General features: G+C 40.2%; 1 protein-coding gene across 1 annotated transcript; it reads left to right on the top strand.

The window, feature by feature from the left end:
• Positions 1-12,836: 12,836 nt before the first annotated feature.
• On the top strand, positions 12,837-57,310 carry LOC124596028 (juvenile hormone acid O-methyltransferase-like). Its single transcript, XM_047134989.1, has 6 exons — positions 12,837-12,884; positions 14,928-15,156; positions 20,154-20,374; positions 23,953-24,085; positions 37,015-37,162; positions 57,084-57,310. Exons 2-6 carry the CDS (start codon positions 15,004-15,006, stop codon positions 57,266-57,268), a joined length of 840 nt encoding a protein of 279 aa, XP_046990945.1. The 5' UTR covers positions 12,837-12,884; positions 14,928-15,003; the 3' UTR covers positions 57,269-57,310.
• The last annotated feature ends 76,424 nt before the right edge of the window (positions 57,311-133,734 follow it).

Raw genomic sequence — 133,734 nt, 5'->3', positions numbered from 1 at the left:
ACGACCTGAATTAGAAACTGATATGGGAACAATGGAAACACAGTTAGGCTCACGAACAGGGACATGTTTCAAATACATGAAAGACGAATCAAATAAAGAAATTAGAGAAGAAGTACAATCGATTTTGAAGGCTCACAATAATAGCTTAATTTCAACAGAAATCAGACAAGAGGAACGGGGCAGGGAACAGGAAGAAAAAGATCGCGTGATAGTACAGAAATTTTCAGAGTTAAATTTACAATGTGCACACGATAAGGAAGAAATACTTGAGAGAATCGAGGAGTCCGTATCAAATGACAGATTAAATAACACAACACAACAATATGAACAGTTAATTAGCAAATGTGACAACACCGAAACCCGAGTCGCGACATTTACAGAAGACGTAAATAAACAGAAAGAACAATTAAGTGACTCATCGGAAAAAGTTGAGGAGATCTCAGATAAATTGACAAGTGTTAGTTTAGAAGAAGGGTTTGAAGAAAATAATTTGTTTCATTTACGTGATGCAACAAGAGAGCGCCAGGCGCGTGAATTTAACAATAATCGTCATTGTGACTGGGACAGACGCAGTAGGTCTTTGTCGCCACAAGGCGAAAACATTGACTATAAACACTTCTTGACTGTTCGGAAATTTAAGATCTTCCGCAACTCTAAGAATGACATACATCCATGTGCATGGTTAGATCAATTTACGTACGCACTTCCGCCAAAGTTGCCATTAAGTCACAAACTGGAAATTATGTGCGGCTATTAAAGTCCTCAGGGGATTCACTACTCTAAGTGAATATGTGCCGTAGCGAGCATAGGGCCCCAAGCTGTAGTGGTGCTATTTCCCTTTTAGTTTTCTGTACCGCTGCCTACTCTTTTACTATTCTTTGCATCTGTCAAACCAACTCTTCGACTATCAATCTATCTAGAGAGTAAGTAAACAATAACCTGATATGACTAATTTACCCAAAAGTGACTTCGGAAATTTCCGTTTGGACTTACTATATTTTCTGCAGCATTCATTTGTAGTTTAAACGAAATTTTACCTGTTTCTCTTCGTGACAATATTACTTCATATGTTGACGACATTCTTATTGCTAAACATTCTTGGAGTGAACACAACAATATTTTGGATTCATTGTTACGTATCTTTGCAAGAGTTGGTATTACAGTGAACTTTGAAAAATCTGAATTTGGTCGTTCTCAGGTGAAATTTCTCGGTCACATTATTGCTACAGAAGGTATTCTTACTGATCCAGAGAAACTAGATGCTATTCAGTTCGCAATGACATTCCTTTTAAACGAAAATCGGTCGACAACTCTGTTTGGTTAGTTTGTATTCCTGATGAGTGGGTTAATAAGCTGATTTGGTATACGCATTTCAGTTATGCACACTTTGGTCCCAGAAAATGTTTTCATAAATTACGAGAAAATTGCTACTTCAGTAATATGGAAAAACGTATTCGATCTGTTCTGGCCAAATGCAAATTATGTCAAAAGGCTAAGCCGCCAACAGTTTCTCACAGAGCACCGTTGTTTCCTATCATTCCAGCGAAATTAAAGGAGATGGCTGCAGTTGATTTGTTCGGTCCAGTGGTTCGATCTACTAATGGTTTTGCGTACATTTTCGTAGCAGTGGAGTTGACGTCAAAATATGTGTGTTTTACACCTTTACGCAAAGCAACAGCTCGTTCAGTATCTAACGCTTTTATCAAACATTTTCTTAAAGAAGTTGGTCATGTTGATAAGGTTATATCAGATAATGGATCACAGTTTCGTTCTAAAATTTGGCTTCGTACTCTACAGCGTCGTAAAATTTAACCAATTTTCATTTCACTTTTTCACCCTCAATCTAACGCTTCAGAGAGATGGATGAAGGAAATCAATAAATTGTGTCGTCTTTATTGTCATCAGAATCACAGAACGTTGGATCAGTATCTTCATATTTTTCAAAACATTCTGAATGAACTCCCTAATGATTCAACTTCTTTACCGCCTATATTGATATTAAAAAACAAAGCACCGACAAATCGCATTTCTGAAATAGTTCCTTTTCCGCCTTCACGGAAACTGCGGCATTCTGAAGTTGTCAACCTGGCTCTACGAAATATTGCATCTGCGGCTGCTAGAAGAGAGAGATCAGCTAAACGTCCTGGTCGTTTAAAAATCTTGTCAGTTGGTCAGAAGGTGTTAATTAAGTCCCACCGTTTGTCTCACAAAGGAAAAGGCTTGTGTCGCAAATTTTTTCTGCTTTATAACGGTCCATATAGAATTCGTAAAATTATTCATGATAACACTGTCGAAGTAGAAACTCTTAAATCTCGACGCTCTAAAGGAATACATCATATATCTAACGTAAAAAATTTTTGTGGAATGATATACTTTTAAAAAAATTTTTTGTAGAACGACATACTTGTGAGAAACTAACAGCTACATGTAAACACGCGGAGAGTACAAGGATACCGCGCTGTGTTTTGGCGGCGGGATATACTCAAAGCAACAGTCAAGTCTGCGCGCCGCACAAAGCAGTCGTTGACCGCGAACAATTGCTTCCTACGTCACGCGCCTACAGCTGATCGAGCGCTCAGTGCGAATGCACTGACAGCCATAAACAAATACACAGTTTAATTTCTCCGATTAAATTTAGTATAAAGCTATAGTGACTTGATGAATTATGTTATTAACATTCTGTATTTTTCAGGATACGGTTCTATAAAATATTTAAGAACTTCAGGTAAATTCTGTGTGTCTCCGACGTTAAGAGGACTTACTATCGAGAAATTTTCAGGAAGAATGTAATTTCCAAGAAGAAACTAATAAACTAAAAAGGTAACTATTAATTGAGTTTATTTTTCAGGTAACATATTTCCACTTAGGTACGTACTTTAGACGTAATTTGCTGCTCGCGATTACGTGATCCATACTTTGTGGTAATTTCATGTTCTATGAATTTACTTGTGAAGCGACGTGCTTGCGTACATTTGCTGATTTTTGTCAATGTTTTATTAACGAACAGGATTGTTATTTGTATATATTATGCATCGCTTGGCTGCACTGCTTTTTCACTGATGTCATACTTTTTTAATTATGTGCCTGCTGTGCTTATTTATTTAAATTATAATATTATGCATCGCTTGGCTGCTAGGCTTTTTCGCTGATGTCATATTTTTTTTTAATTATGTGCCTGCTGTGCTTATTTATTTAAATTATAATTGTCACCTGATTTATTGTGCTGATGTGGTTAGGTATGTAAGTTATACTTTGTGATTTATCTGCTTGCGCCTTCATGTTTACTTATTAAGATTACATATGAACACTTATTTGCTTATGCTGATATGATGCTAATGACCTGTTTGCTGCTATGCGTGTGGATTGCATATTTATACATTTCTGTTGTTGTCATAACTACTCTTTAATTTGGTGTATAGAAATGCTGATATACTGTGTACAAACATAGAGTTTAGGTCACACTATTGTATTAATTATAGATTGTTTGCTTGGCAGAGCCTCGTTGTAAGAATTGTGCTGCATCCACTTGTTGACATTCTGTTCTCTACTGGTATATTTACTCGCTATTGCTTGTTTTGCTTACGCTCAGTGCCTTATATTTTTAAGATAAGAAAATGAACTGCTATAATTCGACGAACGACATTGGTACAAAGAACTTCGTGGAAGTCACATGAGCTGTAGGTTTTATGGAAGCTGTATAACTTTATGCTGATAGGAAGAAAGCTAACGACATGACATACCATTACTAGGTATAGACCATTGACAGTTATTACACTGCATTTTTCGTGAGCAATTGAAATAGGAAGTGACACTTGACACAAAGAAATACTCCACATGTTTGCTTCTGTTTGCCAAAATTCTTGAAGTGGTGTACACACTGTGAAATATTATGATTATTCACACTCCGTAATCGTACTTAATTACTGAGAGTTATTCGAACTAACTCTGTTAGAGGTCATGTATGCATTTCTTTGTTTATAATTCATAATGAGCAGAAGATTTGGGTCAGATGGATTACACAGAGGTTGTGTGTTGGCAATGTGTCTTCAGATTGTATGGGATGATGAACTGAAGTTTGCATTAGGATTTTATCTGTACTTGTTCGAGGAGACTGACTAGAGGAAAGAGTTGTTATGGAAGTGAAATGAGATTGGTAATAAGGTTTATATGTATCGGAAGAGGTATTATGGAGGTATTATTGAGATTGTGTGAAGTTGATGATTATTGGAGTTTTGGTGGATAAGAGGTAAAGTAAGTGAGATGCATATTTTTTTTTTTTTGTTGGTCTTATGGAACAAGGAGGATCAAGATAGCAGACTAGAACTCTAAAGTAGAAGGAAGATAGTCTATACACACTTTGTTAAATCACTAAGCAGTATATACTTTTTTTGAAGAGAGGAAGTATCTGGATATCTTGGCTCACTGACAATTGTTCAACAACAGTACATTTGATTTGGCTTGTCAAACATTGGTCTTGACATGATGACTTAACTATTATTTACTGTTATACATTGCTGCCACTACTACTTGATACACATGATGAACATCAGATTTTGACAGAATTGCATTTACACAGTTAACACTATTCAGTTACACAGTAGTGCTTAATGTGGATGAAAGATGAGTGAGTGTGTTTTGTGTGTTTTCCTTTCCTAATCCTACCCACATATCTCCTAAATATTATTTTATTTGTTTGTTGTGGCTTGCACTGACACCCATAAATATTATAGGTTTACTGATATTTGAGTATTTGTAATAGTTAATATGACAATTATCTGACATCATTTGTGTGTTTATTAGGATTTGTATGTTTAGTGTAAAAGCATTTGTATGTGCATTCAAACTATTGTTCATGCCTGAACTGTCTGATTAGTGATGGTAAATATTATGAACTGTTACCCGCACTTTTTCAGCATAATGTGTGACACTTAGGAATGATTAATTTCTGCTGATGAACTGTCTGATTAGTGATAGTGAATATTATGGACTGTTACTTGTACTTTTTCTACATGATCGGTGTCACTAGGACATGTTTAATTTCTGCTGATGAACTGTGTGATCAGTGATAGTGAATATTATGGACTGTTACTTGTACTTTTCTACATGATTGGTGCCACTAGGACATGTTTAATTTCTGCTGATGAACAGTGTGATCAGGGATAGTGAATATTATGGACTGCTCTCTGGACCTGCTCATGATTGCTAGGTGTAACTGATGGACTACTTGTATGGAAATGAAGTCACTTGTTGCTGTCTGCACCTACTCAACATTGCTGGGTGCCACTGATGGACTGCTTCTACTGAACTAATGTGACTTGTTGCTGTGTGTACCTCTTCAACTTTACTGGGTGCCACAGTTGGAACTGCTGCTACTGAAATGAAGTCACTTGTTGCTGTCTGCACCTACTCAACATTGCTGGGTGCCACTGATGGACTGCTTCTACTGAACTAATGTGACTTGTTGCTGTGTGTACCTCTTCAACTTTACTGGGTGCCACAGATGGAACTGCTTCTACTGAAATGATGTCACTTGTTGGTGTCTGCACCTGCTCAACATTGCTGGGTGCAACTGATGGACTGCTTCTACTGAAATGATGTCAGTTGTTGGTGTCTGCACCTGCTCAACATTGCTGGGTGCAACTGATGGACTGCTTCTACTGAAATGATGTCACTTGTTGGTGTCTGCACCTACTCAACATTGCTGGGTGCCATTGTTAGAACTGCTTCTACTGAAATAATGTCACTTGTTGCTGTCTGCACCTGCTCAACATTACTGGGTGCACAGATGAAGCTACTTCTATGGAAATGATTTCACTTGCCGGTGTCTGCACCTACTCAACATTACTGGGTGCACAGATGAAGCTACTTCTATGGAAATGATGTCACTTGTCGGTGTCTGCACCTGCTCAACATTGCTGGGTGCAACTGATGGACTGCTTCTACTGAAATGATGTCACTTGTTGGTGTCTGCACCTGCTCAACATTGCTGGGTGCAACTGATGGACTGCTTCTACTGAAATGATGTCACTTGTCGGTGTCTGCACCTGCTCAACATTGCTGGGTGCAACTGATGGACTGCTTCTACTGAAATGATGTCACTTGTCGGTGTCTGCACCTGCTCAACATTGCTGGGTGCAACTGATGGACTGCTTCTACTGAAATGATGTCACTTGTTGGTGTCTGCACCTGCTCAACATTGCTGGGTGCAACTGATGGACTGCTTCTACTGAAATGATGTCACTTGTTGGTGTCTGCACCTGCTCAACATTGCTGGGTGCAACTGATGGACTGCTTCTGCTGAAACGATGTCACTTGTTGGTGTTTGCACCTGTTGACCATTGCTGGGCTGGAATTATCAACTATTTGTTTTTTTTAATAATTAAAAGTATTTTATGTGAACATTTGTATAAACTGATTTTTTGTGTATTGTGCAAACTATTATGTACAGCCACATGTATGAAAAGAATTTGTATTGCCTACTGTATTTTATATATTAGGTTATTGAAAGGTCAGTGCAAAGCCAAAATTTAACTATATATGTGATATTTAGATATTAATATTATCTTTTATTTTTGTCTGTATTTTTGTGGACGAATTTGGTGGTATTTTCACCACCAATGCTGGCAAAAATACCATCAAATTCTGGCCTGTGGAGGAGGGGCATATGAAAGGTGGCTACACTGAGCCACTGCGCCAGAGATTGCGCCAAAGAGTATTATTCTGCCGCCTCCACAGTGCTTGTCGAGAGCTCGTAGAAGTCAGTGCTTGTCGAGAGCTCGTAGAAGAGTGCCTGTTAAGAACTCGTAGTAGTCAGTGCCTGTTAAGAACTCGTAGAAGTCAGTGCTTGGAGAGAGCTCGTAGTAGTCAGCGCCTGTCGAGGTCTCGTGGTAGTCTGTGCTGAGATATTGTAGCAGAGAGTGTTTGTTGAGATGTGCTATTAGGCAGTGCTTGCTGAGATGTGATATTGGAGAGTTCTGGTTGAGATATAATGTAAGGATTAGAATGATTTTCATCAATATATGAGGTAATTAACTCAGTTTGTTTTTATTTTAGTGTCCTAAATAATGCGTCATTACAGGTTCAGTCAACAAAGCATCTGGCGTGTGTTCTTGTATTAGAGTGTAATTCTACTTTCCTTGAGCAATTATAGTATTTGTAATTTTCTTTTATCACGTCAGTAAAATTGGTATAAAAAAATTCTTGTCTTGTTGAAGAAGAACCGTGCCAGATGTGCGTTGAGTCACACTCCCACACACAGAACAATTACATTTGTGCTTGGGTTTTGTAGGTTTTATAGTTGCTGGGGACTTAATTAATTAATTGTGTTAACGAAAAATTTCATTTCATTCTTTGTTGTTGTTCTTTGCAGTCAGATAGCGTAATAATACTAGTCAGGGCCAACCGTTTACGAAACAGCGTAATCGGACATACAGCTACGAAAAATAAAATATATTTTCAATCATATTTAATTAAGCCCCCATGCATCGGTTGTGAATAAATAGTTGTCACTATTTAAGTTCCAACCCTCGCATCTATGGGCCTACTAGCGCACTTTGCACTTAATTACAATGTTGAAGTATGTTATACCACTGAAGTCACACTCCAAGATAGAGGCCATATGGCACTAAAAATAAAAAAAAAATAAAAAAAATGCAAGTGTTAGTGCGGGCTGCCTACATGGAGTAGCAAATCATCAACAATATCAGTGGTGTCACCAAGCCACTCTTTCAGACTCCTTCTCTCCTGTAAAGCCAATTATAATCCAAAATAGCCGAACCACTTGTGCTATCGTCCAAAAATAAATTAAAGATGGTAGAACTAGCACAAATGTGTTTCGTACCATCTCCCCTCCTCCTCTCCAGGCAGTCACAGGGTATATTACAATGAGACAGTAAAATGTATTAAAATGCCGGCAAGTTCGAAGCTATGCAGTAAGGAACTACATAAACTTTACTTGAATAGGTACCAAATTCAAGATATGCATTATTTCGGAGAAGGTCTAATGTAATTCTGTACACATACGTAGCTCTGTGTTTAAGCAATGTGATATCAAAACTATCTGTAAAAATGGAGTCAAGTTCCATTATTTTCATGTCAGTCATTGATTTTTGCGTATACATACATATGTCTGTATTTGATCAACGTAATATTAAAATGATATGATAATTGGTATCATGTTCATAATTTCCATGAAACTCAAAGATATTTACATAAAATGGTATAAGATATTTTACATAAAATGCTATATTTGCCTCTCGGTGTAGGGAACTGCTTAAAGAAATGGTGAGGGTAGCCATTTACAAATTCAGAATTGATCACTCTCCTTTTTTTTTCAAAAAAGGAATGGGTAATTATTTAAAAAAAACGGATCGAGTAACCATTTAAAGAAATAGAATGGGTCATCAAAATGACTCTGAATCGTACCTCTAACGCGTCAAATTTTGAAACTAAATGTAAGAAGTGTGACGCAGGGCGAAAAGCTGTGTTTCTGTCATTGCTGACTGTAGGAAGTGGAGCCGACATTCACCGTTTTTCTCGTTTATGGCTGAAATCTAACACATATTTTAAGAAGTGAAGGACATGTTGTATTAGTCGTTAGACTGACAGACCTGGGGGAATGTCTCCAGATGGATTTTCACTCTGCAGCAGAGTGTACTCTGATACGAAACTTCCCTGCTGATTAAAACCGTGCACCTCATTGGGACTGGAACCCAGTTTCTTTGCCTTTCGCAGGCAAATGCTGTACCTACTAATCTACCCAAGCACAACTCACAACCAGTCTTCACAGTTTTACTTTCGCCAGTACCTCATCTCCCATACCTCATCTCACACTTCTTTCTAAACTTCACAGAAGCCGCCAAATGGCAAGATGGCAAGTGCGAAGAACGGGGGGGAAGGGGGAGGGGTTTAGCGGCTACACTACCCTGTCCAGCAACCACTTTCGCTGTTCCCTATGAAGGAATTCATAATAGTGTGTTTAAGGGCGCTGGCTGGCTTTACGGGAGTGACAAGGAGAGACACCACACAATAAATTCAGTTTCGGTCTTGGGAACGGGAGGCAGAGACCACGGTTGGTTTGCTTTCCAGATTAATACAAATCTAATCAATCTACATTTTTTGTCATGTATTTCGTTAATTCTTGTCGATTAACCTTCGCGGTACCATGGGGGTTGGAGGCGGTAATTTGTATCTATGTTTTGAAAATACTGCAATGTAGTCAGGTAATTTATATTCTAAAATTTTGCTTTAAATATTTATCGTTCCTAATGAACCCATATACCAGATTCCGTATTTGTTTTAAATCCTTCAGTTAAACGTGACCCACAAACTGTCGTAGCAGTAGATGTAATGTTTCACAATGAATCTCATATTCAGGATTTTCAGCTTCACGACCATATGCACAAATTAATATCTCTTTAAAAAGTATGTTGTGAATAAAAGTCAACTATAATTAATGAAATCTATATTTTCAAAAGTTTTTGTCGAGGTCATAAAATAACTCCCCACCCACTAGTTGTACACATTAAAAAGGGCATTGATTTTGCTAAGTATGTGCTAAAAAGTTCTACAACGTAGTTTTACATCAGTACCCTTACAAAAACTACGTTGTTAATATGAGTCAACAGCAGTTAATGTTTTTTTTTTTTTTTTTTTTTTTTTTTTGGTTGGCATAAGTATCCCCCTCCCGAAACTGGCAATAGCTGTTACTGAAAATGCTTTGCTATTGCTAGGGCGAATGTGTTGAATATCAAAATCGACGATGATTGAAGTTGTGTTGAAAGTACTGGAAAGCGGATAGTATCAGCGGAGATAGCAGCTAACTTTACATAAGGGTGATGTGCTCCTTTTATTGGGAACTATGAATTGTAGGCCTTGATGTTTAGTTACTGAAATTGCGATATTATAGTAGTCAATTAATTTTTAGTTAGGAACGTGTTATTCAACGTACAGCATCCTGCAATGGTTCATTTAATCAGCTCGAAAACGTGCATCTGCATAAGCAACTTTATTTGATCAGAAGTATATGGAGACCTATATGAGATGTGAAGGTGATCACCAAATGTCACGAGAAGCGTACCCCCGCCCCCCACCCCCAGTATAAATGCAGGTGGTGAGTACTGCGTTGTCAGTAGACGATCAATAACTGCAGAATGGATCAGACACGAGAACTCAGTGACACTGGATGTCGACTGCGGACTGCTGGTGCTGCAACTGAGAACTGGAAACGCGATGCAACATTTACAGCTAAACTAAGATCATGCATGCCTCATGTACTAACAGAGAAGTATTACCTTGAGTGGTTGTAAAAAACTACATGAAATCGGAGGAAGGAATCACTCCTGAATTACAAATTGCTAGTAACAGTTCACCTAGCACAATGACTGTGCATAGGGAGTTAATAAGGAATGGGTTAAAATAACCTCGCAGGTCCTCATGAACCACAAATTCGTGTAGTCAATGCTGAGCACCTCTTGGGATGGACGGACTGCAGTTTACGCTAAATGAGTGACTCGGAGCAATGAGTCACGCTATACCCTGTGGCAGTCCGAAAGAAAGGTTTGGGTTTGGAAACGCCCAGAGAAAATTTCCTGCCATCATGTGTAAAGCGAATATTTAAGTTTGGAGGAAGTGTTGTGATCGTATGGGGCTGTTTGTCGTGGTTAGGGCGTGTTCTGCTAATTGCGCTTAAGTCAATGCTAAATGCGGAACGATATGAACCAATTTTACAGCTCTTTCGACCGCACTATGTGTTCGATCAGCAAGCTAATGCAACCTGTAATGAAGTAGCATCTATCATGCAGTGGTTTATGTACAATAATATTCCTGGCGATCGGCTGGTTCCCCGTGGGTCCCGACCTGAGCACAATGGAACATCTTTGAGGTGAGTTTGAACATCGGCTTCGCCCCACACGCCAGCATCTAACTAACTTTTCCGGTTTCCCGATCTTGAGGAATAATCGACTGCCATTTCTCCGCAGACATTCAGACACATCAGTGAATGAGTCTCCAACGGAGTTCAAGCCGCCATAAGGGCGAATAGTGGACACAGCCCGTATTAGTGTCCACTAATAGCTGTCTGGCTTGTTTGATCAGACTGTATAAGGGTATATAATTTGGAATGCAACGACTAGTCGTTACGGAAAGTACAGCTCGCGACTATATGAGGCCGACCAGAGGCTGCAGTGGAACACTACTACTTGGGGGCATTTAACTGCCTGTGGATAACACTAACACATAAACATGACAAACACTGGTGAATCCCTGCAGCACAGCAAAATTAACTGGCACCGCCAGGTGTTAACTAGCCGACCAAGCGGCAACACAGGGGAGCTGATCTGCACACTAAAATAAAATAAAACCCAACCACAGCCCTTACACCGTCATCGATTTACGAGCAGTCGACCACTTAAAAGCCCTGTCACAGAGCCAGACGCTGCAGCTGGCCCAGGATACCTCGCAGGTGCCCAGCCCCAGCGCTACCCCTTCTCGAACATTCTTTACGGCGACCTAAGCTGTGACAACGGTGCCGGGCATTACACGACACCCAAAACTAAAGGCCACCCTATCCTCATATGTTCTGTCACAGATAGCAAGCAGCTCGCTACTGCTCTTATTATCCTACCAGACAATCGCAGACTCTTGACGCTTGCCTTGGCACATTTTTTCCCTCTGCCCTTGAAAACACTGCCCTTCGCTCGCTTTTCATCCACCATCTATCTCCTCGATGCGACCGTATTAGTGGATAATTTTTCCCAGCCCCATATTCCATGAAGTACTCGGTTAGTAACTGACAAATATGGAGGTGACAGTAGATTTTATGAGATGGTCACCACGTCATTGAGGGCGTAGACGGGCTCTATCCTTTGCGTAATAAAAAAAAAATGCAGTGGAACTTTCAGTTTGCGACCACGAACTGTGTAGGATCCAGTCGGTTCGCGTGGCCACTCAACAGCACATTCCCGGATGACACACTGTCTTAGATGTGTGTGCTCTCAGCGCCTGTAAATTTTTAAGTGTCCTAATTCAGTCTACGAAAATATTTAATGGGTTTAACTTTCCTCCCTCCGGTTATGAGAACTTGCGCTGTTATTAAGTAGTAATTGCTGGTTAGAACTTCGTAACTTTTCATGAGTCGCAACCCTCGGGAAATGGATTTATTAGTGGTTTAACGAAGAGGCAGCGCTTTTTACTGCCGTGAGTGAACGACACTCGATAAATCTCGAATAATGCGCTTAATTTGTAATTTAACTTGACTGATTATGAGCTTTTTCACCCCAGGCGCATAATGTGACAGTGACGAGTACACTGAGTAGGGACTCTCGTGTTAGTCTAGAGACATTAACTGTTATGAAATACCCTGGGTGCTGAGCTGACAGTCTAGACTCACTATTTGTGCCAGTGGCATTCAGTAGCGTATGGACATTTTAATTAAAAAATTAAAAAAGAGTTCAATAGTGTAAGCTTAGGTTTCTGCGGCTGCTGTCACTCTCAATAAAATTCTCTTGCGCTGTGGACAGCATTGTCAATATATAAAACTGTGCGACGTTTCAGCCGCTACTGCAAACGATCTTCCTCGTGGCTAGACTGTTGAATGTGAGAGACTTTAGATCTTATATAGCAGCGTAGGAAGCTGCCTTACGTAATTTGATGGGGTGCTTGAGGGCAGAAGGGGTGTTAGGCGTCCGTTATTGGTGGGTCCTTGTCATTGGCGGGTAGAGACGTATGTCACTGGTGTTTAGATTACGTTTTACCATTGGTGGAAACAGGCGAATCAGAAACGGACGGTAGTTGTGACGTAGCACTGCGTACTCGTTATCAGGTGTGGGCGGCGGCGTGCCCGCGCTCAGTGTGCGGACGACCACCGCGGTGCCCCGCTCGCACGTGTAAGTCGCTTTGCGCGCTGTCTGCTATCTAATGTCTCTCCTATGAAGCAGTGTAGCTCAGCATAAAGCCCCGAGACAGGCCGTCTACAATAGTGGCCGAAACGTCGGACAGTTTATGTATTGACAATGCGGCCAACAATCCAGAACAGTTTGAGTGAGAAAGTTCAATAGTATTAACAGAAATGGGTTCGTCTTGGCTGCATAGATTTGTAGTCGCTTGCATTTCTGTCACCAGCCTAATGATATAGTGTTCTCTTACAGCTATTGTACTGCATCAGAACTCCCCAAGTTGCGATAAAACACCTTCCCTTACGTTTCGTGCTTTTATGTAGCGTTTAATCTTCATATTTTCTTGTCAGGTATCCTCCACCATCGATTAGAAGCTCGTGTGAGCGCCACATGAAAAAAAATGAGAGGCAGATGTTAATTTTCTTCTGTTGGACGCAATGCTAACGTGCCATCGTGTTTTTGTAACAAATTTGCCAAAGTAAATGGTGGGTCTCAGTACACGTTGGCGCGAACTGCGCTGTTCATTTAACCCGTCGAGTTATTTTAAATTTCCATTAAAGAAACAACCAAAAGCTTTCTTCCGACAGTCACAGGGAACGACCACAAATGATACTAGTCTATGTAGGTGCAACGTACATGCCACTTATAACTGACACTTACGGATGCAGGTTCTCACCACCAGATAACGAATGGCCACACACTTGGTGACATTTAGACTAGAACCCTCGAAGGGACGTTAACTACATTTCTATGAAACTTGGCACGATCAAAGTTTCTGGAGTACTTTATCTTGATTTTTAATATAAAATTTGTCTTGGATCGCACATTTATAAAAAGATGCTCTGTCTCGATTGCTAACTCATGATTTTCATATTTAAAACAGACAGAAAAAATATTGTTCGCAAATACTTCTACGTACTTACAATATTTACCTTATAAAAAGAAAAGAAAGTGAATGAGCATAGAATCAGAGTTTCGATACACTGAGTAACTTGTCAAATGTAATACAAACATGTACAGTGTCATAAAAATTACTGTGCGGTCTATGATGCTACTATTTAACATAAAGACAAATGCACATCTGCTAGAGAGCACAACGGCGTGCACGGTAGCATGATTAAAGTTATCGTATAAAATATCATACAAAAACACAGGAAAAAACTATTGGAAGTTAAATTATGTGCATTTAAGGGTTACATTTTAACATGAGTTTCTATGGAATCCGCATTTTGTAAACAATTGGAAACATACCACGGCATTAGTTTAACTATGTTTTTGAACGTTAAAACCGGTTTCATTCACCAGTGACGTTTTGCAAATGATTATGAACCCAGCGCCGTTGAGATACACCGAAAAAGGGAAACAGCAACTCGTATTCTAATCTGTATGCTATTAGTAACCAACTTGTCACGAAACATGTAAACGTACTCGTACGGTACACTGTGGTGTATATTATAATTTTCAGGCTGTTCTAACCGTGCACCACCAAAGACAAAATCGGTTCACAACACTTACTTATACTGATCACATTACGGGTCTGGAGATGTACAGAAGTCTTATTTTACGAAAAGCTCGTGTTATTTGATGTTATTAATATATACAAAGTGTCCATCAAACGGTTCTAGTAAGAAATTCAGGAATGAAATAGAAGGAGTGGGTCACCAATAAACCCCTTAGGATCTTCTTAAACTGAACTTGTTATGGCTGCTGGAAATATATTGTTAATGTCTGCTTCTGAATAATGGACACCTTTGTGGACCGGAGTAGGTGACCTTAAATTTATGTAAAGATACTTAAAAATTGTTCCCATGGAGCGAACTGTTGGTTTGAAAAATGAGGTATATTATTTACGATAAATTTCATTAACGCGTAAATAGCTGGGAAGCAGTAGTCAGTTTCCTTCGGCCTCGTTTAAAAACCTCTTCCAGAAACTGACTAGTATTCCGTCTCTAACGGCAAACGGTTAACGTCCACCTTCCCATTAAACTGTATCTGACGTGGAGGGAGATTTCCCTAAAATCATCTTTCTTCCAGGCATCAGCATCTTGTTCCTGGCTGTGATCGGTACAGACTTCTAACCAGCTTGGCTGAGCAAGAAGTGTACACCAGCATGGATAAGCCGGACTTGTACAACCTCGGGTGTGCTCCCCTCACGCTGCTGGCCGCCAAGCAGGTTGACGAGCTGTGGCCGGTCCTCACGTGGCCGAGGCAGCCGCTGCCGGTGCTCGACATTGGCTGCGGGCCCGGTGACGTCGCCAGGAAGGTGGGTTCTTCACTTCCAGTCACGTTACTACTCCATCAGAGAAATCGACGACTAAGCAACTCCGATGTATTCTGAAAAGTACCGTCGCTCTTGAATATCTAGGACCACCGAGAAAAGGAGGTACACAGAGTGTTCATTTTAACAGAAGACACTGTAGTATCTTGAAACTACACTTCGGACCAAAAAACGTTCAAATTCCAATTTGCTTGCTCGGAGGGGGATAATGATATCAAACTCAACCCGCCACCCAACGCCGTGCGTGGCTGGTATGGCCGACTTGAATTCTTCAATGGGAACCCCCATTTTTTATTGCAGATTACGATTCTACGGCCAAATCTATATACTTTTGTCTGAAGCATTTCCTTCCTTTCGCCACAGATGACACTGTAATCAGAGGAACAGAAATGGGTACCCCATCGTAATTTATGACATGATACTCAGTGGCCCTTGAAAGATATTGGGACCGCACCTCCATGCTGTGAAGTTGGGCCAGGCCAGTGTTTCGTAACTTTTAATTGGAACCCCATTCGCTTCGTCGTATTCCTCCGACAGATCGAACAGGGGAGTACTTGACACGGCACTGTGGCCATGGCTCGCGACGAACTCTACGGACCTTTTCCATTTCGAGTAAGTGTTCAAACGTAGTATCACCATCTGCAGTACACTCAATGATCCACTTTCCAAATGATCGTAAACAGGACAGAAGCATAGATGCGGGAATAGCAGCATCGCCGTTTCCGATGCTGTCGCCCATATCTTCACTGCCTGTTGGCACTTGCTGCTCCACTTCATCTTTTACGCATCCCCAAAGGAAGAAATCCAGTGACATGAAATCCGGCGACCTAGCAGAACAATTAACAGGGCCACTTCTCCAGATCCACCTACCAGTGTAAACACGATTTAATAGTGAAACGTCCCCTTTGAACAATTTATACACGACTGTCCTTAAACTGACACACAATATTTTGTTAGCGCAACGCAATCTGACTTTCAAAATTCCCTACAAAAGAATGGCCCTGACTAACATTAAACTATACCTTTCACAAATCACTTACCTCACAAAAATCTTCGCTGCTCAAGCTACTGCAATACAGCAAGCGCCACTACTGCCAGCTAAATAAAAGATTTAAACTATGGAAGGCACTAACTACTGATAGGCATAGTTAGCAAATGAAAGATATTAATAGAGAACAAACAATGTATTTACCTTGATATCATCATATATAAATATAGCAATTCATGACAAATTTCAAAACTCCGCCATCTCTCTCTCCACATCCACCACTGCTGGCGGCTCACCTCCAACTGCGCAACGCTACGCGCTGTTCACAGCCAGCTGCCTAACACTACAATGGCGAGTATTACAACAATGCAAAGCAGCCACAGACTGCACACAGCACAGCCAGTGATTTTCATACAGAGGTGGCGTTACCAATAAAAAAACCTAAACAGCCTACTTACAATAGCTCCGACGCTCCAATTACATAATGCGCAGGGAACTGTCATGCTGAAACCACATCTGTTGTCGAACGTCGAGGACAACGTCTTACAGTTGTACCGGTAGTTCCTGTTTGTGCCCCTTCTACGTGCCGTCGATAAGATACGGACTAATGAGTTTGTTTCCTACGACGCCACAAGATATGTTAACCGACCAAGGACGCTGATGGTCAACTTGTTGTAACCAGTGTTGATTGTCTTCACTCCAGTAATGCATATTGTCCCGGTTAAGGCAACCATGGTTTGTGAATGTAGACTCACTGGAAAATAGTTTCTCGGCAGATAACATGGGGGTCGATTGCATTTGTTGACGTGTCCATTTACAAACCACTACCCGGTTACGTAAATCGGCGCCATGCAATTCTTGATGCAGCGATTTGTGGTGTGGATAATCCTTAAGACGAAGCAATATTGTACATTACTACGTACGAACATATTCGAATCGCGGTGTAATTGCTTATCCGTGGGCTGTGGTGCACTGCCACTGTTACAGCTACTTCACTATCTTCTCCTTCAACAACAATTTGATATGCCAGACTACCAGTAAATGGTAGCTTTAATGCGCCGCTGCACATATTGAGTAAATGAGATAATGTCACTGTCCATCCCGCTCACAGGTAACTCATCACCAGCAGCAACAAGGGCTTTACATTTATCACACCCATTCATGAATTTTAGTAAAGAAAGCTATACATAACGTCCTACGTACGACAATAGATTTTAGACTTGTTGTGGGATTTCTATTCTACTTGCATAATCCTTCTTCATCTTCTGATTTACAGTACGACCTGGTACACAACAGGTGCACCAAATTTCGGGCACCTATAGTAATTAACAAGAAAAGGATAGTTGCTAGTCACCTTATAGCGGAGATAGTGAGTTGCAGACAGCCACAACAAAAAGACTGTCAGAAAATGTGCTTTCGGCTAACAAGGCCTTCGTCGAAAATAGACAACGCGCGCGCACACACACACACACACACACACACACTGGCAACCGCAACTCACACACACATGATCATAATCACCGACTATTTTCTTTGAACGCCCTGTTGGCCGAAAGCTCATTTTCTGACAGTCTTTTTGTTGTGCCTATCTTCGATTCGGCACCTCCGCTATACAGTATCAACTATCTTCTTCACAGTACTGTTACTTTCTAGCTTGAATTTTACATTGTGTAATTTTACATTGTGTGCTTTTCGAAAGCAAGAAAAAACACGATGCTCACGATTAAGCATGGATTATTTATGCAAGGTGTTAAAAATTATCCCATAATTTGAGAGGCGATGCCAACGGCCTTGTCGCAGTGGTAACACCGGTTCCCGTCAGATCACCGAAGTTAAGCGCTTTCGGGCTGTGGTAACACTTGGATGGGTGACCATCCCGTCTGCCGAGCGCTGTTGGCAAGCGGGGTGCAATCAGCCCTTGTGAGGCTAAGTGAGGAGCTACTTGATTGAGGAGTAGCGGCGCCGGTCTCGTAAACCGACTTACGGCCCGGAGAGCGGTGTGCTGACCACGTGCCCCTCCATATCCTCATTCAGTGACGCCTGTGGGCTGACGATGACACGGCGGCCGGTCGGTACCTTTGGGCCTTCCAAGGCCTGTGCGGACGGAGCTTTTTTTTTTAGAGGCGATAGTGTGGTCCAAACCAAGACAAAAATATCCAGTAAACATGGTTTCTAAAACGTATATATTAAGAGCTGTGACCATTTGTTCAGTGTAAAAATTTGTTTCACACGAGCCTATGTGAACAAATGCTCATAGCACTTAAGGTATACATTTAAGTGCGCATGTATATTGGACTGTTTTCTTGTTGTAGTCCATACTGCCACCTTTCAATATACGGTACAATTTTTTTAACTTCCAGTATAACGAAACATTGGCATTTGCGTTTAGGTCTCGCGCTGTGAAGGTTCCATACAAACTTAATTATTTATACAGACAGTTCACCCATATCGGAAATCTAGAATCTCGACAACTTATCAACTTGTAATCAACAATGATACTGACAAAGTTTTGGTCCCAGGAATTGCAAGGCGCTCGAAAATGTTTTAATTTCAAGTCTGAAGTCGGATTTCAAATGACAAAAAGATATTTTTTCGTGTGATACAATTACAAATTTACATAAACTGTGAAATCTTGCTTCATGCCAAAATTCATGATTCTAGGTGAACGGGAAGTAACTATAGTTTTGACGAGTGACCTTTCGAGTGTCAAAATATGTCATAAATGGCCGTACCTCGTGATTTCACTGTCTTGGAAGCTTCACTTTCTTACTCCGTCAAGGGACAGTAGATATTAGCATATGGCATAAATTTGAGCTTGATACGTTTACTCGTTCCTGAGAAAATGGGTTTTTGACAATTGTAGAGACAGATGGACTGACAATAAAGTAATCCAGCAGGGGTTCGATTTTTACCGACTGAAGCAAGGAACCTTAAAAAGTAACGAACTGTAAGTACATTGTGTTTTCATCAGTTTATGAGCAATGTTCTGACACAAGGACACACAAATCTGGAAACAAATCCAGCTCCAATAAAGCTCAAACGCAGCCGATGTTCCTCACACCAGCGTTAAACGCTTGCTGAAGGCGTGGACCCGACAAGCACACCCGACGTATGCAGGAGCCGGCCACAACCCATGGAGTTTCCACGATACCGGCGGGTTTTCAAATAGACACCGGTTGATGATGCGCCGCCTGAACTACCTTCCAGTTGACGCAGGCTCTATAGGGTGGTCATAAACAGTCTGAAAAGCTCGTAGTGGTGTTGCAAGGTAGCTTGTACTGAGATATAATTGTTGAGAACAAAATTCATACGTTGCGGCAAGTCCGATTTAATTAGCAATAGAAGCACTTGCACGGGCAAAAGTGCGGTAATGCACAGACACCTGTTAGTCCGTGAATTACCACTTCTTCAAATGCACATCACCAGCTAAAATGTGCCTTTTCCGGAAGTTATAAATTTAATCTAGGTGAGTAGAAGCTACATTTGTGCTGTCTGAGGAAACGAAGGGAGAACATATTTGGCAACAGCTTCTCCGGTACACTGCTTGAATTCACGCGTTCAACTACTTGTCTAGCTAACTTCAATAATAACAAAATCAGAAACGATTAATAATTATTTCCCAGTGTAACCTACCCTGCAACATCCTTACAAGCTTTTCAGGCCGTTTCCGACCGCCCTGTACAGGCTTTAGCTGGCGCGGTGAGCTATGTTCCGCGGACAGCGCGGCGAGCCGCCCCCATGTACCAGGTCACGACACACGGACTTGACGCTCTGTAATCTGCACCGTGCTCTCCATTCGACAACTGTGGCCTCTTTCATCACCCTCCTCTTCTCTCAATATTCGACATGTCTGGAAATTGCACAGCACGGTTGTATCAATGATCTGCAATACCTGTGGATCGCTTTGTCTCTTCAGAGAAACTGAAGCACTGATTATTTTACATGCTGCGTAGCTTAGAAGAGCAAATCAGAAAGTATATTTCTGTACTGGCAGGTTTTAGCCCCGCGGCTGCCACCGGGTACGAAGCTGGTGGCCTGCGACATCAGCACAAAGATGCTGGAGTTCTGCAGGCAGCACAACGCGCTGCCAGGCACCATCACGTACGAGCAGCTAGACGTGGTTCAGCCCGACCTGGAGAACTCCGCCGTGTGGCAGTACGCGCCCTTCGGCAAGGTGTTCTGTTTGCTGCTGCTGCATTGGGTGCCCGACAATAGGTGTGTGCTCAGTTTGTCGCCTTATCCCATACCGTACAACAGCTGGCCTGCCTTATTTCTCCGATTGTAATGCAAGGGGGTTACACTTGATCACTCCAGCTATGGATTGCTGTTGTGGTACTTCCACGAGTAAGAAATACTATAACAATCAGTCATACATTTTCTCCAATAATATTTTAAGTTTATCGATATGTATATCTTATGGTACGGACAAAACTAGATTACGTAAGGCTTGTTGTCAGACTGGCAGAAGAATTTGTTACGTATTAAAACGAAGTCACAGAGCACCATGCAACTACGAGGGCACGTCAAAGGGTAAGGACCACTGTTTAAAATAGAAATAAACTATTTAATATTCAGGCCAACCTCAGCTTTTGAAAGGCATGACGTTAGGCAGATGTCCGCTAACAGTTGGTTAAATTGATTTTCATTGAAGCACAATGGGTTTCTCTGCCTAAAGCCTCCTCGTCAGGTACAACATACGCGGTAAAAAGCAAAGTACAGCGTCACCATATAATGTGGATGTTAAAATTAGTAAAGGAATGTCAAAAATATAGTCACAACTTAAAAAGACTGCAGGCATACCGGTCGCTCCTAGTAAGGATTTACTATTCAGTGAATATCGTCATATAGCGTACCTTCATTTCTTAAAATTTTCCTGCATCAAAAAAGACGAAAGAAAATATTTTATAGTGAGTGGACGCTAAAAGTTTTTAAAAAAGGGACGGTTTAGCGTTAAAAAATTGTCACTACTAACATGATTAGTCACGACACTACGCAGATTACTGTGTGGAAAGTGTCAGGTGACAGTGTCTTACCAGTGTGACACAAAGGCAGGTCGGTGTAGGATAAAGCAAAAGCGCCCTGCATGACCGACAAGGAGAGACTAGTTGGCTGCCGGAACGGAAGCTATCCATGTGGACCGAGGCCCACAAGAAAGACAGGCCGCGGCGCGTACGTCACGAATGTAGGCGTGCGCTCGCTCGCTCGCTCAACTCAGCAGACGAAAACTACGTTTATACGTCTGTTAGCTGGTAACTAAATGTGTACGTACAAACGAGAATTGCATCTTTTGCTGGAATCCGCTGTTACGGATTATTACTGTTATTAGTCCTAGAATGATAGGAAGTCCACTACGGCTGTACTGGGGTACAATAAAATTAAAATCATGCCAAAATGATTATCAGTTGCATAAGGAACCACTTCTTGTATGAAATGAGGACTGTTAAGCAGAAGAGACTAAATGCGATACACATTTATATCAACTATTAGTCTTAAATTACATTTTGTTGTAGTACTGTTAATCAGTAGGACTACATAATAGCAAATTCCAGTAGAAGATGCAATTCTCATTAGAGTGTTCACACCAAGCTGCAAGTTAACAGGTCTAGGAACGCATTTTGTCAGCTGAGCTGAGCGAGCGAGCGAGTTCAGGCCTACCTTCGTGACGTACGCGCTGCGGCCTGTCTTTCTCGTGGGCCTCATATGGACAGTGTGACGTCATGTACTCATGACTAGGAGCGCTGGATCGATACCTTTACACAGGAGAATAATACAGAATTTTATTACGTTCTAAAACTAAATCATAAAAACAATCAACATTAGACAGAATGATGTGGTGCTTTAATTTCAATTGGTTATTCAACGTGAATTGTGCGTTTTCGTTTACTATCTCTAACATATTCAAAATGTGACCTTTTTCTTTCTTATGGAATATTTTTAAATTTTCTGAAGGGCTTGTGATGCTGTGTCCCTCTTCGCTAAGTGCGCTAATTTAACTCGTGGGTTATTTAAGATAAGGTGTTCCTGAAATCTTATTTGAAATGATCTACCGGTTTGTCCTATATATTTCTTACGGCAATCGTTGCATGTAAAACAGTATCCAGCCGCTTCATTATATTTGTTTACCGGAGCTTTTTGCGTGGGTCTACTGCTTATATCCGAAAATGTAAAACACGCTGAAGTAATGTTTTACATCTCGTATGAGTGCATTTTTTTCGCGTACTGCACCCAGATATGGTATTCTAAAAGAAACAGAGCGTTCCTTTGCCTTCTCGGGTGGTGTTTTGCTTTGTCCTTCACCGAGCTGCGCTAACTCACACCGGAAAGACACTGCCACCTTATACTTTCCACATAGTAACTTGCATACTGCCGCAACGTCTTAAAAGTGACGATATTTTATTGCCAATCCAGTCCCTTTTTGAAAACTTTTAGCGTCCGCTCATTATAAAATGTTTTCTTTTTTCTTTTAAGATAAAGACAAATTTTAAGGGATGTAGCACACCTCTGGTCTCCCGTTAGAACCGACATTTTTTTTTACCAGGAGAGGACATGGCACATGTTCGACAAGTTAACTGGAAGAAAAATAAAAGCTGCAAAGGCGTACTGTTTACTGAATATGTTCCTTCTCGATATGCATAAAAAACCACGAAAGTTCATGATCCGCTACAGGTTGTTCTGCAAGGCATCTTTGAACGAGAGACTACGGGGAGAGTAGTATAGATTTAGAAGCTGTAAAACTACTTTGGAGGAAATAAACCCCTCTGGTCTCTACGAGACATGAAAAAAATCTCATTCACGCTTTCAACTCAACGGAAAAAGAAGGAAAGGACACTATAGATGGGTACAGGGGAGAAGCTGCTGGTTTCATTAAAAACAAAACGGCATATCCCGCTGTGGCTTCTCCCCCACATCCCCCCGCCGTCCACAGTATCGGCATCTATTCGAGCTATGTGATATAGCAGAAGAAAATGAAGACAACATGGTCGTTATGAAATAATATTAGGAAAGTTGTTGGACGCGAAAACGTATCCCTTTCATCGTGCCAGAATGAGAAGTTCAAAGAAATCACGATTGGATGCAATGATAGTAAAAAAAATGCCGTCGATAGCGCCTTAGCTGCAAAATTCAGCAGAAGGGTCCTTCCCTGTCCCTAAGAGTCCGTTAGAAGAACATGTCGCTTTAATACCGGGCTATGTACAACAATGGTATATTCGTAAGATAAATTTAAAAACTCTTTCATTAATCGGTTGGAGGATAGACATCTTAAATTTTTAGAAAAACTGTTCTTTGCCCCTAAAAGGTAGTAATTTTACAATTAGTCTATAATTTAATGCAACATTTGAAGCCGCATGAACAAAACAACTGTAGTCAGTAATTTTTTTATGGAATTAATGAAGTGCCATTCTGAATTTTCACCAACGTGTGCTCAATCTGCTCGTTTTCAAATAGCACAAGATATCAACAGAGAGCAAGGAATGATTACATTGAAGACGTATAACGACACTGAATTTACCGTTACATGTAATTTCATCTTTGTGCTCACATTTACAATGTTATCGTTCTCATAATGTGTTCGGCGTTGTGAACAGCAAGTTCAAGCCTGTTAATTTAACTTCGTTTGCATAATGTGAAATTAAAATCACCTTATTTTGTGTGGGTTTTTAGTATTATTGTTGTAAATTTTCACCACAAAATAGTTTTGTTGTAATTCGTTCATTTGATTCTTACAAAAAACCAGAGAGTCTTATGTGTCCTCCACTGGGGCAACGCCTCCTAAGACATTAATATTTTCACAGGCGTGCTGTCCAGAACATTCAAAAGCTGTTGGTGCCTGGAGGAGTGGCTGTCTTCAGCATAATAGCTAACATGGTGAATAACACAGCATTTGAAGAAATGGCGAAAGACTCGCTTTGGGCGCGGTACATGCAGGTAACCCTTAGGTCTACCCGATATTCTCCTAAATCTTTGAAATACTTGAGAAATTATGTTTAATAATTCTAAAAATGCCCTACCTCAGGAGAAGTCAACTTGTTTAGCCTGCCACCCACTTTTGTTTCTGTGTTAGTTGTAAAATTTTCTAACCGTCCACCGATTACACAGTAAATATGATTTATGAAGTAGGGATAAGTTTACTTTAGAAAATTTATAAAGCCGAGCTACATCAAGTTAAAACATACAATAGTCAGTCCCTTATTGTCAACCCCCAGCTGCGATCATCAACAGGAGTCTTCTGGTGTCCCGTGGTTAATGAACAGGGCTAATCATAGGGCAGAAAGAGGCATCCGAGCACACAGTCTTCCCGAGTTCCATGTACGATGAGAACCGGAAGATGCGGTATTACCGGCCAAGCTGATAACAATAAATTATACTGCACTATCCCTTGGAATATGGCTGAACTGAAATGCAATCACACTACCGTCTATGGCTCTACGTTGTCTAGGTGTCTGATTGCATCAGCCGGTTCTTATTCAATTGATAATTCAAATGAACGCAGTTCCCTCGAACTGTACAAACAAATAAATTACAATAAATTTTGTGGCCAATGCAAAGAGTTTGCAATAAATTTAAAAATTTATTTCAGCAGATTCCATAAACACTTTTTCCTGGTGCCTTTTGTCCGCCTCAACTGGTAATTAAAGCAAAATCGTGCACCAGATGTGCTTAAAAGGAAATGTGAAAGTCCATAGATCGTCTCGTGTACCTCCATACAACGTAGGTAACAATGTAAAATTTCTAACTTGTGAGCACTGATGCGCCAAGTAAGTCACTGTTCGAATGATACGAGGGCTTGTAGAAAAGTAATGCCTCCGATTTTTTAATTCTGTTCTCTATAATGGTAGAGGTACTAAAGGTATGGCTTATTTCTCAGTCGACTGACGTAAGACGGTATCGAATTGTAGCGTGTAAAATAGCGATATGTACCGCAACTATGTCGGTGCGTAAGAAACAATGTGTTGTAATGGAGTGTCTAACCGCAGACTACGTGCATCCAATTGAAATCCATAGAAGAATGAAAGCTATGTATGGTGATGATTGTATCGACATCACTAATGTCCGACGCTGGGCTGTACGTGCTCGTAATGAAGGGAGAAAAAATCGTCGAAGGAGACCTAGAGATGAATACAGTAAGTAGATTCAGAACCATGTAGCCTGCAGTATTTATTTGGGTATGAAGAGACTTGCACAGTATAGAATAGCACGGAGAGCTGCATCAAACCAGTCTTCGGACAGAAGGCCACAATAACAACAACCTCATTGTGAGTGACAGAGCACAATCTCTTTCCAAAGCTTAAAGAACAGCTTAGAAGACTTCGCTTTAATAGCGATGAAGCAGTGTAATTAGCGGTAAGGTTTTGGTTCCGTCAGAAAGTCAAATATTCTACAATGGCTGATCAACAAACCGGCCTCTAGTTGGGGGAATTTATTCGTCACCAAGGTGACTGCGTTGAGAAATAAGTCTATAGACATGAAAAATAATGAAATAGATATGAATAAAGTTTGCTTTTAACTATATATGACGGTAGTATCTGTTCCCGAAAGAACAGTTGCCGTGGATGACCATGCAGCTTTGCTAGAAATGAAATAATAATTAAATAGACACCCTAGCTGCAGGCAGGCGTTGATACACTTCATTTGGAACAAGTTGAAAATGTGTGCCCCGACCGGGACTCGAACCCGAGATCTCCTGCTTACATGGCAGTCCCCCAACCGCGTTTATTTTTGTTACTGACGAACCCATCCAAATAAAGGTGGCCTTCGTTGCTAAGACAAACAACAATGCGCATGCTAATTCCCATCATGCTACGCAGCCAACAGTGCAGTAACAGTGCAGTTTGAACTTCCTAACGCAAACCATTCAGAGAAGCTATGACGATTTTATTTCATGTAGTTCAATAATTGCCCCCCCCCCCCCCCTGTATATCACTAAGGTCTTCGAACACAAACAGTCACTGTTTCTGAAGCAGCGCAACAGAAGAAAATAAACGTCTTCCAGCGATTCTTCCTAGTATTGTGAAGGAAAGTTTCATCACAAATAACTGTTCCTAAACGAAACCGGAATGGATTCTTGGTAACAACTCAAATAATTTACATCCAAAACTTGTATTTACAGTAGAACACGAAAGTAACAAAAGTATTAATTTGCTGGACCTCACAATTACAAATGAGAATGGAAAACATAATATTTCTATTTATAGAAAACCCACATCAATCGACGTAATAATAAATGCTAATTCATGCCATCCATCAAGATAACAAAATGGCATTTTTTAAAACTATGATACATAGGATACTGAAATTTCCTCTCCAACATAATGCAATCCAGAAAGAAATTGATACATCAAAACAGATAGCAGTTGCTAACAATTATAATTTCCATGAGGTTGATCTGTTATATCAATAATTACAAGAAACAAATGATGCTGTTACAAATTCCAAGAAGAGATTTACAAAAATGACATACATGGGAACTATTTCAGATAAAATAAATAAATTATTTAAGAACATAAGCGTGACAATAGCATTTAAAACTAATAACCCCCTACAGATGAAACTGAAACACACAACTGGAGACTCAAATATATACCAAAAGTCAGGCGTTTACAAAATAACATGTAATGACTGTGAGAAATAGTATATTGGCCAATCTGGCCGTAACTTTTAACACGTTTAAAAGAACATACTACTGGTACTGCATGTACCAAATCAATATTTGGTCAACATCTTGATGGTTACAATCATTCTGAGGGTTGCATTTCTAACACTTTGAAAATATTACATACTGTGCCAAAAGGACCAGTGCTAAATACCTTAGAAGGAATTGAAATCTTTTCATTTCACAAAAGTAATCCATTATATGTTTTAAACGAACAACTTCAGTTCAAAGATAAACATTTCTTTGAGCTTTTCGATGATCTTCTTTAGAATGTTTACTCTTCTGTCCTGTTTTTTAAATTTTTTAAAAACGTTATTAAGACTTTTAGGAAATTCGTGTACCAACTAGTAAATATGAACCAACTTACGAGTTAGAACAATGAGAAAATATTCTGAAAAAATCGAAAGTTAAGATACCTTTTTATGAAGTACAACTGTAGAAGTATCAGGATTGAGTAGTAAGAAAAATTTCGAACTAGATATCACATAACTCTGCAGAATTTGATATGCCACATTTCTAATTTATTACATTTCAGACAAATTGTAAAAATAATCAGTTACTTCATTCTTCGTTATTCGACCACATTAAATGGAACAAATGAAATTTTCCCACAGGAAATCTGGAATATTAACCCACAAAATAATATTCTCAAAGCATACAATCCATTTCTCGATTTTAAATGAGTTACACTACTCGTATCAGATGCTGACATAATTCCATGTAATTTCATAACGAACTATCCTATCTATGTGATTAACGTGACGTGTAGAAATAATATTGTAAGTTCATGGGAAAGGACTAGGAACCTTTGTGTGGAACTTTTAATGAACAAATTCCTTCACATACTTCAACGTATGTAGGAATGTATAGTAAGAAAAATTTAACTTACAATGCTTGGCACAGAATATTAACTGAAAGTTTTTTGCTATATAAATGAATAAAAAATTAGAAAAAGTTAAAGAAATTTTAACATCATGTTTTCATTTCATTTTAAAATATTTTCAGGAAGATAAAGAAAACAAAACTGAAAAATTTAGTATGTTAATTAGAAAATGATTACTCATTGTATTTCTTGTGTATAGCTCTTTTTATGTACATTATATTAGCATTTTGAATTTTCAAAATCAATTAAGATTTGCGTGAGATCGATGGAAAGCGCTGGCTGCATGACAAGTCTGCTTCAGCTGAACTAGCAGCTTGCAACTCGTATTTTATCCGGTGGCAGGTGGCCTCTAGATAAAGATAATACTGACCTAGAGCAACAATTTCCGTCAGTGAAAGAAAGGTTGCGCATTGAGTGAACTTACGTAAACATTCTTTTGCTCTATTTGTAGTATGACTTACGTGAAACATTCTCTCGCGCCAATCGAAGGCAGTTCAAAACTTCTTTCATCACTTCAAATAAAACACGAAAATGTGAAGAAAATAACTTATTTTCATCCAAAATGAACTGATGGAAGTAGTGATTGTAGAATGTACTTTGTCACTCGAATGCCTAATATATATACCATTTTAGAGGATATTTACTGTGTCAAAGCTCTAAATCAAGTATGAAGACTGAAGTATTTTGACCATTATCTCATGAAATCATCGAAGTGGCAGTGGTTAGAGAAGAACTAGCTATTTGACAAAACTTTTTCTATTCTCGCTTCTGTACGATCTATCACCAAGTAAAGGTCAAGTTTAAGACCCATCCTAAAGGGCGGGTGGTGTGTTTCATCCCAAATTAATGGAGCCCTCTGTTATCTCAGAAGCAAGATGCACTGACGTACAGGAGGTCAGAGCCCGGAAGCTCGGTTTATAGGACTAACACAGTGCAAGGTGTTCGCTAGCGATCGTTTTGCAGTTTTTAGGAATGAAGTTAATTTTGTCCTATTAAATTTCATAATCTTTAAATGGACAATATCAAACAGCTAAAGCAGTGTGGTGACTGTCTAGAAAAAAGAATATTAATGAATTTCATAGAGATAAGTAACGAAAAGATGCATTTGTAAAGAAAGTGTATCAAGACATCAGAAAATTAAAGTTACATGTGAATGTGGTAGAACTGTTGGTAAAACAGGAACACTAAGAAATCAAGTACAATCGACAGTTCATACAAATCGTATGACTGCTCAGGAAGAAAGAATTAGGAAAATTTTGAGCAAAGGATAGATTTCTTATATTCACCATAATTCATTACGTTTTATTTTGGTCACGTTCACTTTTTTTAAACAAATATTAAATTTTATTTTCTTACATTTACGTTTTATATGAAATATTAAATTTTATTTCCTTGCATTCACCTTTTGCATGAAAAAAATAATAATTTGAAAATTGGTGATCGTGGTACGAAAAATTGTTCAGATTTATTAACTTTTCTAAGTAATTTAAAACAAATTAAGTGATTTAGAAATGAAAAGTAGATGTTTTGTTAAGTTCTGTGTAAGTTCTAGTGAGCTAGCTCACGAGGAACGAATCAGCTTGTGAGCTGTTGTTGTTGTTGTGGTCTTCAGTCCAGAGACTGGTTTGATGCAGCTCTCCATGCTACTCTATCCTGTGCAAGCTTCTTCATCTCCCAGTACCCACTGCAACCTACATCCTTCTGAATCTGCTTAGTGTATTCATCTCTTGGTGTCCCTCTACGATTTTTACCCTCCACGCTGCCCTCCAAAGCTAAATTTGTGATCCCTTAATGCCTCAAAACATGTCCTACCAACCGATCCCTTCTTCTAGTCAAGTTGTTCCACAAACTTCTCTTCTCCCCAATCCTATTCAATACGTCCTCATTAGTTACGTGATCTACCCACCTTATCTTCAGCATTCTTCTGCAGCACCACATTTCGAAAGCTTCTATTCTCTTCTTGTCCAAACTGCTTATCGTCCATGCGTCACTTCCATACATGGCTACACTCCATACAAATACTTTCAGAAACGACTTCCTGACACTTAAATCTATACTCGATGTTAACAAATTTCTCTTCTTCAGAAACGATTTCCTTGCCATTGCCAGTCTACATTTTATATCCTCTCTACTTCGACCATCATCAGTTATTTTACTCCCTAAATAGCAAAGCTCCTTTACTACTTTAAGTGTCTCATTTCCTAATCTAATCCCCTCAGCATCACCCGATTTAATTTGACTACATTCCATTATCCTCGTTTTGCTTTTGTTGATGTTCATCTTATATCCTCCTTTCACGATACTGTCCATTGCGTTCAACTGCTCTTCCAAGTCCTTTGCTGTCTCTGACAGAATTACAATGTCATCGGCCAACCTTAAAGTTTTTACTTCTTCTCCTTGAATTTTAATACCTACTCCGAATTTTTCTTTTGTTTCTTTTACTGCTTGCTCAATATACAGATTGAATAACATCGGGGAGAGGCTACAACCCTGTCTCACTCCTTTCCCAACCACTGCTTCCCTTTCATGCCCCTCGACTCTTATAACTGCCATCTAGTTTCTGTACAAATTGTAAATAGCCTTTCGCTCCCTGTATTTTACCCCTGCCACCTTCAGAATTTGAAAGAGAGTATTCCAGTTAATGTTGTCAAAAGCTTTCTCTAAGTCTACAAATGCTAGAAACGTAGGTTTGCCTTTTCTTAATCTTTCTTCTAAGATACGTCGTAAGGTTAGTATTGCCTCACGTGTTCCAACATTTCTACGGAATCCAAACTGATCTTCCCTGAGGTTCGCTTCTACCAGTTTTTCCATTCGTCTGTAAAGAATTCGCGTTAGTATTTTGCAGCTGTGACTTATTAAACTGATAGTTCGGTAATTTTCACATCTGTCAACACCTGCTTTCTTTGGGATTGGAATTATTATATTCTTCTTGAAGTCTGTGTTTATTTCGCCTGCCTCATACATCTTGCTCACCAGATGGTAGAGTTTTGTCATGACTGGCTCTCCCAAGGCCATCAGTAGTTCTAATGGAATGTTGTCTACTCCCGGGGCCTTGTTTCGACTCAGGTCTTTCAGTGCTCTGTCGAACTCTTCACGCAGTATCTTATCTCCCATTTCGTCTTCATCTACATCCTCTTCCATTTCCATAATATTGTCCTCAAGTACATCGCCCTTGTATAAACCCTCTATATACTCCTTCCACCTTTCTGCCTTCCCTTCTCTGCTTAGAACTGGGTTGCCATCTGAGCTCTTGATATTCATACAAGTGGTTCTCTTCTCTCCAAAGGTCTCTTTAATTTTCCTGTAGGCAGTATCTATCTTACCCCTAGTGAGACAAGCCTCTACATCCTTACATTTGTCCTCTAGCCACCCCTGCTTAGCCATTTTGCACTTCCTGTCGATCTCATTTTTGAGACGTTTGTATTCCTTTTTGCCTGCTTCATTTACTGCATTTTTATATTTTCTCCTTTCATCAATTAAATTCAATATTTCTTCTGTTACCCAAGGATTTCTATTAGCCCTCGTCTTTTTACCTACTTGATCCTCTGCTGCCTTCACTACTTCATCCCTCAGAGCTACCCATTCTTCTTCTACTGTATTTCTTTCCCCCATTCCTGTCAATTGTTCCCTTATGCTCTCCCTGAAACTCTCTACAACCTCTGGTTCTTTCAGTTTATCCAGGTCCCATCTCCTTAAATTCCCACCTTTTTGCAGTTTCTTCAGTTTCAATCTGCAGCTCATAACCAATAGATTGTGGTCAGAATCCACATCTGCCTCTGGAAATGTCTTACAATTTAAATTCTGGTTCCTAAATCTCTGTCTTACCATTATATAATCTATCTGATACCTTTTAGTATCTCCAGGATTCTTCCAGGTATACAACCTTCTTTTATGATTCTTGAACCAAGTGTTAGCTATGATTAACTTATGCTCTGTGCAAAATTCTACAAGGTGGCTTCCTCTTTCATTTCTTCCCCCCAATCCATATTCACCTATTATGTTTCCTTCTCTCCCTTTTCCTACTGACGAATTCCAGTCACCCATGACTATTAAATTTTCGTCTCCCTTCACTACCTGAATAATTTCTTTTATCTCGTCATACATTTCATCTATTTCTTCATCATCTGCAGAGCTAGTTGGCATATAAACTTGTACTACTGTAGTAGGCATGGGCTTTGTGTCTATCTTGGCCACAATAATGCGTTCACTATGCTGTTTGTGGTAGCTAACCCGCACTCCCATTTTTTTATTCATTATTAAACCTACTCCTGCATTACCCCTATTTGATTTTGTATTTATAACCCTGTAATCACCTGACCAAAAGTCTTGTTCCTCCTGCCACCGAACTTCACTAATTCCCACTATATCTAACTTTAACCTATCCATTTCTCTTTTTAAATTTTCTAACCTACCTGCCCGATTAAGGGATCTGACATTCCACGGTCCGATCCGTAGAACGCCGGTTTTCTTTCTCCTGATAACGACGTCCTCTTGAGTAGTCCCCACCCGGAGATCCGAATGGGGGACTATTTTACCTCTGGAATATTTTACCCAAGAGGACTCCATCATCATTTAATCATACAGTAAAGCTGCATGTCCTCGGGAAAATTTATGGCTGTAGTTTCCCCTTGCTTTCAGCCATTCGCAGTACCAGCACAGCAAGGCCACTTTGGTTAATGTTACAAGGCCAGATCAGTCAATCATCCAGACTGTTGCCCCTGCAACTACTGAAAAGGCTGCTGCCCCTCTAGCTCTAGTGAGCTAGAACTAAGATATAATCTACCAAAACGTCCTACTCTCATTGTCTATAGAAAATCTGACACCCATGCAGATTGAACCACATGTGGAATATTTTTAAGCTACACTGAAGCGCCAAAGAAACTGGGAGAGGCATGAGTATTCAAATACAGAGAGATGTAAACAGGCAAAATACGGCGCAGCGGCCAGGAACGCCTACATAAGACAAAGAGTGTCTGGTGCAGTTGTTAGATCGGTTACTGCTACTGCAATGGCAGGTTACAAAGATTTAAGTGAGTTTGAACGTGGTGTTATAGTCAGCCCAGGAGCGATGGGACGTAGCATATCCACGGTAGCGATAAAGTGGGGATTTTCCCGTATGGCCATTACACGTGTGTACCGCGAACATCAGGAATTCAGTAAAACATTAAATCTCTGACATCGCCGCGGCCAGAAAAGGCATTACGCCTTGCCTTGCCCCGATAACACCGAAATAGCACTCTTGAACACTGGTAACATATTGCCTGGTCGGACGAGTCTCATTTCAAATTGTGTCAAGCGGATGGACGTGTACGGCTATGGAGACAACCTCATGAATCCATGGACCCTGCATGTTAGCTGGGGACTGTTCAATCCTATGGAGGCTCTGTAATGGTGTAGGGCCTCTGCAGTTGGAATGATACGGGACCCCTGATACGTCTAGATACGACTCTGGCAGGTGACACGTACATAAGCATCCTGTCTGATCACTTGCATCCATTCATGTCCATTGTGCATTCCGACGGACTTCGGCAACTCCAGCATGACAGTTCCACACCCCACACGTCCAGAATTGCTACAGAGTGGCTGAATTTAAACACTGACGCTGGCCACCAGACTCCGCGGACATGAACGTTTTGATCATAACTGAGACGCCTTGGAACGTGCTCAGAAGAGATCTCCAGCCCCTCGCTCTCATACAGAATTATGGACAGCCCTGCAGGAATCATGGTGTCATTTCCCTCTATTATGGGAATCGATGATGATGCTGACTAGTTGTTTCTGTTATCGACATTGATATTGGCAAGATATCGGCCGCAGGGATTCCAAGACTTTCGATAATGTTTTACCTTCAAATTTGAAGTCAATAACAAATGACAACAGAAATATTTTTCTTCGTGTTATATAATTAAAGATTAATAATTTCGGATCTTGGCTTTTTGTGCTGTGAAACCTTGATTATTACCAAATTTCTTGGTTCTAAGTCAATGGGAAGTACCCTACAGGTTTTGGTGAGTGAAGTTTCGAGTATCAAAATATGTGATAATCGGCCATTTCTTTTGATAGTATTGACTTAGAAGCTTAAATTTTTACACTGCAAAGGGTCCATAGACCTTGAATATGATACGCAAACATGTTACAGAGAAAGTTTGTCTTAAGGGACGGACAGACAAACAGACGGATGAAAAATGAGCAAAAAATATGTTTTTGTGTTATAGTTTTACAAATTAAGCATTTTCGATTTTTTTTTTTTTTTTTTTTTTGCTTTACAGTTGTACTGTGAAACCTTGTTTCTAGCCAAATTTCATGATTCTAGGTCAACGGAAGTATCCTATAGGTCTTGATGAATGAGTTTTGCGAATATGGAAATATATGACATACATAGCTGTATCTTTTGACTGCATCGACTTAGAACCTTACAATTTTTACACCGCTTAGAGACCACAGCCCTCTCTGGCTGCTGAGGCAACACTGGGATCAGCTGTGCATAATAGGAGACGGGACTCTGTGGTGTGGGTAATGAGAAGCCTGGCGGCGGGGGGAGGGGGAGGGATAGCAGTGTGGAGTGGGGGACGCTAAAGTGCTACCTGTGGGAGCTTACAGGGACCATGGAGAGCGAGTAAGGCAGCTATGTGCAGGCGGAAGGTTAGACGGAGGGTGGGGTGGGGGTTAACGGAAAAGGAGACTAATAAAAAGACTGTGGGTACGTTGGTGAATAGAGGTCTGTGTAGTGCTGGAATGGGAACAGGCAAGGGGCTAGAGAGTAGGACAAAGACTAACGATATACATAGCCAGGAGGGTTACAGGAACGTAGAATATACTGCAGGGAGAGTTCCCACCTGAGCAGTTCAGAAAAGCTGTTGCTGGTGGGAAGGATCGAGGTGGTGCAGGCTGTGAAGCAACCATTGACATGAAGAAAGTTGTGCTGGCAGCATGCTCAGCAATGTGGTGGTCCAGCTGTTTCTTGGCCACAGTTTGTCAATGGCCGTTCATGCAGACAGACAGCTTGTTAGCAGTCACGCCCACATAAATGCAGCACAGTAATGCAGCTTAGCTTTTGGATCACTTGACTGGTTTCACAGGTAGCCCTGCCTTTGATGGACTGGAGTAGGTGATGGTGGAAGTGTGACGCTTGAACGCAGTCCTTGCTATGAATTTTTTCACTTACTTAACACATGAAACGGTTTGTATACGATGTATTGTCTAGTGTAAATATGTATTGTAAATACTATGTTTAAATTATGTATATTTAACACTGGCAAGTCAGGGCATATTTAGTTAACGTTGAAGTCAGAGAGATTGTTTTGTCGTGCCACTGGGCGCGGGAGCGCACCAGTGGGCAGTAGTAGCAGTGACGCCGTGCTCGGAGCAAGATGTACAGTCGAATGTTGCTATTCGTAGCTATGTTACATCTAACGGCTAGTGTGTGGATCTAAGTACGACGGGAAAGTAATGGTCGGCATATTTGGAAGCATGGCTGGGCAAGTTATTATGGACTAATGGGCATAGTGCTGAAGAAACGAGGGCTTAAATGTGAAGCGCACTGTGGGCCCAAGTCGCAACAGTAAAAGCCCACTGCCACATTGCGTCGCTGCCGTGGACTTCCGTCGATCCACCGACAACGAGGAAAGTAAGATCTACGTAATTTTCGTAGGATAAAATTGTAGAAGGCTTGCCAGTGACTGTGCTTTTCTCTGAAGTTGAACAATTAATAACAAGCATTGTGTAATAAAAGTGTTGCATTCCAACCGACAATAACACCAAGTAGTAAATTCCGATCCTTACTTATCTTATTGAACCGAGTGTGTCACGCCATGATCAAGAGAAAATATGTTAATTATCAAATTATAAGCATTCACGGTGAAGAGTAAATTTCAGACTGTTTTGAACGACTGGTTATCATAGTTAATTGTTGCACTTAATAAGCTTATGCCAACCGTAGTAGCCGGCAGCGGTGGTCTAGCGGTTCTAGGCGCTCAGTCCGGAGCCGCGCGACAGCTAGGTCGCAGGTTCGAATCCTGCCTCAGGCGTGGATGTGTGTGTTGTCCTTAGGTTAGTTAGGTTTAAGTAATTCTAAGTGCTAGGGGACTGATGACCGTAGATGTTACGTCCCATAGTGCTCAGAGCCAACCGTAGTAACTTAATAATAGACTGAAGTAATAAAATTGATTATTAAGATTTATTTCCATGCATATTCAGCTGAAGTGGCCGGTCGATGTGGCCGATCGGTTCTAGGCGTTTCAGTCTGGAACATCGCGACCGCTACGGTTGCAGGTTCGAATCCTGCCTCGGGCATGGGTGTGTGTGATGTCCTTAGGTTAGTTAGGTTTAAGTAGATCATAAGTTCTAGGGGACTGATGACCTCAGATGTTAAGTCCCATAGTGCACAGAGCCATTTGAACCATTTTTTGAGCTGAAGTTAGTTCAAGGATATTTCATGAAATTATAAAGCTTATTCCACCTGACAATCGCCCAATTAATGAATTTTTATCATTCAAAACACAGATAATCAATTATTGGCGATATATTTCATTATCAGTAGATCAAATTGTGCAAAGTACGTAATTTTAAAGACAGAATGACAGTCCATTATTCAAAATCTAGATAGATAATTATCTGTGTTGTCAGCATTGCACTTAGCTGACAAATTATGAACAAAGTAACTATCAAAATACTTATTGAAAGTTGACCACTAATGTTTAAGTGTAGTTAGATTGTTATGACATTATTTTATATGACTACTGAGCCTGACACAGCACTCACGTAAAAGTTCATGTTCCACCTGCTGCGCTACAAACTGGTAAACTTTATCTTTGACACAATTATTCATGTACTTAACAGTACTGTCGCTCATCATTTGAGCTGGCGACCGATTTTTTAATTACTTTTACAACTTAATCATTCCTTTCAGTAAAATTTCCACTGGCAAAATTTATTTCCAAATTATTTCCATTATTTCCATTATTTCATTTACCGATCGTTATTGAGTGAAATTACTCATTCAATAACGATCGAGTTATAACGTCTCCTGTTTCCCGCGGAATAATCATTATTTACTTCGCATTCGGATGCCTTATCCCGACACGGGTCAAAATTCATAATTCGCGGTCATTGTTAACTTGTAATTTCGCAAATCCCGGGAAGTAGGGGGGGGGTGTTATAGAAGGACGTATGGGACAGTTGTTGCATCTAGGTCTGTTATGGGGATATGTACCATGAGGCATGGGTTTGGGAGCAGAATGTGATGTATTCTTTTTTAAGACAAATCGTTTACAAGCGTTGTAGTGGAGTGTCGATGTTCACGGATTTTGCCGTTCCTCTCAGGACGTGGAGAAGTTCGTTTCTCCGTACCAGCACAGTGAGGACCAAGTGAGCGACTTCCGCCAGCTGCTGCAGAGCGAGGGCTACCAGGTGCTGCGCTGCGACGTGGCGCCACAGGTGGTCTTCTTCCCGAGTGAGATGCAGCGCAGAGGTGAGCAGCTCCTTTACCTTTAGTGTCAGCCAGTGTCTCACAAACAACGCTTTACATGCGCCTGGGTGCAGCTAACGCCAAAACCTCCAGCTGTCCGACACTCAGACCTGTACCAATCGTTGTATGTCGATAGTGTGTCAACCAAAGCTCCGATTTAGTTTGTACTATGTGCTGTCGTCCAGTAGAACGACGTAAACGTTAATTAAAAGCAACATGAGAACTATGGAGCACACAAAAAGCATTACGATCAGTAACTATCAGGTATAGTTTCCGTGGGGAAGTTGGTAGAGCGTTAGATCGTTGTACTAAGCATACTGGGTTTAAAAACCTATGACTGCAATTTTTCTTTACTATATCAGGAGTGAAAGTGTTATATAGAACAAAGTCATATTTATAGAATTGTGCACTTGGCAGTCTGTTTTCGCTTCTTTTCATTGAAAGCACGTGGTAAACCTACAGAGTACATTTGCAATTTCACAGAATATACAACCAGAACAAAAAGGAAGAAACAGTTGCATCACATGTGCAGAAGTAATAATAATAATAATGGTCACAATAATAAAAGTAATAGCCGTAATAATAAAGAGCGTGATCCATTCAGGAATTAAGGCTGCACAGTACTGGCTGCTTAAGAAGAAGTGTATGAAGAAAATTACTTTTGTTCACCAAGCACATTTGATAAAGCTTACATTTGTACATACACCCTGAAGATTGGCGTATGAAATATTGTGTCTGAAGCAGAACTTCGTCGAAGTTTTAAAGCCATTATCCACCGGTGACGGTGAGAATCATGCAAATGTGGAGAACCAAACTGACTGTATGTGACGGGCTGCAGCTTAAGAAGATTTTTCCGTTGTTGCTGACTAATCTCTTCCGAAGAATCTAGAGCACCTTCAGACATTTTACGCGTCATATGCTTGTGCACTCTGAAGAAATGAAGATCGGACGGTTGAAAAATGAAGGTTGTGTTTGCTGGAATTACGTGAATTGCGATTTTGTTTCCTGGTAGGTTATTTTGTGCGTGCTTGTCACGAAGAACACTAATGTCTTCGTGGGGTCCATACGAATCCAGTATTAGCAGAAGTTTCTCCCATATTAATTTCACGCTTAAACACTTAAAAGGATTTTTAATCAGAGGGGTGCGAACCCGGGACCTATGGTACGACGACCTCACATTATATCAACTAACACACCCCGAGATCTACAAAACAATCGCTCACAGATACGCTTTTCCAGTGCTCCGTAGTGTTACTTTTAATTACCGTTTACGCATCTTCTACCAGATGACAGCACGTAGCTCGAACTAAATCGGTGTTTTGGTTGATGCTCTATCGACATACATTATGTGGTACCGATCTGAGTGTGTGACATCTTGGAGGTTTCTCTGAAAGCAGCAAAAGTGTGCCCAAACTGTAAATCAAATGCTTTTACAGACCCCGTGTCTCTCTAGTCGCTAATCGCTTATCTAGTGTGCATTCCTCGCTCAGTATGTGTGCAGGTTAAACACTAGAGTGATATTCCTGATGAACCCCTCGATGTGATGTTATAACTACCCGGACTTGGTAGACTGGCCTCAGGGAATATGAAGATACTTGCCCTCCAGCTGCTGTGCAGAAATTTTCTCTCGCCGCAAGATTGTCCTCAGTTGAGGTGGAGATGAGGTGTCCTCAGGCTTCTGTGGAGAAAATTGTTCTCGCATCAGTTCCGGACAAAATCTCGTCAGCCCGGCAGTGTTGTTGGTGGCCCAGTTCCAGGACGAGCTGGTTGCAGGTTTGACCCAACTTCACGTAGAACGAGCCATAGAAGCAGATGTGCAGAGTGTTTCATAGTTGGTTGGTTGGTTGGTTGGTTTGGGGAAGGAGACCAGACAGCGTGGTCATCGGTCTCATCGGAGGAGGGAAGGATGGGGAAGGAAGTCGGCCGTGCCCTTTAAGAGGAAACATCCCGGCATTGGCCTGAAGTGATTTAGGGAAATCACGGAAAACCTAAATCAGGATGGCCGGACGCGGGATTGAACCGTCGTCCTCCCGAATGCGAGTCCAGTGTCTAACCACTGCGCCACCCCGCTCGGTGTTTCATAGTGTCGTTGTTGGTTGGTTTTATTGTCATAGGAAGAGACCTCAATTTAAATCACATATTGAGTGCCAATTATCCTCCCTCCATTAGGGGTGAACAACATAACTCACAGAGAAGAATGGTGTGTGTGTGTGCGTGGGAGGGGGGAGGGCTGTACTACTTTACACACAGATTGAACAATTCATTACATATTTATTTGAGAATACAAAAACATTAACCTGAAGACAATCTTCATTAGTAAATTTTTGCTCTGTTTAAATATCACAATGCAATCATTCAACTGGTAAACAACACTCATAAGATTTAATGTCTGCAGAATTAAAGTCTGCTGCAAGTCAAGACACAGTTGTCAAAACACAAGCTCATTTAAACATTGTTGTCGGCATCGTGTTGTCGTTGTGCCTTCTCGGGGATTCTGACTTACGCGTACTGTAGCTTATAGCAGACTGACTGCCTTACCTATTTCATTTATGGATATGCTGGTTCTTGTACTTCTCTTCGCGTAGGTCATCTTGTTGCATCTCTTGCTTGTTTTTCTTGCTGTTGTTGCGTGGGGTGCTCGTAACTAATGAAGCAGAAGGTCCGACCACCTCATAGTCGTTCGCCGGTGCACCTGGTTGCTCAGGCTACTGACGAGACAGTTTTCCGAGTTACGCGCTGACGCGCAAAATTTCCTCGCAAATTGCCCGAACCGATCTCTTAGCATCGGAATTCAGGCAATCCTGTGAAGCTGTCCGTCAATAATTATTAGTTCAGACCTTTAGGACAATATTCAACAATTCTGTAAAACATCTTGTTCAGTACAATTACAAAAATCTTTAAATAAATTCTTGTAGCACTTCGAGTCATTCAAAAAATGTCAGACATGCTCCCACATCTCCACTATGGCCTCCAATTAAACAAATGTGAGCAAATTCTGACCGCCGTCATATATGGTGTACTACAAAGACGCAGATTGAACCTTCAATAGCATTCAGTTCCCTTACTCTAATGCGGTAAGTAATCCATCAGCAACAAAAGGAAGGCAGGTTAACATTTAGATGGGCACTCTGAAAACGAACATGTATTAATACCACGGAAAGTAGTAACTACTGCAACCTACATCCTTCTGAATCTGCTTAGGGTATTCATCTCTTGGTCTCCCTATGATTTTTATCCTCCTAGGACTATTGGATGAAGGAGGTGGACAGAGAGAGGTGGAGAAAAGACAGACAGAGAATAAGGAAGAGGAAAAGGACAGAGAGAGATGAGGAAGGCAGAGATGAACCAGTAGAGGAATGGAACAAATACATACCAGGGAAATGCTGGGTACTCATCATTTAAACATAAGTACAGTTGCTGTTATTAGTCAATTAATCGTTTGCTGACACACAAGACAACAACTCTTCGTCATGCAATCACTGTGTCACAACTCTGGGGTAGGGTCGGTGACGGTGGCAGTAGTCTCGAAAAGAGAACAGTCGACACGAAGTGGTAGAGCACTTGCCCGCGAAAGGCAAAGGTCCCGAGTTCGAGTCTCGGTCGGGCACACAGTTTTAATCTGCCAGGAAGTTTCATATCAGCCCACACTCCGCTGCAGAGTGAAAATCTCATTCTGGGAACAAAAGTCTGGATAGGCTTATCAAGAATAAAAGACAAAACAACTCCGTTAATATCTACCTGAAGCATTGTATTCACCACAGTATTCACATTTTCCCATCTCTCATCGAGCAAAAGTTACTCCACATCTTCAGAATTCAACATGTCTACCTGTTAATAGCTATTCTCTGTCATTTTTCCAGCAACGAAATCGGCTACGTATGGAAGTGTCAGTCCCGTGTTGGTGGGCTCTCCACATGCACTTCATTCCATGGATCAGCTGACTGCAGCTCTGCAGTGCTCAGACCTTAGTTCCTATCACTCCAGTGGCCATCGCTGGTATATTCCCTGCTACCTCTATTGTTAATAAAGCGTCTACCATTCCAACCGTCTCTACCTGTCCTATCATCATGTTTCTCGATGGTGCCACTTCCCACTACCACATCTATTTCGTCCTAATTTATAATCCCTTGTAGACTTCAATCAAGATACACAGACTGATTATTACTCCTTCCAGGAGCATTCTCATCACTATTATCATATTCCAATATCTGTAATAAACTCTGACAACCTAAGTCATCTTTCACTCGAGCAGCTACAATAATTTGATGTAAAGGTGACAAAAGTTTCATTACACAGATACGAATCGACATAGCAAGACTATAAGGACTGTATAAGAATTGATTTTTCAATAACATATGTTCAAATAATCAAGCAGGATTGTATAAACCACAATTGCAAAAATTTTACATCATTACAAGACCGTGTTTAGGTCAGTGTTGTGCTGCCTCAGACCAATAAACAGGCAGGCACATAGGCCTAAACACCTCATAGGATTCACAATTTCTAGTCAATATATGTATCTGCACAGCAAATTCACTTTCCAAGTAACCGTACACAAATTCATTCTTGCGGCCAGCAGGGAGACTAGGCAGATGTATAAAATCAAATTGCTCCAACAAACATGAGGATGAATGACAATTGATGTATTCCTGACAGGTAAGGAATTACTATAAGCAATTTCAGACACACCCTCAGAAATCTCGTTCTCTTGATCAAGCTCTCTATGACTACTCTGGGTTCTCCAACTCCGTAATGGCACAAAGGATCTGGTTCGTCTTCATGATCTGAATCCATATCACTGTGCAGTACGTGATCCCTACTGTAACAGCGACATGCAGTACCTTCACTTAACCTTTCTTCAGTCATAGGCAATCTTGTACTAATTTCCTCCTCCTCCTGATAATTTCCATCTTCGTTACCTTAAACCTCAACAGTGATATCATCTCTTCATACTCAGAAACAGCAACACGGAGAGTAAAACCATAACAGTAATAACCTAATTCACGAACTTTCTTATCCATTTTAGTAATCTCTTCCTTACCCTCTGACATTTATTTTTTTGAACTAAGCCTTAACTTTTCAGAATTATCTTCTGACACCGGTTTTAAGGTAGCATGACTTGAAATCTGTTCTTCAATGTGAGTAACTACTGCTTGATTTGGTTCAACTTCTGTCTTATTCTTTTAACACTCTTCCCTAAAACTTTGAAAATTATTTTTCAACTGCTTATTTGTTCATTAACATCTGCCAGTGATTAACCAATTCTGTGCAACAATGGAAAGTTTAGACTCAACATTAGAAATTCTTACATCAAATTTTGTGTGGAAATCCCACCTCTACTGAAAGATAAATACATTGAATTTCGTGGTAACCTCTCCATTAACAGATTCATATTTCTGTAACTGTCCCTGCACGGTAGCAACACTATTTTCTATATTCTCAGCTAAGTTTCTTGCTCAGTTCTAGATTACTGGATTTTATTTTCTTATCAAGTCCATTGAAACGAATTCCTCTCGCCCTTTCTGTTCTCTTCGTAACGTTTCATAAAATGAAGATTAATTTACATAATACAAGGTTACATTGTTACCTTTACAGCAACTTGCCTATGAAATGTGAATTGTGTAAAGCCTAAAGCAATAGTACATAAAATGTAGAAGTGATTACTGAGCCACACACTACACTAATGATGAATGGAAATGATTATCGAAACGATTGTAACAGTAAACATCTATCTGCATCTTGTAGTCTTTACTTTGTTTCAGTGATTCCAGATTACCAATGAGTACTGTGAAGCACCCAAACTGGAAATTCAATTTTTTTACAACATCGTCACTATCAAAATTAATATTTTCAAAGCGCAGTATATAGTAATTAGTTACCCACAAAACAACACATGCATTGGGTAACACAACAAGTCAAGTTAAAATACTGGGTCTCTTACTAATCAGTACTACAACATTCACTTCTGCATCTACAGGATTACTCTGCAATTCACAACTACGTGCCTGGCAGAGGATTCATCGAAACACCTTGAAGCTACTTTCCTACAGTTCCACTCTCAAACTGCGCGCGGGGAAAACGAACACTTAAATCTTTCTGTGCGAGCTCTGATTTCTCTTATTTTATTATGGTAATAATTTCTCCCTATGTAGGTGTTCGCCAACAAAATATTTTCACACTCTGAGGCGAAATAGGAGAGTGAAATTTCATGAGAAGGTCCTGCCGCAGGTAAAACTGCCTTTGTTTTAATAACTGCCACCACAACTCGTTTATCATATCCCTGGCACTTTCCCCGTTAATTCGTGATAATACAAAACGAACTGTCCTCCTTTGAACTTTTTAGATGTCTTTCATGAATCCTATCTCATGAGGAATAAATCGCAATCTTTGGTTTTGTATCCCAAGAGCATTATCTGTGAACTCATTCCAATTTAAGTTATTTGTGTTGTAATCCCTAAGTATTTAGCAGGTTTACAGCCTGTTGAATTTTATGATTTATCCTGGAACTGAAATTCAGCGGATTCTTTTTAGTGATCATATGGATGATTTAGATTCAACTGCCACTTTTTTCACAATACAGATAGCTTGTCTAAATCATTTTGCAATTCGATATGATCATCTGATGACTTTATGTGACTGTAAATGACAGCATTATCTGCAAAAAATCTGACATGGCTGCTCTGATATCTCCTAAATCGTTTATGCGTATTAGGAACAACAGAGGGCCTAATACATTTCCTTGGGGTACGTCGAACGTTACTTCTGTTTTACTCGATGACATTCCGTCAGTTATTATGAACAGTGACCTTCCCGACAAGATATCACGAATCCAGTCACACAACTGAGACGATACTCCATAGGGATGCAATTTAATTAGGAGTCACTTGTGGGGAAACGGTGTCAAAAGCCTTTTGGATATCTAGAAATATGGAATCAATTTGACGTCTCCTGTCGATAGCACTCATTGCTTCTTGAGAATAAAGAACTAATTGTGTTTCACAAGAACGATATTTCTTAATCTTTGTTGACTGTTTGTCAATAAATCGTTGTTTTCGAGGTGATTCATAATGTTCAAGCACAGTTTATGTTCCAGAATTCTTCTGCAAGCTGCCTTAGGGATATTAGTCTGTAATTTAGCGGATTACTCCTATTTCCTTTGTTGGGTATTGGTATGACATATGCAACTTTCCAGTCTTTGGGGACGGACGTTTCCACGAGAGCGCGACTGTATATGATTGCTAAGTACAGAGCCATTGTGTCAACGTACTCTGAATGGAATCTGATTGGTACACAATCTGGAGCGGAAGATTTGCCTTTCTTAAGTGTTTTAGGTGCTTCGCTAAACCGATGATATCTGTTTGTAAGTTACTCATGTTGGCAGTTGTTCTAGACTGCAATTTTGGAATATTTACGTTGTCTCCGTTGGTACGCTAGTTTCGGGGAACTGTGTTTAGTAACTCTACTTTAGTGGCACTGTCGTCAGTGACGTCAGCATTGTTATCGCGCAATAAATGTATGGATTGCGTCTTGTCACTGGTGTACCTCACATACGATCAGACTCTCGTTGGATTTTCTCCCAGGTTTCGAGACATAGTTCCGTTCGGGAAACTATGAAGAGCTGAAAATAGGTTAAGGAAAATGCTTGTAAAATTGAAATAACTATCAACATTCTGAAAGGTGTTTATATGAAGTGCTGCCTGATTGTACACAATAACTCAAATACTCTACACGATCCTTCAGTATCCTTAACATCACACCAGACCCTAGATCCTATACAAATCTTGTTAAGTTCTAGATGGCTCCAACCAAAAATTAAATGAGATAAATTTAATTAAATGAGATGAATTTAAAGTAACCAATGAATTTAGTATCCTCTAAATTACTTGAAAATCCCTCTTCTGCACTGAAGAGCCAATGAAACTATTACACCTGCCGAATACCGTGTAGGGACCCCGCGAGCATGCTGTAACACGACGTGGCATGGATTCGACTAATATGGGAAGTAGTGCTGGAGGGAACGGACACTACGGAATTTTCCAAGTCCGTCGAAGTGCACAATGGACATGAATGATCCAGGTGATCAGACTGGATGCTTCTGTACGTGTCACCTGTCACAGTCGTATCTAGACGTATCAGGCGTCCCATATCACTCCAACTTCACACGACCCACATCATTACAGAGCCTCCACCAGCTTGAAGAGTCCCCTGCTGACATGCAGGGTCCGTGGATTCATGAGGTTGTATCCACGCCCGTACACGCACATTCGCTCGATACAATTTGAAACGAGACTCGTCTGACCAGGCAACACGTTTCCAGTTATCAACACCCCAATGTCAATGTTGATGGGACCAGGCGACGCGTAAAGCTTTGTGTTGTGCAGTCATCAATCATACAAGAGTGAGCCTTCTGCTCTGAAAGCCCATATCGATGATGTTTCGTTGAATGGTCCGCACGCTGACACTTGTTGATAGCCCAGCGTTGAAATCTGCAGCAATTTGCGAAAAGGTTGCACTTCTGTCAATCTGAACGATTCTCTTCAGTCGTTGTTGGTCCCGTTCTTGCAGGTTTTTCTTCCGGCTGCAGCGATGTTGGAGATTTGATGTTTTACCGGATTCCTGATATTCACGGTATGCTCGTCAAATGGTCTTACGGGAAAATCCCTACTTCATCGCTACTTCGGAGATGTTGTATCCCATCGCTCGTGCGCCTACTATAACGCCACGTTCAAACTCACTTAAATCTTGATAATGTGCCACTGTAGCATCAGCAAGCGATCTAACAATTGCGCCAGATACTTGCTGTCTTATATAGCCACTGCCGACCGCAGCGCCGTATTCTGCCTGCTTACGTATGTCTTTATTTGAATATGCATGCCTATACCAGTTTGTTTGGCACTTCCGTGCAGAACAACTGCGATAAAGGGTACCTTGAGGGGGGGGGGATGCCCTCGAAATCGACGCCACAGTCACTAAAAATTGAATCAACCATTTGTAGCACAGTCTATGCTATCATAGAATCAACTGCTGAAACACATCACAGAAGTTCCAGATTTGCTTCTCTTTATGAGCAGACGACTTTCAAAATGGTTCAAATGGCTCTGAGCACTATGGGACTGAACTTCTGAGGTCATCAGTCCCCTAGAACTTAGAACTACTTAAACCTAACTAACGTAAGAACATAACACACATCCATGCCCGAGGGAGGATTCGAACCTGCGACCGTGGCGGTCGCGCGGTTCCAGACTGTAGCGCCTAGAGCCGCTCAGACGACTTTCCCAGTTGAACAAAATAAATAGTATATCAGCACCAATATTCTACACAGAAAATACACTTCCAAAGAACAAGCATCCAAATCCAGAAAATCACGTCACATGCCAAAATATACAATGATTAAGAATGAAAATTGGCAATCCAGTTCTTAAGACACAGTACAACACTTCAACAAACGGTAAGAACAAAATGTTTGTCAGTTTAACACTAAAAAAAGTTAGCAAGAAAAGCAAATTATTTCACTCTGCAATAGTCGTAAACATTCTGATGCTTAACATCTGCCAATCTTCTATCTCAAAAAAATATATCAGTCCAAATTTAAACTTAAATAACAAAATGCTGATTACACTTTAAATTCGAGAAATTTTTCACCAGTTTCGACAGTCTCTTATTTCAGTATGCAGAATAGTGCAAGAAGTAATCATTAGCAACCGTCATTCGTGTTTAGACCACAAACAGCAAAAAATTACTTTCCATATTGTCCTTACTTATGACAGTAATTATCACATAAGCATGACAAAGTACTCTTTACTATGCTCCCTCACAGTGAGTTATGTCAAGAATGAAGTGAAGAAACTCTTTTGGGCCACACCAAGTATGCACTCATTACTGATCAATTAAGTGCTTAAAGAAGGAGAGAAGATAACGTGTATCATATGCTTTAACGCAAATTGTCCTGTGTTCTCAGCATAAGCAACGATATTCTGTAATAAAATGTATGCCAAACTGATAACTGTTTCAGAGAACAAAATTTTCAACAAATAGATGAAAAGATTTGTGAACATTAACAAAACTACCCATTCGATTGGTAAATTATATTCGTTAAACAACTCTAGAAACTTACGTTCTTTCATCTTGGCAGGGTCGCTAAAAGGTACATTAGCTGTCGTGTTGTAGCTTTCAGGTGAGTCATCCGGCTGAAAATTCTCCCTTTCAATCATAAATGTTCACCCAGGAAATAATATTATGACGCAACCTGAAACGAAGAGCAAGGCTGAGTGTTGGGAAGAAATGACCTGAGGTCACATGGTCAACAACGGACGATGACGTCAGTTGTCTCAAAACTTTGTACCCGAGAAACCTTGATGTTGCCTTGATGTGACGTTATGTGATGGCCAGTGTGAGTGCAATTATTTGAAGTGGAGTATTTTAACATGACATGACATGATGGGAAGTGCGACTTGACCTTAAGAGGTGCGTGAAATACGATATTTGGAAGTTGACAAATTATAAGACAATTTTCAAACACAATGTGAATGGTCGACCTAAGTTCAAACAGTGTTAATAACTGTGGAATCAAGTGATTGCCTGATCTCATTAAGTGGCCCCTAAACTTTCAATAATATTGGGCAGCAATATTGTGCAACATATCAACAGCTAGTTCCAGACAATGAATCGATATGGCACAATATTGGTGTCAAATCCCGGATGTGCAAACATGGCAAATACTGATGCCAGCTCTTATTTGGCTCTTGGGCTGGTGTTGCACTCATGCAAGAAAAGGGAAAGCGTAGAATAAAGGAGTTATATAATAAGAGAGTCCTAAGTGACTTGACAATAAGAGAGCCAAATGAGTATCGGAAATTTCTGAGGATGGACGCTCGCCCATTAGATATACTGTTTCACGTGATTACATCTATAATTCTGATTATATATGGTTAGTATTTATTTATTTACATCCAGTTTTGAAAACAAGAAGTACACATAATTTTACTTAAATTACGTTAAAAAATTTCTTGCCTTTGCGTAAAGCTCAAGCCACCAACGCACCAAAGTGGTGGTTCCAGTAGCTCGGCACCACCAGCCTCGCTTTCGATGCACTTGTAATTCTTTTCAGCTCTTTCCTATAATTTTTCCACAGTGAATTTAAATTCTTTACTAAATGAAGCTTATGTGCTCCCAGGTACGTTTCCCTATATTTCGACAACAACTGATAGAATTGCTCCATTTTCTCATGGTGACTGCTATATTAGTTCCATTTATGTTGAGATTTGGTGAACAAAAGATATGTTATGTGTATTGGCAGTGAGTTAATGTGTATGGACCTTTTCACCTATTATATGTATTATTAGCTATCTATGCTAGATTTTGTGTTGTATGCTTTTGTGTGTTTGCCTTTGCAAACTGCCAGGAGCAAATTAAATATAATAAATAAAATCTATTTTCGTGAACAGTATTTCTCCGCCTATATTATTTTACTGTACAGATATAAATTTGAATTGGTTATGGTCCTAGGAAGACCGAATTGAATAACTTTGACCAGTAAATTGTGGTATACTTAATATTACTTGTGAGAAGTCTACAACTTACAGTACTTGTATTGCAACTGCGCAAAGAACTTCTGCCCAAATGAGGCAGATTGAGAAGTTCATGGGTGGAGATAATTATGCAGCTTCGAAGTCTGTAGTATAAGCTTATCTGCACTTGGACGTTCTTGGGATGTCATTGATGGAACCTTGAATTTCACAGATTCAGATTTCCAGAACAAAGATCATAAGGCAAAATCCAAATTAATTCTTCTGGTCGATCATGTAAATTACCTTCACACAGAAAAGGCCAGTACGGCGAAGGAAGTATGGGACAATCTAAGAAGAGCGTTTGAAGAAGGTAGTTTGATTAGGAAAATGAATTTGCAAAGAGAGCTTATCACCACACGTCTAGACGAATGTAAAAATGTTGATGAATATGTGAACAAAATCTTCTTCCATTTTGAATCGTTTAAGAAATATTGGATTCGACATCGCTAATAAATCGATTGGTACCTTGTTACTAGCGGAACTACCTCTAAGTTCTCCAACATAATAATGGGCCTAGAGAATTCAGGTAAACCAATTACAGGCAACAGCGTGAAAGTCAAGATATTAAGAATATATAAAAATATTATATCCAGGACATTGGAATGGCTTCGTATCGAAAATACAAAAAGAAGAAACCTGTTCGATCTTATAAATGTCAAGGAAAAACAAGTACACAAGAAAAAGTCTTGTTTCAAAGGGAACACAAAGGAAAGCAAACAGTAAAGGTAAGGCACTGAATATTATTCTTGGCAAAATTTGGAGTAAGAGTACAGGTTAGTTCCTAGATTCTGCAGTGTCTATGAATATAACCAAAGGCCAATGAGTTTTATACGATGTTTCACCTATAACATACATTGTTCGCCTAACAGTGGATGGTTCTCCATTACAATGTGAATGGGAAAGAAAGATAAACTTTAATTTGAATGCTAATGCAGAATCACACGGCATTACAGCTCATAATGTACATCATATTAAGAATGCTGCTAAAGATTTTTCCTTCAGTTAGTGAAATAGTGAATAAGGGCTACAAGATAATTTTTCTATTTAAATGGTGGAGAAATAATTGATCAGAAGGGCCAGTGTGAGACCCACAGATACTAAAGAAAAAGTTATTTATGAATTAGATGTTCCTGAAGTTTGAAATAGTTATCCTTTACATTCCGAAAAAGGTTTTTTATGTTATAAAGGACTGGACATCATAGTAGGAGAAGTACGGCCTTGTTAAAGCACACGACAACGACAACAGGGTTAAAGGAATATAAGCGTTGTAACTTGTGTTGTGAAATTTGTTTACAATGAAATCAAGCCAGATTATCGTTTAAAATAAGTAAAAATAGATGTACTGAGCTTTCACAGCTGATACGCACAGACGTTTGGGCCCATGTAAAAGGAATCTATCAGAGCACTTGTTGTTTCCTTACCTTGATTGGTAATTTTTCGAGATATACCCACGTTTATTTCCCTGGAACCAAGGACAAAGTGAGCGAGATATTTGCCACTTTCGCGTCATGGCTGAAGGAAGGAGTGGTAAGAATATAAAAGTTATCAGGTAAGAAAATAGTACCGAATGCGTCAATAAATAGTTTAGACAACGACTGAGTGAACTTGGAATCAGAAATCAAACTGCAGCTTGCTTTAGTTCTGACCATAACGCACTAGCAAAACAGGCTAACAGAAAAATTCTATAAAAAGCAAGGAGCATGTTGAAAGGATCCAGAATTACTCATATGTTATTGGGCAGAAGCAGAATCAAGTGCAGAGTATCTGAATAGTAAATCGCCTACTAAAGATTTACCAAATACGACCACATATGAAATTTGGACTGAAAAGAAGCCAGATCTAGACCATCTAAGAATATTTAAATGGAAGGCCATGGTACAAGTTCCCAAACTACTTAGAAGAAAATGGGGCTCTAAATTTGAAAATCATATTTATTGGAAAATGTAAAGATTTCCAAGGTTACTGAATCGTAAAGCCTGAATCAAAAACGGGACTAACTAGCAGAGAGGTAACATTTTTATAATTGGTGAGAATGAAATGTATAGTGAAAAAGTATGTGCACATATTAATCTGAATAAGATGTCCAAGAGCGTTCAAAAGCACCAGAAAATTTTAGATTTAAAATACATGAAAGAGCTGTTCAGGTAGAATCAGATATATTGAGTGAAGATGAAAAGGATAATGAGAACCAGGAAACTCCAGCAGCAATGGACGTAAATTTGCTGCGTGCATCGTGTAGAATATAATCTAAATTGTATCCAGAATATAAAATGTGTGTGGATGCTCAAATATTCAACAGTAACCTCTTACAGTTGAAGAAGCCTTGGTTAGCCCGAGTGCAGTTTATTGGAAGAAAGCTACAGAAAAGGAATTAGAGTCTTTTCTACTCCGGCCGGTGTGGCCGAGCGGATCTAGGCGCTTCAGTCTAGAAGTCTAGAACAGCGCGACCGCTACGGTCGCAGGTTCCAATCCTGCCTCGGGCATGGATGTGTGTGATGCCCTTAGGTTAGTTAGGTTTAAGTAGTTCTAAGTTCTAGGGGACTGCTGACCTCAGATGTTAAGTCCTATAGTGCTCAGAGCCATTTGAACCATTTTCTTTGTCTACGAATGATATTTACGAGTGCACCACAAGGTAAGAAACAATACGAGTGAGATGGGGATTGTACACTCCTTAACTATAGAGCACGTGATCCGATCGCGTAATGGCGATTAAACAATGGACGCGTGAACAGACAAAACAGATAACCGTCTTCCCACCCACTGTGCGCCGTGTACTTTGTGGTCGCGACGTAACGATACGGGTGGCGCTGTCTAAAAGATCCAGATCGCGTTGTGGGGAACTCAGTTTAAGCTCGACACTTTGGTCCACAGCTCGACGCTTTGGTTTGCGGCAAACAGAATTATACACATGGATACACGTCTATATTGGTCCGTTGCTCAGCTCACACTGGTCTCCACTTTGTCTTGTGCGAGCCCGTGCACTTCGCACCATTCCCAAAATTTGGCCAAATGGTAAATCTGCGGGTGTGGTGTCGGCGGCCACCGCTAGTTTGGGCCGGCACTAGCTACAGCTCGCGCATTTCTCGGCACGGCTGCCACAAAGCTGTTTGTAGAAAACGAAGGTAGAATGTGAAAAAGCAATTCCCTTAGTTGCAGGCAGTGGCAGTTCTTTTATAATCAGCTCAAACTTCCACGCCAAATAGTGCCATCACTACTGATAGTGTGAACAAAATTTGCTAAGACCCTAGAATTAAACGTTGGGTTGTAGTTAAAAGAAAATTCTTATATTTAAAAGGAACCGTTGATTACCAATTAAGTAATTGTTAGACAGTGAACTAGAACCTGGAAAGTTATATTGATGCAGACTGGGGAAAAGAACTGCATAACAGACATTCTATTACAGGCAGCTGTTTCAAGTTGATCGGAGCATTAATATCCTGGTCTTGCAAGAAATAAACAACAGTGTTTTTTATTACTGTTGAGGCTGACTATATGGCAGTGTCTTTCACCATACCGGAAGTGTTATGATTAAGAGCTCTAATAGGTGAAACTGGGCCACATACGATTATTGAGTCTATCAAAGCGTTTTCCGACAACAAGGGAACTGTCGAGCTAGTTTAGAAGCAAATAACAAGTCTACGATTCAAGCACATTGATACTGGGTACCATTTTGCTAGGCATGGCCTAAAACAGAAGGATACGGCTATAAACTGTTTGTGTACGGAGGAAGCAGGTCTGATTTATTGACCAAGGCTCTCAGTAAAGACAAATTCCAGGTATTTGAAAAACTGTATGGTTTAACAACATAGAGTACAATGCGTAGTGCTCCGAAACGATGTAGTGTTCATTATTATTGTGAGCACATAAAACATTTGTTCAACAGGAAGTGTTGAATGTTCGTGCTCGAAATATGTGTTATGTGTGTCAGCATTGAGTTGACATGTATATATGCTAGATGTTACGTGTTCCATTCTTGTTGTAGTATGTCTTTGTAAATTACGGGGAATACATCAAATATAATAAAAAATATGTTCCTAAATAGCGTTTCTCCATCAATATTATTTTACTGTGTAAATGTGTAATGCAACAATTAAGTACTTTGTGAGACTGGAAACCACTAAATATTCGCAATAATAAATGTCCGTTCCTCTATTTCGAACCCATTTCCATTTCACATCACACCAAAATGCACAAAATAAACACCGTAACAGACTGCTCTGACAGGCATTCAATATTAGCCAGTGCCATTAGCATGAGATACTTTACTTAAAATCTAATTTCAGTAGATCCGCCAGTGTGCCGTATAACATATTACACAACTTTAAATCTTACCTACAGACAGCCAATAACATTGGGCAATATGAAATATTGCGTCATTCTCTGACATTTAGTTCCCACAAGTATACCGTGAAAATGTTGTTGAATAATATGTATGCGTGCACCCAGAAATGTACTCATTTACATGAAATACACTAATATGCACAACCCTTAAATTTAACATAATGTTGTAAACTAACTAACCTCAAACACATGTACACCAGCTGTCAGATTTGAATATTGCGAGGGCTACAGTTCTCGACCGGTCAGAACAAAGTACACTTATAATAGGTGTGTCAGCACACAGTGTAATGGATTTGTAAATATCTTCATTTCATTAAGTTATTTATGTATTACGTCAGGAACATGACGCTATACAACGTGGTTAATCCACCGAATGGATGAGAGCAAGTATGGCTATTAATTTACTAAATAGTAAAAAAATTATAGGGTGGGGAATGGAGCGAACAGTACATTTATGTGATCGTACTGTTCCAATGACAACATTGTCTTAAAAATTAAATAAAAACAGTCCTGATCGCGTTTCCAGATTTTTCATTTGTTAGCAACAGGTTTCGGCTCGTTCCTCGAACCATATTCAGGCTTTTTCTCCCGTTATGGGTGCTGGTGACCGCAGACGCAGCGAGATCCGTGTAATTACGGTTCTTTAGCATTTTATATCGATCGCTATGCTCTATCTACAAAATGCTTTCTAAATTTTGAAAACATTGTCGTAGATCGACCAAATATTATGACTGGAGCAAATTTTGTTTTAACGGGAAACCAGATTGACAAAATATTATGATCGGAGTAAATTCTGTTTTAAAGAGAAACCAGATACCGTACTACATTGCAACTTCCTGGCAGATTAAAATTGTGAGCCGTACCGAGACTCGAACTCGGGACCTTTGCCTTTTGGAAGGTATGAGGTGAGGTACTGCCGGAAGTAAAGGTGTGAGGACGGGGCGTGAGTCGTGCTTGGGTAGCTCAGTTGGTAGAGCACTTGCCCACGAAAGGCAAAGGCCCGAGTTCGAGTCCCGGTATGGCACATAGTTTTTGTATGCCAGGAAGTTTCATATCAGCACACACTCCTCTGCAGAGTGAAAATCTCATTCTGGAAACATCCCCCAGGCTGTGGCTAAGCCATGTCTCCGAAATATCCTTCATTTGAGGAGTGCTAATTCTGCAGGGTTCGCAGGAGAGCTTCTGTAAAGTTTGGAAGGTAGGAGGCGAGGTACTGCAAGATGTAAAGCTGTGAGGACGGGGCGCGAGTCGTGCTTGGGTAGCTCGGTTGGTAGAGCACTTGCCCGCGAAAGGCAAAGGTCCCGAGTTCGAGTCTCGGTCGGGCACACAGTTTTAATCTGCCAGGAAGTTTCATATCAGCGAACACTCCGCTGCAGAATGAAAATCTCATACCGTGCTACATTATTTATCCAGCTAAGAGCCTTATTAACGTTGCAGCCTTTTTCAAAAATTCTCGCTGTGACTGCAGCTCACACGGCTGCAGTGTTCCAAGATAGTATGGCGAGTCTGGTATTGGACGATAATATGCTGAAAATGTTTTTAGGTCCGTTATACATCTGAGGTAGAGACAGGACTCCGATACTGGCGCAGCTGTCAGCGTGAGCTTGATGTCGTGGAATTGCAGGGCCAGAGTATGCATAATTTGAAGTATGCGAAGATATGTTCGTATATTCTTCTGCTCAGTGGAAATTGTGATACAATTTCAATTCAGTGACTTACACGACACGGTTTTAGATTTACTCACGTAAAAGTATAGTCTTCGAAACACTCAAACGAGGTACCATGCACACACATTGTTCCACCAGTGACCTACCGATTTGTGCCCAAAAACTGTCTCAGTTTATTCAAGAATAAAAGTGCGACACACAGTTCACATTATATTACTCGCTCTCTTTCTGCAGTTCCCATCAATACGCACGCGTATTAATTTAAATGATTTATCCGTGAGTTAACGCACGAAAACAAACGCACCAGCCATGCCACGTGTCTACAGTCCGCGTTCTCATGTTACTCACGGTCCTACAACTCGATTGTTCAGTCTCTAAAGGGTATTTTTTTTCACCATGTACTGAGAGTATACTGAAAAAATGTCTAATGAACATACGTCCGATTGTGCATCGTTTCCACGCTAGAGATCATTTATTCAATCATACTTTGATACAGAGACTGCGGTCTAATACGCGCTGCAATACCATGCAGCCACACTTACAGTATGCATGGTTTTCTCCTAGAGGGTGGTACAGTTCCTCAGATGTCATGCCCTAGAACCCTCTCCTGCCATAGTAATTGGTAACGTTGTGTACGATTCACTTCTCTATGTGATTCATGTTGAAGTGGGTGTGACACAGTGTTGTACACAATGGTTCCGACATAGTGTTCACCTGCGGAAAGGCAAATGGCAAAGGGGTGGGGGTGGGGGGGGGGGGAAGAGGGAGCAGCAAGATTGTATCAGGAGAGCTATCCTCACTGACAGTAGCCACAGCATTCAATATTTGCAGTAGTGTATCGCCATTTGTCTGAGACAGTGTCGTTTCAGGAAACAGGAAAGCTTGAATAACGTACCCGAGATGTTCGAACACCAGACTTGGAACAAAATATGATTAACACATCAGGAAGGCGACCGTACCATTCATTTTGCCCGCCAGTAAGGGTAAGCCAGACGACCGTGTGGAACTTTCTCTATATCAGTTGTTACTACCCTCATCACTTCAGACGTGTGCAGGGCATTCTAGAGACAGACTTTCCACATCGGGAGCAGTTTCGTCACTGGTTTCCTCCCCAGGCAACCACGATTCTGGGATTTGTGTCGTCTGTCCTATTCACAGCTGAGACCACCTCTACGAGGAGTGGTATGTTCAAGTTTCTTATCAGGATCTGTGCTATAATATGCAGAACCCCCATGGTACGGTGACAGCGAATTATCAGCATCAGAGCAGCCGGAATGTGTGGGCTGGGATAATTGGCGATCGTCTTTTGACACCAGTCTCCCTTCAGCGTCGCCTAACGGGCCGGAACTATCGGCGTTTCTTGCAGGTGACTTTGCCTCCCTTACTGGAAGAGGTGTCGTTGATGATTCGAAGGGTTACGTGGCGGCTACATGATGGTTCTCCAGCCTACTGGACGCATCTTAATCGTGTCTTGCCAGGTCGGTGGACCGGACGAGGGTGTCCAGTTGCATGGCCTCACGTTCACCGGATCTCAACCGGTGTGGTTTCTGGTTATGGGGCCATCTCAAATGTATCCTGTACACAGAATCATTCCAGATATGCAGACAAGGAAGGAGGATATTCATGCTGCCTTTGACACTGTTCGGATGCAGCCTGGCCCACGTGAACGTGTGAGACAGAGCATGCTACAGCGCGTACATACATGCCTTGAGGCACTCGAAAATCATTTTCAAGACATACTGTAGCTATGGCTGCATGGTGCAGCGTGCATTAGACCGCAGTCTGTATAACAGTGTTTGATCGAATACCCGGAAAACATGAATTTCCGGACATAAGTTCATTAGACCTTTTCTGTTCCGTATCCTCTCATCGATCAATCCATAGACTTTGTACACGGGGGAAAAAAATCACCGTGTGTTGTCGAAAACGGGCAGTTTCATAGCATAGATAATTATAAACAGAAAAAATGAAAAATTAATGTTCAGGTAGAATTACTATCTGAACGTCTTGACGTTTACTACTAAACACAATGAATAAAACAAAACAATAAAGGGAAATATTAATTATGTAGGCTCCCTAGAGCTATACCTTCAATTTTTTTAAAATTGTTTTGTTTTTCTACTAAGATGACCTGTGTGAGAAATGCTCTATGGATGAATAAACAACTAATTAACAGTGCCTCGATAGATAAAGTCTGAAGCATTGAACATACTGTAGAACATCCTTCTTTTGCGAACTTTATCTTGATAAAATGCTGCTTTCAATATCATAAACCATCATTCAAACATAATATTTGTATGCTTTGTGATTTTTCATAGTAATATAATATTTGCCTTTTCATTTTTTTAGATTTTCTGAAGTCAGTATGTCCATTCCTGGACCGAGTTCCGGAAGACCAGAAGGATAATTTCTTAGATGATTTGCTACAGCGTATGGAGAAACTGAATGGATTATCAAAGGACGTTGGAAGCAGTGAAGAGCCGAAATACTACACCCACTTTAACATGATGGTGGCTATGGCCAGAAAACTGTAATTGGGAGTTTTGCACCACCGCTTGAACAATAAACAATATTTAATAACGGAAATGGCAAACAACACAGAGCACAAACAGAGTTCCCCGGCTATTCCGCTGTTAACAGAGAATTAAGCTATAGACATTCATATGTAATTATCTTCCCGTAAACTATCTGTTTGGAAAAGCCTCTCAGGTGTTAATGGCACTATAAGAGTATCCTGATCTGTACAGTTTTGATGATACTCCTGCCACAGGTATTCCAACTGTGCTAGTGTTCCGTTTTTAATTACCAGGATGTCAACATGACGCTCCTTTGCTCCCTTTATTCGTTGGCTTCTCTCTCACTTTAACATCAGGGGCATAAATGATTCGTTTCGCACCTCTGTCGAAATGAAGAACTACTAAAGGTTTGCTGCTTTAGAATAAACGCCAACAGAAGTGTAAGCAGAAAGCTTACCAATCGAACGGAGTGAAGTAACCGAACAGAGAGACTACTAAAGGTTTGCACCATTAGTCGTTCTTCATGTCGACAAGGGTGGCGAAAGGAAATATATTGTTAAGAAGAGTTGTAATTTATACCTTCACTGGTATTCACTGAGAGATGCAGCTCAGATTATTACGAAAGGGGTTACTATTGCATAATTTATTCTCATGGCAAATTTTGTGAACCCTGCAATACCGAAAATGCCACAAGCAGAAAGTTTACCTCACAAATAGTGTGAACTAATAGGGCGTGCTGAAAAGTAATGTCTCCGATATTCTATGTGAAAACTCCTACAACTTTTTAAATAATCCAACCTTATGAAGATAATGCATCTTCATTGTTCATGCGTACATATTTATTTCTCAACGTAGGCACCCTGGCGGAGAACACATTTCTTCCAACGAGGGACATGTTTGTTAATATCATCACTGCAGAATGTTTGACTTACTTGACGAAGCCACGCCCTCACCTCTGGTGGCACCGCTTCATCCCTATCAAATTGAAGTCCTCAGAGGTGTTCTTTAAGGTTTTGAAACAGCTGAAAATTGGATGGAGCCAAGTCGACTTTGTATCGAGGATGGTCGATGACGGTGAACCAAAGACGTCGGATTGTTGCAGATGTCGCAGCGCTCGTGTGTGGTCTGGCATTATCGTGCTGAAGGACAGGGTGTTCGATATGCGGACAAACTCTTGGAATTCGCGCTTTCGGGTTTCTGAGTGTCTCGCAATGCACTGACACTGTTACGTAACACATCGCTATGCTGCATACTATAGTTTGAAGCTCTCTAGCGGCAGAGGGTTGCAACTTGCGTCAGAGATGCGGAAAAGTCTACCGGCTAATATCAGTGTCATGTAACAGCCGATATTGAAAACAAAATGAAGAAAATTCGGAGGCATTACTTTTCAACCCGCCCTCGTAATCGGACAGTGTGGTATTTGAAGTTAAGGGCTGATCAGAAAAGCAATCTTCAGCGAAGCTCTTTGTTGCCCAATATTTGATATCTATGCATATCTAAATGTTTTCAGAGTGGGCAGTAGTGGCATGAATTTATTTAGCTTTGTGAAGAAAGTGCCACTAAAAAACTTAAAGTGTTTACATTTACAAGCGGAATAAGCTGGAGAAGTGTCACAAAGGAAAATGACGTCAAACCTGTGCATTTACACTATCGCAAATAATGTAAGGTACGAGGGCGAAAGAAACACTTTACTGAAACTTACTGGCAGATTAAATATGTGTGCCGGACCGAGAATCGAACTTGGGGCCTTTGCCTTTCGCGGGCAAGTGCTCTACCAACTGAGCTACCGAAGCACGACTGATGACCCGTCCTCACAACTTCAGTTCTGCCAGTACCTTGCCTCCTACCTTCCATACTTCAAAGAAGCTCTTCTTCGAACCTTTCAGAACTAGAACTCCTGGAAGAAAGGATACTGCGGAGACATGTCTTAGCAACAGCCTAGGGAATGTTTCCAGAATGATATTTTCAATCTGCAGAAACAAGTTTTAATAAAATAGATTAATGTGTTTAAATGATCTTTATCAAACCCCGAATGTCATCCTGAACGTGGAGAGTCACTACATCTACATCTACATCTACATGGGTACTCTGCAAATCACATTTAAGTGTCTGGCAGAGGGTTCATCGAACCACCTTCACAATTCTCTATTATTCCAATCTCGTACAGCGCATGGAAAGAGCGAACAGCTATATCTCTCCGTACGAGCTCTGATTTCCCTTATTTTATCATAGTGTTCGTTTCTCCCTATCTAGGTCGGCGTCAACAAAATATTTTCGCTTTCGGAAGAGAAAGTTGGTGATTGGAATTTCGTGAGAAGATTGCTACGCAACGAAGACGCCTTTGTTTTAATGATGTCCATCCTAAATCCTGTATCATTTCAGTGACGCTCTCTCCCCCATTTCGCGTTAGTACAAAAAATTCTGCTCTTCTTTGAACTTTTTTATGTACTTCGTCAGTCCTATCTGGTAAGGATCCCACACCTCACAGCAGTAGTCTAAAAGAGGATGGACAAGCGTAGTGTAGGCAGATCTGTTACATTTTCTAAGTGTCCTGCCAACAAAACGCAGTCTTTGGTTAGCCTTCCCCATAACGTTTTCTATGTGTTCTTTCCAATTTAAGTTGTTTGTAATTGTAATTCCTAGGTACTTAGTTGAATTTAGTGCCTTTAGATTTGACTGATTTATCGTGTAACCGAAGTTTAACGAAATCCTTTCAGCACCCATGTGCATGACTTCACACTTTTCGTTATTTAGGGTGAATTGTCAATTTATGCACCATCTTTTCTAAATCATTTTGCAATTTGGTTTGACCCTCTGCAATATTCATTTAAGATCTCTGCCATTGATTCTGTATCGCGTAGCCGTGGTTTTCCTCTTTGGTCGCTTTTCGGCTATTTAAGCACACGACGCTGTGGGGAGAGGGGTCATCTCCTCCAGTTGGCTGATGACACCGCCTTCCTAGCCCGTTATCCTAAACTTCAACGGTCCCAACGTACCCTCCAAATTGACCAATTCACTGCTTGGTGCAACCAGTGGTTCCTCCGTATCAACCCCTCCAAGACCCAGGCGATCATCATAGGTCGAACCTCCCGCTATTTCCATCTCCATGATCTCTACCTCACCATTTATGGCCGTCCTATCCACCTCACTCCTACCCTCAAATACCCTGGCCTCACCCTCGACCGCCACCTCACCTGGACTCCTCATCTCCTTACCATCCAACACAAAGCTCACAACGAACTCCGCCTCCTGAAACTGCTGTCCAGCTGGACAGGGGGTCTGCATCCTTCCACCATCCTTCACACCTACCAATCCTTGATCCACCCCATCCTCTGTTACGCCAGCATGGCTTGGATTTCCACCCCTCCCAGGTTCTATAAATGCATCCAAATCCTCCAACACCGTGTGCTCCACCTTGCCTTCTGCATCGGCCTTCCGTCCCCCATGCACATCCTCTACGACCTCATCCCCTTCCTCCACATTCTCCTTTTCCTTGATCACATCTGCACACTATATATTGTCCACCACATTGATCCCCCTCACCCCCATGTGTCTCCCTTCTTCTCCATCCCCAGCCTGTTGCTGTGCCTTTACCGCTGTGTCCCAACCTCTGTCTGTCCCCACACCCTCCACCTCCTTTCCCAACGCAATTTCAACCATCTACCCCTCTCGGATGATTAGCTTCGCCCTGACATGTACCCTTCCTACCAACTCTAACCTTATCTTCCTCCTGACTACTCCTCAGGGCTCCCTGTTCTCCCCCACTCTTCTCGTCTCTTTCCCCTCCTACTCCCCCTCCCTCTCTTGTGCTCCCCATTCAGTGTCTCTACACTTCCTCCTGCCTTGTCTTCCCTCTTCATCTCCTGCCCCACCAGTTTCCTGCCTCTTGGTGTAGCCGCTGACACCCCTAGTCTTTTCATCCCGCCCCCTCCCCTACTGCCTCATGCTCTCCCCTCCTTTTCCATCCCGTCTGGCCTCTCCCTCGGCAGGTCCCATCTGTCAGTTTTAGTCATCATCGTATGTGCTCCAAGAATCACAAGAGGAGGAGGTATACTTGGAAAAGGCCGGGACATACGGGAAGATTTCAATTAGATTACATCATGGTCAGACAGAGATTCCGAAATCAGATACTGGATTGTAAGGCGTACCCAGGAGCTGATATAGACTCAGATCACAATATAGTAGTGATGAAGAGTAGGCTGAAGTTGAAGACATTAGTCAGGAAGAATCAATACGCAAAGAAGTGGGATACGAAAGTACTAAGGAATGACAAGATACGTTTGAAGTTCTCTAACGCTATAGATACAGCAATAAGGAATAGCGCAGTAGGCAGTACAGTTGAAGAGGAATGGACATCTCTAAAAAGGGCCATCACAGAAGTTGGGAAGGAAAACATAGGTACAAAGAAGGTAGCTGCGAAGAAACCATGGGTAACAGAAGAAATACTTCAGTTGATTGATGAAAGGAGGAAGTACAAACATGTTCCGGGAAAATCAGGAATACAGAAATACAAGTCGCTGATGAATGAAATAAATAGGAAGTGCAGGGAAGCTAAGACGAAATGGCTGCAGGAAAAATGCGGAGACATCGAAAAAGATGTGATTCTCGGAAGGACAGACTCAGCATACAGGAAAGTGAAAACAACCTTTGGTGACATTAAAAGCAACAGTGGTAACATTAAGAGTGCACCGGGAATTCCACTGTTAACTGCAGAGGAGAGAGCAGATAGGTGGAAAGAATACATTGAAAACCTCTATGAGGGTGAAAATTTGTCTGATGTGACAGAAGAAGAAACAGGAGTCGATTTAGAAGCGATAGGGGATCCAGTGTTAGAATCGGAATTTTAAAGAGCTTTGGAGGACTTACGGTCAAATAAGGCAGAAGGGATAGATAACATTCCATCGAATTTCTAAAATCATTGGGGGAAGTGGCAACAAAACGATATTCACGTTGGTGTGGAGAATATATGAGTCTGGCGATATACCATCTGACTTTCGGAAAAGCATCATCCACACAATTCCGAAGACAGCAAGAGTTGACAGGTGCGAGAATTATCGCACAATCAGCTTAACAGCTCATGCATCGAAGCTGCTTACAAGAATAATATACAGAAGAATGGAAAAGAAAATTGAGAATGCGCTTGGTGACGAGCAGTTTGGCTTTAGGAAAAGTAAAGGGACGAGAGAGGCAATTCTGACGTTACAGCTAATAATGGATGCAAGGCAAAAGAAAAATCAAGACACTTTCATAGGATTTGTCGACCTGGAAAAAGCGTTAGACAATATAAAATGGTGCAAGCTGTTCAAGATTCTGAAAGAAGTAGGGGTAAGCTACAGGGAGAGACGGGTAATATACAATATGTACAACAACCAAGAGGGAATAATAAGAGTGGACGTGTAACGCTTCCGCCCTGCTCGGACGTACGTTAGCTCTATAAAGCCTGTACTGTAATAAGTTCACGGGCTTCACCTTATAAATAAGGATTTTAGTACATTAGTTGACCGCGCGTACCTAATAGAAGCAAGATCGGACTTATTCTCAGTCAATAACTACAGTGATTCATCAAGCAGATGTAAAGTATAATTGCTCGTTCGCATGGACAAGAAGTACACACAGTAGATGCTAACAACGATTAATAATTCGGTCGCCAGCCTACTTAGGCAATGATTGAGTTTTTCCTTGTACAAGTGGGTGCATGTACAAGCATAACTACCCGTAGTAAAGTTGCGTTATATGGCAAAGTTTGGAACCAGAAAAATCCACTGAACTAAAGTTTTCTCCTTTAGTACTAATTTGGACGAGCTAAATTTACACAACACCACACAGTAATGATTACTACGAACTGCATTTGGTATATTGATCAGACCGAAATCGGGCATAGATTGCCCTAGCATCGACAATCTTGAAAGTACACACACAATGTCACTATTAAGGATGGAAAAACACTAGTACACTTAGGATTAATATATAATTTAGCTTTACTGGTCAAATCTGATCAACACATTTCAAGGTTTGAAAGAATGGACAAGAGAAGGGGGGGGGGGGGCCTGAAACTGTGATGGTCGTTATACTGAAACTATTAAGTACTGAAGGCAAATTAACACTCAAAACTATCAATCTCTGGATAACTACTCTTTTGTCTCACTTCTGAATTATTTAACTGTCATTATTTCTGTCTCAGTTAATTAAATAACATCGCTAACTCAATCCAACAAAAACTCTCTTCCAATTTAGTCACACTTTTGTTCTTTCTCAACATTTGCAATAACACATAGAAATTTTAGGCTCCTTTATGGCATAGATTAATCTGCTGATAATTTTCATTAACACTAACATTAAACTTTCAGTTCAGTATACTCGGATTGCACAATACGAGGTAAGGATCCTGTCTAGGTCAGTGATCAGGATCAGTAATGGCTAAGGCAATTCTGGTAAAAGTCACGTTATTATTGAACAGTCAGAAACATTTTCGACACTGGTCCACACAGATACACTTCTAAAGATGAAATAAATGTTTGACCTGTGCAAGTCGGTGCGGCGGTTGGCGGGCAGCGAGATAGCGGGCAGCACGGCACACATACAAGCACGGCTAAGGCTCACAATACATCGGCACTTTCCATCTTCTTAGCGTCGTAATCTTTCCAATTTTGTGCCTCAGAATATAGCCATGCCAAGTAGTCGTCGGAATCGGTTCATCCGAGGCTCAATGGAATCCACTTTTCCTGGGTAGCCTCCTCGGTACAGTACGTGTACTTCCGACTGTTGCTCGCCTCCGACTGTTGTACTGTGCCCGTTGTACCGAACCGCGCCAGTGTGCGTTTTCCCGCCTCGCCTGCCTCCACCTTTTCCCGCTCCCCTACAGGTAGGGTATTCACCACAGGTTTTCTACTACACATATCCTAATGCATTACCTACGTATGGACCAAGTGTGTAAATTACAATTTTCACATCTTACAATAGTTTTAACATTAAATACACTTTCCTTTGATTACCACATTATTTGAAATCTAACATAAATAATAATATTCATTTCAAGAGTTGCTCACAGTCTCTTTACCATAACGATACGAACCGAAAAAAAAATTCAGAACATTGCTTACATTAATTTAACTAAATTCATAAAGAAAAAAATTATTATATGTACAGTTGTCGTTACACATGCCCCTGTTTCCAGAAAATTTTCTTAAGTCCAAATTTTATGGGAACACTAAATCTTACAATTATACAGTGGTTCTGAATCTTTACTTAAATGTCCAAAAAGATTTACACTACATATTTCCTTTTACTCACTGTATATAGGTTTACACTTTTTTAACACATCAAGAATAATTACTTGTCATTTACTCAAGTGCCTTTTGCACAGTCCAACTTCCCATCATAATTACTAAAATAGCAATTTAATCATTTTTTCTAAATTTCTCAAAGAAATAATTTAAAATTCTGGAATACAAACATTTAACTACAAAAACAATTGCATATTTTGTATACACTATAAGATAATTTATCGCTGCTTGCTTTGAATAGCAGTCCATTTTCTTACTTACTAAGCAAACACACACACATATATTCAGAAAATTAACTACACATATTTTCTGCCCATTGTGCGGATTTAGGCAGTCCTTTTCACTTCATATTGTCACATCTCCTGGATCACATTTACAATTTTCCATCGATTATTTATCTGCCCTCATTGGTATTTGGCAGTCCTTCGTATTATGGTTCATACACTGCCCATTTTCAATTTTGACAGTCCCATCTTTTATCTGGCTGATAGCATTTATCCTTTCTTTTCAGTCCTTTTCTCCATACATTTTTACAGTTACAGTACAATTGGCAATCTGAAACTCACATAACTACATTAGCACACTTTCAAGGGTATACAGACATTTACAAAGATTGGATACATTTAGAATAACTTGGGTTCAGCATATGATACAGCACATTTACTCGTTCCTAGGAACATACAGTTTCAGGTCCACAATATTTCTTACACCTAAAGGTCTTTTGGATTTTGGGTAGATCAGGTAGTAAGCATTGTCGTGTGGAATATTCTGTATTATATATGGTCCATTATAAATATATTTAAATTTTGAAATTTCATGGTTTAGTTCACTAGACTTTTCGTGTGTTTTTAAAAGGACATAATCCCCAATTTTAAATTTTGAAACTTTTAAATTTTTATCGTGTCTTTTAGATCTAGATTCAGCTTTTTGCTTTGCCCTTTTTATCACCAATTCTTTCTTTTGATCCAATCCCAAACTTGTACAAGGTGGAAACTCTAGTTTTTCTTCAATTAAACTTTTACTACTTCTGCCTAACAAAATTTCTTCCGGTGGAAATCCTGTAGTTTCATGATGTAATGTGTTCATGACATTCTCAAAATCCAATATACATCTGCCCCAGACTCTAAATCATGCCCCTTCCTGTTTTTTTCCACAAGATACGTTCCTGCCCTGTGAACCATTTATATCTGGCGGCTTTTTTGGTTTCTGGAGTTCAAAGTCTTTGCTTACTTGAACTCTTTGCAAAATATACATTGAGTCGTCAGGTGGCTCTTTCTTTCTGTGTTCTGTTTCAACGTCTGGATTTTGTTTTGATACGTCGTCATCGTTAGGTACAATATCGCAATTAACTGCATCCCCTTTATTTTCACTGATTTTCTCATACCACCTTTCAGTAAAAGTATATTCATTTTCCTTTACACCTGAAAATTCATCTTCACTAGAGTCATCACTACTCTCTTCCTCAACATCAGATTCACTTAAGCACGCTACTTTTGCACAATAGGGAGCGTTAGTACATTCATTTTCGTCTGTATTTGCGTATCTTTCATCATCTGAACTATCGTCGGAATCCGACCATTCCGGATCGCTTTCAGGTTCTAACATAAAAGCCTTTCTGAGACAGGCACTAAGTTGTTTCTCTGTATTGTCGTCAGGCTTGGATTTTAATTCAATCTCCTCTTTTGGCAAAACGGCCTCATCATCAGCTTTATTTACATCTACTGTGACTTCATATTTAGTGTAATCCTCGTGGACTTTAATTACTTTCAGGTAATCATCTACCCCTTCTCCACGGTGCCTCACGGTAGCAGCTTGTACTATTGGCGGACTGTTAGCAGAAGTTATTTCTTCGTCAATGCTGAGGATTTCAACCTCCAAATCCTTCCTATCGTTAACCTTCCTCCTATCGGCAGCACGCGTACTTTGCGCGGCGCTATTTATTCTCCACTCTTCAAATTTGGGCCACGTCACTTTATGGACGTCCCTACTATCTCTCTTTCCACCAACTAATTTCTTCGCCTCATACTCCCTTTTAAAATCCTCCCACTCACATTGCTTTAGGCCCTTGTACAGATCATCGATCTGCACACGCCAATCAGTTACTTCTGCTAATTCATCCTCGCCTTTTTTTCTCATTGCAAACACTGCTAACCGCACCTCTCTGTGTATTCACAGTTTCATTTATTGTTTCCTTTGCCACGGAATTCTCACTCGTAAAATTTTCATTAGCTCTGACGGCTACGTTCGTACCTACGGCTGCCGTATTGCTAGCGGCTTCTTTCCGAACAGATGTTCTGCTAGGCTGGGCCGTTGCCCTCTGATGCTCCACTCGCCTGTTAACATGTAGCGCTCTGTGCGGCAGAGATGACTCATTCTGGCTCGCACCTGACGCTTGTTTCGCCACACCACTTTGCGGCGTTCCATGTCTGTCCTTAGCCTGTCTCATTGCATTACTGTCGGTCCGATATTTTTTCTTAAATCGGGGCCGGTATGTATTGTCCGCTTCCGTTTGGCCCGCAACGTTCGCGGAAATTAGTTTCCCGCGTCGTTATTATTTTGCGCGGTATACTCTCGACCCCGACCTGAATAATTTCCTCTGCCTCTTCCTCTGCCTCTTCCTCTCTGTATTATATTGACGCGAAATACATCGCCGTCATTTCGTTCGTCATTGTGTCGGTTATTACGGTTACCAAAGTTTTGGGAATTGGCACGACTTTCGCGCCAATGATCTTCGTCTTCGACTCTTTCGAGAAATGCTTGGAAGCTGCGATGATTGCTTCCTACATACCTCTTTGAATCTTCTGGAAGCTTTTTATATAGCTCCCAGATAATTTCTGAATCTGATCTGCGGCCTCTTAAATGCGTCAGTTTCCGGTACCAATACTCGCAGAAATCTTTCAAAGAATTCCTGCCCCTATTATCATGCTGTTTGGCCGTGATGAACTCCCGCCATAAATGGTCCTGCTTTTGTTCAGACCAATTTTCTTCCGTAAATCTTTGCCTGAATTCTTCGAACGTCATTCGTTCGGTATTTAAATTTATCCCCCAGCGCTTAGCGTCACCTGCTAAGGCGCTAATTACTACGTTTATCTTTTCCTGATCAGACAAGTGCTCAGGAAATACTCTCTCGCAATTTTTGATAAAATCTAACGGATGCCACCCGTTATGTTTCTTGACTGGATCGAAGCGTTCCTCGCCTTCTAACAGCTTCGTAATTGGTGTGCCATTACAGACAAAACCAGGCCTATCTTTAATTTTGCTCTCCAGATCGAAAATTCTGCCTTGAATTTTCGTAGTATTTTGTTCACAATTTTGAACACATCCGGATACCTTTTTACTTAAATCCCTTTCAGTGTCTGAAACTACCTTTTTCAATTGCGATATCCCGTGTTGACATTCGTTTACGATCTCAGTTTTAAGACCGAAAACTTTTTCGTCTACCTTAGTTTCAACCAGAGGTTCTACTTTCTCTTGAATGTTGAGAATTTCAACATCAAATCTACTATTAATGTTACCAATTTCCTCCTGCATAGTATCCATATTTTTGTTAATAACATCAATTTCAAATTTCAGAGTATTTACCACAGAACTTAAATTACCCACTTTTTGTTCTACCTGTTCTATTTGTTTACTAATTTTAATTCCCTGTCCTTCGACCTGTGCTTTAATTTGATCCACCTGTGTTTTGAGCTGCTCGTCAACGTGTGTTTTGAGCTGATTAACCTGATTGCCGACTTGTTTTTGAAGTTGCTCATTTTGTGTTTTGAGTTGCTCGTCAACGTGTGTTTTGAGCTGATTAACCTGACTACCGACTTGTTTTTGAAGCTGATCATTCTGTGTTTTGATCTGCTCACTCTGTCCTGAAATTTGTTTGGTTAATTGTTCAAATAAATCGTTTATGCTTAAAATTTTCACACTGTTTTGTTCTATGGAATCGGTGTGTTCCGATCCTACTTCAAAAGTTTCTTTCGGTTCTTTCTTTATCTGTGGAGAATCAAACATGTCAGTGGATTCATTCACATACCCACTATCATCTACAAAGTCACCCTCTGCTTCCTGTTTTGTTCTTTGCTGTGTTGGAGGCGATCTCAACCTTTCAATCTGTTCATTGACATGTTCGTGGTATTGTAAGTACGCCAATTGTCTTCCGCTAACGCCATCTGTTATCTGGCCGCGTAAACTCCGGCTACTGCCAGCCGCATTCTCCATTTCACTTGGCGCATCTACCCTGCCTACGTTACTGTCCATATTGAATGCCAACTATACCACACTATTATACTTGACTCACACTGCAGTTTATTTTGCTGAACTTTATTGCAATTCGTGCCACTGAACATCCACTGTTCAATCTTTACGTTAATTTGTAACTGACAACAACTGGATGTCCTGTCACCGGGAAGCCACTTGTAACGCTTCCGCCCTGCTCGGACGTACGTTAGCTCTATAAAGCCTGTACTGTAATAAGTTCACGGGCTTCACCTTATAAATAAGGATTTTAGTACATTAGTTGACCGCGCGTACCTAATAGAAGCAAGATCGGACTTATTCTCAGTCAATAACTACAGTGATTCATCAAGCAGGTGTAAAGCATAATTGCTCGTTCGCATGGACAAGAAGTACACACAGTAGAAGCTAACAACGATTAATAATTCGGTCGCCAGCCTACTTCGGCAATGATTGAGTTTTTCCTTGTACAAGTGGGTGCATGTACAAGCATAACTACACGTAGTAAAGTTGCGTTATATGGCAAAGTTTGGAACCAGAAAAATCCACTGAACTAAAGTTTTCTCCTTTAGTACTAGTTTGGACGAGCTAAATTTACACAACACCACACAGTAATGATTACTACGAACTGCATTTGGTATATTGATCAGACCGAAATCGGGCATAGATTGCCCTAGCATCGACAATCTTGAAAGTACACACACAATGTCACTATTAAGGATGGAAAAACACTAGTACACTTAGGATTAATATATAATTTAGCTTTACTGGTCAAATCTGATCAACACATTTCAAGGTTTGAAAGAATGGACAAGAGAAGGGTGGGGGGGGCCTGAAACTGTGATGGTCGTTATACTGAAACTGTTAAGTACTGAAGGCAAATTAACACTCAAAATTATCAATCTCTGGATAACTACTCTTTTGTCTCACTTCTGAATTATTTAACTGTCATTATTTCTGTCTCAGATTAATTAAATAACATCGCTAACTCAATCCAACAAAAACTCTCTTCCAATTTAGTCATACTTTTGTTCTTTCTCAACATTTGCAATAACACATAGAAATTTTAGGCTCCTTTATGGCATAGATTAATCTGCTGATAATTTTCATTAACACTAACATTAAACTTTCAGTTCAGGATACTCGGATTGCACAATACGAGGTAAGGATCCTGTCTAGGTCAGTGATCAGGATCAGTAATGGCTAAGGCAATTCTGGTAAAAGTCACGTTATTATTGAACAGTCAGAAACATTTTCGACACTGGTCCACACAGATACACTTCTAAAGATGAAATAAATGTTTGACCTGTGCAAGTCGGTGCGGCGGTTGGCGGGCAGCGAGATAGCGGGCAGCACGGCACACATACAAGCACGGCTAAGGCTCACAATACATCGGCACTTTCCATCTTCTTAGCGTCGTAATCTTTCCAATTTTGTGCCTCAGAATATAGCCATGCCAAGTAGTCGTCGGAATCGGTTCATCCGAGGCTCAATGGAATCCACTTTTCCTGGGTAGCCTCCTCGGTACAGTACGTGTACTTCCGACTGTTGCTCGCCTCTGACTGTTGCACTGTGCCCGTTGTACCGAACCGCGCCAGTGTGCGTTTTCCCGCCTCGCCTGCCTCCACCTTTTCCCGCTCCCCTACAGGTAGGGTATTCACCACAGGTTTTCTACTACACATATCCTAATGCATTACCTACGTATGGACCAAGTGTGTAAATTACAATTTTCACATCTTACAATAGTTTTAACATTAAATACACTTTCCTTTGATTACCACATTATTTGAAATCTAACATAAATAATAATATTCATTTCAAGAGTTGCTCACAGTCTCTTTACCATAACGATACGAACCGAAAAAAAAATTCAGAACATTGCTTACATTAATTTAACTAAATTCATAAAGAAAAAAATTATTATATGTACAGTTGTCGTTACACATGCCCCTGTTTCCAGAAAATTTTCTTAAGTCCAAATTTTATGGGAACACTAAATCTTACAATTATACAGTGGTTCTGAATCTTTACTTAAATGTCCAAAAAGATTTACACTACATATTTCCTTTTACTCACTGTATATAGGTTTACACTTTTTTAACACATCAAGAATAATTACTTGTCATTTACTCAAGTGCCTTTTGCACAGTCCAACTTCCCATCATAATTACTAAAATAGCAATTTAATCATTTTTTCTAAATTTCTCAAAGAAATAATTTAAAATTCTGGAATACAAACATTTAACTACAAAAACAATTGCATATTTTGTATACACTATAAGATAATTTATCGCTGCTTGCTTTGAATAGCAGTCCATTTTCTTACTTACTAAGCAAACACACACACATATATTCAGAAAATTAACTACACATATTTTCTGCCCATTGTGCGGATTTAGGCAGTCCTTTTCACTTCATATTGTCACATCTCCTGGATCACATTTACAATTTTCCATCGATTATTTATCTGCCCTCATTGGTATTTGGCAGTCCTTCGTATTATGGTTCATACACTGCCCATTTTCAATTTTGACAGTCCCATCTTTTATCTGGCTGATAGCATTTATCCTTTCTTTTCAGTCCTTTTCTCCATACATTTTTACAGTTACAGTACAATTGGCAATCTGAAACTCACATAACTACATTAGCACACTTTCAAGGGTATACAGACATTTACAAAGATTGGATACATTTAGAATAACTTGGGTTCAGCATATGATACAGCACATTTACTCGTTCCTAGGAACATACAGTTTCAGGTCCACAATATTTCTTACACCTAAAGGTCTTTTGGATTTTGGGTAGATCAGGTAGTAAGCATTGTCGTGTGGAATATTCTGTATTATATATGGTCCATTATAAATATATTTAAATTTTGAAATTTCATGGTTTAGTTCACTAGACTTTTCGTGTGTTTTTAAAAGGACATAATCCCCAATTTTAAATTTTGAAACTTTTAAATTTTTATCGTGTCTTTTAGATCTAGATTCAGCTTTTTGCTTTGCCCTTTTTATCACCAATTCTTTCTTTTGATCCAATCCCAAACTTGTACAAGGTGGAAACTCTAGTTTTTCTTCAATTAAACTTTTACTACTTCTGCCTAACAAAATTTCTTCCGGTGGAAATCCTGTAGTTTCATGATGTAATGTGTTCATGACATTCTCAAAATCCAATATACATCTGCCCCAGACTCTAAATCATGCCCCTTCCTGTTTTTTTCCACAAGATACGTTCCTGCCCTGTGAACCATTTATATCTGGCGGCTTTTTTGGTTTCTGGAGTTCAAAGTCTTTGCTTACTTGAACTCTTTGCAAAATATACATTGAGTCGTCAGGTGGCTCTTTCTTTCTGTGTTCTGTTTCAACGTCTGGATTTTGTTTTGATACGTCGTCATCGTTAGGTACAATATCGCAATTAACTGCATCCCCTTTATTTTCACTGATTTTCTCATACCACCTTTCAGTAAAAGTATATTCATTTTCCTTTACACCTGAAAATTCATCTTCACTAGAGTCATCACTACTCTCTTCCTCAACATCAGATTCACTTAAGCACGCTACTTTTGCACAATAGGGAGCGTTAGTACATTCATTTTCGTCTGTATTTGCGTATCTTTCATCATCTGAACTATCGTCGGAATCCGACCATTCCGGATCGCTTTCAGGTTCTAACATAAAAGCCTTTCTGAGACAGGCACTAAGTTGTTTCTCTGTATTGTCGTCAGGCTTGGATTTTAATTCAATCTCCTCTTTTGGCAAAACGGCCTCATCATCAGCTTTATTTACATCTACTGTGACTTCATATTTAGTGTAATCCTCGTGGACTTTAATTACTTTCAGGTAATCATCTACCCCTTCTCCACGGTGCCTCACGGTAGCAGCTTGTACTATTGGCGGACTGTTAGCAGAAGTTATTTCTTCGTCAATGCTGAGGATTTCAACCTCCAAATCCTTCCTATCGTTAACCTTCCTCCTATCGGCAGCACGCGTACTTTGCGCGGCGCTATTTATTCTCCACTCTTCAAATTTGGGCCACGTCACTTTATGGACGTCCCTACTATCTCTCTTTCCACCAACTAATTTCTTCGCCTCATACTCCCTTTTAAAATCCTCCCACTCACATTGCTTTAGGCCCTTGTACAGATCATCGATCTGCACACGCCAATCAGTTACTTCTGCTAATTCATCCTCGCCTTTTTTTCTCATTGCAAACACTGCTAACCGCACCTCTCTGTGTATTCACAGTTTCATTTATTGTTTCCTTTGCCACGGAATTCTCACTCGTAAAATTTTCATTAGCTCTGACGGCTACGTTCGTACCTACGGCTGCCGTATTGCTAGCGGCTTCTTTCCGAACAGATGTTCTGCTAGGCTGGGCCGTTGCCCTCTGATGCTCCACTCGCCTGTTAACATGTAGCGCTCTGTGCGGCAGAGATGACTCATTCTGGCTCGCACCTGACGCTTGTTTCGCCACACCACTTTGCGGCGTTCCATGTCTGTCCTTAGCCTGTCTCATTGCATTACTGTCGGTCCGATATTTTTTCTTAAATCGGGGCCGGTATGTATTGTCCGCTTCCGTTTGGCCCGCAACGTTCGCGGAAATTAGTTTCCCGCGTCGTTATTATTTTGCGCGGTATACTCTCGACCCCGACCTGAATAATTTCCTCTGCCTCTTCCTCTGCCTCTTCCTCTCTGTATTATATTGACGCGAAATACATCGCCGTCATTTCGTTCGTCATTGTGTCGGTTATTACGGTTACCAAAGTTTTGGGAATTGGCACGACTTTCGCGCCAATGATCTTCGTCTTCGACTCTTTCGAGAAATGCTTGGAAGCTGCGATGATTGCTTCCTACATACCTCTTTGAATCTTCTGGAAGCTTTTTATATAGCTCCCAGATAATTTCTGAATCTGATCTGCGGCCTCTTAAATGCGTCAGTTTCCGGTACCAATACTCGCAGAAATCTTTCAAAGAATTCCTGCCCCTATTATCATGCTGTTTGGCCGTGATGAACTCCCGCCATAAATGGTCCTGCTTTTGTTCAGACCAATTTTCTTCCGTAAATCTTTGCCTGAATTCTTCGAACGTCATTCGTTCGGTATTTAAATTTATCCCCCAGCGCTTAGCGTCACCTGCTAAGGCGCTAATTACTACGTTTATCTTTTCCTGATCAGACAAGTGCTCAGGAAATACTCTCTCGCAATTTTTGATAAAATCTAACGGATGCCACCCGTTATGTTTCTTGACTGGATCGAAGCGTTCCTCGCCTTCTAACAGCTTCGTAATTGGTGTGCCATTACAGACAAAACCAGGCCTATCTTTAATTTTGCTCTCCAGATCGAAAATTCTGCCTTGAATTTTCGTAGTATTTTGTTCACAATTTTGAACACATCCGGATACCTTTTTACTTAAATCCCTTTCAGTGTCTGAAACTACCTTTTTCAATTGCGATATCCCGTGTTGACATTCGTTTACGATCTCAGTTTTAAGACCGAAAACTTTTTCGTCTACCTTAGTTTCAACCAGAGGTTCTACTTTCTCTTGAATGTTGAGAATTTCAACATCAAATCTACTATTAATGTTACCAATTTCCTCCTGCATAGTATCCATATTTTTGTTAATAACATCAATTTCAAATTTCAGAGTATTTACCACAGAACTTAAATTACCCACTTTTTGTTCTACCTGTTCTATTTGTTTACTAATTTTAATTCCCTGTCCTTCGACCTGTGCTTTAATTTGATCCACCTGTGTTTTGAGCTGCTCGTCAACGTGTGTTTTGAGCTGATTAACCTGATTGCCGACTTGTTTTTGAAGTTGCTCATTTTGTGTTTTGAGTTGCTCGTCAACGTGTGTTTTGAGCTGATTAACCTGACTACCGACTTGTTTTTGAAGCTGATCATTCTGTGTTTTGATCTGCTCACTCTGTCCTGAAATTTGTTTGGTTAATTGTTCAAATAAATCGTTTATGCTTAAAATTTTCACACTGTTTTGTTCTATGGAATCGGTGTGTTCCGATCCTACTTCAAAAGTTTCTTTCGGTTCTTTCTTTATCTGTGGAGAATCAAACATGTCAGTGGATTCATTCACATACCCACTATCATCTACAAAGTCACCCTCTGCTTCCTGTTTTGTCCTTTGCTGTGTTGGAGGCGATCTCAACCTTTCAATCTGTTCATTGACGTGTTCGTGGTATTGTAAGTACGCCAATTGTCTTCCGCTAACGCCATCTGTTATCTGGCCGCGTAAACTCCGGCTACTGCCAGCCGCATTCTCCATTTCACTTGGCGCATCTACCCTGCCTACGTTACTGTCCATATTGAATGCCAACTATACCACACTATTATACTTGACTCACACTGCAGTTTATTTTGCTGAACTTTATTGCAATTCGTGCCACTGAACATCCACTGTTCAATCTTTACGTTAATTTGTAACTGACAACAACTGGATGTCCTGTCACCGGGAAGCCACTTGTAACGCTTCCGCCCTGCTCGGACGTACGTTAGCTCTATAAAGCCTGTACTGTAATAAGTTCACGGGCTTCACCTTATAAATAAGGATTTTAGTACATTAGTTGACCGCGCGTACCTAATAGAAGCAAGATCGGACTTATTCTCAGTCAATAACTACAGTGATTCATCAAGCAGGTGTAAAGCATAATTGCTCGTTCGCATGGACAAGAAGTACACACAGTAGAAGCTAACAACGATTAATAATTCGGTCGCCAGCCTACTTCGGCAATGATTGAGTTTTTCCTTGTACAAGTGGGTGCATGTACAAGCATAACTACACGTAGTAAAGTTGCGTTATATGGCAAAGTTTGGAACCAGAAAAATCCACTGAACTAAAGTTTTCTCCTTTAGTACTAGTTTGGACGAGCTAAATTTACACAACACCACACAGTAATGATTACTACGAACTGCATTTGGTATATTGATCAGACCGAAATCGGGCATAGATTGCCCTAGCATCGACAATCTTGAAAGTACACACACGATGTCACTATTAAGGATGGAAAAACACTAGTACACTTAGGATTAATATATAATTTAGCTTTACTGGTCAAATCTGATCAACACATTTCAAGGTTTGAAAGAATGGACAAGAGAAGGGTGGGGGGGGCCTGAAACTGTGATGGTCGTTATACTGAAACTGTTAAGTACTGAAGGCAAATTAACACTCAAAATTATCAATCTCTGGATAACTACTCTTTTGTCTCACTTCTGAATTATTTAACTGTCATTATTTCTGTCTCAGATTAATTAAATAACATCGCTAACTCAATCCAACAAAAACTCTCTTCCAATTTAGTCACACTTTTGTTCTTTCTCAACATTTGCAATAACACATAGAAATTTTAGGCTCCTTTATGGCATAGATTAATCTGCTGATAATTTTCATTAACACTAACATTAAACTTTCAGTTCAGGATACTCGGATTGCACAATACGAGGTAAGGATCCTGTCTAGGTCAGTGATCAGGATCAGTAATGGCTAAGGCAATTCTGGTAAAAGTCACGTTATTATTGAACAGTCAGAAACATTTTCGACACTGGTCCACACAGATACACTTCTAAAGATGAAATAAATGTTTGACCTGTGCAAGTCGGTGCGGCAGTTGGCGGGCAGCGAGATAGCGGGCAGCACGGCACACATACAAGCACGGCTAAGGCTCACAATACATCGGCACTTTCCATCTTCTTAGCGTCGTAATCTTTCCAATTTTGTGCCTCAGAATATAGCCATGCCAAGTAGTCATCGGAATCGGTTCATCCGAGGCTCAATGGAATCCACTTTTCCTGGGTAGCCTCCTCGGTACAGTACGTGTACTTCCGACTGTTGCTCGCCTCTGACTGTTGCACTGTGCCCGTTGTACCGAACCGCGCCAGTGTGCGTTTTCCCGCCTCGCCTGCCTCCACCTTTTCCCGCTCCCCTACAGGTAGGGTATTCACCACAGGTTTTCTACTACACATATCCTAATGCATTACCTACGTATGGACCAAGTGTGTAAATTACAATTTTCACATCTTACAATAGTTTTAACATTAAATACACTTTCCTTTGATTACCACATTATTTGAAATCTAACATAAATAATAATATTCATTTCAAGAGTTGCTCACAGTCTCTTTACCATAACGATACGAACCGAAAAAAAAATTCAGAACATTGCTTACATTAATTTAACTAAATTCATAAAGAAAAAAATTATTATATGTACAGTTGTCGTTACACATGCCCCTGTTTCCAGAAAATTTTCTTAAGTCCAAATTTTATGGGAACACTAAATTTTACAATTATACAGTGGTTCTGAATCTTTACTTAAATGTCCAAAAAGATTTACACTACATATTTCCTTTTACTCACTGTATATAGGTTTACACTTTTTTAACACATCAAGAATAATTACTTGTCATTTACTCAAGTGCCTTTTGCACAGTCCAACTTCCCATCATAATTACTAAAATAGCAATTTAATCATTTTTTCTAAATTTCTCAAAGAAATAATTTAAAATTCTGGAATACAAACATTTAACTACAAAAACAATTGCATATTTTGTATACACTATAAGATAATTTATCGCTGCTTGCTTTGAATAGCAGTCCATTTTCTTACTTACTAAGCAAACACACACACATATATTCAGAAAATTAACTACACATATTTTCTGCCCATTGTGCGGATTTAGGCAGTCCTTTTCACTTCATATTGTCACATCTCCTGGATCACATTTACAATTTTCCATCGATTATTTATCTGCCCTCATTGGTATTTGGCAGTTCTTCGTATTATGGTTCATACACTGCCCATTTTCAATTTTGACAGTCCCATCTTTTATCTGGCTGATAGCATTTATCCTTTCTTTTCAGTCCTTTTCTCCATACATTTTTACAGTTACAGTACAATTGGCAATCTGAAACTCACATAACTACATTAGCACACTTTCAAGGGTATACAGACATTTACAAAGATTGGATACATTTAGAATAACTTGGGTTCAGCATATGATACAGCACATTTACTCGTTCCTAGGAACATACAGTTTCAGGTCCACAATATTTCTTACACCTAAAGGTCTTTTGGATTTTGGGTAGATCAGGTAGTAAGCATTGTCGTGTGGAATATTCTGTATTATATATGGTCCATTATAAATATATTTAAATTTTGAAATTTCATGGTTTAGTTCACTAGACTTTTCGTGTGTTTTTAAAAGGACATAATCCCCAATTTTAAATTTTGAAACTTTTAAATTTTTATCGTGTCTTTTAGATCTAGATTCAGCTTTTTGCTTTGCCCTTTTTATCACCAATTCTTTCTTTTGATCCAATCCCAAACTTGTACAAGGTGGAAACTCTAGTTTTTCTTCAATTAAACTTTTACTACTTCTGCCTAACAAAATTTCTTCCGGTGGAAATCCTGTAGTTTCATGATGTAATGTGTTCATGACATTCTCAAAATCCAATATACATCTGCCCCAGACTCTAAATCATGCCCCTTCCTGTTTTTTTCCACAAGATACGTTCCTGCCCTGTGAACCATTTATATCTGGCGGCTTTTTTGGTTTCTGGAGTTCAAAGTCTTTGCTTACTTGAACTCTTTGCAAAATATACATTGAGTCGTCAGGTGGCTCTTTCTTTCTGTGTTCTGTTTCAACGTCTGGATTTTGTTTTGATACGTCGTCATCGTTAGGTACAATATCGCAATTAACTGCATCCCCTTTATTTTCACTGATTTTCTCATACCACCTTTCAGTAAAAGTATATTCATTTTCCTTTACACCTGAAAATTCATCTTCACTAGAGTCATCACTACTCTCTTCCTCAACATCAGATTCACTTAAGCACGCTACTTTTGCACAATAGGGAGCGTTAGTACATTCATTTTCGTCTGTATTTGCGTATCTTTCATCATCTGAACTATCGTCGGAATCCGACCATTCCGGATCGCTTTCAGGTTCTAACATAAAAGCCTTTCTGAGACAGGCACTAAGTTGTTTCTCTGTATTGTCGTCAGGCTTGGATTTTAATTCAATCTCCTCTTTTGGCAAAACGGCCTCATCATCAGCTTTATTTACATCTACTGTGACTTCATATTTAGTGTAATCCTCGTGGACTTTAATTACTTTCAGGTAATCATCTACCCCTTCTCCACGGTGCCTCACGGTAGCAGCTTGTACTATTGGCGGACTGTTAGCAGAAGTTATTTCTTCGTCAATGCTGAGGATTTCAACCTCCAAATCCTTCCTATCGTTAACCTTCCTCCTATCGGCAGCACGCGTACTTTGCGCGGCGCTATTTATTCTCCACTCTTCAAATTTGGGCCACGTCACTTTATGGACGTCCCTACTATCTCTCTTTCCACCAACTAATTTCTTCGCCTCATACTCCCTTTTAAAATCCTCCCACTCACATTGCTTTAGGCCCTTGTACAGATCATCGATCTGCACACGCCAATCAGTTACTTCTGCTAATTCATCCTCGCCTTTTTTTCTCATTGCAAACACTGCTAACCGCACCTCTCTGTGTATTCACAGTTTCATTTATTGTTTCCTTTGCCACGGAATTCTCACTCGTAAAATTTTCATTAGCTCTGACGGCTACGTTCGTACCTACGGCTGCCGTATTGCTAGCGGCTTCTTTCCGAACAGATGTTCTGCTAGGCTGGGCCGTTGCCCTCTGATGCTCCACTCGCCTGTTAACATGTAGCGCTCTGTGCGGCAGAGATGACTCATTCTGGCTCGCACCTGACGCTTGTTTCGCCACACCACTTTGCGGCGTTCCATGTCTGTCCTTAGCCTGTCTCATTGCATTACTGTCGGTCCGATATTTTTTCTTAAATCGGGGCCGGTATGTATTGTCCGCTTCCGTTTGGCCCGCAACGTTCGCGGAAATTAGTTTCCCGCGTCGTTATTATTTTGCGCGGTATACTCTCGACCCCGACCTGAATAATTTCCTCTGCCTCTTCCTCTGCCTCTTCCTCTCTGTATTATATTGACGCGAAATACATCGCCGTCATTTCGTTCGTCATTGTGTCGGTTATTACGGTTACCAAAGTTTTGGGAATTGGCACGACTTTCGCGCCAATGATCTTCGTCTTCGACTCTTTCGAGAAATGCTTGGAAGCTGCGATGATTGCTTCCTACATACCTCTTTGAATCTTCTGGAAGCTTTTTATATAGCTCCCAGATAATTTCTGAATCTGATCTGCGGCCTCTTAAATGCGTCAGTTTCCGGTACCAATACTCGCAGAAATCTTTCAAAGAATTCCTGCCCCTATTATCATGCTGTTTGGCCGTGATGAACTCCCGCCATAAATGGTCCTGCTTTTGTTCAGACCAATTTTCTTCCGTAAATCTTTGCCTGAATTCTTCGAACGTCATTCGTTCGGTATTTAAATTTATCCCCCAGCGCTTAGCGTCACCTGCTAAGGCGCTAATTACTACGTTTATCTTTTCCTGATCAGACAAGTGCTCAGGAAATACTCTCTCGCAATTTTTGATAAAATCTAACGGATGCCACCCGTTATGTTTCTTGACTGGATCGAAGCGTTCCTCGCCTTCTAACAGCTTCGTAATTGGTGTGCCATTACAGACAAAACCAGGCCTATCTTTAATTTTGCTCTCCAGATCGAAAATTCTGCCTTGAATTTTCGTAGTATTTTGTTCACAATTTTGAACACATCCGGATACCTTTTTACTTAAATCCCTTTCAGTGTCTGAAACTACCTTTTTCAATTGCGATATCCCGTGTTGACATTCGTTTACGATCTCAGTTTTAAGACCGAAAACTTTTTCGTCTACCTTAGTTTCAACCAGAGGTTCTACTTTCTCTTGAATGTTGAGAATTTCAACATCAAATCTACTATTAATGTTACCAATTTCCTCCTGCATAGTATCCATATTTTTGTTAATAACATCAATTTCAAATTTCAGAGTATTTACCACAGAACTTAAATTACCCACTTTTTGTTCTACCTGTTCTATTTGTTTACTAATTTTAATTCCCTGTCCTTCGACCTGTGCTTTAATTTGATCCACCTGTGTTTTGAGCTGCTCGTCAACGTGTGTTTTGAGCTGATTAACCTGATTGCCGACTTGTTTTTGAAGTTGCTCATTTTGTGTTTTGAGTTGCTCGTCAACGTGTGTTTTGAGCTGATTAACCTGACTACCGACTTGTTTTTGAAGCTGATCATTCTGTGTTTTGATCTGCTCACTCTGTCCTGAAATTTGTTTGGTTAATTGTTCAAATAAATCGTTTATGCTTAAAGTTTTCACACTGTTTTGTTCTATGGAATCGGTGTGTTCCGATCCTACTTCAAAAGTTTCTTTCGGTTCTTTCTTTATCTGTGGAGAATCAAACATGTCAGTGGATTCATTCACATACCCACTATCATCTACAAAGTCACCCTCTGCTTCCTGTTTTGTCCTTTGCTGTGTTGGAGGCGATCTCAACCTTTCAATCTGTTCATTGACGTGTTCGTGGTATTGTAAGTACGCCAATTGTCTTCCGCTAACGCCATCTGTTATCTGGCCGCGTAAACTCCGGCTACTGCCAGCCGCATTCTCCATTTCACTTGGCGCATCTACCCTGCCTACGTTACTGTCCATATTGAATGCCAACTATACCACACTATTATACTTGACTCACACTGCAGTTTATTTTGCTGAACTTTATTGCAATTCGTGCCACTGAACATCCACTGTTCAATCTTTACGTTAATTTGTAACTGACAACAACTGGATGTCCTGTCACCGGGAAGCCACTTGTAACGCTTCCGCCCTGCTCGGACGTACGTTAGCTCTATAAAGCCTGTACTGTAATAAGTTCACGGGCTTCACCTTATAAATAAGGATTTTAGTACATTAGTTGACCGCGCGTACCTAATAGAAGCAAGATCGGACTTATTCTCAGTCAATAACTACAGTGATTCATCAAGCAGGTGTAAAGTATAATTGCTCGTTCGCATGGACAAGAAGCACACACAGTAGAAGCTAACAACGATTAATAATTCGGTCGCCAGCCTACTTCGGCAATGATTGAGTTTTTCCTTGTACAAGTGGGTGCATGTACAAGCATAACTACACGTAGTAAAGTTGCGTTATATGGCAAAGTTTGGAACCAGAAAAATCCACTGAACTAAAGTTTTCTCCTTTAGTACTAGTTTGGACGAGCTAAATTTACACAACACCACACAGTAATGATTACTACGAACTGCATTTGGTATATTGATCAGACCGAAATCGGGCATAGATTGCCCTAGCATCGACAATCTTGAAAGTACACACACAATGTCACTATTAAGGATGGAAAAACACTAGTACACTTAGGATTAATATATAATTTAGCTTTACTGGTCAAATCTGATCAACACATTTCAAGGTTTGAAAGAATGGACAAGAGAAGGGGGGGGGGGGCTGAAGCTGTGATGGTCGTTATACTGAAACTGTTAAGTACTGAAGGCAAATTAACACTCAAAATTATCAATCTCTGGATAACTACTCTTTTGTCTCACTTCTGAATTATTTAACTGTCATTATTTCTGTCTCAGATTAATTAAATAACATCGCTAACTCAATCCAACAAAAACTCTCTTCCAATTTAGTCACACTTTTGTTCTTTCTCAACATTTGCAATAACACATAGAAATTTTAGGCTCCTTTATGGCATAGATTAATCTGCTGATAATTTTCATTAACACTAACATTAAACTTTCAGTTCAGGATACTCGGATTGCACAATACGAGGTAAGGATCCTGTCTAGGTCAGTGATCAGGATCAGTCATGGCTAAGGCAATTCTGGTAAAAGTCACGTTATTATTGAACAGTCAGAAACATTTTCGACACTGGTTCACACAGATACACTTCTAAAGATGAAATAAATGTTTGACTTGTGCAAGTCGGTGCGGCGGTTGGCGGGCAGCGAGATAGCGGGCAGCACGGCACACATACAAGCACGGCTAAGGCTCACAATACATCGGCACTTTCCATCTTCTTAGCGTCGTAATCTTTCCAATTTTGTGCCTCAGAATATAGCCATGCCAAGTAGTCGTCGGAATCGGTTCATCCGAGGCTCAATGGAATCCACTTTTCCTGGGTAGCCTCCTCGGTACAGTACGTGTACTTCCGACTGTTGCTCGCCTCTGACTGTTGCACTGTGCCCGTTGTACCGAACCGCGCCAGTGTGCGTTTTCCCGCCTCGCCTGCCTCCACCTTTTCCCGCTCCCCTACAGGTAGGGTATTCACCACAGGTTTTCTACTACACATATCCTAATGCATTACCTACGTATGGACCAAGTGTGTAAATTACAATTTTCACATCTTACAATAGTTTTAACATTAAATACACTTTCCTGTGATTACCACATTATTTGAAATCTAACATAAATAATAATATTCATGTCAAGAGTTGCTCACAGTCTCTTTACCATAACGATACGAACCGAAAAAAAATTCAGAACATTGCTTACATTAATTTAACTAAATTCATAAAGAAAAAAATTATTATATGTACAGTTGTCGTTACAGACGATCAAGAACGAAGTGCTCGGATTAAGAAGGGTGTAAGACAAGGCTGTAGCCTTTCGCCCCTAATCTTCAATCTGTACATCGAGGAAGCAATGATGGAAATAAAAGAAAGGTTCAGGAGTGTAATTAAAATACAAGGTGAAAGGATATCAATGATACGACTCGCTGATGACATTGCTATCCTGAGTGAAAGTGAAGAAGAATTAAATGATCTGCTGAACGGAATGAACAGTCTAATGAGTACACAGTATGGTTTGAGGGTAAACCGGAGAAAGACGAAGGTAATGACAAGTAGTAGAAATGAGAACAGCGAGAAACTTAACATCAGGATTGATGGTCACGAAGTCAATGAAGTTAAGGAATTCTGCTACCTAGGCAGTAAAATAACCAATGACGGACAGAGCAAGGAGGACATCAAAAGCAGACTCGCTATGGCAAAAAAGGCATTTCTGGCCAAGAGAAGTTTACTAATATCAAATACCGGCCTTAATTTGAGGAAGAAATTTCTGAGGATGTACGTCTGCAGTATAGCATTGTATGGTAGTGAAACATGGATTGTGGGAAAACCGGAACAGAAGAGAATCGAAGCATTTGAGATGTGGTGCTATAGACGAATGTTGAAAATTAGGTGGACTGATAAGGTAAGGAATGAGGAGGTTCTACGCAGAATCGGAGAGGAAAGGAATATGTGGAAAACACTGATAAGGAGAAGGGACAGGATGATAGGACATCTGCTAAGACGTGAGGGAATGACTTCCATGGTACTAGAGGGAGCTGTAGAGGGCAAAAACTGTAGAGGAAGACAGAGATTGGAATACGTCAAGCAAATAATTGAGGACGTAGGTTGCAAGTGCTACTCTGAGATGAAGAGGTTAGCACAGGAAAGGAATTCGTGGCGGGCCGCATCAAACCAGTCAGTAGCCTGATGACCAAAAAAAAAAAAAAAATTCTCCAAGTGGGTTTAAAGTGTGTTGTTCGGGAGTGTTTTTAACACTGTGGCTGACTTTTAACCTGTGCGTTTGCCTTCAGTGTCTTCCTAGTGTTTTGAGAATTGCCAACTGTGTTTTTTAACTTTATGTCGACTTTTTAATTGTCCTCCCATGAACGTCTCCATGTCAGTGTATTTTTACCTCCATTATCTCCCCTTACTCTGTCTTATGACCCCCTTTTTTATCGCCTTATATGTAACATTTTATTCTCGTATTATTGTCATGTCACTCGGCTGAAAAGCGGCGGATTGTGCCGCTGACAGCCCTCCCCTGCCCATATGACGCAGGGGAATGAAATCACAATAAAGAAAAAAAATGGGGAGGGCTGGTTTTGGTCGGTTGGTTGGCGCTCCGGTGTGCAGTCTGGTTGTCGACGGTCGCTCTTCGCGCATTCTCTGCCGGTTTCTGTCACGTGGGCAGTGGGGTTGCGGACGGAGACTTGCGTGCGGGCGGCGTGTGTGTACTGCGTCTTGTGAGAGGGCGATGTTCTCGTCTGTGCTGCTAAACGATGTGAAGATGTGAAAGTGCCTTTCGTATACGTCATCCTGCAACCAGATACGCTAAAGAATCAAACGGTGGGAATTATTCAGGTTCTTCGAGTTCTGCTGTATACATGTTTATTGAGTTTCATGCTGTTAGCAGTTAAGGGATCTTATAGTGTTTGGACTCCCTTGTAGTCTGTTTCGTATTGACCACTGGTGCACAACGTATTGAACAGTGGTTAGCTGTCTGAATGAAGTTTGCCTGTTATGGTTTTATGTTGGTGTTTCCGTGGTATAATCAGCTGTGCGCATCGTCTGTTGTAGCTAATCGTTTAACTGGGGGACGACCCCTTGACGGCGGCCAGTTTGAATTGTAACCGATAGCGCGGTCGCCGTGTTTGCCAGTAGACACCAGTTCTTCGGTGAATCTCAGTTGAGTATTTCATTATTTGTTCCTGGTGACGCCGAGGCGTCCGTCTTTCCTTCCTCACCGTTCCATTCAGCTTTCATTCAGGCTCGATCTGAGTTGTAGTTTCCGCAAACCCCTGATATGGTACTAATTGTCACAGAAATTTTGTAATATCTGAAAGATGCCTTTCATTCTACTGTGTTTTTAATATCTTACTGCTGTTATATCTTAGAAAGGTGTCTTGCTTCTGTGGGAGTGTTTGTCAGTAATCAATTTATTGTTTGTATAGTTCTTAAGATTTATGTAAACAGGATTCTAAAATTATTGATTTGGTTTGTTTGGTGTGGGCTTTGACACCCGTAGACATTTTGGCTTTTTAGTAATGTTTCAGTTTCTTGGGTAATTATGTATATTATTCTGGGGTAACAGCAGTCTGCTGTTGCCATGCGATTGTTAAATAAAATATGTTGGAAATTATAAGCCAGGGTGTGTATTTCATTGATAATTAATGACTTGTCTTTATTGGGTTGAAGTATCCTTGAGCGTGTGTTCCACATCACAATGACATTGATGGTAGAATCAAAAATTTAATATGACGTTGGTGGAAAACTAAAAATTAGAAGATGTGAAACTAACCCTGTTGTGCTATTGGGCAATTAAAAACAATTAAATTAGAAAAATTAAAAAATCCAAAAACGTTGGAACTATACCAGTTATACGTTGCAAAACTGGTGACTCTACAGTCCAGGACGGCGCTATGTTCAAAAGTATCTGAACTATTTGGATTTTGTGCCCCATTCAATGGCCCTCGATTATACAGCCCAATATGATTTTTGATTCTGTGAAATTTTCACTGTTCTTGGAGAACTTTTTCGTACTGATTTCGGATCTGTTATTAATTTTTTTGTATCGTGTACAGCTTTTTCACAAGCGAAGTAAACTCATTTTTCATTTAGATTTATGTTTCACCAGGAGAAATTTTGTTGCAAGTAAGGAAAATTGTATTTTAATAACATGGAGTAGCTGGCTACACTTGTGACAACCATCTGACTGTTAGGGCGAAGCATTAATTGATTGTGGACATGCTACAGTGTCGTGAGACTACATTTCTATTGGGAGATGTACTTTTGCAGTTTCTTAGAAATGAGTTTCAACAAGTGTTTCAATAACAGAAACGTATTCTATTATGTTTGTGTTAACTATGTAATTGGCAAGAAAACACTGGTCATTATTAGTTTTGAGAAAAATGTCTGCTAAACAAACTTTTTTCGTATAAGGCTTGGCAGTCAAGACAAAAGCTGAGCACAACACAAGATGCGCCGTACATATGTTGAGGGACTGGGAGTGTGGAATAATGTGAAGAGGAAATCAGTGCTTTTTGCAATTCGCATAGTGTAGAGGGAGCTGCAAAAACATATATATCGCTGTTGTTGTTGTTGTATGGTTATTGTTGGACACAATAAGAAAGAAGGATATAAAATATCCTAATATTTCTTCGCCCTTACGACCAGTTATGCATTGTGAATCTCTCCCTATTCCAAACCCACATACGATTCTTAAGAATTTGCGAGAGGAGAGCAGCTCCAAAAATGAATGCGTTGATGGTGATGATTACAAGCTAGAAAAAGATTATGTATCATAATTATTTAGTTAAAACGATCTAAGTATTTAACTCGTGCCTTGACTCTGACAAGAGATCCTGCCAAACTGTACGGGCTGAGACTGGAAGCCAAACACCTATTACTTGGAGACTCATTCTCTTTGTACGGGAACAGAGAAATAGAATAAGTAAAATTATTTATAGAAGAACCTATGGCTGTTTGTTGTGACACTAAACGTTTATGATCCAAATCAGTGGAGGTTATTTATATTCTTGTCAAAACATAGCTGAAAGATGTACTTTTATGTAATGGAAATTTGTTTGGCTCAATACCAGTTGCACACTCAGTGTACCATAAGGAGATGAACTGTTCCGTATGCGGCACTATTGCCTAGGTTTGCAGTAGCAGTCCAAGGCCATCGGGTACCTATACTGCCTACTGTTTTCTGCTCTTTCCTCTCTGGTGGCAGAGGTGGTTATTGGCAGCAGTCAAGACACAGATGAGATCAGTCATCTGGTCCTTGGTCGGAACCACTTGTTAGATCAAGAAGAGCTTTTCCACAAGCTCTCAATGTGGCTGTCTATGGGCCCACCGCACACACTGAGTGATTGCTGCCCTAGAGTAGTGTGACTTCTGGGAATGGAGCAGCCTGAATTTAACGGCAGCTATTATAGCGCGTTTACTCGAGTTCGTAGTACGGAAGGAATCCATGTACGCTTCTGTTTGAAACAGATACTTTGCCTTGGAGTGGCCATATCGCCATTTTCTAGTTACTATTTAAACGGATTGTGCACCGATAGAGTTTGAAAGTTGGACGTTCATAGCGTCTCTTGGAGAGTTGGCTATTGATTCTGCTGCTGCGTGCATACAGCAGCTTTGAGATATTATTATTGCGAGTGGTAGCGAGCGAACAGTTAGTTGTTGGTAGTAGTGGGACGCAGCCTGGCGTGGGGAGAAGCCGCGCGTCAGGAGAGGCTGCAGCGCGCCCCGACCGTGATGGTGGCGCCGGAGGAGAGCTCTGTATTAATCGAGGATTTCCGGTCATTTGCAATTTGGTGCGCCTAGTTGAGCTCTGAAGGGATTTTCTCAATTTTGTGTGTGTATACATTGAAAGTAATATTCATATCTTTGTTGTCACCAGATACGTAATTATTGATGTACGAAATTGTAGAAAAGTTGATGTTTTCAAAATGTTCAATGAAAAGAAAGGTCTGATTGAGGTTTGTCAGTGTGTGAATCGTCAGTTTTCGGAATATAGCGAATTAAAAGTTTTTATTGATTCTTTTAATTTTTTTCACCGCTTAAGGGTTGTTGACTAAACCACTCCTTACATTTAATTTCTATGAAAAAAGGGTAGTGGTTGCATCATTAGTTGTGAACATGCGTTGCACTCTGCATGGATCGCAGTATTTCTTTTGAATTATTTTAGCATGTTGCTGGATGCAGAATATTCAAGCAGTTGCAGCGGAAAGAAGAGGTAAGTTGTTTGTTGCGTGCAGGAACATTACAATATAACTGAATATTTTAAAAATTGAAGTCACATACAAAAGACTTAATTCTTCCTGGTGTAGCGGTAGCGTCATCGGTCCCGAGTTCGAAAACTGCCACAGCTTAAATATTGAATGATAATGACCGTTGACAGCTGAATATTTCCAGCATAGGATGTCACCCTCAATCTTCCAGCAGCCATTTCAAAGAGGACGTAGTAACAGACAGAGAATCATGGCACTCTCTTGTCCTTGGGATGGGAAACTGCACCTAAGGGTGGAAGCATCAGCAATGAACAACGGCAAGAGGATACAGAAGGCAATGGAAACCATGCATTAAAGACACATAACGTGTATCCACAGGACATCTGACCTGTAATTGAAAAGGTGTCATGATGATCTCGCTATTGGCAAAAGATTCCGGAATAGTCTCGATTCTGGAATAGTGTCGTATCTCCAGGAGCGGACTGCCAAAGTGAACGCGACAATAAGAAAAAGATTGAATAACCAACGAAAGGATAACGTTCACGAGTTGGGGCGTGGAAAGTCAGAAGCTTGAACGAGGTAGGCAAGCTAGAACATCTGAAAAGGGAAATGCAAAGGCTCAATCTAGATATAGTAGGGGCCAGTGAAGCGAAGTGGAAAGAAGACAAGGATTTCTAGTCAGATGAGCATACGGTAATATAAACAGCAGCAGAAAATGGTATAACTGGAGTAGAATTCGTTATGACTAGCAAGGTAGGGCAGAGAGTGTGTTACTGTGAGCAGTTCAGTGATAAGGTTGTTCTCATCACAATCGACGGCAAACCAACACCGATAACAATAGTTCAGGTATACATGCCGAGGTAACAAACTAAACACAAATAGACAGAGAAAGGGTGTGATGATATTGAACGGTTAATACAGTAAAGGGAGATGAAAATCTAATAGTCGTGGAGGAGTGAAATGCAGCTGTAGGGGAAGAAGTAGAAGAAAAGGATACAGGAGAATGTGGGCTTGGGACAAGAAAAGAGAGAGGAGAAAGGCTAATTGAGTTCTGTCATAAATTTCAGTTAGTAATAGCGAATACTCTGTTCAGGAATCACAAGAGGAGGAGGTATACTTGGAAAAGGCCGGGTGATACGGGAAGATTTCAGTTTCATTACATCATGGTGAGACAGAGATTCCGAAATCAGATACTGGATTGTAAGACGTACCCAGGAGCACGTACCCCTGGAACACGTGAGGCAATACTGACCTTACGACTTATCTTAGAAGAAAGATTAAGGAAAGGCAAACCTACGTTTCTAGCATTTGTAGACTTAGAGAAAGCTTTTGACAATGTTGACTGGAATACTCTCTTTCAAATTCTAAAGGTGGCAGGGGTAAAATACAGGGGGCGAAAGGCTATTTACAATTTGTACAGAAACCAGATGGCAGTTATAAGAGTCGAGGGACATGAAAGGGAAGCAGTGGTTGGGAAGGGAGTAAGACAGGGTTGTAGCCTCTCCCCGATGTTGTTCAATCTGTATATTGAGCAAGCAATAAAGGAAACAAAAGAAAAATTCGGAGTAGGTATTAAAATTCATGAAGAAGAAATAAATACTTTGAGGTTCGCCGATGACATTGTAATTCTGTCGGAGACAGCAAAGGACTTGGAAGAGCAGTTGAATGGAATGGACAGTGTCTTGAAAGGAGGGTATAAGATGAACATCAACAAAAGCAAAACAAGGATAATGGAATGTAGTCTAATTAAGTCGGGTGATGCTGAGGGAATTAGATTAGGAAATGAGGCACTTAAAGTAGTAAAGGAGTTTTGCTATTTGGGGAGCAAAATAACTGATGATGGTCGAAGTAGAGTGGATATAAAATGTAGGCTGGCAATGGCAAGGAAAGCGTTTCTGAAGAAGAGAAATTTGTTAACATCCAGTATAGATTTAAGTGTCAGGAAGTCATTTCTGAAAGTATTCGTATGGAGTGTAGCCATGTATGGAAGTGAAACATGGACGATAAATAGTTTGGACAAGAAGAGAATAGAAGCTTTCGAAATGTGGTGCTACAGAAGAATGCTGAAGATTAGATGGGTAGATCACATAACTAATGAGGAAGTATTGAATAGGATTGGGGAGAAGAGAAGTTTGTGGCACAACTTGACCAGAAGAAGGGATCGGTTGGTAGGACATGTTCTGAGGCATCAAGGGATCACCAATTTAGTATTGGAGGGCAGCGTGGAGGGCAAAAATCGTAGAGGGAGACCAAGAGATGAATACACTAAGCAGATTCAGAAGGATGTAGGTTGCAGTAGGTACTGGGAGATGAAAAAGCTTGCACAGGATAGAGTAGCATGGAGAGCTGCATCAAACCAGTCTCAGGACTGAAGACCACAACAACAACAACCCAGGAGCAGATATAGACTCAGATCACAATATAGCAGTGATGGAGAGTAGGCTGAAGTTTAAGACATTAGTCAGGAAGAATCAATACGCAAGGAAGTGGGATACAGAAGTACTAAGGAATGATGTGCTACGCTTGAATTTCTCTAGGGCTATAGGTACTGCCATAAGGCATAGCTCAGTAGGCAGTACTGTTGAAGAGGAGTGGACATCTCTAAAAAGGGCAATCATAGAAGTTGGAAAGACAAACATAGGTACAAAGAGGATATCTGTGAAAAATCCATGGATAAGAGAAGAAGTACTTCAGTTGATCGATGAAAGACGGAAGTATAAAAATGTTCAGGTACATTCAGGATTACAGAAACACAATTCGCTGAGGAATGAGATACATAGGAAGGGCAGAGGAGGTAAGACGAAATGGCTGCAGGAAAAAAGTGAAGGACTCTAAAAAGAAAATAATTGACCGAAGGACTGACTCGGAATATAGCAAAGTCAAAATAACCTTCAGTGAAATTAAAAGAGGAGTCGTAACGTTAAAAGTGAAACGGAAATTCGACTGTTAAATGCAGAGGAGAGAGCGGACAGGTGGAAAGAGTACATTGACGGCTCTATGAGGGAGAAGATTTGTCTGATGTGATAGAAGAAGAAACTGGAGTCGATTGAGAAGAGATAGCGGATCCAATATTAGAATCAAAATTTAAAAGAGCTTTGGGGGACCTGAGATCAAATAAGGCAGAAGGGATGGATAGCATTCCATCAGAATTTCTATAATCATCATGGTAAGTGGTAACAAACAGACTATTCACGTGTAGAATGTATGAGTCTGGCGACAGCAACACAATTCCGAGTACTGCAAGAGCTGACAAGTGCGAGAATTATCGCACCATCAACTTAACTGTTCATACATTCCGGTAACCGAGCAGAATAATATATATAAGAATGAAAAGGAAAATTGAGGATGTGTTAGATGACGATCAGTTACGGTTAATGATAGAAACAGGACTAAAGAAAAATCAAGACACGTTCGTAGGATTTGTAGACCTGAAAAAAGCGTTCGTCTATGTAAAATGGTGCAAGAAATTCGAAATTCCGAGAAAAATAGAGGTAAGCTATAGGGAAAGACTGGTAATATAAAGTACGTAAAAGAGCCAAGAGGGAATACTAGCAGTTGACGACCAAGAACGAAGTGCTCGGATTAAAAAGCGTGCAAGGTAAGGATGTAGTTTTTCGCCCCTTCTGTTCAATCTGTACATCGAAGAAGCAATGATGGAAATAGAAGAAAGGTTCAGCAGTGGGATTAAAATTCAAGGTGAAAGAACATAAATGATAGGATTTGCTGATGACCTTGCTATCCTGATAGAAGGTGAAGAAGAGTTACATGTTCTGCTGAATGGAATGAACCATCTAATGAGAGTTTGTGGTAACGACAATAAAGTTTCGCTAGATAGCCGAGCAACTTCTGGAGAAAAAGTGTAGATAACGATATTATGGTCAGAGAGAGCTTTACACATTTTCGTTTATGTGTTGCCATAATAATAACTTTTGATGTTGAAGCTATCACTAGCCCTACGATAGTTATAATTTTTGATAATAAGTTTCAAGTTATTTAAACTGTGTTAACAGATTCGGATATAAGCTAAGATGACTTAAATATGATACAGAATGAGAAAATTTGTCTGTACGCTTGAAAGAAAAAGAGTAATTGTTGCGAAAAAATTGTAATTTCCAGAGAGTTTGCTTTAAAATAAATGTATTTAATTCTTTAAAGTTACAAATGCAGACTAGAAAAAATAAAAACTGTGTATCATTTTCGTGGACTAAAATTCTTAGATATGATACGTAGTTCCAAAACATAATATAAATGTGATATTGTTATGTACACAGAAGAGGAAAATTGAGATCTTAAAAATGAGATAGAGAACCCACAAAACGACACATAAATGCAAATGGGATATTCCTATGGGGCGTATTTCTAGGAAATTTATGGCAAGAAATATATGTCAGACTGAACTACAGAAATGTCTATTTCTTTTTACTGTTACAGTTGAACTGACTATACTGACAGTAATACAAAAATAGGAGAGTCGCAAAAGATAATCACTGTTTTACATCAACAGGACCGTTAAACATGAAGCAAGTCCCTCGTATAATATGTTTACGATCCCTGTAGGAATATGAGAAATCGCCAGTTTCCGTATCAAATCAGTTTTATTAATAAGAAATATTTATTTTACTCTTTGTATGCTGTAGACATATCTGTATCTGTATGAATTCCTCTTTCCTCCTTGAAATTTTGCCAAGATACAACGTCCTCCAACAATATGGTCTTGATCTGTCATTACAATAGGATCCAGTGTGGATTCTTCAAATGGGTTGACATTATCTACGCTGTCATCACTCTTGAAAGATATGTCAGAAACAGAATAAGTCTCCTTAGTTTCTTTTCTTTTTTGTGTACTTGTCGTAGCTTTGGTCCAAGCATAGCCTGGCGAAGTACAGCAACTCGACGTGGTATGGACTCAACAAGTCGTTAGAAGTACTCTACAGAAATACTGAACCGTACTGCCTCTACAGTCGCCTATAATTCCTAAAGGTTTGCCGCTGCAGAATATTGTGCACGAAATGGCCTCTTGATTATGTCCCATAATATTCGATCGGATTTATGTCGGGCGATGTGGGTGGCCAAGTCATACGCTCGAACAGTTCACAACGTTCTTAAAAACATTAGGAAACAATGGTGGCCCCGTGATATGGCGCTTTGTTATCCATAAAAACTCCATCGTTGTTTGGGAACGTGAAGCCCATGAATGGCTGCAAATGGTCACCAAGCAGCTCATCGTAACCATGTACAATCAGTGCTTGATTCAGTTGGACAAGAGGACCCAGTCCAATCCCTGAAAACACACGCCTCACCTTTACGGAGCCACCAACAGCTTGCACTGTGCCTTGTTGATGATTTGGGTCCATGGCTTCGAGGGGTCTGTGTCACACTCAAACCCTACCATCAGCTCTTACCGACAGAAATCGGGGCTCACCTGATCAGCCCACGGTTTTCTAGTCGTCTGGGATGCAACGTTTATGGTCATGAGACCAGGAGAGGCGATGTTGTGCTGCTAGCAAAGAAACTGGCGCCGGTCTTCTGCTGCCAAATTTCTTCGTACTGTCATAACGGATACGTTAGTCATTCGCCCCACATTGATTGTTAGCACTGACAACTCTACATAAATGCCGCTGCTCTCGGTTGTTATGTGAAGGTTGTCGGTGACACCATTTTTCGTGGTAAGAGGTACTGCCTGAAATTTAGTATTCTAGCCACACTCTTGGCACTGTGGATCACGGAATGTTGAAGTCCCTAATGATTTGGAATGTCCCATAGTCTAACTCCAACTACCATTCCGTGTTCAAAGCCCGTTAATTCCCACTGCGCGACAATAATCACGTCGGAAACCTTTTCACATGAAACAGGTGGGTACAAATGATAGCTCCGCCTACGGACTGCCCTTTTACACCTTGTGTAATTTACACTATCGTCATCTGTATACATGGATATCGCTATCCCATGACTTTTGTCACCTCCGTGTATTTTGGAAAGAAGCGTATCATATTTAAGAATTATAGCGATTGCTTAACAATTATCTCATTATAATAAATCTGTAAATAATGAATAATCCAACCTACACAGCACAATTATCTATGTAGCACAAATTTCGTTAATTGCGTAGATGTGGCAAGTATTTTAGAACTGTGTGCATATTTATTTTCAGTATTTTAATTCAAAAGTGATGTTTCTGTTGAAAAAGGAAATTATGATTACCTATTCCTAAATTTTGGCTGTATAACTGGCAGTAGGAATGTTTGTAGTAGGTATAGTTTTCTTATGAACAGACTCGATGTATCAGATAGTTGGAAAGTTTTGGCTGTATCATGTTTAGGGCACCTGACCCTATGTTGTGTAGTCTGGTTCTAATAGCGATAGACTTCGTGTGAGTGTGAGTTGTGGATGGACAGTTGTATGATTACTTACAACCATGTATGAATCGCACATATATTTTAAAGCTGTTCTGTAACTGAAGCCTTGCATGACGGCACGTTGTTCATGTGCAGCCAGCTTGTGAAACTTGCACAAAGTGTTGTTACACTCTGTTACCGCGGCAAGAATTCCTAGTTTAGTGTTGGTACCACTCAGCTGTTTCAGGGTAGCCTTTGACATTTCCTTATTTGTGTGTTTACTAATGGACTGTGGCTACGGTACCAAGGCCTATGTAACACATTGGGCTCCTTCCAATGAGAGCTTCGTGTTTATTGTAATTATTACCTCATTCTTCTTAATTGAGTGATTATCAACTAAATGAAATCGAGTCCAGACCATTCTGAACTTAAATAACCTTATTGCCTCGTATGCTATGACACTGAAAAGTTTTAACTAACGTTGTCTTAAGAGTCTTGTTGTATCTTGAATTTTGGAGCAAAACTATGTATTTAACTGCTGTCCTAAGTTCGCTGGACCAACATTTTGTTTAATGCTACAATATTAAACGTGGTGCTAGAATTTAAATTAAAATTTTTTTGTAGTTATAATTTTTGGGGCTAATATTTTCATAGGCCTAATGACTGTACCTTGTTCTAAGTCCATACATATTACAAAAATGCAGTGTGTTTGTGCGTGTGTGTGTGTGTGTGTGTGTATGTATGTATGTAAGTTTCACATTTCCTTCCAAGCCACCTAGATCAGTTTCAAACAAGTCTAGTACACGTAGCCCTTACTGTCAGGCAACAATCGCTGTGGGGGTAAGAACCAACTACCTATTATAGTTCTGGAGATAAGTAATGACGTCTTAAACAATAAGATGAGTGAGAAACTGCCATGTCGTGTGTGACGTATTGAATTCGCAATACGTTTCTTAGGCAGTATCCACGTATGCCGCTAAATGCACTTTAAAAACTACATCATGGAACCACGTAGTTTTCAGCAGACATGACGTCATAAACACTGAGATTTATGGAAAACTGCCGCATTGCGCATGAAATTTAAATTTATTACTTCTTTTCTACTACTTACATGCGCAACAGATTTTGTAGACAGTATCCAATATACCACTGAATGTACTTGCTAAAGTATATCATTGTAGGACATATAGATCGGGAGATGTGACATCGTAAACACTGAGACGCGCAAAAACTACCGCACCGTGTTACGACGTTTAAATTTTTTACGTCTTTGCTACTAACTCTGCCCACAACATATTTCGCTGTCAGTATCCACATATTCCGTTGAATGTGCCTGCACAAATATATTACTACACGACATATAGTTCGAGAGATATGACGTTAAAAACACTGAGGTGTGTGAAAAAAACGCCACAACACGCATGAAATTTTAATACATTTATTCTTTACTGATAACAATAAGACACTCCAACAGTCAGTCAACTTAAGGAAATCCCTGACACCTTGAAACGCCTTCCACAGCTTTCAACTATGCAGCGCGAACGGTTGTAGGCAGAAACGACGGCCGTCTATAGAGCTATGAAGAGCTGTTGCCTTAGACACGTTTACAGAACCGCTTTGTAGACACGCGAATTAGCTGAGTCGAGTGTACAGAAACTATCTGTGATCACGTTTCTTAATCTGAATACTGTACTTATACATCGGTACATCGTGCACATTTCTTTGATACGACTGTTTCATAATTTCAAAGGTGTTTTCACGAATACATGGAAATGAAATTTTTCGATACTTCACTACAAATACAGTTCATTTTTTGTTGCCGTATCTACCAGAAAATTGGAAAAATGAATACTCCGGTAATGCCAGGTTTGTCAGCTAGTCAAATTGTAATTTTAGTGTTTTCAGTAGACGGATATTATTTTACTGGTAACTCAATCTATAGATGTCAGCCTTTTATTTGTCCTTGGGCCTACCTGCTTCCCACAATGTGAAAACCTCAAAGCTGTGTTGAAATACAGGAACTATGAGAAATATTTTGGCACAGTATGTGGGGATTTGCTTCACAAAAATGCCTTATGTCATTTGTGAATGGGACAGCCAAGCGAAAAACAGGCTTCTGGAGGCAACTAACTGGGGTGAAAGAAAAACCCTCCAATTGAATTCATAGAATGTAATAAATGAACTAGTTGTTCCACCATCCAAGATACAATGATCTTCTTTTCATATCAGGCGTGGACTAACGAAACAGTTAACTAAAGCATTTCCAAGAAATGGTGACTGCTTCATGTAACTGGTAACAAGATTTCCAAAAGTATCTTATGAGAAACATAAATAAGGGCTTCTTGTGGGGCCACAGATCAGAAATTTAACGAAAGATAATTTGTCTGAAAGTATAATGCTTCCAGTGGAGAAAGGGCTTTGATTCTTTTTGAAGAAGTAGTGACCAATTTCGGGAGCGACAACAAACATCTAAATTACAAAACCACGGTAAAAACAATGTTGGCAGATTTGATGAAATTTGGGTGTAACATGAGTGTGAAGTTTCATTTTCTACCTTGACATACTGATTTTTTGCCTGAAAACCTGGGCACTGTCACTGAAGAACAAGTAGAACGGTTTCACCACGGAAGGCGAAACGCAAACATTATGCAAAACAGAGAAAGCAGTTGCGAAGGCAGACAATCAATGACGAGGAGTTTTGCCCCTTGTCAGAAGGAACTTCATGCAGTGGAACCAACGAAGCGAAATTAAATTGCCACACATGTGATGTGCTTTGTAACAATTATTAGCTGGTTCAAATGGCTCTGAGCACTATGGGACTTAACATCTGAGGTCATCAGTCCCCTAATTATTAGCATTTTAAGTTAACATATGCTGTTATCTATTCTAACGCAGTGTGTAGTAATTATACACATGATACAAAATAAGTAATTTTAATGGAATAAAAAAATCCCCTGTTAGAATAAAATGTGATTTCATCTAAAACATTAGATGTCATATGAAGAAAAAGCTGACATGATACAGAAAAACAAAAATCAGAATGGAAAATATGTAAAATAACACCTTACAGTCGCAAAACATTCCTCTAAAAATGTTAAAGGCCGCTATAATTCTATTAATTAAAAACAGATAAAAGTGTGACAATACTGGGGTAACTAGGGATTACGGATCTAGCTTACACGTTGAAAAACTCATGTGAACAAGCTTATTCCGATTAATATACCACAGACTTAGTGTAAGATGAATTAAATTCACACACGCAAGCGCAGCATTTCAGTTTTAAACATTCTTCAGGCAGTGTTACGAACACCACACTTTGGATGTTGCTCAGTAATGCTACACCTTACAAAGCATCATTTTAGGGGTGAAGAAGATTAGTTCTGCACTAGAAAAACGTGATCCAACTATACAAAAAACATGTGGCTAAAATAACTTCCTAAGCAGACCTAAACGAGCTTCTGCCCAAACACGAACTGACCAGGCCTATAACAGTGCAAAACACATGTTACTTATAATACAAATCTCAGCATGCAAACATGCAAAAAAATAGGCAGTCCGAATCACTGTTCTGTAACTGTCAGCAAATGGAACAGTTCAAATAATGTGCGATGCCTGTCACTTGACTGTGGACTCTCAAATTGACTGACAAATTGTTATTGCCATGCCTAACTGTCATATAACAACGTATAGCACATATTGCTAAAAATAACATGCTAAACAATTAGTTGATACTTCACTTTTGGGTATACATGAGGCTGTGCACGAATATGGTCTTTTAAGAAAGGCTGCGACATTTAGTGATTGGAACTACGGCGCAGAGCGTTTCCAAAAGCATTTCAGCGTGTATTCCCTTTTCTTTCCCTAATCAGCTGCTAAATAATACGGATATCTAATCATAACGAGCAAAGTATGGTATGTAAACACACAAAATGATCAAAGAAAATGTTGGACAAGGTTCCACACAGAGGAGAAAGTCTGTTCCATGTCTAAATTTTCTGTAACAGGTAGGCATACTTGGAGCTATTTTAGTTGTGGTACACAAATCCGTTGCCTTGACTTTTCAGAAGTTTTTCAGTAACGCATCACCTAACAAAGCACGATGAATAAGGTTCATGTTCTACACTAGAAAAATATAATTGGTGTTACTGACTAGCTAGAGTCTACCTGTGGTGGCATGGTCATCCACCAACGTTATATTTTCTGACACTTTAGCAGACGGAACAATACTAAAAAATGTTGCATTTTGTTTATATTGTTAACGAAGTGTATCACTTAAATTACACATTTTCGTAGTACAGATACATGCCTTCATAATGTTCCAAATATGAGATGTAAACACACAAAATGCCCACACCACCAAAGGCATTGGTGGAACAAACATCCACACTGAGGTGAACGATTGGTATCTGAAAAGACGATCTTTGCATCAAACCAAAAGTGCTCATCATATACCTAATGATTTCTAGAACATACCACACATACAGGTTGCTTGTCACAGTACATAAGTGCAATTTCAGATCTCTAATGGTGAACCAAAATACGATCTTTGGACTAAAATAAAATTATTTATCAAAATACGTAATATTTCGAGTACAAAATTGACATGGCATTCCCACCAAGCCTGATTGTTCTGTACTGTTAGAAAAGTAGATGTGGCCCACTCAAAGCACTATTAATTTTACATACAGGTTAAATGACACTTGTCGACGAACTTAGTTCGATCTTGGTACACAACTTCAATAAAACCGAAACTGTGTGTATTATTTATCGAAATACATAAAAGTTTGTTCTATAACACGACAGAACACTTACAGGTGTTACCGCTGATGTAACTTATAGCTTAAAGTGCACTTGTCAACAAGAATAGTTTGACCTTTGCACAAGAGTAAACAATGTTAGTCTAAGTCTAAACTGTCTGTATTATTTTGTCAAAAATATATCTTAATTCGATTAAAATCGAAAAGTGAGTCAAAGAGTACAGTGACCGCAATGCATAATCATTAACTTTATCTTGTTGTACAAAACACCTGTCATCTTCTGCTAATAATGCTAACATTCTTTATCACACAGTGGAGACTAAAAGGCGCTTCAGTGAAACAGTGTGACGAACCAGTGTGCTCTCAAAACGCTAAGCCACATTTTCATATAGCTAGCTAGATCTCGTCATTTTTTAGTCTTACCATCAGATTATCGTGAATTTTGCCTACGTTATGGGGGCTGTTACATTGTTTCTCCCTTGATATATGGCTCTGCTGTTAAGTCACATTTTATAACAATATTTAATAACTTTAACAACCTGAGTATCAGGTGATAACAATAATTACTAACACGTACCTCTTTCTTTTTTCTTCCCTGTGCAAAGATGAGCGTGTATCTCAAGATTGATATTATCTGCTATACCGATTTGAAAGTGCAATAGCCGGCCAGAGTGGCCTAGCGGTTCTAGGCGCTACATTCTGGAACTGCGCGACCGCTACTGTCGCAGGTTCGAATCCTGCTTCGGGCATGGATGTGTGAATTGTCCTTAGGTTAGTTAGGTTTAAGTAGATCTAAGTTCTAGGGGACTGCTGACCACAGCAGTCCTATAGTGCTCAGAGCCATTTGAACCATTTTTAAAAGTGCAATATTAGTGCTGACTACTGATCACTAGATAGTATCATCATCAGTTCAAGAGCTGCCATCATCATGAAAAAAATAACTTACATCACAGAATAATTTTGTTAAATGGAATATAAATTTTTTTTGCATTGAAATCGATACTCAGTGAAGGCTGTAGTTATCATATCTGTGGGTTCTGTCGTGTCAATCGATTACTGATCTTCTTTCACTAAATATTTCGTCTTGAGACTGATGGATGTTGTTCTTATTCAGAATTTGTTGCAAAAAAGTAATCTGTATTAGACATTCAACAAGATTTTATGACTATTTATAGTAGCAACCATTTAATTATTTTTGTAATAGGAATTTATTTATCAAGCAAACTGTTTTATTCGTTCTGTACAATGCCTAGTATCTGTACATAACTGGAAATGCGGTATGTGCTACCTAGCTCTGAATCAATAAGGAAAGGACTCACAAGCATGGGTTTCTTTCTTGTTTGAACAGAATAAACAGATTTTAACGATATTTAATTTATTATGACTGAAAATAGTTCAGAGATTAGTTATATTTATTACTTTTATTATCACACGACCGCCTTCAGGCTCTTATAAGCCCATCTTCAGGTGTCGTAACTCAGTGGTGTGACCCCGAGCGCCGCGGTGAAAGTGTACCACCTCGGCTCTTGGGGGTCTCAGCACCAAGTTACGACACCTGAAGATAGGCTTATAAGAGCCTGAAGCCGGTCGTGTGATAATAAAAGAACTTTACAACTGTAGCGGGATTTTCAGCCTCTGGTATATTGCTCAGTTGGAAATGTTCCACCAACATAATTGTTTATAATTATTACCCTGTAATTGATGTGAAGCCTCGGAATTGCTTCTGCATCAGATGCTAGTAAAAGTTTGTATGATCACTAAGCATAACCAAATTAACAGGGGAACATTTCATACTAGTGCAGTATTTGATCTAGTGTTCAATCAATAACATGATTTGCAGTTTGCATAATAACACTCTAAGTACGACGTATGTCCATATGAAGTTTTTGGTTTCAAATGAGAATTCCTGTAATATTCCTAAATGTTGACTATTCCTCCTGTGACACCCCGTACTATGTTGCGAATAAGGTGCTGAAATTCCTATTCTGTAATTTAATAATAAAAGGAGTTCATAATCGCTAAAGGGTTTTCGTCTTTACATCGTGAATACACAATTTGGTGAATAACTTGGAAAATAAAGGAACTAATTCAACAAGGTTATCAGAAGAAAGTTTCCTCTCTAAAACAATAAGCTGTTAAAACTTCATGTTTGTGATTTTTGTATTTTGGTGGAACTCAAAATTACGAAAATACTACCTTTTAGTACCCCATTATATATTACTTCCTTTTTGTGTATGTTAAATGGCAATAATTCTAATGATGTGATATTGCGCGATTGTTGGTCGCTAACCGTGGGCTACATTCATACACAGGCTCCAGGAAGAGCAAACAGTATGCAAAAGACACTATACTAATTTGCAAATTAGAATCTGTAGCAAATTCGTAGATCATATACAGATGCTCACTTTGTATCCTCTCATATTTTTTTAACTTCCAATTTCGATTGAGTAAACCTACTATTAGCTCAGAAATATATCTCATACTTATGAGCGATTTTTTTTTTCGTGCTGACCTCAGTAGAAAAGTTAAATGAAATTAATGTTAAGCCAAGGTTTGGGAACGTGATTGATGTTGTCCACACATTCTTACTTGTTACTGGTAGATGTGCCTACAATTAAGCACACGCCAGTAGTAGTTTCTGAACTTGTATAGATGTAATTACATGGCTATGTACCTAGTGTTGACTAAAATCAATTCAGCTACGATGCTACATTTGTATAATTCTAATTACAGCTGAGGTAGCTGTAGTTAATAAATTTCACACTAATCAAAAATCGAAACTTTTCATTAAAAACATTTTCTTGTATTATTAATTAATAATTCATTGTGCTGTAAGTGCCAGGTATGATCGTCTCCTTAGCAGAAATTGTTTCCCTGAGCTGCTGAAGTCTGGCCCTTAGGCATGGTCTGAATGGAGTGGGGCAAGCAGCGTGATTGTGATTTCCCCTGCAACAAGCAACGCAAACTTGGTTAGATGTAGTGTCCTTAATGCAAGCATTTTGGGGGGCATTTGCATTTAGCAATACCAGCGTCAAGCAGCGGGTGCACATGTGATGGAGCCCAGTTTGTGTTTCTCGAGCGTTCAGGGAGCAATGAGCTATGTGCATTGAAAAAATTATCACAGTGGTACAATAAAGGCCGGAAATTTGGCAGTCTAGTTACTGTCAATATAAAAATAGGTCGATTGTGAGCATTTAAGATTAATGTTAACAGTAAATAAACATTTTTATTGTGTCATACTGTTTTGACAAAAGTAATTCACAAACATGTCTCACACATTTCTTGCTACTAGTGACAAACTATTATTTCGTCTACTGAGATCACTTTGTTGAACATTACGAGACTGATAGATTATCCCAACTCACAACTCACCTACTAGCTTCTACAAAAAGGAAGCAATAAGACATGCTGGCATTCCAAAAACAGAAAGTTTTACTAATGGAGGAAAGTTCAAGTGAAAATGAACCACATGAGAAATTAAAACAAGATGAGGGTCATTTGTTTTCATGAGTATTTCGTCTTCTGTGAAGAAGTTGTCTACAATACAGAAATTGTACATTCAGGAAAAAATCAGTGAGTGGTTGTCTGAAGCTGCGAGTGAGAACCAGACTGGTTATTCTTCTCTTCCCAGACTATGTCAGTATCAGATATATTATTCTTGATAATTTACACATCACTCATTACTCAAGTTACTTTTGTTGTGCTTGACTTTACACTATTAGATGTTATTAGTAATTTACATAAATGTTTTCTGGGAATGGTGCCGCGTCATAATGTATAAAACTACTGCTGCTGCTGGAGAAAAACCAACGTTTCGGCCACGGTTGCAGCGGCCTTCTTCTGGGTCTACTGGTGCGTTCTAGCTATGCAGAGTCTCTTATATTGTATTGTTACTGTTCACTGGACATGCCATTACGTCATAATTTTAAAAAGATAGTCCGTTACATTGGTCACTTAAGGAAGAAGGAGAGGGAAATTTATTTTAATAGGTTATTGCGGTGGATGGAGAGCGTAACCTCTTTTGTGTATTGGCTCTTGTGTTATGTACCATGATTGGTGGTCACCGTCCAATGAGATTGACTGCTGTTTACCAAATGCTGGAAGTCGGTCGCGCAGCGGTAATTACTCGCCGGTAGTGCTCGTGCCTCGTGTTGACAGTGCGGTCTGTTGGGCTCCGACTGCTGGCAGCCAAGATGGACAAGCCTGAGTCCATCTTCTCTATTCATGTTCTTAGGGTGTTTAAGTATGTCGATGGCTCCTCTAATTTTGCGTTTCATCATAACCGGCTGCTTCGGCGAAGCCTGTGTGTTGGCCAAGCAGCCGGTTATGACGAAATGCAAAATCAGAGGGGCCATCGAAATACTTAAACACCCTAAGAACATGAATAGAGAAGATGGACTCAGGTTTGTCCCTCTTGGTTGCCAGCAATTAGAGCCCAACAGACCGCACTGTCAACACGAGTAACGAGCACTACCGGCGAGTGACTCCCGCCGCGGGGAAGACGTCCAGCATTTCATAAATAGGAGCCAACTTCTCATTCAATGGCGACCACCAATCATCGCACATAACACAAGAGCCAATACACAAAAGGGGTTACGCTCTCCCTCCACCGCAATAACCTATTAAAATAAAATTCCCTCTCCTTCTTCCTTAAATGTTCTACGAAACGAACTATTAAAATTATGACACAATGGCATGCGTAGTGAACAGTAACAACAAAACATAAGGACACTGCATAGCTAAGACGCACCAGTAGACCCAGAAGACGGCTGCGGCAACCGTGGCCAAAACGTTAGTTTTTCTCCAGCAGCAGTAGTTTCATACGTTATGACGCGGTACCACACCCAGAAAACTTTTATGTCGAATGACTCTGGCCGCGGAAGCGTACGCAATTGTATTACAAGCAATTGTTTAAACTATTTGCGTTAAAAATAAAATTGTGAAAAACCAACTAAAATTTCAGATCTACTTATCTCAAGGAAACTATAAGCTTTTCCTCTGGCAATATAGGTGAATGGAAATTGGTGCAGGTACTCGCAAGTGTGCACCGAGCTTTTTCCAAATATAATCAAATGTAGGCTCAGATGTCCCCGTGTATTCATGGAATTTATTGGAATCTGATTGTAAACTGATTGTAAACTCAAATACGACGTATTAAACTCTCCAAAAAATTCTCTCTGTTTCACCAGTATTCTTGGAAACTTCCTTACAGTAGATAAATTTTCCGTGATAGCTCTGTTACTGTTTTCTTGGTAAGTCCTTATAAGGTTCCCTGAATGCTTCATGCGCTGGCCAGTCATGAGTCCTGTTCGGCATCTGACATCAAGACCTACAGGGTGAGAACTCTCAGACAACCGCAGTTAACTCTCGAGGTGAAACTGAATGTCACGCGCCCCTAACCGACCTGCAGTCTGTCTCAATCGATTATAAGGACATTATTTGGTAAAAAGTTTGATTCTCACACATCTCACAGCTTAATTCGTTAGCTTCATGTTGATCTGCCTATCGTTTCGTTAATGATAGTTACTGTGATATATCCAGATAAACTAAACTACTGCATGAAACAATTAAATGGTCGCCAGTTCTCTAGGGCATTGAGTCCCCAGAATCTTAAGAAAGGTAATAGCAAAGAAATTTAAGCAAATAACCACTGGCGTGGAAACAGAAGACTTGTAACATGCCTGGGAGGAAAAGGTGGTAGATGTGCAGTACAAATAAAAGCTAGCCTTTAGGACTCGAGACTGTACAACACTCCTTACACTCAGGAACGGGGCTGGATATTTAACGACCGTGTGCCTACACCCACGTACTTGGTCTTTCCCGTGGCGGTTGATCTGCTGCTCTCTGCGCTGCCTGCAACGATGTTTCCTGTAATGATAGTTGTCTAGCAGAGAGAGGAGCCATTCACACCAACCATTCACACCAACAATACCAAGTTGATCTGGTAGAATTCGTTGTATTCTGTTAAACATTCGCACAGTGTGGGGCTGCACTGTTCACAATTAACATTATTCCACAATGGTCGTGATCTATATTTGTACTCCAAGTAGGTGTCTGTTGTGATGTGTAAGGTTGCTGTCTAATTGATGGCATCCAATGCAAAAATACGGTGCACAGAAAAAACAATTATGGGGCAGGCAATAGAAACAGTTGCAGCTTCCTCCGCCTGTCCCCTCCTACCGTGCTGTCAATACTCGCGAATTAACGAATTTGGTGAGCATACACTGGCGCGATCATAGCTGCACACTGTGTCTGCGGGAGTGCCCAACAAACACTTCCGCACTCTTTCATGACTCAATCGACTTTGCTTCCTCTCTCCTCGCAACGCGACAGAGACTCTCCATACGCAAAGATAATCAATGGGACAGCTACTGTCATTTCTTCGATGCTTTCGGGACAGTTAAATGAACTTCCCTTGGCTATTACCCAGCAATTTACATTATATTCATTATAATTACGATCAATTATACACATATAAAAAAAGTTTCGCATCACCCTATAATGATTTATATAATGTTATTGGGAGAATATCTTTATATCTATATTACTGACTGATGAATATACGTGAATGCAGCTTGCCGCTAACTTGGTGTAATGTTTTGTCTGTACAGAGGTGTATCTGTCGCCTTTATTACCCCTTCACTCCCACACATAAATCGGCAAAATAAAGTTAGGGCCTCCTGTTTTATCTTTAGGCTGATCCGTGATAAGACAGGCAAACAACTATACTAATGGAGGATTCTGAGTATTTTCTCGAATTTCATTCGCTCTCTCTCTCTCTCTCTCTCTCTCTCTCTCTCTGTCCTTTATCTATGTACAGTTTTAAATATAATATTTCATTTACGTGAAATCAGCCCAATAGAATCTCTGGTGGAGCCCTTCGTCTTAATATTCAGCGGCTGGCTTGCTGGAAAAGATCTTTACATTTGTTATTATTGTTAAGCGCTGCATTCAGTTGGGAAAATCGATCGTTTGAACAATTCGTTCATTTTACGACAGATTTACAATTTCAGATATGGACGAAGCCTTTTTGGACGATTTTATAAAAACTCGGTGACTGCAGGCTCTCTTCGTCACAGCTGAAACTTCCCCACTAATTACAGGGCCAAGGCGATCGTCAATGATTCAGACAAAGAACTCATTCGTCATTCACTCTAGAATAAAAGGGTCACAAACCTTATTTCTGAGGAAAATTGTATATTCAATCCACCACCATTACATATTCCGTTTTCTGTTGATTCCAAGTCTTACTTAATTTGCGTTTACAGTCTTTCTCTCTCTTCAAATAACCCGCTAGTGGCACAAACGTTAATAGCTCGCTTTAGCGAGAAGAAAAGCAAATATGTCTCTTTTAGAAGCCCGTCAATCTCCCAACAGATATTTCCGAAGCTGTCCTTCTTACCCGTCTATAATAACCATGGAGAATACATATATGTATCTCTGTTATTCCAAAGAATAAACGTACTAGAAAAATACCTTGGCGTCGACGAGCTGTCGGCGCATATATTACTAGAAAATCCGATCAGATACTTTTCAAAAGTAAATAAATGTGGATGATTTGATTGACCATTATTAATTATTGCGTGGTAGAGGGTAATTTTCCGTGGGGAGATTACAATGCCCCTCGCAGCGAGCGAAGTTTGTGAGCTCAATTTTGATTTACCGAACACACTTCGCGAGCTATCTATTAGTGTGGATAACCCGGAAGTGATGATTGTCAGTCCTCCGACTGAAAAAGAATATCATGTTTAAGACAGACGAAGAAAAGAAATGTTGAAAACAGAAGAAATGAAGAGACAGGTACCGCGGCTGTATTGCTTTTACGTGCATCTAGGTGTTATGTTTGCTGTGCACAACCAAGGAAGATGATCTTTCATGAAACTGTTATCAGGGTCTACCCATTCGGGAACTTTCTTAAGCAGGGAAACCTTGGAAAACCTCTTAAGCCTAGACCCCCAGCCTACGGTACATAGAAGATAGGAAAGCCTATAGAAGAAAGAAATAATTTTGAAATAGATCTCTAAAGGAAAGACAGGGATCAATTTATATCACGATTTGGAGAAGAGTGATTTGTGCCTCTAGCAAAAAAAAAAAAAACATTTTACAATAAATAACTTGAATTTTCGTTTTACAATCTTGTTCCTAGGACAATATCTTGCGGTGCTAAAACTCCCTCGGGTCTTGCATGTCCCCGACGTCCACATTTGTAGTCGGTCTTCTACGCGGCCCACTTTGTAGTCGGTCTTCTACGCGGCCCACTTTGTAGTCGGTCTTCTACGCGACCCACAATGGGAAGAGTAGTAGGAACAGGGATACTCGAATTCACATGCAACATTCATTCCAAAAGAATTAGCAATGACCAAAAGGGAAACTCTTCCTGTAAGAGGACTGGTTAGGTTGCACCGTCCAAGATTCTCCTTTTTGAAAGCAAAATCCTTATGGCTTCATGCATCCTTTTTGTTACGACGTACTTCAAGGAATTTAGCCATTAACTAATGATGTTGCCAAAAGCATCATCATATTTACTCTCGTTTGAATACTCTTTTTGACTTTGCATCCCCACTTGTGCTTATAAGTCCAAAAGTTCTGACACATTTTCTATCACTGATTTGTTCTTCGTAATTTAAAGGATTCATGCAACTTACAATAGATTTTGGATTCAAATCATCGAATAATGGAAAGTGTAGTTCATTTTACACAAAGACATAATCCATCATTTCCTTGAAAAGTCATATAATTTATCTATACTCAAAAACTTTTTATTCTAAATACATATATTTCTCCGCTTGATTGCTGTAATGAAAAAGTTATTAGCATTGAGGAATGCGGATTCACTTCTTTCATTTATTCTCTGATTCATACGGCGTTCATACATGCACATATATGGAAGTGGATTTTTCAAACAAAATTCCCAAACGAACACGAACCATTAAATAACTACTAATTCTATGAATATTACTTTCTTTAATCATTCATTAATAAATTAGAACTCTTAACTTCTAATTATAACACCTTTTCTTTTTAAAGTTCAAGATGAATCAGTTTACCCTCACGTTTGATGCGAGTCTCTTACAAAGCATATCTGTGTCGTCTATATCGATTTTAACTCTCGCGCCGACGTCAACTGTTTTGCGCGGGAAATTATCTTTGCGGCGTTAACCGTCACTCACGATTCACTGCCTCAACACATCCCTTCACACGTTTACACATCTAAGCGTGCACTTGAGATTATATATGAACATTCACTCTGTGGCGAAATAAATAAAAAACATTTTTACATTTTAAATTCCACGTCATTGTTGATTTAATCAGAGTTCTCACCTTAGACGTAGAATTAGTCCTTCTGCCACAATGTTAATTCATTAGTCGCCATCGATGTTCTTCTCTTTGTTGACCGTGTGTACCATCATGAGTCGGCATCGGTTCACTTCACGAAGACGGTGGAAACCAAGGAATACTATGCTACGTCGCTATAAATAATTTTCGTAACACTTCGATACTTTTCACAATTTTTATTCACAACACAATAAGACTTGCTGTGCTCGTCGCACAAACCATAATTACCAACCATATGGCTGCCTTTCCGCAGACGCCAAAAATCACGTCCATCCTCCACAAGGCAACAATCGAAAGTGTCCCTTAGCTCCTTGGAGTATCAAACAAAAGAGAATCCAATGTGAACTTTACAAAGATTATAATATACATGCCTCTCAATTTATCTTTGGCGCAGCTTTTAAGATATTGTATCTCTCTGCATAGGAATGTGTCATTACAACTGCCCCCCTACTGTATACTGTCACTAGAAAATTTTATTTGATTGACAGGATACAGTAGTCGACCTTGCAATTGATAGGTTTGGGGGTCTTTTATTTACAAACTTCATTTTTATTGTCTCATTTTCATGGTACTGTGAATTCTTTGGTATTTCTGAGTGTGTGTCAGTTTTTTGGTATACTTAGGCTAATATTTACAAACCTTAATCCTAATATACAAAGTTCTGGTTAATACTGAGAAAATGACATCATGTAGTAAAGTTTGTACAATAAAATATACACTGAATACAACGTTACATACAAATGTTTCCTTCCTCATCAGAGGTGAAAATTAAGTCCTTGTATTGCTTTCTGTATTTATTCTGGGCCGACGAGCTTTGTTCGCTAGCCCGTGCTGAATATGGGCGGGTGATACGCGCGCCTGATTGTTTGGTCGTCCGTTAGCTGGCGACGTTGGTTGAATGCGCGCGCCAGTGCACTGAATATACACCGACGTGCGGGTACCGTCAAGACTTTCGAACCTCAGTATGCGTGTGCTTTTTGTAGTTCCTTCCAGTACTTAGACTGGATACGATGAGGTACATTGGAATATGTGCCCCGAAGAACACACCACACTATGTGCGAGGCGGAGGACGATCCCGTCGATGCAGCTCCTGGTAAGAAGCGTACCATGTCAAACTTGTTTGGCATTGTCCTTTCCTACTGTGACGCCATGGGTCGTTTGACGATACAAGCTCCAATTTTCGATGTCACTTGCTTAGGCTCGCTGACACTTGCAACGTAGCACTCCTTTGCACAATTTTAATTTCTACACACACCACTTTAACCGCGAGTATTGCGATCGAAACTTTCCTTTTCACTACACTTTTTTCTTCGCATTAACCCCTTTTACCTATTGTAGCGAGATTCATTTCCCTCAATACTTCTGGTCAATGTACATAAGTGGTCACAAAATTGTAAGTCACAGGACTTGGCATGAAATACAAAATACATCACATACAATTGAATAACATATAACACATACAATACATTGTTTACATTAACTACAGGAAGAAACTATCGACTAAAATTGAAAAATTTTTGACCACTCATAGTGGCTTCTTCGTCTTGGATTTCACTGACACACACACACTCGCCTTTTTCCATTAATCTGTTAGAAGGAACAAGTCCTTTGTTTTCCTTCTTGAACTCGAGTATAAGTTAAGGTTTACCTCCGTTACGTATTCTTCATACGCAACGACATGCATCAGCATGCAGAGAATACACCTGTAGCCGCTCCACTGAAGCTTGGGAAGGGAATTTTCTACCTTCTACTTAGGGTAGTGGCAACGACTACGTGTATGCTACGGTTTTTTGCGTATAAAATCTGAAAATGCACGAAATAATCATTTATATGCAGCATAACCCTAATATGTACAGTGTTTTGTGCTTAAGCACGTTCTGGTGTGCTTGTAAATCATTACCTCTAATAAAATTTCCCACATTAACATAGACATATAAACATACAATCTTGAAGTTCAGGGTGTAGCTACTATTAATATGTACAGTGTTTCATAATAGCGGCACGCCCTTGTGTGCGTGTATCATTTTCAATTAAAGTGCGCTTATAGGCGTCTTGTGTTATCATGGGAGAAAAAATAGACATTTTAATGCATCGGTTGTCATGAAAATCTACGTACACGAATAATCACACTTTCATAGCTTCAGTGCAGCATGAAATTCTGTATGACTTTTTTTTTTTTTTAGTTTATTTTATAGACGATTCCTTTGCTTACAGGTCGTCGATCACACTACTTACCTGTTTCTCGTATAGCGGCGATGTCATTTTCATTCTTTGTGACCGTAAATCGTTATATGTATGAAAGATATAATTTTAACATGATTTATCCTTTCATGTTTCAAGTGGGTAAAGTAATTCATACCTTCCTTCTGCATACATGAGTGAAGCATCGCTAATGTTGCACTTTGTATCAGGTTTTTCGTATTTTCTCGTAAACTCGTAGAGTCTTACGGTTTTAATTAAGTTGTTTCTTGATGTTAGGTATACATGTTTATAAGAGGTTGTCTTAGAGTTTAATTTTCCTTATACACTTCTACGTTGTTTAAGTTCCGTACATGTACAGAGCTTCTTTCGCCTTTCACACATTCATACATACGTTTATACACAAAAAACATATCTACCACTATAGTATACACTTTGCTGGTGGGGCCCTTTTTCGGTACCCTGCACCATTCCTTCAATATTCCAGAATAATTCATGGTGTGCTGAGCATCGTCCCTTATACTAATAATACTTACAACTAAATATTTCTTCTTACATAGATAACTGCCTTACAGTCCATTAATGTGCAACATTCCCTATTTTCCTCCTTTACACTTTAGCTTTCGTACATGTACCCTCGTGTATAGCTTATATATACTACAAAGTTGTTTGCTGAGTACTTCAGGTGTTTCCTAACGTTAATGTGTGTGTCTCTCTCTATAAACCCTAGGTATTTGTTTTGAGAGCGATTCAGTTCATTACTCACGCTGCATACATCTGTTTATTATTATCCTATTTTAAAGCTTGTGTCACTCTTTTCCTTAGTCACAAAAATTCCCGCGTTTACCTTGTTGTTCATTCTGAAAATCGCTAGCTACTTTGTAATGTAAATGTATGCGTTATCTCTTCGATTTCCTCTTTGCTGCTTTTTCCCTATATGTAATTGTGTGCTGTTCTCGTGTACATAGCCTTTCTTCTGGTTATATATCTGCATTATATATTTATTTTTTTTCTATTTTCTTTCTTCTTCCGTACAAGCTAAGATTTTACTCAGTATAATATAATATTACAATACCGTCCATGACCAGTATGTACTTGTATGTTCACTTTTATTACGTAATACCAGCTTATAATTAAATTTTCTAAGTTACTATTTACAAGACTTGTGTACCCTTTCCTTTCTTGTTTTTGAATGATTTTCGTCTCTGTGTCTCATAGTAAGAGTGGTCTCAAAACTTTTAAACGTTCCGCGCATGCGCGCTTACGTACCACGACTGGACTGCAGGCGCGGGGAAAACTCTGCATTGTTGGTGAACATTATTCCTGATAGCCACCATCGTGTAATAGAGTCACGTGACGCCTGGACTCGACCGCGCATGCGCCCTTGCGCTTTGTATACGCTCAGCTGATCGGACAGGGAAGAGGGAAGATTTCTCCCCGGCTCGCTGCCTACAGCGCGGCCAATGACCTCGTCTTGACATGCAGCTATCGCGTGCTCATGAGCTGAGCGTTGGATTGCAACTTCGACGCGTGGTTTGTGGCTCGTCTCAAGCGAACAAACTCTGACCTTCGCGCTGATTTGTCTTCGTTCCTTTCTCTTAAATAACTGAGTTAGACTACAAAGTACCGTATGGTTTATTTTATAGTGTTAAAGACTCACAGTTACACATGTTTCATTAGGTTTGGTTAAATATGCGTTTTTAAGCTGGCATATGCCCCCAGTTGTTCTCAAGTTTCTTAGGTTAATGACAGCAATTTTACTATGTGATCCATGGTTGTATAATTTCAATTTTGCTAAAATAATATATAACCTTTAATGAAAAAATTCCTTGATATCCTTGTGGGGGTATAACCCTTTCATCTTGCCCGTTCGTGTGTTACCTAACAGATAACATCCTGGGTGGGGTTTGTCTATTATAATGAAAGGGCCATCATACAACAACTGCCACTTTTTGTTTAATGCCTTAATTTTGGAGGATTTTGGGTGGGTACGTAATAGTACTCCCTGTCCAATGTTAAATTCTGTAACCTTTCTTATCTTTTTGTTGAATTGTTTTTTCCTTATTTCTGCTTGTTCTTCCATCTGTAGTAATGCTTGACGTACCTTTTCGCCTAGTGTTATTTCCTTTGTGGCTAATTTAGGTAAAGGTTTAGCCCATTTGTCAAGTTCTGTGCCTTGAAACATTAACTCTGTAGGTGTAAAGCCTGTTGAAGTATGAATTAAATATGCTGAAATGGAGCTATGTATTCTACCCATTTTGTCTGTTTATTTGGTACATAAGTTCTTATAAAGCGATTAAATTCTTTAAAATTCCTCTCAACCGCGCTCGATTCTGGGTGAAATTTGGATACCAATATATGTTTTATGTTTTGAGATTCGAGAAATGTTTTCCATTTATTACTAGTGAAGTTTGTTGCATTATCAGTTAATATAATTTTCGGTTTTCCCACTAGTGGTATGTAGTCTTTTATCATGCGTTTGATTATTGATCCCGACAGTACTGCTTTTATAGCATACATTTTTAAGTACTTTGTGAAGACATCATAAAATGCGATCACATATCTAACTCCTCCCCTAGCTCGTGAATATGGTCCTGCTGCGTCCACGGAAACTAGTTCTCTTGGTCTAGTTGGAATGATAGGGTGTAATACGTCCAAACAAGATCTATTAAGATGTTTAACCTTCTGACATATTGTACACTTTTTTATTATTTGTTCAATCCTGCGTCTGAGATTTGGAAAGTAACAATACGTTGATATTTTCGCTGTACATTTTGATACCCCATAGTGTCCCCATACTCTATGTGTGTGTCTTATCAAATTGTCTATGTATTCTTCCGGGATGCAGACACGCCAGGTGTTGGATTGTGGATTGCGCCTGTAGAAAAGAACATCGTTTGACGTTGTGTAATATTGTTTCAATGTACTATTGTCATCTGCCTGCAGTTTTTGCATAACTTGTCTCCATCTATTGTCTTCCTTTTGTAGTTTGCTCATGTCCTTACACATCTTTCTGTAATATGGTTGAAATGTGCCATCATGCATCAGAAAAACTCTAAAATCGGAAGTCTGTTCGATCAATTCATTGAACTCGCTCAAGCCTTGTGGCAAACGCGATAATGCGTCAGCAATTACATTCTGTTCACCCTTGATATAAACTATCTCGAAATCAAATTCCTGGAGGAATAAACACCAACGTGCAATCCGTTTGTGCAACAATTTGCATGTGAGTAAAAACGATAGTGCTTGATGGTCACAAAACACTCGTGTATGCCTTCCCCAGAGATAGTACTGGAACTTGCGGAAAGCCCACACTACAGCTAACGCTTCAAGTTCAGTTGCCGAATGGGCTCTTTCACATTCCGTTAACGTTCTACTGGCAAAACTAATTATGTTTACTTTCTGTTTTCCATTATCATCTACTAATTGGAACAGACAAGAGCCTAATCCCTGACATGATGCGTCCGTGCTCAAACAAAAGTTGTAGTTCATGTTAGGATGCTTCAAAATGGGTGCGTTTATGAGTGCCTGTTTGATTTTTACGAAATCTTCCTCACATTTTACTGTCCACAGCCATGTGTGGTTTTTCCTTAAAAGGTTGAGTAGGGAATCACTATTCAGTAACTGTTTGGGCACGAATTTTCGAAAAAATGACGTGAGCCCCAGAAAAGCTTTCAATTGTTTACGTGTTTGTGGTGAGGGGAAATATTCTATGGCATCAAGCTTTTTTGGATCTGGTAAAATTCCGCCTGGTGAAATAATGTGGCCTAAAAATTTTATTTGATCCCTTCCGAATTCGGACTTCTTAAAATTTGCTGTGACGTCATATTCTCGGAACTTTTGGAACACCTTGTGTACCAATTCTACATGCTCTTGCCAGGTGTCCGTGGCTATCAAGAGATCGTCTACATACAACGTCACTTTGCTAATCAGTTCTGGACCCAATACTCTGTCTAAAGCCTCTATAAACACCCCAGCACTCACGTTGAGTCCAAATGGCAGTACTTGGAATTGATAGCTTCTGCCAGCATGAATGAACGCAGTATATTTTCTGCTATCACTATGTAGGGCTATTTGCCAATACGAAGCCTTCATGTCAACGGATGTTAAATACTTCACTCCATGAAATTTAAGCAATTGCTCATCTAAGTTCTCAGGCCTAGTGCGTATTGGTTCGATGATCTTATTAATTTCCCACGCATCAAGTACTAATCTGACTGATCCGTCAGGTTTGCTAACAGCTAGGATGGGACTGCAGTACGGTGAATGTGAAGGTTCTATCACCTTCCACAGAACCATTCTATCTATTTCTTTGCGAACCGCTTCCTTCTTTGCCCATGGTATCGCATATGATTTATGGCAGTACGTTTTATGTGGGTAGACTTCCATTTTGTATTCATACGTTTTGATTATTGTTGGCTGTTTTCTAAAAATGTCGCGGTATTCATAAATAAGATCTGCTAGTTCATTTTGTTGAGTTTCTGAAAGACAAGTGGATTTTCCTACCTTCTCGTGGGCGGCCTGTTCGTTAATTATTTCCGTGTCTAATTGTTCGGGGAAAGGAATATCTATCCATAAAACTTGTGGGTAAACTAATTTTACTTCAGCTTGTTTCTGTGATTGGCCATTACGATCTATTGTTGACTTTACAAGATTGACCTTCACACTACGACTGCCCACTCGGAAATAGCAAAGTCCACTGCCTATGTCGATGTTTACTTTATGCTGCCGGAAAACTTCCATGCCTAAAATACAATTGACGATTAACTTGTCAACGATTAAGAATGTACAGTTTATCGTGACATCGCTAATGGTAACAGGTATTAGCGTCTGCCACTTAATACTTTTTGACTTGTTACCTACAGCTGTCAAGATTTTACAATTTTCCGTTGGCAACACTGGTACTTTTAATGCTTTCGAAACTTCTTTAAATAAACTGTTAGAAATAATATTCGTAGATGCGCCTGTATCTAAAATTACGTTGGTAATTATAGTTCCTATCTTTGCTGTTATTACAGCCTGCACGAGGTCACTTACCTTGTCCGGTGCTTTCATCTCTTCTTCACATAGATCATCTTCTACGGTCGCATCCTGATCATATCTTAAAAATAATTGTCTAAGATGTAATGTGTGCTTGTTTGTGCCCCCTGTTGTCAAATCGGTCGGCCGGTGGGGGCTCATTACGACCGATTGCTGTTTACCGGGGCAGACAAAGGCGTTGCTTCAGTACTGTCCGTTACCTCTACAAAGTGTACTGAGTGGTTATTCTGTCGCCAATTAGTTTCCGGACCGCTGCGTGCAACATTTTCTTGCGACCGGCCGTCGCTATTCCTCCTTGGTCTATCATTCCTATTACTGTAACTATTGTAATTTTCATTTGTGTGCCGCCTTTCATCACGCGGGCCTGACCAATCATTCACGTGATTTCTATCATTTCCATACCGGCGTGGACCGTAATCTGTACTATACCTTCGGTCTTCACGTCTCTGTGGCGCCGAATTCCTCCGATTTCCGTAATTCCAGGTTCCATTATTTGGCCTTGTCGCATACGGATGCCAACTGTGTGGGTTTTGTCCACTGCCATTAAAATGATATCCGTTACCGTTGTTTTGATTGGTTCCGGAATATTCATTCCGATTACTTGTGCTCGGCTCTTCTTCGTATATTAGATCAATTGAGTCAAGCACGGAAAGAAAGTATTCAAGGTCGTTCTCCGGTATGGTTACCAATTTTGCGCGTAAGTTCGCGGGTAGTCTGTTTTTCAGAATTTTGAGAACATCTACGTGCGGTATTGGATTGTTCCAATAGCGCGTCTTATTCAAGTACTTTTCGAAATACTTTCTCAACCCGCCGTTTTTGAGATTGAACGGTTGTGGGTTGAATACCTCACGTCGCAGTCTTTCTTGGACCCCAGCAGACCAATATTTCACCAAGAAAGCCCGTTCAAATTGTTCGTAGGTGACGCACTGTTCAGCCATGTCTGTGGCCCACAAAAGTGCGTCGCCTTGTGTGAAGCCTACTACATATCTAATCTTCTGTGCCTCAGTCCAGTTTCTTGGTAAGACATTTTTAAATGCTCTTACGAATACGACTGGATGAGTTTTTCTGGATTCTGTGGAGAAAACTGGAAACTGTCTATGTTTCAACAGGCTCTCATCGACTAGAATCGTCGAGATGCAAGGCGACACGCCTACTGCCTGTTGCAGCACCGCGTTTGGCGAATAGCCATTGATTGCCTGTGCCGGTGCGTGCACATACGCCGGACTGGGCGCCTGATGTTCTGCGTTATTGACATCGTAATCTGGCACGGGCGAATAAGTGTCGCGCTGCCTGCTGCTTGACGTAGGCAAGTCATTTGAAACATTCAGTCTACAAGCAATTTCCTTGCGTATTCTGTCCTCGGCTACTTTGATTTCATTACCTAATTTTTCAAAAAGTTTTGTTTCCCGGTCAGTTATTGATTCATTTACATTACCGTTTTCTAAAGTTTCATTTATTTTGATAATGTCCGCGTCGATACGTCGAGTCTCCTGTTTCAGAAAACCGACTTCTTCGTTAACTTTATTAACTTGGTCAGGTATTTCTTCACATGCGGACTGTACTCTTGTTAAATTTAATTGAATAGCCTGTACGTTTTCTTGTATTTCTTTTTGTACGGTTTGTGTTTGATTGTGTGTTTCTACTATTTCTGACAGTTCCTGTTTGTTTGTAAGATCTGACAATTTCTTTTCTAAGTCATTTGCCAATACATTGTATACACTATTGACGGTTTTGATGACTTTGTCTTCGATCTTTTGATCGATTTCATTGGTGAGTTTATTTAAGCGTTGATCGAAATGTCTGTGTATGTTTTCAAATTGCGTGTTTACACTTGAAAACTGCTGTTGGAACCCAATTTCCATGTTTGACAATTTTGTGTTTGTCATGTTGTGGCTGACTTCTAGATTCGCCAGTTTCTCGCTCACGTTTGACATCAGACTATATAATGCCTCAAGCGTAACTGACGAAGCTTGTGTGTTTGTATTTATGCCATTATTTGTTGCCATTGTTTCTCTGTCACGGTCTGATTGAATCGAAACCGGGCTAGGTTCACTGATTTCACGCGAAATATTTTCATCTGATCTGGTAATCGATGCTTCATCGACTGTGCACAAGGTTTCATTTGCAAGTGGTTCGTTATTGTTAATCCCTGTGGAGTGCAATTGAATTGTATTTACTTCTACATTATGTTGTGCTGAAAAACTAATTGCGTCATCATTTACGTCGCTATTGTCAGAATCGGTGACGTATCCATGAACATTTGTCAAATTAAAGTTCTTCGATTCCATTGTGAAGATATTATTTTTACCTGTACTTTACTGTTAATCTAAATCTTTAAATTCTCTCGCAGTTGAATCAATAAAAATATCTCGCGATTGTTATTTGTTGCGCGTCGGAAATTTACAAGATGGCGCACTACGTCTTCTAATTCTGCGATTGTTGAACATAAAAAAGTAATTATCAAAGTGTAATTGTGTGTTGCCACAAACACTACCAGGATTTTAATATGGACAGGAAAAGGTTCTGCTTTAAGTGGAGCTAAGCCAAGGTGCAGCCACTGCATGCGTTTGCGCTTTCCTACCTTAATTACGGCTGAGCTGCGTCACTCACGATTACGTTAGGTTTGTAAATCCTTGTCCTTGTTCCTTCTGGTTATTGTGCCGTCCGTTTATACATTTAATATTGTTTCACCTTATTCGTCATTTTCCATGTGCGTCATGTAACAGAGAAACAGTAATTAGTACAAGTACATTTGGAGCACAACAATGAAGTACTTACTCTTTGTTCCACCAGCACTGTCCTGTCACGGTCGCCAGTGTGGCGAAATAAATAAAAAAACATTTTTACATTTTAAATTCCACGTCATTGTTGATTTAATCAGAGTTCTCACCTTAGACGTAGAATTAGTCCTTCTGCCACAATATTAATTCATTAGTCGCCATCGATGTTCTTCTCTTTGTTGACCGTGTGTACCATCATGAGTCGGCATCGGTTCACTTCACGAAGACGGTGGAAACCAAGGAATACTATGCTACGTCGCTATAAATAATTTTCGTAACACTTCGATACTTTTCACAATTTTTATTCACAACACAATAAGACTTGCTGTGCTCGTCGCACAAACCATAATTACCAACCATATGGCTGCCTTTCCGCAGACACCAAAAATCACGTCCATCCTCCACAAGGCAACAATCGAAAGTGTCCCTTAGCTCCTTGGAGTATCAAACAAAAGAGAATCCAATGTGAACTTAACAAAGATTATAATATACATGCCTCTCAATTTATCTTTGGTGCAGCTTTTAAGATATTGTATGTCTCTGCATAGGAATGTGTCATTACAACTCGGAACCTCTTTTGATTATTCAGCGTCATTTGCGGGAAACATTTCATTCTTCTTGAAGGTCAGTTAGATCCTTTATAAATCTTGATGACATTAGCAATGCTAAAGTTCCATGTTCACCCAAACCACAGGTGAAGCCTATCTCCACTATCTTCTTTACAACACTCGATAGTAATAGTTAGTCACTATTTCTATAATCTATGTCACTGATCAACTATTTCAATTTAAAGTTTTCTAACACTACACACACAGTTTATTGTTATGTTTTTCACGAGCGTTCATCTCTGTCACTCGCAACACCATTCCTCCCTATCTTCTAATCTTCATTAAATTTTTTCAAGTCGTTATGGGAAAATAACCCTTTTATTTTGTTCGATCCCGGGTATGCTAACAGATAAGCCCCAGGATTCGGAATTTGTAGGATAATGTATGGGCCAGTATATAGTAACTCCCATTTCTGTATACTTTTCTTTATTAAGGATGATTTGGTATGTCTTTTGACTAATACCTTCTCTCCGACATGGTATGTCTGTACCCTCTAGATTAATTTGTCATATTGTTGTTTTCTCTGATCAGCCTTTTTCGTCATATTTATGATGGCTTGTCTTATTTTTTCTTCCCAAGGCATCTCAGTTTCCTGAGTTTTGGGCATATGGTCAGTCCAGAAGTTTTCCTCTTTTGCTTCGAACATCAATTCACGAGGTGTATATCCAGTTGAGGAGTGGGGCATGTTATTGTATATCTGCTCAAACTCTTCCACATAATTTGCCCACGCAATCTACTTATTATGGCAATACGTCCTCATAAATCGATTGAATTCTCTAAAAATTCTCTCAACCAAATTGCCTTGTGGGTGGTAAAATGATGTTAGAATGTGTTTCACACCGACTTGAGACAAAGTCTGTTTCCATCGGAGTCCCGTGAATATTTTAGCATTGTCTGTTATGATCGCCTTAGGTGTACCAACATGTGGAAGATAATCCCTTATCAATCTTAATACAATTACTTTGGCTGTAGCCGCCTTTATCGGGTATAGCTTTACGTATTTCGTACACACATCGAGAAATGCCAACACATATTTAACACCACCTCTTGAAGTAGGTAACGGTCCACACAGATCGCACGAAATTAATTCTTTTGGTTCTTGGACTAATATAGAGCATAATGGGTGCTTAGTCCCTTTTGAATCCGGCTTTGTTTTTTGACAGATTATGCATCTCTTTAAGACCTCATGCACTCTGCGCTTTATGTTGGGAAAATAACAGTACCCACTTATCTTGTCTGCACATTTTGTCGCACCGAAATGTCCCCATGTTAAATGAGTGAACCATACAAGTTTCTCTATTTGCGCCTCAGGTATACAAACACACCAACGGACTTTGTTTGGCCTTCCACAGCGGAAAAATAATACGCCATTTACCAGCTTGTAATAATTTGCCATCTGATTCGAAGGTTGCTGTTGTAACCTTTGAATGACACTTCCCCATTGAGCATCTCTTTTCTGTAACTGGGCCATATGCTCACACAAATTGACGTAGTACGTCTTAAATGGATTTTCCTGCAGCAGCAATACAGGGAATTCTGAGTTATTATTTACTTCAATCTCTTTGGTTAACCCCTGCGGTGACCTTGATACAGCTTCAGCAATAATGTTTTGCTGCCCTGAGACATGTACGATCTTAAATTGGTATTGTTGCAGAGCGAGAGTCCATCTAGCCAGTCTGGGGTGTAACAGTTTACACGTTTGTAAAAACGTTAGTGATTGATGATCGCAATATACGATAGTCTTTGACCCATATAGATAATAATGAAATTTTTTAAATCCCCAGACGACCGCAAGGGCCTCTAATTCTGTCGTCGTGTAAGTTCGTTCACAGTTGGACAAAACACGACTAGCAAACGCAATAGGACAGAAGGTAAGTTGTCCATTTATCTTGCGTACTTGGAAAAGGCACGCTCCAAGACCCACATTGGACGAATCTGTTGACAAGTAAAATTCTTCTTGCTTGTCCGGATGGTACAAAAGCGGTGCATTTACTAATTGCTTCTTTATCTCTTCGAATGCTTCTTGACACTCTAATGTCCAGAGCCAGGACACATCCTTCTTCAGCAAACTATTTAGAGCTGCTGCGTTCATGGCCTGATTTGTTATAAATCTTCTAAAAAATGAGGCAAGACCCATAAACCCTTTTAATTGCCTCCTATTTCTGGGTGTTGGAAACTTACTAATCGCAATTAGCTTCTCCTTGGTTGATAAAATTCCCTTTGCGTCAATTATATGCCCCAGGAACTTGATTCTGTTTAGTGCAAAATGGGATTTCTGTAGGTTAGCAGTTATTCCCATGGTTTTGAACACGTCCAACACCCGACTCAGTAAGGTAATATGCTCCTCCCAAGTCTTCGATGCTATAAGCAAATCATCAACAAACACTGTTATCCTGCTTCTTATTTATGGGCCTAGTGCATAATCTAGAGCTGCTATGAAGATTCCAGCACTAATGTTGAGTCCCAAAGGAACCACAGTAAATTGGTAACTTCTTCCGGAATAAATGAAAGCCGTATATTTCCTTGATAACTCATCCAGCTTGACTTGCCAATAAGAACTCCGCAAATCAATGCTCGTCAAATATTGGACATCCTGGAACCGTTGTATAAGTTCGTCTATGTTTTCCGGATGTGTTCTCACTGGAATTATGATTTTATTTATTTCTTTGGCGTCGAGTACCAGTCTCACAGTCCCATTTGCTTTTGGCACGACCAACAATGAGGAGCAGTATGGGCTTGTAGAGGGTTCGATCAAACCCCATTTCAGCATGCGATCTATTTCTTTTTGAACTTGAGCCTTTAACCTCCAGGGAACAGGATAGAAAGTTCTACAATACGTTTCGTGCGGCTTAACGTAGAGATGGCATATGTATCCCTTAATAACTCCTGGCCTTTCATCAAACACGTTTTCATACGCTAATAATAATTCTGTGAGCTGCTTCTTCTGATCTTCAATAATGCAGTCGGATTCATTTGACTTCTCATACACTAATTGACCGAAATCTCCTTTGACTTGAAACTCATTAATTACGTGCTGTTTAGAATTTTGTGGCGTCCTGATTACTTGCACACTGATCCCACTATTATATTTTCTGGTAAGGCTTTCTTTTTTCAACAAGTCCAACTCAATTTCTTGTTTATTTACATTTAACCAAATTTTTCCTGTTTTAAAATCTATTCTGCATCCGTATTGACGTAGGCTGTCGACTCCGATAATGCAGTCTACCACCAAATTTTTCACAACAAGGAATGTGCTTAATATTGCTACATTTCCGACTTCTGCACTAAGTAGTGACTGCACTTTTACTTTAGCCGATGTAGCCCCAACGGCGCCTATTTTGAACTGGAAAAATTGGTACTCGTCTTATATTTCTGATCTTGTTGAATAGAGCCTCCGAAATAACATTTGTGGTTGCAGCTGTGTCTAAAACCGCCACTATAGGTACAGTCTCCAAAATGACTTGCACTTCGGCTACTGCCACCTGTTCCTTATCCTCATCTTGGGGTTCTAAGTCCTCGGTCAATTCATCTGCCAGTAATCGTCCATCCTTATACGTTAGCATGGGTACACATATCCTGTTGCCCCTCAACCAATTGTTGACCGCTCCTCCGGGGCACGAGTGGGTCCTTACAAGTTTATTGGATTTTGATTCGCCTGGTGGTTGACATCGTCCGTCACTTCGATAATTACCGGTTGATTCGCAGATGTCCGTCCCCACTGATGTTGGTTATTTGAGTTCATTCCCCCCGTTTGATTCCACTTTCTATTACTGTTATTGTTCCAGGCTTGAGGTCTGAAATTCCTTTCGTTCCCCCACACGGGATTGTATCTTTTCCCATTCCTGTTGTTCCTTGGATACCCCCTCGCAAGACTATTGCCGGTATTACTATTGAGATTTTGAGGGGTTTCTCCGCTATTTAACAATCTCTGTGCATTCCCTTGCCTGCCATTTGGCGGAGGTTCTATCCCCCTATATTGGAATCTGTTATTACGGGCTTTCTGGTTGTTCTCTTCGATAATATCTATATGGTCTAACGTCGTGAGGAACGACTCCAAATCTTTGTCATTGCCGTAAATTAATTGATTCCGGATGCTAGTTGGTAGTCTTGCCTTAAGTATGTTTATTATGTCTGGCAAGGGCATAGGTCTGCCCCAGTATCTAGTTTTATTTATATATTTTTCAAAATACTTCCTAAGGCTTCCTTTTGAAAAGGAGAAAGGCTCTGGGTAGAGCACCTCTTGCCTTAGGCGTTCCTGTACCCCTTCTGACCAGAACTTTGCTAAAAACGCCTTCTCAAAATCGTCATATGCCGACGATCGCCCCCGAACCTTGTATATATCCTGTCACGAAACTGATATTCTGCCACTCCGACCAATTTTTGGGTAGCATTCCTCTGAAACTTCGAATAAAAACAATTGGATGGACCCCCCTTTTGTCAGTGTTAAAAATCTGGAATTGCCGATGCTTTATCATTTTTTTCTTCGGCATGGCAAAGGCTTTCGTAATCTCCGTTAGATAAGACTTCACGCGAACAACTAGCTCGTGGCAATTTAATGTTTGAGTTACTTACACGAGTCGGTATCGTATGCGAATGTGCAGTAACTGGCTCTATAGTCGCTGCCAACTTCTGCTGCTGGCCTGTATTCATTTGTTCTGAGCCTTGTTGTGAAACGCGCATCGACTCTTCTATCGTTTGTTTCCAATGCTCTAAATCACCACCTAACTGCTGTCGCTCTTCCTCAAGTCCTTTCGCAAACAAACTCTCTTCCTGTTTGCCAGATAAACTCTGGAATGCTGCTTTAACATTTTGCTCAACGTTTTCACACATTAGCCTTTTGTTTTCTAATGTGATTTCGGATAATTTACCCGTTAATACATCAATTTGGTGGTCTATAACGTCTTGACGTTCTGTCAGATGTTCAACACTTTCCTTTAGGTTAGTCTGCGTACGTGCCAATTCAGGAAGTTGCGCAATTGCACATGACATGGCATCTTGCTTTTGTACTAATTGCGGAACCATTTCCACCTGTTCCCGTACGGTATCTATCTTAATAGCCACATACTCCTTCATTTCTACACGTACGCGGTGAGTAGATTCCTCACATTGAGCTTTCACCAATTCTATTTGTGCAGTTAATTTTCGTTCCGTCTCTTCGGCCTGATCTTTGAGTTCCTTGGTCTTCGTCTCTATCCGCTGCTCTAATTCGCAAAAACTGTCTTGTAACTGCTGCTTAATTTCAGCTTTCAGATTTTCCTGCCCTTCCGTAACTGAGGCTAACTTCGCGTTAATGTCGATTTCCAAATTTTCCTGCCCTTCAGTAACTGAGGCTAATTTCGTATTCAAATCATTTTGCCCTTCAGTAACTGAGGCGAATTTCGCATTAATGTCAGCTTTCAGATTATTCATGCTCTCGGTTATCACCTGCATCTGTCTCATGATAATTACCAATGGATTTAATCCATGTTGCGTACTTGCTGTTACATCTCCAGCCGTGTCTACCGTGCGTTCTATTGCGCTATCTGTAGCGATCGGTTATACAACACTTCTTACTACATCATTCTTATCAGTGCTAACAGCTGAAGGCTGTTGCGTGCTGCTCTGCTCTGCTTGACTCATCTTAAAAAGTACTTCTGTAGCTACTTTCTTGCTGTACTTATACAGATAAATGCAACTGGGGCAGGTCAATCAAACTACACCTAGCACGAACACAATTAATCAATGTTCAAATATCCACTAATACTAAACAGTAAAGCGTATACTTCATCTATACTAGCAACCTTTAATAATTAAATTATAGATCTGGCCTTTTCTCTGCGCCCAGCGTGTTGTCTTATGTTCTTATTTATAGATCCACTTAATTTGACTGCGAGTATTTCCTCTTTTTCCAAGCGTCAGTTAAGTTGACTCGTCGTAGTTCACATGAAACAGAGAACAAAATTATTTTAACAACGTCCAAAAACGTGTCCTGTCACGGATTGGCCATTATAATGAATTATATAATGTTATTGGGAGAATATCTTTATATCTATATTACTGACTGATGAATATATGCGAATGCAGCTTGCCGCTAACTTGGTGTAATGTTTTGTCTGTACAGAGGTGTATCTGTCGCCTTTATTACCCCTTCACTCTCACACATAAATCGGTACAATAAAGTTAGGGCCTCCTGTTTTATCTTTAGGCTGATCCGTGATAAGACAGGCAAACAATTATACTAATGGAAGATTCTGAGTATTTTCTCGAATTTCATTCGCTCTCTCTCTCTCTCTGTCCTTTATCTATGTACAGTTTTAAATATAATATTTCATTTACGTGAAATTAGCCCAATAGAATCTCTGGTGGAGCCCTTCGTCTTAATATTCAGCGGCTGGCTTGCTGGAAAAGATCTTTACATTTGTTATTATTGTTAAGCGCTGCATTCAGTTGGGAAAATCGATCGTTTGAACAATTCATTCATTTTACGACAGATTCAGAATTTCAGATGTGGACGAAGCCTTTTTGGACGATTTTATAAAAACTCGGTGACTGCAGGCTCTCTTCGTCACAGCTGAAACTTCCCCACCAATTACAGGGCCAAGGCGATCGTCAATGATTCAGACAAAGAACTCATTCGTCATTCACTCTAGAATAAAAGGGTCACAAACCTTATTTCTGAGGAAAATTGTATATTCAATCCATCTCCATTACATGTTCCGTTTTCTGTTGATTCCAAGTCTTACTTAATTTGCGTTTACAGTCTTTCTCTCTCTTCAAATAACCCGCTAGTGGCACAAACGTTAATAGCTCGCTTTAGCGAGAAGAAAAGCAAATATGTCTCTTTTAGAAGCCCGTCAATCTCCCAACAGATATTTCCGAAGCTGTCCTTCTTACCCGTCTATAATAACCATGGAGAATACATATATGTACCTCTGTTATTCCAAAGAATAAACGTACTAGAAAAATACCTTGGCGTCGACGAGCTGTCGGCGCATATATTTCTAGAAAATCCGATCAGATACTTTTCAAAAGTGAATAAATGTGGATGATTTGATTGACCATTATTAATTATTGCGTGGTAGAGGGTAATTTTCCGTGGGGAGATTACAACCCCAGACCCAAGAACTCCCGAAGATAGACGTTGACTGTGGATATTGTATCACAGACACAGTTCCTTTGACTGTTCAGAGATGTCACTAAACTCGGCCAGACATGTGAACAACTATACTCGAACAGAGGATATTAGACTGAGGGGTCCGACAGCCGATCAGTTCGTCATTCCACCAGGAAACAGGTACACGGCTCGTGTTGTCTGTAGTTCAACCATGCCTAGACAGTAAGTACCACTGTTCGATGGTGTCCGCATTGTTACTTTGTGCCAGGAAGGGCTCTCAACAACGGAAGTGTCCAGGCGTCTCGGAGTGAACCAAAGCGATGTTGTTCGGACATGGAGGAGATACAGAGAGACAGAAACTGTTGATGACATGCTTCGCTCAGGCCGCCCAAGGGCTACTACAGTAGTGGATAACTGCTACGTACGGATTATGGCTCGGAAGAACCCTGACAGCAACGCCAACTTGTTGAATAACGCTTTTCGTGCAGGCACAGGATGTCGTGTTACAACTCAAACTGTGCGCAGTAGGCCGCATGATGCGCAACTTCACTCCCGACTTCCATGGCGAGGTGTATCTTTGTAACCACGACACCATGAAGCGTGGTATAGATCGGCCCAACAACGTGCCCAATGGACCGCTCAGGATTAGCAACACGTTCTTTTCACCGATGAGTGTCGCATATGCCTGCAACTAGACACTCGCCGGAGACGTGTTTGGAGGAAGCCCGGTCAGCCTGAGCGCCTTAGACGTATTCTCCAGCGAGTGCAGCAAGTTGGAGGTTCCCTGCTGTTTTGGGGTGACATTATGTGGGGCCGACGTACGTCGCTGGTGCTCATGGCTGTACGATACACGAATGCCATCCTCCGAACGATAGCGCAATCATATCGGCAGCATATTGGCGAGACATTCGTCTTCGGACATTGCTCGACTAGAGTGGTCAGCATGTTCTGCAGACATGAACACTATCGCACGTGCTTGGGATAGACTGAAAAGGGCTGTTTATGGAAGACGTGACCCACCAACCATCCTGAGGGATTTACACCGAACTGCCGTTGAGGAGTGGGACAATCTGTAGAACACTGTCTTGACGAACTTATGGATGGTATGCCACGACGAATACAGGTATGCATCAATGCAAGAGGACGTGCTAGTGGGTATTAGAAGTACCGGTGTGTACAGCAATATGGACAACTACCTCTGCAGGTCTCGCCGTATAGTGGTACAACATGCAATTTGAGGTTTTCATAAGCAATAAAAAGGTCAGAAATGATGTTTATGTTGATCTCTATTCCAATTTTCTGTACACGTTACGAACCTCTCGGAACCGTGGTGATGCAAAACTTTTTTTGATGTGTGTAGACGGAAATAAATACACCGTTAAATTGGTTATGTATTTAATATAGTTTCTGTGGTAAAGCTTACACATTAAGAATCAAAAATACAGCACAAGTTATTAACGGATATTAAACGGCGAAAAAATTTGTATGGTACAGAAGGTATTTCATCTGCATTTTTGGTGTACATTTGCCCTACATTCTTTGAGTTTTTTCCTAAGGGAAAAAAGAATCGGGGAATGTCCGACGAATACAAAAGGAAATGCAGGTGGGTAAATGCATTCAGATTTGTTTACTTAACATTTGTTAATCATTCATTAAGCTTCTCATTAACTGTCATAATTAAGTGAGGGCATTTAATTAGCATGACAGCACTGTGGCATTATAACTCAGCCGGCCGGTGTGGCCGAGCGGTTTCTAGGTGCTTCAGTCTGGAACCGCGCGACCGCTACCGTCGCAGGTTCGAATCCTGCCTCGGGCATGGATGTGTGTGATGTCCTTAGGTTAGTTAGGTTTAAGTAGTCCTAAGTTCTAGGGGAGTGATGACCTAAAATGTTAAGTCCCATAGTGTTCCGAGCCATTTGAACCATTTGAACCATTATAACTCAAATCATCATAGTATACCATAACATTTTAAAAAATCAATCCATTTGAAATGAAAACTCCACTCACAGATGTAGAAGAAAACGTAAGGAATATAGTTAAAGGTATATAAAAAATGACTAAAAGAATAAGAAGCGAGACAAGAAATCTCTTGTTGCAATGTTTACTTCAGACAATTTTTCATAAATATTATAATTATTAACAGATTTCGTTTCTCATTATGAGAGTTTCTGTGTTTCAAGCAAGCGTCCCGAGGAAACTTAAATGTGTACAACAAAGGTTTACAGAGGTTGTGCTGAAAAGGGAAACACCGCGTTCCACACGCCCGCAGAGGCTCAGTGCCGACCTGGCGTTGTTTTGCGTATGGCACAGTGGCACGCTTGATTTCTCAGTTTGCGTTGTGACATTCCAGAACGTCCACCTGTTTTCCATGCTTCGAAAAGTCACTCCCGAGTAATCTCAAGGAGTCCTCATATTTCTGTCAATGTGGGTAACTCAACACTGTCCATATTCACACGCATACACAGACCTGAAACTCACACATTTTCTGAGTGCATCGGTATACGCCTACATAATACATGGTACCAAAGAATTTTTACAACATATTATTTACAAACTTACAGATGATGCAAATACCAGAGTGACATTCACACACATTGGTCACAGCTTGGGTTTCCCTTTCATTTCAGTTGCTTCCAGAACATTTACTCTTTATGCTAAATTTCTCGTTATACTTTTTCAAAATTCGTTGATGATAGTCTGGTCCAAGAAATAAATTTGGAATTAATTTTGAAAATTACAGTTTTAATTAGGTGTTCACTGGAAATTATTTCTCAGAATTATCAGTTCTTGTCTGATCCAACTTCAGGTCAGCAATGTTACGAACACCTAACAGCTTGCCAGAATTAGGAAAAGCTAAACAGTAAGGATTCGTGTGAGGTAAACTGGCAATCTTAAATGGTCCACCATAAATCAATTTAAATTTTGGAATCTCATTATCAATCTCGCTTGATTTTTCGTTATCATTAACGAGAACGAGGCCGCCATTTGCGAACTTACCAAACAGCGATTTCGCGTCACGACGCCGTATTCACGCGTCGACTTTCTTTTTCATTACCTCTTGTAAACGTTCTTTCTTCACCTCAATCTCAATACTACACTGAAGCGTCAAAGAAACTACTGTACTATAGGCATGTGTACTCAAATACAGAGATATGCAAAGAGACAGAATACGGCGCAACGATCAGCAACGGCTATGCAAGACAACGAGTGTCTGGCGCAGTTGTTAGACCGGCTACTGCTGCTACACTGGCAGGTCATCAAGATTTAAGTGAGTTTGAACGTGGTGTTATAGTCGGCGAAAGAGCGATGGGGCAAAGTATCTCAAAGGTAGCGATGAAGTGCGGATTTTTTCTACGACGATTCCATGAGTGTGCCATGAATATCAGGAACTCGGTGAAACATTAAATCTCCGACATCGCTGCGGCCGGAGAAAGATCCTGCAAGAGCGGGACCAACGACAACTGAGGAAAATTGTTCAGAGCGACAAAAGTGCAACCCATCCGCAAATTGCGGCAGATTTCAAAGCTGGGCCATCAACAAGCGTCAGCATGCGAACCATCACGAAATATCATCAATACGGGCTTTCGGAGCAGAAGGCCCACTCGTGTACCTTTGATGACTGCACGACACAAAGCTTTACGCCTCGCCTGGGCCTGTCAACACCGACAGTGGGCTGTTGATGACTGGAAACGTGTTGCCTGGGCGGACGAGTCTCGTTTCAAATTGTATTGAACGGATGGGCGAGTACGGGTATGGAGATAACATCATGAATCCATGGCCCTGCATGTCCACAGGGAACTGTTCAGGCTAGTGTAATGGTGTGAGCCGTGTGCAGTTGGAGTGGTATGGGATCCCTGATACGTCTTGGTACGACTCTGACAGGTGACACAAACGTAAGAATCCTGTCTGATCACTTGTATCCATCCATGTCCACTGTGCATTCCGACAGACTTGGGCAATTCCAGTAGCACAATGCGACAGCCCAAACGTCCAGATTTGCTACAGAGTGGCTCCAGGAACACTCTTCTGAATTTAAACACTTCCACTGGCCACCGAACTCCCCAAACCTCAACATTATTGAGCATATATGGGATGTCTTCCCACGTGCTGTTCAGAAGAGATCTCCACCCCCCTCGTGCTCATACGGATTTATGGACAGCCCTGCAGGATTCGTGGTGTCAGTTCCCTCCAGCACTTTTTCAGATATTGGTCGAGTCCATGCCACGTCGTATTACGGCACTTCTGCGTGCTCGCGGGGACCCTACCTGATATTAGGCAGGTGTACCAGTTTCTTTGGCTCTCCACTCTAACTCAATTACATCGTCCAGTATAATGCTCTGCATAGGGCCACCATTTGTGCAGTTGGTCACTTTCAATCTCTGACACTTATTGTAAATCTTTATTCTATCCGTTATTATCTTTAATTTGTTAAAGTTCACAATCTCAGCCGTTTTTTCTGTACGCTTCTATGGTCAGCAGTGACCATAGGCTACGTGATAATAGTCATCTGTTTCGATGATGTACTTGGTGGGCAACAACAAGCCCCGCAAATAACGAAAAACTCTTTGCAAAACCTTTTGTACTTTCAACATTGCAGCACAGTCAGCAATCGTGATAATCTCATATATAAAATACTATCAGCCTCGATTGTGGCAATGAAACAAACCTTTACCTAGGTTTCAGCCCAAGTAATTGAGCCTTCTTCTGAAGACATACCTGAATCTATAATTTGTGTAAGAGGGCATGGTCTAGAAATAAAACTGAAATAACCTGAATAGGCGTGGTCACATTTTAAAAATGCGGTACACAAGTCCTAAGTCAAAATGAAGACTTGACTTACGCTCTGGCGTGCGCCTCGTCTCCATGGACGCCGTGCGGTGGGTCTCGGGAGCTCACGTGAAACAAAGTAGGACTAGATAACGCGTTGCAAATCAACATGGCGGGCCTCGGGAGCTCACGTGAAACAAAGTAGGTCTAGATAACGCGTTACAAATCAACACGGCGGGCCATGTTGATTTGCAGCACGTTATCTAGTCCCACTTAGCTTAACGTGAGCTCCCGAGGCTCACCGTACGGCGTCCATGGAGACGAGGCGCACGCCAGAGCTTAAGTCAAGTCTTCATGTTGACTTAGTACTTACGTACCGCATTTTTAAAATGTGACTACGCCTATTCAGGCTGTTTTAGTTTTATTTCTAGACCATGCCCTCTTAGACAAATTATAGATTCAGATACATCTTTTGACGAAGGCTCAATTATTTGGGCTGAAACCTAGGTAAAGGTTGGTTTCATTACCGTAATCGAAGGTGATAGTTTCTTATATCTTTCCAAAACGATTCTGTCGGGATGTAAGCATATTTTAGTTCATCCTGATAAAGATCATGACATCTTCGATTCAAGTTGTATTACCGATATTTCTTAACAACATTGCCTGTAATCTCCAGTATTAACAACAAACCAAGGCATCCTGCCGCGCCTATCACTCTTCCTTTTATACTCTTAAAGATCTACAATGACGGCACATTATCATTCCAGTTCAGCTATTTTGCATGCGAGGTGTTAGTTTTACGGAGGGCGACATTCCTTTCGTGAATATTACTCCTAAGTACAAGATAGAATAGCACATAAGTCAGACGGCATTGTATCGCACCGTCCTTGAATGCACCCAGTCACGCACAACCACATATTCTACAGATGCAATGCATGTGCTTATTTTTCTGTATGTCTATGTCTATGCGACTGTCATGGATGGCTGTCATAAACCTTACCTCGTCCTCTCGCTTGTGGATCCACTTCGAACTCTATCCCAGACACAGTGGTTTGCGATTAATCCTCTTGACACAATTCTGGATATAATGCGTGGTGGATCCACCAGCGGGAAGACCGGGTCGGGTTTATTGGAGCCATCTGCAACAATCACATGGACACAGACATACAGAAAATAGAGGTAATGCATAGCTTCTGTAGAATATTTGCTAGTGAGTGGCCGCATTCGAGTACAGAGCTATACTACATCATTCGACTAATGTTCTGTTCTACCTTGTACATAAGAATAATACTCACGAAGGACGCTCCATCCATCCAGCGGACATATAGCACACAAAATAGCGAGATTTGGTTGGTAAAGTGCCTTCATCGTGCATCTTTAAGAGCTGTGATAGGCGTAGAAGGATGCCTTGGTTATTACTGGAGAACATAGACAATATTGTTACGAAATGTTGGTAATATAATTTGCATCGAAGATGTTATGCTCATTATCAGAATGAAATAGAATCGTTTTGCAAAGAGTTTTCGCTATTTGCGGGGCTGTAGCAGTATCTACAATAACGTACATGCTGCTGAAACCGATACTCCGCAGCTGTTATCATGCACGCATGCATGGAGAGCTGTCAGCGGTGGATGGTTGCAGTACAAAAGCGTAACTTGCTGTTTGTATATAAATTACGTTGCCAGGGGAGTGTACTATATAGGTACGAGGAGGATACTCAATGCAGTTGACACACCGTCCGCTAACGGATAACATATTACTAGGATAAAAACACGAAGTCTACAGTTTGTAGAAGTCCTGACATGGTTGTCGAGACGTATCAACGGTGGAAGGAGTAAAAAAAGGTAGCGAAGCTCGTCTGGTAAGAAATAAGAGCATATATTTATGGGAAAAGATATGAGAGCAGCAGCAGAAATCAATTCTGTACACATGTCAGCTTCCTGTTGCATATCCCTACACGGCGGAGGGAGGGCCAGATGAATGTGTAGAGCTTTGCCAGACTTTGAGTTTCCACAAAGGGCATCCCTACATGAGTCTGCAGGAAAGCTCTCTGATGTTTCTTTGCAGTACACTTATTTGTTCTCAGACTACGAGTTTCCAATCTATACCATTCGGTGACTCTCATTCAGGTACGAGGCGAGTGTTGCTATACTTTTCATGAACTTTTTATCCAAAAACGCGTGCACGTAGATCATTGGTAAGGGGGGAATTCTTAGGATTTTTTAGTAGGTTGGTGTATAGAACTTATACATAATCTCGTAAAAAAATCAATCAACGCATGGGTATGCCAGCAATATGACCATATACATACGGAAAACATGAAACAACAATCCGTAGCTGTGTTCTCACACATGCTGTCAAATCTAGATATTACTGAATTATAGTTGGTTCTCACAACCAATGTATTCCTTAAATATTAAGAATAAGAATCAATGCGTTTATCAGACTTAACCCATTCCCAAGAGTGTTCTGTAGGAGAGTGGGCCGAAGCCGCGAATACCACCTTCAGCAGTGTGAGAAGGCTGTACTCAAGATATGTGGAGTTACGACGAAATTTCTGTATTATCCCACACTGCTGTTA

Source organism: Schistocerca americana, chromosome 2, assembly GCF_021461395.2.
Source record: "Schistocerca americana isolate TAMUIC-IGC-003095 chromosome 2, iqSchAmer2.1, whole genome shotgun sequence".
Taxonomy (NCBI): Eukaryota; Metazoa; Arthropoda; class Insecta; order Orthoptera; family Acrididae; genus Schistocerca; species Schistocerca americana.
The sequence above is the reverse complement of the archived record's forward strand: the minus strand, read 5'-3'. Positions and strand labels throughout refer to the sequence as shown.

Excerpts from the sequence above, each read along its gene's own strand:
- LOC124596028 (XM_047134989.1), top strand. The coding sequence starts at position 15,004 with ATGGATAAGCCGGACTTGTACAACCTCGGGTGTGCTCCCCTCACGCTG. Across the intron at positions 20,375-23,952 it reads CATTGGGTGCCCGACAATAG|GCGTGCTGTCCAGAACATTC; the intron begins GTGTGTGCTCAG and ends ATATTTTCACAG. Across the intron at positions 37,163-57,083 it reads GAGTGAGATGCAGCGCAGAG|ATTTTCTGAAGTCAGTATGT; the intron begins GTGAGCAGCTCC and ends TCATTTTTTTAG.